At 42.8% G+C, this 144,179-nt stretch overlaps 1 protein-coding gene across 2 annotated transcripts; it reads right to left on the reverse strand.

Moving 5' to 3' along the window:
• Nucleotides 1-12,181: 12,181 nt before the first annotated feature.
• SLC9A8 (solute carrier family 9 member A8) lies at nt 12,182-84,204 on the reverse strand. Of its 2 annotated transcripts, XM_075176413.1 has the most exons (16): nt 84,099-84,204; nt 76,036-76,214; nt 71,796-71,876; nt 69,464-69,522; nt 67,978-68,061; nt 65,998-66,099; nt 56,819-56,853; nt 42,269-42,412; nt 40,841-40,979; nt 39,706-39,811; nt 39,308-39,424; nt 32,796-32,878; nt 21,840-21,951; nt 16,863-17,083; nt 15,889-16,035; nt 12,182-15,094 (listed from the first exon to the last, which is right to left on the reverse strand). In XM_075176413.1, the coding sequence occupies exons 1-16, from the start codon at nt 84,110-84,112 to the stop codon at nt 14,984-14,986; spliced, it is 1,734 nt and encodes a 577-aa protein (XP_075032514.1). In that variant the 5' UTR covers nt 84,113-84,204; the 3' UTR covers nt 12,182-14,983. The 2 variants fall into 2 exon arrangements, with proteins under 2 accessions (XP_075032514.1, XP_075032515.1); XM_075176414.1 differs by lacking the exon at nt 71,796-71,876.
• Nucleotides 84,205-144,179: the final 59,975 nt, after the last annotated feature.

The following is a 144,179-nucleotide window of genomic DNA, read 5'->3' on the forward strand; positions in this document are numbered from 1 at the left end:
AAAGGAAATCTGTTCTTTACAGCACTAAATAACGCCTGTTCCAAATAAAATAAAAAATTATGCAACATTGTAGATGGCTTATTCAATTAGTGTACTATATTAATTATTATTTAACATTATGTTATTATATTTAATATTACTATTATTTTACAGCAAGCTTAAAAATGACCATGGGTTGTTTTTTCTTGCACCCATATAATAAGGACGATAGATCTATGGACTTTTAAAGTCTTGATTCAAACCAGTAGGAAATAATGTTTTCATATTGTGGATTGAAGTGTTTCGGAACCTGTTCAATTCCCATAAAACTTTTAAATGAATTTGTAAAACACTTATGCATTTTTTTAAAATTACATGATAACAATTGATTTTTTGAGCCCTTTTTAATGTTCTGTATACACTCAGACCACCTTGTTTTTAATGGGTGTCAGGTACAACCCAATGTACTGTTTGCCACATTCACATTGAACTAAATAGCTAACATTTTACTGTGTTATGAACAGTTATGAATTGTTTTGTTTGTTTTTTAAATTGTTTTAATTGTTGACATTTTGAAGCAAAGCAATACAGAGTAAAATATTGATGGACATAGTATTTAAATAACTATTGAATAAGCAACATCCACAATCAATATCTATTATGAACTACAATAGATAATTTTGAATACACCATATAACAATAAAGTGCTTAACATGTATATCCATACTTAATGTATATAGCACACACTGAGAACTATTCGAACAATTTTGATAGAAGATAAAGGTAAATGTGCTCCATTCCCGCACGGCAGTAATAGACCACATGAATTGTTTAATAGGATAAGTTTGATTGTTTAAAATAGGGGTGATTTACTAACTTTAATTTCTTTGCGTTTATAGATCCGGAAAGCTGTACATGAGCCACTTCTATAAAGGCCTTTTAACTGTACATGACTCTGTGTCACCTCTTACATGAAAGGCACGTCACACCAAATTATTTCTACCCTTTTTATACACAAAAATTGGTTTCTCCAGAACAATCTCAGATCTTTCCTTAAAATGTTCCAATGTTTTCTAAAAGCAGCCTCTAAGGTTTTATGCTGTCTATTATATTGTATAATAACAGCAGTATTTGATATTAGTTTCTTTGTCTCTATATATTTATTTTTAAATTATATTAATATACAAGTTGAAATCAGTGTGTTTAATGTAATTGTTGGTTAAGATCTTTTTTCTTCCACATACATGGTTAGGTTTAAGAAAATGATTATACATTGACTGATTTAATGCAATGTTTAAGGAATTGCCATTTAAATGTTGTCAACATGTGTTTAAGTCAGTTTTGCTGCCACATCATATAAACAAAATGGTGTCAATATAGTGGAGCCATGACACCAAGTTCACCCCAAGAGCATCGTCACTCCAAATGGCTAATTCCTCTTAGTGACCCATAAACAAATTAGCATAACATATCAGTAAGTGTTGATTACTAATATCTGGTACGAAGCTTGTGGAAATATCCCAGAAAAGAGCACTTTTGTCAATTGTTTTATATGCCTAAGTGATTTTTTTAAATAGCTGCTTTTTATGCATAATAAAAGGTAATGCACCAGGTCCTTCGGCTTTGTTTCTTTCCCTCTTCCTGAGCCTAAATACAAACATTCAAGTCTGAATTAAGGTCATAAAGGTAAAGAGAGAGGTGCTTATCTGGAGCAACAGAGACCAAAGAAAAGGATACCTGACATCCCTAGCATAAATATATGTATCTGTGACTAATACTGATGATAATTGTTTTATTTCTTAAAATATGTATATTTACATTTTACAATAGAAATCTTATGACTTCTTTTAAACATATCTTAGCCTTATGGGTGTAATTTGTTCACACATTTCTAAGCTCAGCGGAGTTCAGAAGTGTTACATTAAATGAAACTCTCTGCAAAGGGTCATGTTATGCTGAACACAGTAATAGCCGGAGAACTACATATTGAAGGCACATGCAGATATATTGGGGGTTGGGCTGGGGTTACTTGGCAATAAACACTTGCCCTGCCATTTTGTGATTTAGGAGTTCAGAGTTGAGAGCAGGGCCGGACTGGGACCAAAAATCAGCCCTGGCATTTAAAGCACACAGGCCCACCTCTGTTGAAAAAAATGTGTGCGACAGTGCAGTGGCGGTGCCGCCAAGGGCGTAGCTACATTATGTTGGGGGCGTGGTCAAAATGGTGCGTTGATACATACATTATAATAAAACATTACATTTATCAGACCCTCCCCATCCACATTACGCCACCCCCCCAGATACATTATGACACCCCCAGTCCACTGTACTTATCTATGCTTCTGATGCTGCTGACATTCCTGTAGAGTGAGCAGGGAAGCTCTTAGTTTCACGAGATTAATAAATCTCATGAGACTTAGAGCTCCTCGGCTTGCTCTGCAGGCTGTGCCCTGGGCGGAACTGGATTAAGGCTCGGGGGCCCGGCACTTAAGTCATAGGAGCTCCTATAATGTAATTTGGCTATTAGACAAATTTTTGACAAATACACAGGCAATACTGTGTGCACTACTGTTCGGTGCACGCAGTTCTGCCTTAACTAGCAGTACAGTGTGAAGTAGGACATATCTCCCAACTGTTCTTGTAGTCAGACCAAATCCTGACTAAGCGGGACAGTCACCCACCAAATTCAGAACAGTTGGCAGACTGTCCTGGTCTCTCCTACCTGTCTTGTCATGGTCACCACTTGTGGCTGCTGGTGTCTTTAGATCGGTTGCTGCTTGTCTGGATCCTGGAATGTTGGATGCCCTATTAGGAGAAAAAGTACATGAGTAAATGAAATTTAGCCCTGGTGTTAAATCAATATAGCATCCACGTTTTAAAATTAGGCCTCACTGCAGCCACTCATTAAAATACTAGTATTCACATTTGATAAATAAATCTATTTCCCTCCAACTAGCCCTGACATTAAATAGCATTCCCATTTAATAAATAAAAATATTTTCCTCTCTCCAAACAACCCCAGCAAGAAATTAAATAGCATTTAAGTTTAATAAATATATCCATTTCCTACAACCACCCCAGGCATTAAATAACTCATAATCACATTTAATAAATAGACCTCATTTTCCACACAAAGCCCCACATTCAATTAATAGCTCCCAAACCACCCCAGCATTAAATTAAAAATCCAATCACCCCATCTTAAATTGATAGGCCCCACTATTAAATTGCCCCTCCATCCCCCCACAAATTGAATAGCACCCAATAATTAGCCCCTACCTGCAATTCACCATTAGATTAACCAGCCTACCTCCCACATTATATTAAGACCCCCCCATCCACACATTATAGTCATACACCGATCCCCCCCCCACACACACACACATTATAGTCGTACGCCGCCCCCCACACACACACACACATTATGGTCATACACTGACCCCCCCACACACACATTATGGTCATACACTGACCCCCCCCCACACACACATTATGGTCATACACCGGCCCCCACACACATACAATAGTCATACCCTGTCACACACAAAACATACTATATTTTCACTGTCACACACGTACACACTATAATCATACCCTGTCACACACACACACTTTACATACCCTGGCACCCACATACTTTACATACCCTGGCACCCACATACTTTACATAATCTGGCACCCACATACTTTACATACCCTGTCACACACACATACTTTACATACCCTGGCACCCACATACTTTACATAATCTGGCACCCACATACTTTACATACCCTGGCACCCACATACTTTACATACCCTGGCACCCACATACTTTACATAATCTGGCACCCACATACTTTACATACCCTGGCACCCACATACTTTACATAATCTGGCACCCACATACTTTACATACCCTGTCACACACACATACTTTACATACCCTGGCACCCACATACTTTACATACCCTGGCACCCACATACTTTACATAATCTGGCACCCACATACTTTACATACCCTGGCACCCACATACTTTACATACCCTGGCACCCACATACTTTACATAATCTGGCACATAAACTACCCCCCCTCCCTCCTTACCTTGTGCGCTCCGCGGCGCGCTGTGCAGTCTCTCCTATCACATGGGACGGCACCTATCACGTGGTGCGCATCCCATGTGACATAGCCAGATCCATTCATAGAAGAGGAGGGGAGAAGAGGACGCGCGGCCACCAGGAAGTAAGTATACAGCCGGCCCCATTTCTCAGCGCACAGACTGTCATGCAGGAATTCCGGCATGACAGTCTGTGCGCTGAGCGATGGGGCCGGCCAGCTAGTAACCGGCCCATCTGGCCATCGGCCCTTCTGGCATTTGCCAGAAGTGCCAGATGGCCAGTCCGGCCCTGGTTGAGAGCCTCTAAAAACTGAAAGACATTTGTATGATTTATCAGGCATCTCTTGGTGTACAGTTGCAGCAATTAATCTCTCTAATGACGGAGGATTACATCATTTTAGTTTACTAGGAGAGATAAAGCTGAATGCAAAAATATAAAAATTTTGTTTAACCAATTAGTGAGAACAGGAATTGCACAGTTTATATGGTCAGCATAGTTCTATTTCAAAAAGAACATAGGCTTTACTTACAATATGTCTGCCTCGTCATACATCATGCATATAAAAAAAGAAGACAAAAACAGGTGTGGCCCAGTCCAGTGGCGCACGCAGGGGGGGTTTCTGGGTCTCCAGAAACCCCTCCCCTCCGCTAACTAAGTGCCCCACATAGTGGCACTGTACTATACAGCAGCCACAACGCTGTCAAAGAAGCGTCCGCGGCGGTGCTGTATTTTTTTTGGGTGGGGGGGAAACCCCCCCTAACAATCCTGCATGCGCCCCTGCAGTTGTAGATGGTAGTAGAGCCATATCTAACATACACAAGAATATGTAGAGGTGGAAGATCATGGCTTCATAATAATGATAAAAGCAACAATTATCAAGGAGTGGCAGTGCTAGCCACCACTAAGTAATTAACAATAAACGAGACACAGCTGACTGATATCTGAAAACATTGTTTGAATATGAGACAATCTGTTATTCAGCAGCATATACAGCACTTCTAAAAGGAGAAAGAACAAATTGAAAATATACAAATATATCTATAATATGTAAAGATGAAAAATATCTAACACATTCTTCCTTATATTGTGTTCTGTTGGTGAGTTCAAAGACATATGTGATGCAGGTAATAGGCCTTTAAATGCTTTTTACTAATGACTGTATATCTCCCCTGATTAGATTAATGGCTGAGCCACAGCAACCAGGCCCAAGCCAAAGCTCTGACTCCATGTCAGCCTCGGATCGGAGGCAGACATATTTCAATCTAAGAGAGGTGGAAATGCTGGTACAGTTGGTGGCTGAGAGGCTACACTCTACTAAGTGGCAGCTCTCCGCCCCAGCTAAAATGAGGACTGGGAAGATATGACTTTGTAGGTCAATGCTGAGGTAAAAAAAAAAAAGGTAATTTATTTATTTTTTCTTTCAAAATTATTATATTGCACTCTGCATGCCTAGTACGGATCTTTGTACATTTGTGAAACCTTAAAATTATTGTCCAAGGTATGGCAGACCAACATCTTTAATAACTTTAAAAACTTTTACATTATCATTCCTAATTTGCCACCTGTTTTTTAAGTCTTCAAACGAAGTATTAGCGCTGGGTAGCTTTCTGCTATTATTATGTGACCTTAGGGCAAATCCATTTCCATCTCTAGCTATGTCTGCACAAGTCTTTGGAAAATATTTTAGATAGTATACATTGCAACATTCTTATATTTGAACACTTCACACAGGTGGTAGCGTCGCCTTAAAGACAAACTGTGTAACCACTGCAGGCATGCCAGGACAGGAGGTGGTCCCCCAGTTGTGTTGTCCCCTGGAAGACACAGACTTGTCCTACATTGATGATTAGTTGGTGCAGGGGGTGGGCATGTTTGACACAGGAGATAGCCCCCCTCCAAACCACACCAATATCCCCCAGAGACATTTCCAATCACAATACATGCATAAAAATAAAAATATTAATGACTAATGTTTTGTTTACAGAAATATAAACGCCTCCAACAACAATAGCTGTTTTCCCAACAAAAATAGGACATTTTAATTTTACCATTTGCCAAGTTGAATGCAAATAAGTGCTTACTTGCATTATTGGCATCACATTCTTTAGTTTCTGCAAATCTCACAATTTGACACTGGAGTCACCAGCCACAGTTGCCAAATAGTAACCATTTTCTACTGCTAGGTTGCAGTATCAGTGATTTAGTAGTATTATTACCAACCTAGCCAACCTATTGTACAATCTGGCCATGTCTTCATGATTACTGAGTATTTTCAGAGAAGATCAATTTCAAAAGGATTCCTAAGTAAAATTCCACTCAATCTGTGTCCACTCAAGACACAGATATGCTGGTCATTAAATTTATATGTTACAATATTTTTGAACTTTTTTTTTTTATAAAAGATGTCCACACAAATACAGTTCACAGTGATTTTCTTTTTAAAACATATAATGAAACAAATGTTATGAAATCTACTAATATGATGCAAAAATGAAGATGTTATTAAGTCAAAACATAGACGATTATGTTTTTTGTTTTTTTTCCACGATGTGGAGGAGACAGAGGTGGATGAGAAAGCGGGCGCTTCTTACTCTGGTCACGTGAGATCAGGACTTCCACATCTCACGTGACCACCAGAGTAAGAAGCGCCCGCGGCCACACTGACAGGCAGCTAGCAGCGATCGCTGCCAGACTGCCTGTCATACACAGCGCTGAAGAGAGGACTCCACAGCAGGTAAGTCCGTTCTAATGTCTCGGGGGGAGGGGCGGCAGATGGGCAGGTGAGGTGGCTAAACGGGGCAGGTGAGGTGGCCGAAGGGGGCAGGTGAGCAGGCTGAAGGGGGCAGGCGCTACGGCTGAAATAGCCTAGGGCAGCCGGAACCCTTAATCGGGCCCTGTTTGTAGGATATGGTTTTCTATATTTGTCACAATCATCCAAGCGTGTAAAAGCTTCATCAATGTAATTGTCCTTATCCAGCATCATAACCTTTATCAGCCACCCTAATTACAATATTGTTGTCAGAAGCTCTTTCAGGGCTAGTTTCTTTTTGTGGATTAGGTTTGATTAGGTCCTACAACTGAGCTTGTATGTATAATTTTAAAAATTCTATATTACCTATTCCAAACACATATCAATAAAGCTTCCTTTCAACTCAAGGTGATAGAAGTCTGATTTGGTCTTTAAACCTGAAGTTGATTTTGGACCATTATTTATTTTCAATTTTGTTTAAAGGTGCTTCTGATTTTGTTTATTTAGCTTAATAAAGAGTCTCTTTAGTGTTATAATAAATCTATTTAGATACATGAACAAATGAAATGTGTCCAGACCACACCTGGGCGATAGTTCTTTCTTGTGATTACTTTATTTTGTTTTTACAAATTAAAATTTCCACTACCTGGATTCACTACATTAGGTTTCCTTTTTAAAAGCTCTAATCATGTGACTCCTGTTTCCTGTTTCAGGGCACCCTTTGCAGTTGCGCATGTGCGGAGTGGGGGGAGGTTTCAGTTGCCCAGAATCCCCATGTATTCGGATCGCCACTGCCTATCAGCGAGGATACAGAAGCAGAGAACACATCACACTCCACTTGATCACCCCTCAAAGACAAACGATTCTGCCCGCAAACACCCAGCCTGCATGTGGAACGCATCGTCAAGCATGCGTTCCACATGCTGAGCCGAAACAGGAAATTCAGCGTTTGGAACTCACATTGCATTCCAAAAAACAAGGAAGATCAAATAAAGTCTACAAGAAGCCCTCGCACCCAACAACGAAGTGAAACAGATAAGAAAACTGCTCTTATCAAAACACAACCAACCTATTCCATTCACCCACACTAATTAGCCAGCAGCACATAGAATTAAACGTCCACAACACAATATTCTCATAACTACACACACTGTTGCTAAATTAACACCACCCACAAGATACGCATTGCCCACACGCATACAGAGTACACACAAACATTACCACACACCAAATTAACAAAAGTCTCAAAATAGAGCCAGTTTTCAAACGGTGCCAATAATAATGCAACAAAACAAGAGCCTGAGACATAGTGCACAAGAGCCTATAAACAGCATCAGAACTATAAACAATAAAAATAAGGGCCATAAACATCAGACAAGAGCCTTAGACACCACGGTAGTACAAACTGTTGTGTACTGACATGTATCCAATTGTCTGTAGAGCAATTGCACTAGGTGTTATGCTGCCACTTAGTAAGTTGTAGGTGGAACGTGGATGCAGTGCAGGTTTTCCATATCTCCTTGCTGGAGCACAGTGTATTCATTACTGACACATTATAATTATACTACCTGTGGATCTGCTACAATGTGTCAGTCAGTATTGAATACACCTGTGCTCCAGCAAGGAGATATGGAAAACATGCACTGTTAGGGGTACCTGCGGACTGAGTGTGGAAAACATTGCTGTAACTTAATAAAATTGACATTACAGCAAGAGCAATTTAGAAATTTAGAAGGAGGTGTTTTTGTGGTTGGGTGGGTGGGTTTGTGGTTCAGATATTGTGACATGTAAAAGACCAGTAGATTTATTTGTAGCAGTGCACAATTTTGTGAAGTGAAACTTATCTGCTGGCACTTAGTGAAAAGCCATCACAAAAGTTAAAGAATTTCCATTTAAAATACGCATGCTTGGCACACACTAATTTTTCTTCTCAATACTTATTTTTACAGATGTGTGTATGTACAGTGGAACTTAAGGTCTAGATTTGGGCTTTCAATTCCACAAATAAATAACAGAACAGGTATTACGGTGGTATGAGTACCGCTGTGATACTTGCTAATTAGGCATCCCTGTGCAAACATTCGGAAACCCCTCTCCAGAAATCCTGCGTTTGCCCCTGCCTTGTAAAAAGGAGGAAGGTGTTAATTTCTTTAAATTAAATTAAATTTAGCAGACTAAATTTCTTTAACTAGCTTTTGGTGATAAAATGTATCCTTTATGTATATTTACATAGACCTATTAGCTTAAACATTATTTCTACCTGCAGAAGGAACTACAATATATTTATGACCCTTAAACCCAAGTTCCTCTGGTTTGAGGTTCAGATTTTCTCATTTTAATCCTGTTAATTTTTCAATGGTCATGGGTTCTCTCTGGCATGTCAACCACATACCTTATTATTATTACGATCATGTCTTTTAGCTGTTTGTATATATATATATATATATATATATATAATCCCAATTAGAACTTCTATTTTGTTCAACCTCTTGTCAGGATTTACTTCAAACATTTTGTTGTAGTGTAGTGTGCATTATTGTATACTGTGTATACTGGTACAGATATCCTTATGAACGGTAAGATATATTTTAATACTGTATCCATTTTATACCTCATCCTTGCCAGAGGTTATCAATATTTGTTCATACACTTAACAATATCTGCTTCAATTCTTTCTTCTTCCATATTCCTTTCGTTACCCAAAGATTACACGGAGGACTAAAACAGTGATATTTGTCCAATCTGTGGCAATTTTAAGTCTAGACTGCCATCGTGTGTCTGCATACAGTACAGCATGCATAAAGATGTAGGCATAGTAGTGTTTCATACTCTGCATTTATGTTCTGTTATATACATAGGGTAATGCACCGCTTCTGTAAATTATAAGGATACTACAATTCAAAGATGATTTCCATAAACAAACTGAAGGCTGAATGGTACAGAACATGAAAATCTGAGGTGTTGTCTGTTATAATTTATAGTAGTGGGTGAGCTGCTCCTTATAATACAGTTTATACAGATATTATTTACAGGAGTTTATACATATACCGCAACATTTGTGTTTTCTTTTAACAATTTTTATTTATAAAATAAAAAGTTCTTATTACATTATATTTTGCTTTTTGGATACAATGTGCATTTTCCATATACGTCAATCTAGACTAGTACTGAAATATAATAAAGACACTTGTTTAATTTAAAAAACAAAACAAAACCACAAAACCCTTAAAAGCAGTTTTTAAAATATGTTTTTAAAATATGCATTTGACTATGGTCGTATTATACACCACTTTGTTATCATTTTTCATACCCTTCAAATTTAAGTGTTCCCAGTTTGAAATGGTGAGGCAGTGCAGAATATTTTAGGAAATTAGATGATTTTGTTGAAAGCAGTGTGCTGATGTTAGGACAAGACTGCATTTGACAGGGTCAGTCATTGTAATGATTATGGGATAATCTAGAGTTTGGAAAATAATACATAAATGCAGTCATGATTGTGTAAGTAAACCAGGGGTTAATAGATGCCAAATCTGAAAGTGTCTGTGTCCGGTCACATAGCTTGGTCATTTATATTTAGAGGCTTGCGAGTAGATTTACTAAATCTTTTAAAAAGGAAAATGAGGTGCTGCCCATAGACACCAATCAGATTTTAGCCATCACTTTCTAGAATGTACTAGATAAATGATAACTAGGGGCCTGATTCATTAAGGATCTTAACTTAAGAAACTTCTTATTTCAGTCTCCTGGACAATATCATGTTACAATGCAAGGGGTGCAAATTAGTATTCCGTTTTGCACATAAGTTAAATACTGTCTGTTTTTTCATGTAGTACACAAATACTTGATATCTTATTTGTACATTGAAATTTAAAGTTGATATTTGTGTGCTACATGAAAAAACAGTCAGTATTTAATTAAAATCCTAATTTGCACCCCTTGCATTGTAACATGGTTACAATGGGTAGATAACTAGCTGACAGCTGGCAAAGCATGCTGGGGATTGTAGTTTCACAACACCTGGAGTGTCACAGGTTAGCCATCACTGAGATAAGTCATGGAGAAACCGAAGACTTCCTTAGAGTGTCAGCTCTGGAACTAAATCTTAATCGTGGTCTTGGTAGTTAACAAGTAGGTGTTATCATGACAGTCATGATGAGGTGGATGGAAATGGAGGCGGGTGGGAGATCCCAAAGGGTCATTTACAAATATGGAGGTGTAATGCTTCTTTATATGTACAACAGTGTCTATTCGTCCACCAAGAGCATGTAAAAGCCCATTTCAAACATCTTGGTAAAGGTAAGGTGTGCTCAATTTTGCTGGATGAGTGTGCTCTGGAAAATGTGTATGGTGGAAACATTGTCATATCAAGTCCAACCTACTTCCATGACCACCACTTATTCAAATTTTTCAGTTTCTTCTTAAACAGCTTCATGTACAGCTGAATTAATCGTGAGAGGAGACCAGAAATGCTTTTATCACATGCGGCACTTATGAGTGTTTGAAGTTTTTTTTATTAGATTGATAGAAGTGTGCCTAGAAATAAACTTCTCCACTGATATGCAACTGGATGGCGTAAAGTGTGTTCCCTTTTAATTATGGGCAAGCCCTGATTCCCTGGGACCTCCGAGACGTCCTTTTGCAGACAGAAAAACGCTGTGTGCTCAACCACAAAGCAGTAATGCCCTAGGTAATGCCCAATCTCTACTAGTCATGCAAAAATAATTTTTAATTTCTGCATATTGGTGCAAAAGTTGATGCACCTGTGAGCCAAATCCATAATTAGCAAGGAATGCCCTCAACCCGCCCACTCTTCAGCTGGTGCAATTTACGAGTGTAGACATAACTGCATGTGATGTGGTGAAAACTTTTGCAGTTACTTTTCCCAAGATGCCACCAAATTAGCATAAATGTACTTCCCACTGAATTAGACATACGTGTACAAAAATAGGCACATAACATGACAAAAGTTCATATGCAGTGTTGTGTATTATAAAATGACCCTTATAGACTAAGAGCTGGAGATTGCAAGGAGCAGGGTCTTCTAACAGCACCGAGTAACTGCAGAGTAGTGATTTTAGGTTCCTGATGAACAAAGACACAGACAGAGATAGAGATTGGAAGGAGTGTGGTTTCAAACACAAAAGGGAAGTGAAGTTCCTGTAAGAATGATGCAAGAAGATTGTGTTGTCAAATTCTCGCTAATGTAATCATCTTCTTTTACATTCATTTCCCTCACGCTTCGTGTTTACTTTTTTTGCATAATTCTTAGCCCTTGTTACTATAAAACCCATTGCTAAAATAAGACTCTTTTAAACAATTAAATATAGAGCTTATTGAGAAAACAAAACACAGAGATTATGAATCATATTCACATTTATTAATACAGGATAAATAACAATATTAAATGATTGCTGCGAGAACGGCGGACCACCTATATCTCGATACAACAAATTTCACATTTCAGTTTGCTGACATAATTTGTCATTAAAGAAAAGATTAAATTGCGGAGTGACCAGCAAACTTCCCAATTATTGTTAGCAATAAAAATGAAAAATAAAAATGGGCAAAACAATAAATGTTCAACCATCAAAATAAAATCAAAACATGGCATCTACATTAACAAGACAATTTAATTGCAGCATAACAGCAAAATAATATGTTTTTTCTTCAATGAAAGTTAAGACAAATTGTTTCAGTTTTTGATACATCTTAAGGTATAAAGTGCACGCTGTGAGGTGATTGGACAGAAATTACAACTGTCAGCAGTTTGGTGATATATACACGGACAGATCGATGACTCTGAATCCAGCCTGTGATAACTCTAATCTGCCTTAGCACAGAAACTGGGAACTCTATAGGAACCCAGCACTGAGGAGAGGAGAAGCAGCATTAAAACATAAATTATAATTTTTAATTTCTTCTAATATCATATATAGTATTTTTTATATAGTATATTAAATGTCTTTACCTTGACAACAACTCAATAAGTGGTATATTTACTAAACTGCGGGTCTGAAAAAGTGGAGATGTTGCCTATAGCAACAAATCAGGTTCATTTATTTAGTACATTCTACAAAATGAATTTGATTGGTTGATATAGGCAACATCTCCACTTTTCAAAACTGCATTTTAGTAATATAGCCCCAAAGGTCATTAATGAACGTGAAAAATTGTGGAGGTGCTATCAAAAGCTATGTTTAATCTTTAGACAGCGTATAATATGGAGGGGTTAAAACGTTGCTCCTTTTGATGGAAGTAGCTGGCAGCATACAGGCGGATTGTAGAGCGCCGGTTATCTACCATTTTGTGCCTGATTCTGTATCCAGATGCAAAAGCAAGATTCAGTTTGTGAGATGATATTCTACTGCAGCCTTTTGTGATGCACAAGCAGATTTTTACCATCTTAGGTGGCAGTGATCAATCATTAGCTGATATTTTCAGTAGGACACATGACTTCCTATTTTATTTATGTTTCTACTGTTAGGCTTCTCCATGCAAACTTCAATATGTGGAATGTTTAAAATAAAATGTACTGCGTTTTCGCAATTTCTACTTTTGTAAATGCACCTAACTGCATGGACGAGTAACTGACTATCACAAAATGTCAAATCTTTCATATTATTAAGTAGAAGGCACTTGATCCTACTGTGTGTGTATGAAGGAAAGCATTGCTCTTCCAATTCTTCATGCTGACATCATCAAGTGGGAGTTGCTATTGCATCAGATATTCGTTACAAGAGTGAGAAAGCACTAGATTGACATTGCACACTTCCAAGTCATTGCCCAAGCAGCTGGGATTTTTATTGTGTGAAGTGACAAAAGAAAAGATTTGACATGAATAATTTAATGTGTGGACCAGACCCTCAGCAGTAGTTTACAGTAACATAATTCAGGTGACGTATGTGATCTGAACAGACATTGCTTTGACATGTGTTTAAACAGTGAATCCAGGACATGGGAGATCAGGTAGTAGGAGATACATAGGTCCAAGAAGTTACCTATTATTCAGCATAAATTATTGAACATCAGAATTTTATATGCGAGTTTACTATTCAGCTCAGAGTCTGGGTCACTCTGAAGTTGGTAAACCTGTGAAACTGGATATCCTGGCCCTTATTGTGCTTTATACTTAATGCCCATCAAGCAATAGGATCGTGACATTTGTCTTCATTATACTGACTGCTTCGTTGGTACCTATGAAATAAATAGCAGTAGCAGCATTTCCAGACAGAGGTGACGTGAAGAGTGAACAAGTAACCATGGCTTCAGTGTAATTGTAACACACTCTTACTGACTCTAACACCTGCTGTAATACCTGCCCTCTCTTCTCTAAATGTCTATCAAAGAGAGCACAGCACTGACGGGGAACAGCTAAACACTGAAAAGGAGGATCCCAACATGAGGAGAGACCCAGCAACAGAGTGAGGATCCAAACAATGAGGAGGAGCCCATCATTATGGGGAGGAGTTCAATAGAGAGTAGGCCCAACATTAGGAAGAGAGCCTATCACAGAGCAGGAGCCCATAAGCAAGAGAGGGGGAGCCCAACACTGAGGAAGACATGGCAAACACAAGGGGCGGGGCCCAAAATGCTGGAGGAGCACATTACTATGTGGAAGCGACCAATACTGAGGAGATGGCGCCCAGAAACAGGGAAAGGAGCAAATCACAGAGGAGAAGCCCAATGTTGAAGAGGAGCCGCCAAGCAATGGAGTGGAGCCCAATACTAAGGAGGAGGAACACAGCACCGAGGAGGGGCGTAGCAGCATTAAAATATAAAATATAATTTTCATTTATTTAAATATATTTAAAAAAGTCAATTATATTTTATTTCATTACATATCCCCCGGTAAAATTGTAATAATATTTGTGGGAATCGAATGTGCACATGAAAGAATGTGTTCTAGGTAATTCACATCCAGTCAGGTTTGTTAAAGAGGTAGAAAGGCAGGTTTTTAATTAATCACAGAAAATAAATGATGGTTTTTAGAGTCCAGGATTAGCTGCTTTACAGTCCTTACCTCCTGGCTCCAATATGTGGCAAATGTTGTGAGGAAAAAACCTTTAATGTGAATATAAGCAGCTTCCGAGGCTGAAGGTTCTGTCTTCACAAGGATCATGCTGGTAAATGAAGGCTCCCAAACTAGAATAACCTTTACTATAAGAGTTCTTGCTCGTCTTCATCCTCAGACCCGGATGGTCCCTGGCGGACCTCTTCATACCACTTGTTAGTCAGGCTTTTCATCTGTATTCGCCCATGGTGAAGATCCTGAATAAGATAAATAATAATAAAACAGAAAACATTTTCAGGTATTGCACATGCTGCAGCCCCAGAATTCATAACTGGAACTTTAGGCATAATGACAGAAGCAACGGGGACAAGACAATTTCACTCTCTCTCAAAACACATCCAGATGTGTGATGCCTCATCTAGAAGCCTTTGTAAGTTAGTTCACGCCTCAGTATCAATTCTATTCTTGATATCTTTCATCCCGCCCTCAATGCTGCGCTAAGTATTTAGTGTCTGTTGCAGTATCTTAGTATTTGTTCAGGTCAGGTTTAATAATTAAAGGACTAATTTCCTTCCTGCATTATAATACACACGCAAGTCCCTGACACTGCATACAAGAGGGGGGCGACAGACTCAGATAAATTCTAATAATGTAAAAAGAAGGATGATTACTGACACTATGTAAATAAAAGGGAGGAGACATATTCAGCAGTATTATATTGTGTAAAAAGAGCAAAAATACAAAATTATAACAGCACTGTCCAACTGTAGGTAGGACACGTTGTCACCCGATGAGAAGCTGAGCACAGAGTATGGGGGGCATAGGGCTCTTATGATGGGCTGACACAGGACTATAGTGGGTAGGAGTTATACTAGGCATGGGGACATTATACTGTGAACAGAGCTGTATGTGAGGGGTACACTCAGTATATGTTCAGCATGATACTAGATTTCACCATTCTCACCATACTACACAATGCTGTTTACCCTTCTTTCCTGGTGAATCCTGGTACAGACACACACACACACACACACACACACACACACATTACCTCCTGTGTCAGCCTCCGCGTGAAGAACGGGTTCAAATATTTGGCGTCCAACCACATGAAGCCTTTTAGGTTGTGCTGCTTGATGTAATGAGATTCATACTCTTCCTCTGTCAGCTCCGACAAGTGTTCAGATTCCACTGTATTTCCCTGAAAACAGAACATTGTGAAATGGTAGCATGATTCACAGACAGAGAGTAAGTGCAGTGCACTCATCCAATTGAACACAGTGATAAAACTCTCAACACTAGGAGTGGCATTTCTGCCAGCTCTTATATAAAATATTTCCTATTTACCTGACAAGTCATCTTATGCACAGTTTAGAATACTTGGTTAACAAACCTATTAAACCTACCTAACTAACCTTTTAATAGACAACATTTATTTTATAGAAGTTTCTCATTAAGGGTTATACATACTAGGATAAAAAATCAGCATTAAGGCTGCAGTGTGAAACAGGAGACAGGTGAAGGGAAAACGCAGCATGGGGGGCACAGTGTCAAGCATCTGGAAGAAAACATTAAACTTTAGTTTTGTTTTTTCTTAATAAAAAACCTTACACAATTGTATATGAGACTTATTCTTTCTCTTGTGGCCCACAAAATCTTTGATTATTTGGCCCAATTGGGGTTTTGAGTTTGACAAGCCTGGTCTAGAGAAAATATTCCATCAAACCTTCATTTTTAGCAAAGCTGGAGTGGAAAGACAAGGTTATCACTGAAAAATATATTTTGCTATTCAGCATATTACCATAAGATTAGGCAAGGTTAGTAATGTGCAGAAGAATATACACATCTCAAAGGAGACAGAATGCAGCTGAACAACAGTCCTACTGTGCCATAAGAGATGAGGTGGAGATTAATCTTATATGAGGGAAACCTTGGCCCAGGTTACAGCAGCATAATTCCTTTCTGCACCTCGCTGTTAACCCTCCCACACCACGACTGCAGGACATATCTATGAAAAAAGCAACCAACCATTTTCTCTGTCTTGCTGAGGTTCACATCTTTCTTGCTCTTTCTGCGCGCTTTGGAGTCCTCAATGTCAATCAGTCTAATAAGTGGCATGGTGCCCCCTCCCATGAGGAGGATTGTGAAGAGCACTATGATAATAGTGGTGGTGCCTATAAGCTGACGCTTCTCAATAGGTTCCAGTTCCAAGTGAAGGCTCAATGCATAAGGAATAGCTCCTCGTAAGCCTGTGAGAAGACATGGTGACAGTTTAAAGACTCTGTGGACTTTATTTTTTTGATTCTCACATATGACACATTTTATGGCCATATCCAAAATATACATGTTCAATCAATGTGCAGATTACATACAAGAGATGATATATATTTAAATATCTATATCTATTGATCAGCCACAATCTTAAAACCATCTGCTTAATATTGTGTAGGTCTACCTCATGCCGGCAAAACAGCTCTGAACCGTCAAGGAATGGACTTCAAAAACATAGTAGTAGGTTAATTGGCTACTATTAAAATTGACCTGTGAGAGTCTGTGTGTGTGTGTGTGTGTGTGTGTATAAAAATGAGGTCCCCACAAAGCTTCCCAAGGCTAATCAATGCAGGGCACCTTGCTGATATGCTCAGCATAAAAATCTGGTCCCCGCGAGACACTTATGTCGGTTCAAAAGTGTGCATGTGTCCGGAGTGTGTGTGTGTGCGCGCCACCACTAAAGGTCATACTTAAGCAGGCACATGCAGTGTTCCCACACTTTTTACACTCGACGGGGAAAAAAGACACAGTCCAATCCGTCTACTGCTGAAATTAAAATGGGGACAGTGGAGCATGACAGAGCACACCGGAGACTCAGAATATAGCTCGGAGAGAAGTGGAGGTGAGTATGCCCCTAACACTTCAGAGGAGAGCGGTTCAGACACCAGCAGTGATGCCCCTTTGTTCCACCAGTGGAGCAAAGTGCAGGTACCCAAACATGTGTTCTACGCATGACCATTCTTGACCTGCTGGCAGCGGTGTTTTAAGCACAGAGGGTCTGAAAGATGGAGCAGAGTCTGTCCAAGCGCTATCCAGAAACAGTGATGGCTCCAGGGCAACTAACAAAAAGCAGTACTGTGAGAAGGTTCTTTAAAAAATAACCCGGAATAAGGAACATGTTCACCGCAATGAGACCGAAGTAGCCTGGGACATGAAATTATCCAATCACTTAAAAGAAAGGTTCATGCAATTGACACATCTTCGCAATAACGGTAACTTTGTGCATAACGCTGAGGCGATGAGGATAGGACATGGCGTTTTGGTCCCGTGCAAACTTCCAGACAAAAAGATGGATGCCGAAGACTTCATGCACTGTGCAGCCTTTCAGGGCTTGATTGCAAGAAAATACAGTGGAGACACATGAAGAGTAAGGGCTAAACCAAGAGTCCACTCACTGTGCGCCTTTGCTCAGCCTGTTCCACCTGACATCAGTGGTGGCTTTTGTAAGCTCTTGTGCAACATGGCCCCAGATGAAATCTTAATCGTAGTCAAAAATGACTAATGCATCATGCAGATGGGACAGCATTTCTTCAACTGGGTCGGTTCAGATGTTGTCAGGCACGAGAACATCCGTCAGAAGATTAGAGAAATGAGCAGGCTACAGCTACAATCCAGAAGAGCTACCAATTTGGAGAGGATGGAAGACTTTACCATCCCATCAAAGTTTCTGCACGTAGTAGATGCTGTGAGGCTGGTAGCTGGCTATAACTAGGAAACCGGTACAATCAAGACGTCCTTGCTGGCATTGAAAGTTGGGCACGGCTTGCAAAAGATAGCGAGTATTGTGGAGTGCTGAGTAATAATGGAGGGCTGCACTGCTGCGGTTCAAAATGCATGCAACATCAGGAAGATGTATGAGGCAAGATGGAACAAGTTGATTTCATTGGCTGCCTTAAATACTCTTAAGGCGTCCAAGTGGAACATGCCTCAGCTCCTACTTTTCACAGAAGATGTGAAAAAGATGAGCTTGTAACTTGATGAGAAGCAATAAGCCTACTGCAGCGGTCTATCCACCAAAACTATGCTTAACAACTGGGCACTGCTTGCAATAGACACCCTGGCACAAGTGATCTTGTTCAATCAAAGAAGGCAAGGTGAAGTTTTCAAGATCTTGCCGACTACCTCATCAAGAGATATTTTGGAATCTCCACGAAGATGTGGCCCTAGCACTTTCCAAGGTTGAAAGGAAGCTTTGTCGGCACTTCACTTAGATTGAAATTTGGATAAAACTAGGGAGAAAATTCCTCATCCTGGTGACACTAGCCATGCACGACGCAAAAGGCTTCTCGCAGGGAAGTGTGAAAAACGAGGAGTGGATAACCAAAATGTCTACATGTTTGCCAGACCAGCTGCCTTGTCACACTTCAAAGGCTTCAATTGCATTTTCCTGATTGCCAAAGATTATGGGGCCAAACATCCCCACATGCTGTATTCCACGAGGCTTCGAAAGCACATTGTCACTCTATCAAAAGGTCCTCAACCTAAATGACCCAGAACTGGATCAGTTGGCGGACTTCCTTGGGCATGAGATCAGGGTGCACCATCAGTATTACCACCTCCCACAACGTACCCTCCAACTCGCCAAGACCAGCAAATTGTTAATGGCTCTCAAAAGTGTCAGACTGGATGAATTCAAAGGGAAGAATTTGGATGAGATGCATATTGACCCGTACGGTAAGTTGGAAATCTTGTGTCTGATGTATGCTTTTGATTTTTACCTTGGTCGTTTACATATGTTTCTTTTCAGAACTGGTCCAGCTACAGAGCGACAGGTCTGATAATGAACAACCCCCTGTGACAGAGGGACAAGTGGTTAAGCATTCGGTTGACACTTCCATGTCAGAAAATAGGCGGTGCAGGGACCCGGCAACACAGGACCAGCACCCAGCCAAGGCTTCCACAGGTCGGTGTAGCACACAGCTTTGTTAGGGAACACTTTGCCTTCTCTGCATTTCACAGAGTCGTGATGGACTGCTCTACTTCCTTTCAGGTTGAAAAGAAGTGCAACGAAAAACCTGGGACAGAGAGGAGATCCAAGCTGTGGAAAAGCACATGATGAAGTTTATGAAAACATGCTGGGTGCTTGGAAAGAGTGACTGTGCCGCATGGCTCATGACTGAACCACTTCCGATCTTTTAGTGCTGATGGTCGGAGGTGAAATTCTACATAAAGAACAGCTTAAAAGAGAGCTAAAACTTGTTGAAACAATATGCAGTGGTTGACCAGAAATGTAGACTCTAGGGCTATGTGACGGTCTATGCGGCGTGTGGATCACCCATATGATTGTTCTGTTGTCAGGGCATTAGGAAATGTTCCAGACATGGGTCCTCGCAATGTTATAAAAACAAGTGTGTGTGTGTAAGAAAATTAAGACTATAAGCTCCAATGGGGCAGGGACTGATGCAAATGAAAAATATGCTTTGTAAAGCCCTACGGTATTAGTGGCACTATATAGCTAGATGATGATAACAACTCCACAAGACCTCTTAAGATGCAGATCCTTTAAGTCCTATAAGTCACAAGGTGGAACTCCATGGCTTAGACTGGTTTTTCCAGAACATCTCACAGATGCTCGATCGGATTGAATTCTGAGGAATTTGGAGGCAAAGTCAACATCTTGAACTCTTTGTCATTTTCCTTAAACCATTACTGAACAATTTTTGCAGTGTGGCAGGGCACATTATCCTGCTGAAAGAAGCCACTGCCATCAGGAAATACAGTTGCCATGAAGGGGTGTACTTGGTCTGCAACTATGGTCGGGTAGGTGGTACATGTCAAAGTAACATCCTCATGAATGCCAGGACCCAAGGATTCCCAGGAAGAACATTGCTCAGTGCATCACACTGCCTCCACCACTTGTCTTCTTCCCATAGTGCATCCTGGTGTCATCTCTTCTCCAGGTAAAAGATGCACATGCACCCGGCCTCCACATGTTGTAAAAGGAAACGCGATTCATCAGGCCAGGCCATCTTAGCCATTGCTTCATGTTCCAGTTCTGGCAATCACATGTCCATTGTAGGAACTTTCAACTGTGAACAGCTTGGGCACTATGACCGGTCAGCGGCTACGCAGCCCCTAACCCAGCAAAGCACTGTGTGTTGCGACACCTTTCTGTCATAGCCAGCATTAACTTTTTCAGCAATTTGTGCAACAGTAGCTCTTCTGTGGGATTGGACCAGATATGCTAGCTTTCACTCCTCACGCGCTTTAACGATCCTTGTGTGCCCATGACCTTGTTTCCAGTTCACCGGTTGTCTTTCCTTGAATCACTTTTGGTAGGTACTAACCACTGTATACCAGGAACATCTCACAAGACCTGCCAATTTGGAGATGCTCTGACCCAGTCATCTAGGCATCACAATTTGGCCCTTTTCAAAGTCGCTCAGATCCTTAGGTGTGCCCATTTTATCTGCTTCCAACACATCAACTTCAAGAATGGACCGTTAGTTTGCTGTCTAACAAACCCGTTCTTCCGCTCTGTGTCTATTGCATCTGCCTGCCTGGAGTTTCTGAAGTATTGGTACTTTTTGTTTATTGTTCTGTACTGTTATACCCTGTATAGTCTACTGTTTGTACTATGTGCGGCGCTGCGGAAACCTTGTGGAACCTAACAAATTAAAGATAATAATAATAAATATAATAATCCCACCCCTGGCAAGGTGTCATTGTACTAGAGATAATCAACGTTATTCACTTCACTTGATAGCAGTTTTTATATTGTGGCTGATCGCTAATATATACACACACACACACATATATATATATATATATATATATATATATACACATACACACACACATACATACATGCGCACATACATACACACTCATATACACACACATATAGGTGACACTATATATTACACAGATGTGGTTTCCATTGTATGATGTCTACATTTGTACACCAGTAGCGGAGGGATAGAGCCAGGAATAGAGTAGACAATAAACACTTACCACTAAACCACATAATAAACATCATTTTTGGGTTGATTTTGTGATCCCGGAAGAAGTTGAGCAGGTAGGAGAGTGGAAATATATTAACTGCTCTCCCCAACAACACCAACACCTGTAAAACAAAGAAGAGTCAGTCTGGGAGCACAACATCCGGAGCCTATTTCTTGACAATTGTCATCTCATTTTCTTTCTTATGACATGTGCAATTGTATATGTTAAACATAGTTACTTATAATTGTTGTATATTATGGTTTATCAATCTGTTACAATAAGAGTTTTCACAATAGTAAAGTGCAATTCAATATGTAATTTTGGTAACAGAAAGAAATATTGTGCGTGTGTGCATGTATGTTAGGAAATTTAGAATATAAGCTCCCACAGTTAAGGGACTGATATGAGTGAGTTCTCTGTACAGCACTGCGGAATTAGTGGCACTATATAAATAGCTGCTGCTGATGAAATATAATATATTTCTAATATTAGTTATGTCATATTTATTTTCTGTATCTAAATTGTGGCTCAAGTTATTCAACCTAAACCTGTTAATCTCATTAATAGAGTTTCACAATTACAAGGATTCAAATGCCCCTGTGCTGCGATATATATATTCTATGGACTTCCCAGTCCTCATATTGGATAATCATGGAGCCATGGTCACATTGAGTGAAGATTATTCATGAACTGTATATATGATTTAATATGATTTCTACTTGCTTAACTGTGCTTAGTAACGAAGGTACTAATAATAAGTGTCAGGAGCTTAACAAATTGTGAAATATTTGAGATACACTTGTAGAGGAAGATTTTGTTTATATCAACCCCAGTGAAGGACAGCACAGGGAAACAGAAGTGTGTGTGTGTGTGTGTATGTATATATATATATATATATATATATATATATATATATATATATATTATTATTATTCATTTTTATTTATAGGGCGCCACAAAGTATCCGTAGCGCCGTACAAGGACAAACAATGGCACAGTACAAGGTGAAACAGCACAGTACAAGTAACAGTAAGCACTATAACTCTGGGGGCTCAGGCACAGCATGAAAGAGAGGGAGGGAGGGGAAAAGTGAGTATAGGCAGGTAACTATGGCCCAAGAGGGTGGGCACAGATGACAGGTTGAGAGTCACTGAGGGGAGCGGAGAGAAGTGAGAGGAGACAGAGGGCAGAGGGACTGAGAGGAGGTGAGCTGAGTAGCTGGAGAGCGCAGTTAAAAGTGATGGAAACAGAAGGTAGGAGAGCCCTGCTCAAAGGAGCGAACAATCTAAAGGGAGGGGAAGACAGACAGACACATGGATGAGACGGAGAGACGGGAGAAACGGAGACAGAGTCGAGGAAGGGGGAGAAGGGAAGAAGGGATGAGAAAGAGAGGTAGCCGACCGGTGGGAGTTTAGGCATGAGACTGGAAGGCTTTAAGGAAAAGGTGGGTTTTTAATGTTCGTTTGAAAGAGGACAGATTAGGGGAAGTTCTGATGGAGCGGGGGAGCTTGTTCCAATTTAGGGGAGCGGCGCGGGAGAAGTCTTGGATACGTGCGTGAGAGGAGATAATCAGAGGGGAAGAGAGGCGACGATCGTTGGACGATCGCAGTGATCGCAGTGTATATATATATATATATATATATATACACATACACACACACATTTGGAAAGCACAGAAGTGTGGGACAAATGACCACAGAGCATTTAGACATAGTACACACCCAACTCACGCCCCAGATACCCACCAGGTACACTGACTAGGAGTCACCCTTGAACATTGATAAATAGGACAAGTAATACGGGATTGGAAGCAGGTGTACAACCCCTGCCCCCAAAATGAACTAGGTAAGGAGGACCTGCCAGTACAGCAAAAAGCTCCTAAACACATCTATGTTCCACATTTTTATTTATTTTTTTATTGTTTTCTCTTACATTTCATTTACTTAAACATATATTTTTATCTGATTTGAAACTATCTATTTCAAACAATGAAAGAAACCAACAGTATTTTTTATTTGAGGTCTTCCCATAAATTATTTTTTTTTTTTTAAACTCTAAAATTTATTTAAAGAGGAAACAACAGGAAAAGATACAATCAACAGAATTGACATAAAAATATTAACATTCAAGATGTCTCCTCTATGTTTTATATTTTTATAGCGGTAGGGAGGGGGGAGGAAAAAGAAGGGGTGGGGGGTAGGAAGGCACAAATTTTGATAACAGTATAGCTAATAAATAAATGAACAATCAAACTTGGAACATTGCTAGAAGAAGCTTAGCCACACACTTGTATATACTACCGAAAAGAAAAGTAGCATACAAACCCTTCTCACCAGTGGCGCACCATATCCAGCCCGGGGGGTCCGGAGGCGGCCCAAGAACTATATTCCATCTGCAGGAGAAGGAGCCGTATTGGATAGGCAGCTACGGCTTTCTAGTAAATACCACGGGGCCCACACCCTATCGAATCTATGTGGTTTATCATGAAGGTAGCACGTTATACTCTCCATGCTTGCGACGTGTCTTATGTAGGACCGTATTTTCTGCATAGAGGAAACCCTAGGGTCTTTCCAGTGCTTTGCTATTAGGGATTTGGCAGCTGCCAAGATATGGGATATAAGCTTATTTGAAGGCCCACTCTCATCAGGTATGGGGCGAGAGAGAAGGAATGACCATGGGTCCTTACTTATCTGTTGTTCTGACACAGAGTTTATGATTGTAAGGACCATGTCCCAGAAAGGAACTATGCGGGGGCAAGTCCACCATATATGTAGCATCGTACCTCTCTGGCCACATTGCCGCCAGCAGCTCGGAGTGGTCGTAGGAAACATTCGAGACAGCTTATCAGGAGTATAGTACCACCTATAGTACACTTTATAGGCTGTTTCCTTAATTAGTGTAGAGATCGAGCTCTTGGCAACCCCCTCCCTGATCTCCTCCCAGCATAAGTCGTCTGGAGGAGGGCCCAGGTCGCTTTCCCATTCCCGCTCATGTCGACCTGGAGTGTCAAAAGTGTAGTCTATGAGCCAGTTATATATCTGGGAAATAATCCCTTTAGTGAGAGGTGAATGTAAACACATATATTCAAAGGAGGTCGGAGCCCGGAGAGCCTCCTGGGGGGGCATAGACATGGCGAAGTGTCGAACCTGGAAGAACTCAAAAAAAGCGGACGAAACGGTTCAAAGCTATGGTGAAGTTCCGACATAGAAGCCCAAGTTTGATTGACTACCAGGTCCGAGACCACCCGTATTCCCGCCCTTATCCAATGTTTAAATTGCTGCGTGGAATTGCCAGGAGGAAAGTGTGGGTTGCCCCAGAGAGGAGTCAAAGGTGAGATAGGGGAAGATAATTTATATTTGACCCGACATGAGTCCCAAAGGGATAAGCAGAATTTGAGGGATTGAAGAGAGGAGGCTGCTGGTGGTCTATCCACATTAGCCAGGCCCCAGAGTGATGCCATAGAGGGGACCCCAACATAGTGGGTCTCCAGGTCCACCCACGCTATAGACTGGTAAGGGGCATAAGTTACCGCCACCTGGGACAGATGGGATGCCAAATAATAAAATGTAATATCTGGGAAGCCCCTACCTCCCCGAGCCCTGGGCTTTTTAAGCACTGCTGTTGAGATTCTAGGGGGCTTGGCACGCCATATAAACTTTAGGAAGGAGGAATGCAAATCTCTAAACACAGAGTCGGGAACCCTCACCGGAAGAGTCTGAAAAAGATATAGAAGTTTCAGGACCAGGTTCCTCTTAATAGCGATAATCCTACCCAGCCACGATATGATGTAGCTCTTCCAAGTCTCCAAGTCCTGTTTGATTTTTGACAGAAGGGGGGGAAAGTTTTCCCGATACAATCTATCATAAGTTGAGGTGATATAAACTCCAAGATATTTGATCTTATTCGCCTGCCAGCGTAGTGCAAAGTAAGTCTGTAAACTAGTCCTGAGGGAAGAGGAAGCATGCAGGAGCAAGGACTCTGACTTACCAAAATTAATTTTGTAGCCAGACAGAAGGCCGTATTCATCCATAAGTTTATATAGGGCGGGTAGAGACTCCTGAGGATTCATCAAAGAGAGAAGTATGTCGTCCGCAAAGAGAGAGATCTTAAATTCCCGCGGCCCCACTGTCACACCTGAGATCGAAGTCGACTGTCTAATCATCGCCGCCAAGGGTTCTATCACTAGTGCGAAAATTAAGGGCGAAAGGGGGCAGCCCTGTCTCTTCCCGTTGGAGAGGGAGAGGGGATCCGATAAAGATCCGTTAACCAAAACCCTAGCTGAAGGAGGGTTATAGAGGGCGGATATCCCGGTCAGAAATTCAGCCGAGAAGCCGTAGGCCTTCAAAGCAAGGGTCATAAAATCCCAAGAAATTCGATCGAACGCCTTCTCGGCATCCAGTGAGAGCATCAAGGCCGGGAGATGTCTTTGGTTAATGATTTGAACCAGGTCTATCGCACGGCGGGTATTATCCCTGGCCTGGCGACCCGGGATGAACCCCACCTGATAATAGTGTATTAGGCCTGGGAGGACTCCGTTCAAGCGGGTGGCCAGGATCTTAGCATAAATCTTAATGTCGACATTAAGGAGGGAGATGGGACGGTAGATTGCGCAGTCGCTGGGGTCCTTCCCCTCCTTATGAATGACTACAATACGTGCCTCTAACATCGATTTAGGAAAGGGATCTCCATGTAAGACAGCATTGAACAGGGTGCGAAGGTGGGGGACCAGGGTCTGGGAGAATCTTTTGTAATAAGCTGCGGAAAAGCCATCAGGCCCCGGAGCCTTAGAGGTTTTTTGAGCCTTGATGACTTCCAGTATCTCCTCTGACGTGATCTCTTCATTTAGTTGCCGAGATAGATTACTAGAAAGGGTAGGGAGATTCGCTTGCCTCAGAAAGGCTGCTATAGTGTCTGCAGGGGGAGCACTCCCGGGATTTAGAGCATCCAAGTTATATAATGAGGAATAAAATTTTTGAAACTCTTGCCCTATTTGGTCAGGGCGGTATATGGGTGAGCCTGAAGGAGACTTTAGGGCCATGACATTGTTTTGAGATCTCTGAGCCCTCAGACGGGTGGCTAATATTCTATCGGCTTTATCTCCTTCCCATAAATTTTCACTAACTAGTTTAAGTCTGGGGACTGTGAGCCATAATCTTTCAGTCCTGTAATTCATGCTTGATTTTGTTGAGTGTTTTGGATTGTTGTTATGCTGAAATATCCAAACCATTTTTTAGCTTCAGTTTCTGTATTGACTCAGAAATGGTAGCTGTTGGTATTTGTTGATATTTGTTGATAATCCATTCTTATTCCCACCCAGACAATATTTCTGTTGTCTATGACTGCCAGAAGACCCCAAAATCTTACACAGAGGTGGTTTTGAAAGGTTGGCAAAGTTTTATTTTCTTCAAATGTATCATTTGTTTTCAACAAATGAATCTGTTGTGGCCAAAACTGAATTTATTTTTCATCAGCCCATAGCACTTTTTCCCCCAAAAGTTTCTGGTTTATCTAAGTATTGCTTTACATTCGTAAAGATGGTGACTTCTGTGATGAGGATTTAATAACGGTTTCCTCGTCTATGCAAATATTTTTTGTATAAGCAACGCTGTATTGAATGCATTAGTTAGTTGTGAACCAATTAATCTCTTCTGCAGGTCCTTTGCAGACATATGTGGGTTCTTTTTTGCAGATATAACCAGTTTCTAAGTAGTTCTATTGGAAATTTTTCAGGGGCTTCAAGACTTTGCTTTGACTTCAATAGTTAGTTCCTCTTTACATCCATTTCTAAATTATGTTTCTTACAGTGGAAATTCAAAGCTGGAAATGTTTAGATATATTTTTACTGCATTCCCTGCTTTGTAACAATCAATTATCTTAATTTTAAAGTCCTCCGTCAACTGCTTTGAGAAGCCACATGGCTGTTGAGTAAGTTTGCACGTTGGCAAAACCATGTTGCACTGGAGGGGGAGGTAAATTTAAAATGTGGGGACAGATATATAGTTGGGAAAGGGTATGTCCTAGATATCAAGTATGTGTGTGCTACATGAAGAAACAGTCAGTATTAACTTGTGTACAAAATAATAAACTAATATGCACCCCCTTGCATTGTAACATATGCAGGAGAAAACTTACTTATTTCTTGCCTTGCTTTCCCTAATGAATAAGGCATAGAGACAAAGAGAGGAAGAACACGAGAGGCACTCCTATTCCTATAGTAATGATTATGGGTGATTAAGTTGCAACAATAGCAAATATTAAAACTTAAATTTTATTGGTATCTATTAAAAAGCAGCGAAATATAAAAATGAAAAAATGTATATGTTGTGTATTAAAACAACTAGTACCCAAACTCACGGCAAAGAAGAGTATCATATAATAGTGATACACACAGAAGGGAGTATATTCCTATACTTAAGATAGGTTCTTGCTATAATTTCCAAAAACAAGATCTTGGTCTGTAACAAAGGGATTATCTGTCCATAGAGGATACTTATCTTATTGTTAAATGTTTATTATAAATGCCTCACTAAAGAGCATCTTATTATATCCCCTAATATTCAGCACATATTTAGATGTTCTCATATATGGAATAAAGTGCCTGTTTTTATTTCACAGGTGGATATCATAAAAGGCAGATCTATTACAATAATATGCCTGTTTCTATTCCACAACGATATATCATAAGGAATAAGTCAATTAGTAACCAGTGTTGTAAATAAACACCTCACTGTTACTGGTATTATTCAAGGATCCTATTCAGTTACCCCTGAAAATTCCTTCTTGTAGTATTAATGAGAAAAGGTATTGATGTGCTGCCCCTAATTCCTGCTAGGTATTGTGCACAGAGAGTACTTATACGGGGAGAGTCAGATACAGATCCCCTAGCATATATGATGAGCTATCAGGTACCACTCGTGCACAAATCTGACCTAACTATAATGACCGATCAGACCAGAACTATTCTCCTAATGGAAAGAACCTAACGTAAGTGTGAACAGATACCTTCAGCGCGTATCTGATATCACACGGCTCCCATCTCCGGCAGACCGTCCGAGTTCAGTGCCGCTTGCCGGGTACTAGTGATGTCACAGCTGACGTCACTACCCTGCTCCCTAACAAACGTTTCGCAAACGCTTTCTCAAAGAAAGAATAATGAATAAGGCACAGAATGTGTAAAAAACCTCAAAGACTCACAATTGCTAGTAAATGCAAACCTCTGCCACCAATAAGACTCAGCTCAAGAGCTGACACTCTAAAGTAAGGGGTTTATCTGGAATGGGTGCTCTTCATCTATTGGGGTAGGCTCAGGCTCCATAGCAGCAGAATATTCCACGGACAATATTCCTGAAGGGTGCAGAGAAGAGTAAGCAGTCTGTGGTTTCCCCATGCTGTTTTAGGCCTCAGATGGGCCTATGATCTCTGAACTGAAATCAATGTCACACATATGACTTCTAAAACGGAGTGATGTCATACATTTCAGAAAAAAGCAGAGTCCAGGCTCCACATTTACCACACCATTGTACCAACTAGTGTTCCTAAGGGAGGCACCCCTGCCCCTGCTTGCACTCCATGAAGTGCGTTGCAGGGACCCTCCAGAATCACTGTGAAATAGGTAATAGAGAAAGAACAACAAAATACTACACTATACTGGCAACCTGAGATAAAAATAAACCAGGTGAAGGAGGGGGGAGGGTCACACTATTTACCTTCCAAGGATGTTTCTTTTTTCAGTCTGTACTCAGTTGACTAGGGAGTTAACCCATTTGTTAAGGCTGCCATGGCATTGATAAAGAAAAATCATAAAACCCACAGACACAAAGGTTCAGTCCGGTAAGTGTGAGCTACACGTCAGAAGACTTTGGATTTATTGGAGCAAAGTGGCATTTCTAATATCCCCTGTTAGTTTTGAATCAGAAAAAGCATCCAGCTAAATGTGGACGCGTGTAACACAACCATTAAGCACACACAGCAAAACGAGCGTCAGCGTTTAGCTGGATGCTTTTGCTGATTCAAAACTAACAAGGGATATTAGAAATGCCACTTTGCTCCAATAAATCCAAAGTCAGTTTGGAGTATATGATAGGTAGATAGCAAGTCACCATCTAATAATTTAAAAGCCTGGGTTTAGCTATGCGAACTAGCAGGCTAGCTAGGCAATCTGGCCTGTGCTATCTCCAAATACTAGCCTACTGTCATCATCCAATTCCAGACGTGGTTTATGGATTGATTACCGAGGATAAATTTTCTGGAGGAATCCGATTGATAAATATGAGCATATTGTATATCTGACCTTTCTGATAAATATATTCCCCTTACACTATTGAGTATATGGTAAACGGCGCATTAAGCTGACTTTAAAGCACACATTATTTGTTTTTGTGATTATATATTTCTATATATCGCTGGTTTAATACAATAGACAATAAAAGTTAAGTTTTAATTTAGGTTCCATGATATCCTCAATTAGCCAAATTTGAGAGCTCAAGTGCACCTAACAACGCTTTTCCTCTTTGTTCTCAACATATATTATTACAGAAATAGGTTGCACCCCTTGTACACACTACAGACAGGATTAGATCTGCTTAATAGTATTTATGGGCTGCTGATCTCATTCACTGGTGCGATAGGACAATTGTCCTATTTCTCCCTTTCCCACTAGATATGGATCACCTATTTATCACAGCCAGCATTACATTTTTCAGCAATTTGTGCTACAGTAGCTCTTCTATGGGATTGGAAAAGACAGGCAAAACTTCCTCCCCACGTGCAAGAAAATGCCTTGGGTGTCCACGATCCTGTCATATGTTATACTTTCTTGGACCACTTTTGGTAGGTACTAACCACTGCACAAGACCTGCCATCTTGGAGATGCTCTCACCCAGTCGCCTATCCATCACAATTTAGCCCCTGTCAAAGTCGTTCAGATCCTTACACTTGCCCATTTTTCCTGCTTCCAAAAGATCAACTTCAAGAGCTGACTTTTTACTTGAATTTCACAGAAAGATCCCCCAGCACACTGCTATAGTCAGCAAAACACCTGCCATTTCTACTGTAGATAAAAATGCAAAAGTCTTAGTTGCACACATATATGTATGGCCCAAATATATGGGACTCTCATTGTTTAGAGTTAGGACCACCTTATTAGCAAAAGCGCCGTGGAGTGACAGGATGGCTTTAACATACATTTGCAAATGTGTGCAACTAAGACTTTGCATTTTTATCTACAGTAGAAATGGCAGGTCTTTTGCTGGCTATAGCAGTGTGCTGGGGGATCTTTCTGTGTGTTTGTTCCTTTTAGGATAACCCCACCCTTTCAAGCACCTGCTATGAGCCTATAAATTGATTGAGCAACTTCCACTTCTGTATTTGTTTACTTGAATCTACCTTACAAATTACCTAATCTTTACATTTTCTTACAAAAAATTTTAAAAGGTTAATTTTACCAGACATTACTTAAGGGATCTAATTAAAACACACCTGGTACCTTGAAAAAGACCCGCTCAGGGTTCAAACACATTGGTTTTAATGAAGTGTTTTTCCTTAATTCTAAAGAAATCCGTTAATGCATGTTTGAACGACAAACATGAAATACAGCAAGTCAGGAATCCCGTGTTAGTCGTTGTGAATTGCGAATGTTTGACTGTTCAAGGGTTGGGTACGGTATTCCGGAGCTTGGAATACAAACACCCACTATAGTGACAAAAAAATCACGATGACTGTAATATCGACATCATTTAAATGTATACTTACCTTAACACAGACAGCAAACATTTCCTAAAAACACTGCAATGAGACTGGTGAATTTGACCTCACGCAAGTGAGCGACATTCCAATGTGTAAATTTAAAGCGGCAATAGTACCAGCTGCAGCCTAACATTAAAATGCAGCTTTAAATGTTGATGTTGCTCACTTGCATGACATCAAATTCAAGCGCCGGCCTCCAGTATCTTCGGAATTCGCACCAGTCGCATACCAGTGTTTTCGGAAATCTATGCTGTCTGTGTTAAGGTAAATCCATTTACTTGATGTCATGTCGCAATTACAGTCATCGTGTTTTTTTGTCGCTGTAGTGGGTGACGGTATTCCAAGTGCCAGAATTTCAAGTGCCGCTGTTCAAAGCTGATATCTTTCCATTATGTGGTAATTGTACTTATAACATTACTTTAGGATTTACTGTATTTAAAAGAAAGTGAGATGTGCAGCAAATCCACAATGATTGCCCAGATTTCTATACTCTGGACTAGCCGTAATAAGAATTGCATCATAATCCAAGGATCTGTAGGTTCTTAAGTTTTTTATCCAATCTTTTTGCTTTAGTTTAAATAAAGGATCATATACATGAACAGCGGTCCTCTTTATTTTTCTCTTTGCCCCTTTATATCTGAATATGAGTTATTGTTTTCAAGAACGGTTATAGATCAATTATACAACTTGTGTCTTTATTATTGGAGTTTGGCGACTACCAGCAGAAGAAGCGAGGAATGAAAAAGTAGATATGGAGAAGCAACATAAAAATTTCTGTGCTCCAAATAGTTACCATTTATTTATTGAATTTGCTGCCTAAAATATCCCACCCCTTGAAAGGTGCCATTGTAATGAGATAATCAATGTTATAAAGCCACTCAGGACAGGGTGGCAGTGCCTCTACAGTCCATACCCTAGATATCTGACATCTATTGCTTATATTTCCATTCTGTTGTGAGGACAGCTGGTCGCTGTGCACAGAGATGCTGCTCCAGGAGCACACAATCAAATCCCACACAGAGAGGTCATATTTTACAGATTACCAATATCTCTTAACTATTCCAAAGTCATGAAAAGCACTCAAGATGCTGACTGATAATTTCTCAGAAAGGTCTCCCTTGTCTTTCGTAGCCTATAATAATACTTATTCGCCTCTTGAAATGTTTTGTGCCATCAGAACTGACACTTACAACACATAACAAGTATATGGTGTATACTTACAATGCACCAGATCACAAAGGAGATCTCAAACTTGTGAGGAAAACTGAATATCGAGAGGCCGAGGAAAGCAAAAACACATGTTTCTGAAAGAGAAAACAGAAATCTAAGCAAGTTCACAAATGTGTAACCCATCACTGTATGGTCACATTCCACCTACAATACCCCACTAGATGGTCACTTTCCACTTACACCCCCGTTTCATAACATTCCACCACATCATAACTGTATGATCACATTACATCTTCACCACCATTCTACAGACGCATAACAAAGTTAAGTGGCTTCCGGTGGCAATGTTATATATTTATGTTCTCTATGTAAAGCATTTTTTTTAACGTAAAACATTAAGAGTTAACTACCTGAAAATTTCTGGCAGCTGTGATAGAGTTGGTGCTCTGATCAATAGGAAGCTACAAGCTTTCCAACTGCAGCTTCCTATTGGTTGATGTGGTCACCTCCCAAACATTCAATTGTACATTTACCATCTATACACACTAACACTGTACAGTGATATTCCATCCAAATCACTTCCATAGATTATTGTACGTGAAAAACTAAAAGCCTATTTAAGACACATTTGGGTGTGGCTCACAAGCCAGCCCTTGCTAGATGTAAACCCCTATACCTGGGAGGTGAGTGCATCTAATTTTAACTGCATTTTAATGGTGTTTAAAGCATATAGGTCAGTGTAGAACCTGCATATAATGAGGTGCCCTTGACATTGGGATGCAGGCTTAAATCTTTTGATCAAAATATGAACTAAAACCTCATGTTTTCATTTTGCTAGACACACACAGATATGGAGTTTAAAGGATAAGCGCTGACAACTGTCTTTTTTGTTTTGTATACATATATGGGAATTTATATTGCCACGCAGCTGGTACCACATACAATATGGGATATACCAAGCGCGGGCTTATTGCCAAGCAGCTGGTACCATATATAATGTGGGATATACCGAGCGTGGGCTTATTTTTCTCTAAAAGACTCGGAGGCCTCAATCACAATGGTCAGCTCCCACTTGTTGATCTTGCTGTGATTCTGCAGGGCCACACTGACAAAGTCACCATGGCAGTCCATCACAAAGTGGTCATTGCTAATGTATTTCTCGACTCAAGAGATACCAAGGGGGTCAGGAACATGGCAATCATGGATGACATTTCAACAAGATGTACTCCTGGGAAACAATCATGCATGTGGACAAAGTTTATTGCCCCCATTACCAGGGGTCAAGCAGTCAGGACACAGTCTTGAGGAGTAAATGTCTGAGTATCACCCAGCCAAGAGGAAATGACCCAAGCTGAGAGCCAATCCGGATTACCCTGCAAGATCTGTACATCGGAGTCAATGCTCCCTAGCAACATAGAGAATTTTGTTTACTGCCAGCCTGATACTGTGCAATTGCATGGCAATATTCTTGTCCTTAGTTGGAAGCCAGTACCGGAAGAGTGTATTGACCATGATGACCATCCAATAATTGAGTCAGGACAGCTCAGTTATCTGATCCATCTCTGCAAGGCATGAGGCACCAAGCTGACTGTGACCTTTTAGGTATGGATGTGTCCTGGCATAAGAGGCAAAAGTATTGTATTGTCAATTGGTCACAAAATCCTTCTGGAAAAACACCACAGGATGGACTAAAACACTGAAACATCTGACAAAGAAGTATTTCTAGCTCAGAGTGAAGGATGACATCTGGATCTTCAGACATCTTGTAATACTTCCCAGTACATGGTTGCACTAGAGGTAATGTTGATATTCACCTCAGGTCCTCACCACTAATTGAGGTACATTTTCAGTGAGTGGTTGAGTACAAACGGAAGAGGTACATCCTCGCCATAGTGGATTAGGCCATGAGGTATCCTGAGGCTATGGCTCTGTCCATGAAGAAAGGGCAACAGATGCTATTACGAGTTTTTAATGAGGCTCTACCTGATCAAGAGACATAAAGCAAGATAAATGCTTCAATTTCTCTGTTCAAAGTGCAGTTAGGCAATATGACTCTAAAGCAGATGCTATGGGCATTTGGAACTTCGGAGGGGGGAGACTGGGTGCACTACTTGCCACACATCCTGTTTGCTTATGGGGGGTGCCACAGGAATTACTATATGGCTGTAGATTCTCCGGACCCTCAACCTGCTCTGGGAGCCCATGGGGTGTCTAAAGGCTTTCTAAAACCAGGTGCGCAGTGGTTAGCAATGCTGTCTTACAGCGCTGGGGTCATGAGTTTGAATCTACCATGGCCCTATTTGAGTGGAATTTGAATGTTCTACCCATATTTATATTGTTTCTCTATAGGTACTCTGGTTTCCTCTACTCAATCCAAAAACATACTGAAAAGTTAATTGGCTTCCCAAAAAAGTGTGGTGTGTGTGTGTAAATGATTCCACAGAATAGCAGCTTAATGTGCTCAAAATGGCTTTTGAGCCATTGAGCCTTATTGCAACAATGCAATAATGTAAAGTGACTTGAGTCCCAATGAGACAAAGATGCTATAAAAATAAATAAATATTATCAAAGAGAAGCTGAACCCCCACTACTGAGTGTAAACACCCATAAGGGTAACTTTACAATGTTCCCAATGCTCCAGATCCCCCAAATTGAATTTTTGAGAAAAAGGGAATTTATACTTGCGTTAAATTCTTTCTGTTACTCCATTGGGAGACATCCAATGACCAGCCTTTGAAAGCTTAAGGTCTGACACTTAGATGTTCTTGCAGGTACCTACGCTGAAAACTGAAAGGAGTGAATCCTGGATGTCACAGTGCTGGCAGCTCCTAGGAAAGAACCACTTGGCTGAAGTAGCCATCAGAGACACACAAAGTCCAGCCAAGCTGTTTTGCCCTGAGAGGTTTGGTCATGAGGTACAAGCGAAAGTCAAAGGATTAGAAGGTAGAAGGTAGATGAGTGAAGTCAAAATCAAAATATTGAAGAAGGCTGGGGAGACAAAAGGACTCAAGAGTCCACTTACACTCAACATCAGCTTCCCAATATTTAAACGAGAGATCCTAGCCCCAATCAGTCCAGCATTAAAAGGTGCATCCCCCAAACACTCAACAGCTCTTTGAATTTGCTCCACCAGAGGCAGCAATTCAGACCCTGGTCTGCCAGCTATCAAGTCCTCTGACGGCTGATCCAACTACCTTTCAATATCCTTATTACCCAGGCTAAGTCTAAGATGGGTCGCAAAGAGGCCCACGCGGCCACAAAAATTAACATAACAATCCTTTCAACCTTATGGTCAACGCCATTCTTAATTTTCGTTGCATTAGGATTGGGAGGAGTAGTTGTCTTGGAAAACCTCGTTACCGAGTGTCACGCTGTAGGCCTAAGAAGGCTGAAGATAACTAGACACTAACCGGTATTAGCGCAGCTGGTCAAACAGGCGCGGAGTCTAACGTACCCCTGGTGTTCACCAGGGACCCCCGCAAGGAGGTTTGGACTTTGCAGCAGAGAGCACGCAGGTCGCGGTCCTATTAGCCAGTTACCAGTGTAGCGTAGAGAGGTCAGACGGTTCCGGGTCACAGCAATCAGGTATATAGGTACAAAAGGGAAATCCAGTAGAGTAGTCGCCAAGCCAAAGTCACGGTACAGAATGGGTCACACAGAGAAAGAGGATGGTCGCCAAGCCGGGTCACAACGATAAACAGGAAGCAGGATACTCAGGGAAAAACAAGGGAGTGTGGAAGCCAGGAACACTGGTGGTGAACCTGTTACTCTGGCACCCTAATGGCGCCAGAGGCAGGTTTAAATAGAATCCAGACTGAGGTGATTGGTGGAGAGCGGAGGCGGCAGCGGAAACAAAGGCAGCCTCCCGTTGCCTAGCAACGGGACTGAGACCAGGGCGCATGCGCCCGCTATCCGGAAGTCCGCGGCAGCCGACGGGGAGATCAGACGTCCGTTCTCCGTCTGACAGGGAATCAGCGGGGACGGCGTCTGACACCGAGGAATCCACTTTGGGAGGCATTTCCCATTTAACTGCATACTTCATATACATAGGTGTGCCACGCCGCGCCAAGCAAATCATTCAGCTGGGAAGAAGAAGTAAAATAAACTGTTCTATTTGCCCTCCTTTTAAATAGGAATGTTTCCAAGGCATTGGGAACAACCATATCTAGGATGTCCAATACTTGGAGCACAGCCCGAATAAGGTCATCTACCCTTGTCTGCTATAATGATCTGCTTCATAGTAAGAAAAAATCGTATTAATCTGAACTTGCAATTAACTTGCGCTCCTCTTCGGAGGAACCGTCAGAATCTGTCTCATTCCCACAATAAGGAAAAATCAGACTTCTACCTTTGTGAGAAGCTGAAGAATTTGCAGATTTCAAAATTCTTTCTAAGGAGGAGGAAACTGACTAATCCCTGCACAGAAGTTGCAAGACTACTGGCCCATACAGGCTCTTTCTGAGATGCCGTCATGGATTTACCAGCACCATGGCTTGACACAGCCAGAGGGGACACATGTCCTAAAGAACCTTCCCCAGAATTTGAAAAGGATGCACGAGAACAGGTCAACTGAGCAATCTCAGCAATGGAGCTAGCTAAAGACTCAGGCCAGGCCAGTTCTGCTACATCGGTAACAGAGCCCCAGGCGTACACGATCATCAAACTGGCAGGCTGTGCCTAAGACATTCACTCCTGACTATTCCAGTGGTAACTTAACTTGGCGTCTACAACATGTAAACAATTTTGCGGTAGCCACATTCACAGCCTTAGCTCTGGAAGAACTCCCCTTGTCTGATATGGTAGAAATGCAAAGTTATAGAATACAATAAGCAGAACACAATCAACGGAAAAAAGGTGAAAGTCCTAACAGACCCAAGACCAGAAAATCTGAGTTAAAAGTCACTTAAAACCCTCTCGCAAACTATAACTCACTGCACCAGTGGTATAGAAGGGGAGAGCCAAAGTGAAAATGTCTGATACTTCTGGCCTGCTTCAATTGCAGTGAAATAGCATGCCAAGGAGGAGGGGCTAAAAGTCCACCTTATGAGGACAAACCAGGGCACAGCAACAACATTGCTGCTGTCCTAAAGGACAGCCCCCTCAGACAATATTAGTGCTTACTATCACAATAATTACTACCTGACCCAGCCCCAGGCTAAAATAAAAGACTGTTATTCCTAGCAATAAAAAGACAACCCCTAACCTTAGAGCCTTACCACGGCTTTAGTTAATATCTCCCTCCCAACATTATGCTTGGAGAGAGTTTACCCACCTTAGGCCACTGTAGTGTGCAGTGGTGCAGCGATTGCCTCCTGGACGGATGCTACTGTACCTAGAAAGTACACTACCTCATGTAAGTCTCTGTCAGATCTGCAGGGGCATCACAATGACTGTCTCTCCAGAGCCTGGTTTCCAAGCTCAAGGAGCCAAATTCGGCTTAGAGGTTGTGAATGTCAGTCAGAGTGGGAGATTTAATGCTGAATTTCCCCTGGCTGTGGAAAGAGGGGTGAACATGCACCATTGAAGCAAATGCAAAAGTAAGATGCATAACTTAGGTTGACCCTTGTGTCAGATATTATTGATTAAAGAGCCCAAGACTGGTTTACTCCCCTTCCTGAATATCTACTGGACCGTATCTAATACAGCAGCATGTACCCCACTATATATAGATAGTCTATCGTGTTTGCGCCTCAGGACACAGCATGTCTGCGCCTCAGGCAAACAGCATTTCTGCACCTCAGGCAAAACAGCAGGTACTCCTGAAAGGGAGATTAATGAACTTCCGCATAGAATTTATTCAATAAATACTACAAATTATCTTGTGAGAAAACCTTTCCCGTTTCTTAATTATATATTCATATTTTGTGAATAATAACATCCCTTACATTGTCATGTACAAATGGTGCAGGGGGTGCTACCCCAAGAGAAGATTTTGAGTCAAAACTTAAAAAGAAAAACGGTTCTCTTATAATGAGGAACAAATGCCCCTACAAACAGCGCAAGACCCTCTCAGGCAAACAGCGCTAAACACTCTCAGGCAAACAGCATGCACACCTTTGAGGAAATCATCCCAAGTAAGGAAACGAGTCAGGCAAAATTATTAATTGTGTATTGCCAGAACTAGGGTGGATTTCTCTTCTACTTTCCCACTACACAATAAAGGTGTGAGGAGATGGTGAGATAAAGCACATGGAAATGTGCTCAAATAAACGGCTTTATTTTGTGGAGAGCTCATAAAAACTAGTCACTGTTACACCTCCTGTCAATTCACTGGACATTGTCATCGTTCCTAATCAGAAAGGAATAGTGACTGAGCATCATTTTTTACTGATATTCTATATATGTGCACCAATATCTAAAGTTGTCTAAAAACAGTGCTCATAAGACTGAGCCTGTTAACTGTATGTGTCTCATGTAGACAACATGTACCCATCTCATGTAGACATTAGTATCTGTGCAGATAGATGTGAAAAAGCTGAATGAGGGTGTGCTCTAACACAAATTTGTACATTTGAGACTACAATTTGGTAAATGATCATGAAGAGGATGGCTGATCTACTCACCACACAGGAAGGCCACAGTCCTTAGAGTTTGCTGCATGAGGATCTGAGTTACTGGGGACAGGTTGTGGTGAGTATAATGGGACATTACGATTCCGGAGAACAGGATTGCCATGATACCTGTGGATCAAACAATGACATGACTCATTCCAGTGTAGCTCAATACTGAATATATGTCCTGTACCTGCTGTCTATGTAACAAGGGTACGTTATATAAGGACAGAATGAGAACTAATGATATCATTGGGCGTAGTTTAAGCTGTTTTTGGCTGACCATCTCTGCCAAGTCTCTTGCTCTCTTATCTCGGAGATTCTTACATTTCTGCTCACAATACCAACTCTTCTTAGGATGCCAGAGACAAAGAAAAACATTCCAGAATACAGCATCACCTGCCACTAACCTGAAAGTGAAATACCCTCAGATAACCCATATGGTAGGTACGCAAAAATAATCATCATCCCAAATTCCAAAGATGGCGTCTTCCGGAGGTCGAGATGCTTCAATACCTGAATATCTAGTGAAGGAAAACATCCAAAATATATACAATACACAGGATAATGTAAAGCCTACTATAGATAATACAGATGTTAATAGTGGTCACAGGCATTTGTTGTTGGAGACTAGTCCTCAACATTTAGCATTGGTTAATATGGAAACCAAAGATGACAATTTATCTTGCAGAACATTTTTAAATGGAATACACTATTCTTAATTAATATACCTCATCAGACATCAAACCATAGTCCGTCCATTTTTTTTTTGTGGTAATGGTGTAGTCTACAGCTCAGCTTTGACTCCTTCCAACAACAAATTTTAGCAGGCAGAGAAGAGCTCAGGGACATTGTAGAAACACCTGCAAGTTTTTCAATTCAGAAAAAATCAACTTTATAGAAGCCTCCACCTGAACTGCATTTAAGATGGGAAAGACACACTGTGGGGTAGATGTATCAAACTGCGATTCTGCCAAATCAATGATTTTCGGTGCTATTTAATTAAAGGCAAAACTTGTCTTTAACTTTATTGGCATTTTACATCTGTCTGGCAATAATGCCGCAAATTGGTGATTTGCCAGTTGAACATATCAATAATAAGTCTGTCGATCCACGCATTTTAACAATAAAATAACGTCACTTTAAAAAATAAAAAGAAGGGACAATGTACAAGTAAAAGACAAAAAGTATATTTGCCACAAAAACATGTCTTGTAAGGTTTTTGTTTGCAGAAAAGATGGTGAACACTGTAGAGACTGTATAACAAGCGAGACACAAGAAACAAAGTCTGGAAATTACATTTTAGGAGTTGTTTAAATCTGTTACACGAGGAGGGGTATTACATATCCGGATGTTCTGAAAGACCCTGCAGTTCTCAGAAAGTAACCAAAGAAGAACACAATTATTTACTGAGCGATGGGCCTTGTCAATCCGCACAGCAACAATAAAAACATTCCACTGATGGAGGGGGTCAGGGGGCTGCTGAATGGGCACATTGTACTGGAATGAGAATATTACTGCGTATGCAATTCACAGAAAGGATATTAATGCAGAAATGAGACCGGTCAGTGTTCCAAGAGCTGCTGAACCAAAGAACATCTTCAGGAAGTATGCCAAGGCCTGGAGGAAAGTCTGCCAGCCGTTCACATCCGACATACCTCCTCGTGTCAGTCCTTCTGCTGTGCTGCAGAGTTAAGAATGACAAAAAGTTATGTTGTGTTTTGTGTTAAGAAAATCCCTCATCACAGGATAACTGTACCGGGATAAAAATAATTTCTATTTCTCTCAGCTCCCTCTTAGAGATATCGGTTTACCTGGAATTCTTTTGTATAACTTTGATTAGATAAAAATAAAGCAGGTATTAGTTATCTCACCAATTTAAAATAACCACCTAAAAACTTATTAGATATATACTGCAACAATATATTATAATATGTGAAATAAAATGAAATGTGTGGACACTGCACTCATACAGTATCTGAAATGAGTCCTCTGAACACCGGGAGATAACACAGGAACAGGAGAGAATTATTGAGTTAGTTTCCTGTTTTTGTACAACTCCCAGCACAATATGGTCTCATTTACAGTTAGGTGTATATCTAGCATCAGTTCACATGGGCTCATAATAGCACCACAGAGCAGTGACAATAGGCCCTTATGACACTGGTGTGGGAAGTGACAAAGCGACAAATACTTGTTTAATAATCTCTGTATTTGATAAGTGGTGGTTTATACCTTAATGACCGTACCTATTTTCAGATCTAAGCTTGTTTTTGGTGGTATTAGAATAAGTATATTTTTATTTTATAAAAGATTGTTAAAAATAAGTAAACACAATAGAAACAGACTTTCTTGTTGCTATAATTTTATACTCCACACTTTTGAGCACATGTTTCAAACTGAATGTCAACATGGAGTGTCATCGCTTGAGGCCTTTAAGGGACCTCACGCTGACTTGAATTTCTCCCTAAGAGTGACTAACGCTCAGCATCATGTCAGGCTGCCACGTTTGATACAGAAGGGCATGCAGAGTCACAGAGCAGCATGCAGTCCCAAAATGAAGTATCGCATACAGAACCACAGAGCAGGAAACACGCAGAGCACATGACATGCCAGCATATGATATCACAGAGAAGTGTAGTGTACTGTGGCAGAACAAATGCAATGTCAGCATATAGCATGACAGAGCAGTGTATAGTGATAGGACTACTTGGTGTCCCAATCGCCACCTTCCACCCACCCACTATAGCAGAATTCTAAAAGGTAACATACTGAGGTTCCAGGGACAGGAACAATGGTGTCTGAGGTCAGCTTTGCACACTGCTGAGTGCAGAAACACTGGATGTCACATACTATTACAGTTGCATGGTTATAACCAGGACAATCCCTAAGAGGGGCTTTGATAAAATTCTGTTTTAGATGCTGAATTATTATCTTATAAAATAGAGAGTTTGTGTGATAAAATGTACCTACTTTGTGAGGACAATGGAGACTGCATCATTCAAGATACTCTCTCCAAACACCAACATATTGAGTACAGGATCCACATTCAGTGCGTTAAAAATGGCGATGGTGGCAACGGGATCCACTGCAGAAATCAATGACCCAAAGGCAAAGCTGTGGAGAAAAGTAAAATTATCCTCTTTAGTACAGTGGTACCTCTATTAAGCAATTTCAGCCGTGCACAGAGGCTCCTCCATCGATGAGAGACGTGGGCACACCGTAATGATTCCCAGACATTTTCAGTTTTAATCATCTGTGTGTCTCTAGTTTTAGACTGATTCATATGTTAGATATGTACTTAAACATGAGTAGCTATAAACATATACTTTGAAATGCAAATTTGTGTAAAAAAAAAAAAAAAAGAAAAAAAAAGATTAAGATAAAAAGATTTTTACAAACACCAATATGACTTCCAAGAAATAGTGAGATAGCACCAACAAGTTTTAACAGTCAAGCGCAAAATTTGTTCATTTTACATAATAGTATATATATATATATATATATATATATATATATATATATATATATATATAGTGACCAAATAACTCCTAGCTACATTTGTTTACGTGCATCAGATAGGTACAACCAGATATTAAAAGACCAAAATAATTACTGACATAACAGATTTGTTTATTAAGTAAGCAGGGACTACTATAACTGCATTAACCCCTCCCTGACATGGACAAAACAATTCATGAACCTCAGTTTCTTTCTTCAGTCAGAATTTTGGCACCTACAGCCAGGGACCTTCAGAATCAGGAAAACCTTCTGATTCTTCTCGCAGCATAACATCCGGACATGAAAATGCATTCATTAAGCTGATTGGACAGCAGTTATATTTTTATGTGAATCCTGTGGCAGAATTCTGTTTTCACAGAAGCTGGAATTATGGGTCCTTCAACCAACCTTTTATGCATTGTAAAATCCTTAAATAAGCAGTTTGTGAATTAACAGTGAAATATAGTATCAAATGCCTCAGTAAACTATTTCCACTGATCTATTATCAGCACAGGACTGGAACATTGCACTGACAAAAGCCCTGGTGACCCTATGTATGATCTCCCCTTCCTCTCTGCATGGTAACTCCAAGTGACAACCAACTATTTAGTGCTTTTGCGAGAGACCACTAGAGCTGGTTTTGGCTACTACAGCTCTCAGGCATAGTGTTAGAACACATCACAATGTGACAGTAGACGGTATGAAACAGAAATCCACTATAGGGCGGTTATGGCCACAGTAACAGTATAGTACATCATAATGATGTGCCTGGAAACTGTAATTACCGGAAACCTCACGTTAAGGGCCCCTGCACTGGAGAGAAGGGGGCAAGAGACCACTGCCAAAAAAGTCACAGGCTAGTAATGTGTGTGCGTGTGTTGAGACAGATACAGCAATATTATCATAGTATAAAGAGATTACCCCAAACTCTGTATGTAAATGAGACGAAGGAGAAAAAAGAAAATATTGCTGCCATTGGCAGCTCAGTGAAAACAGTTCAATATTCCTAGGCATTTAGAATACAAACTGGTTGGCCATTGGTATAGATCACTGATTCAATCATTTGTAAACTAAGGGTGACTAATCCAGCAAGCCTTCTATAACTAAAAAGTTAACAGTGTCCCCCAAATAAGAAGAATATTTTTTTTTTTTTGAAGGGGTGTGAGGAAAAGGAGCATGGAGTAATTGTTAATAAGGAAGCTGTATACCTGATTTATCCACAATACCAATTCATGTAAGTGTATACTATAGGCTTGTTAAATAAAAACAGGAGTGTGAAGGCCTGTGCAGGGATTGCGGAACGGAAAGCTGAAGAAAAATGGCTCAAATTGCACAATGGCCTTCTCCTCAACTCCTTGACTGAGCTGCTATCCTCACATAGGTGAGGTCACACCTCTTTTCAACCTTGTTGGGGAGCATCCTACCTTACCAGGCTTGAAATTGTGGCCAGCTAGCGCCACCTAGCCTGTTATTACTAGAGATGGTCACTGACCCCCGTGTTTTGGTTTTGGATTCGGTTTTGGATCTGGATTACCGTCGTGTTTTGGTTTTGGTTTTGCAAAACCGCCATTGCGTGTTTTGGTTTTGGTTTTGGTTTGCTATTTTTTTGGAAAATCCATGTTTTTGGGCCTAAATTAACCCAATTTAGTGCTCCAACTGTTTTAGAGACAAGTAATCTAATTGTTGAGGTAATAAATCATCCAAAAAAACAGTTTAATTCTTCGTTGGTAGGCCTATTCTACACACAAAACAGATTGTCTTCCTCTCCATCTATGCATATTGGCAATGCAGCAATCGTCTTTGAATGTATATTACACCCTATACTTATAGTTAAATATGTAAAGAAATGGAAAAAGCCAGTTTGGTTTCTGTCTCTCAAGGCCCCCCTCCACTTGTATAAAATACCAAAAAATTCAGCCATTATAGACTGTACAATATTAATTGACATGGAGAAAGCCAGTTTGGTTTCTGTCTCTCTAGGCCCCCCTCCACTTGTATAAAATACTAAAAAATTCAGCCATTATAGACTGTACAATATTAATTGACATGGAGAAAGACAGTTTGGGGTCACTCTGTCTCTCTAGGCCCCCCTCCACTTGTATAAAATACCAAAAAATTGAGCCATTATAGACTGTACAATATTAATTGACATGGAAAAAGCCAGTTTGGTTTCTGTCTCTCTAGGCCCCCCTCCACTTGTATAAAATACCCAAAAATTCAGCCATTATAGACTGTACAATATTATGAAAAATGGACAAAGCCAGTTTAGGGTCACTCTGTCTATGACACCCTACCCTTAAGGATAAATTGCCCTAACAGCAGCCTTTCAAGATGGTATGTGATATGGAAATGCCACAAGTCCCTTTCCTCTTTGGGGGTAGATTGCACCCTACACTTACATAGAAAGTTTTAAAAAGATGTTATCGGCATCGTCTTCAGCTTAATCCTCACCCTCATCAGTGTGTACGTCATCATCACAGACTATCAATTCATCGCCGCTTGAATCCGCCATTAGAGAACAGTCAGTGCTTGGATGTCTTGGATGGTGAAGGCCTTCCTCGTGGAAGATGTAGTTCATTTTTATAAACATCATTTTCTCCACATTTTTGGGAAGTAACCTTCTACGGCGATCACTGACTAAGTTCCCTGCTGTGCTGAACACTCGTTCAGAGTACACACTGGAGGGTGGGCAGCTTAGGTATTGCAAAGCAAGTTTGTACATGGGTTTCCAAATGGCCTGCTTTTCTTCCCAGTAAGGAAAGGGACTGTCTGACATTTCCATATCAACTACCTCTTGAAAGTAATCCTCCACCATCCTTTGCATGTTTATACTCATATTGGATGGAGTTATGGGCAAAGTGACACATTTTTTTGAAAAATCCTTCAAACCAGCCCAGATGTTAAATTGTTCTGGTCTGCCCCCTGTGTCTTCCCTGCTTCTTTTTTGGAAATTTAATTTTTTACGAGCAACAGCTTGAGAAAGTGAAGGAGGACACGTCGTCAAGCCGAGGCCCAGTTCAGCGGCCAACTTGCTGAGCAATAGCTCCTTGCAAAAGTTCACATCTCGCTCATTTACAAGTAAAGACTCAATGTAGGTTTTAAACCTTGGATCAAGCACAGTGGCCAAAACGTACTGATCCGAGTTCAAGATCTTAATAACTCGAGGATCATTGTGAAGCGAATTAAGTACTTGATCGACAAGGCCAACATACTTTGCTGAATTGCTTGCTTTCAGCTCCTCCTTCATTTTCTCAAGCTGCTTTTCCAATAGTCTAATTAAAGGAATGACTTGGCTCAAACTAGCAGAGTCTGCACTGACCTCACATTTCACAACTTCAAAATGGTTTCAGCACCTTGCACAGCACTGAAAGGATTCCCCACTGTGCAAGAGTGAAATACATCCCCCCTCCTTTCCCAATGTCATGACTTGTGCAATATGCTTGGATGGCTTTGCGCTGTTCCTCCATCCTCTGAAGCATGTACAGGGTGGAATTCCACTGAGTTACCACCTCTTGCTTAAGTTGGTGGCAGGGCAAGTTAAACTGCTCTTGGAGCTGCTGTAATCTCCTACATGCTGTGGCTGAATGCCTGAAATGGCCTGAAATTTTACGGGCCACCGAAAGCATCTCCTGCACCTCACGGTTATTTCGTAGGAAGCTCTGCACCACCAAGTTGATGGTGTGAGCAAAACAGGGAATATGTTGGAAATCACCCAGCTGTAATGCTCGCACTATATTGTTGGCGTTATCTGAAATGACATACCCTGGGGAGAGTCCGAGTGGTATAAGCCATGCATCAATCACATCTCTCAGTTTGCGTAACAAATTGTCAGCCGTATGCCTGTTAGTGAAGCCGGTGATACAAAGAGTGGCCTGCCTGTGACAAATGTTACGTAGTGGTGTACATGCTGCTGCTGTTCCTGCTGGTGAAGGTGAATGACCAACCCAGTGGGCTGTCACAGTCATATAGTCTTTGGTTTGGCCACTTCCACTTGTCCACATATCTGTGGTTAAGTGAACAGTGGGCAGAATGGCATTTTTCAGCGCAATCTCTACATTCGTACACACTTTTTGGTATAGTTGTGGAATAGCTTTACGGGAGAAATGGTGTCGCAATGGAATTCTGTAACGCGGATACAAAACCTCAATTAACTGTGAAAAACCAGCTGCGTTTATTGTGGAGATTGGACGCAGATCTAACACTAACATTGCAGCCATGGCGTCTGTGATTCGCTTGGCAACTGGGTGACTGCTGTCATATTTGCTTCCCCTCGCAAATGATTGTTTCACAGTTAATTGCTGAAATGTAGGACTGCTCATTTTATTAACCTGCCTCTGGGATGACGATTCACCCCCAGCAGCAGCAACAGCAGGACTAACGCTTTCTTCAGAGGAATCAATAATAGTGCAGGAGTCATCCAGCCTTAAGTGGGATGCCGGGCTAACTCCGAGCGCTACTGAGGATATTGATGAGGATGGTGTGGTGGGTGTATTTTGTAGCCGTCGGTATGTCGGTGAGCGGAGGGTCTTAGCTGATGAGGGAGTGCTTGTATTCTTTTGGGAAGAACTTTCAGCTTTTCCCAACACTTTGCCATGAACTCTCGTTAAATGGCGTAACATAGACGAGGTTCCAAGATGGTTAAGGTCCCTCCCTCGACTGACTGTGGCTTCACATACACTACAAATGGCTATACAATTGTTGTCTGGATTTGGGTAGAAATAATTCCACACATAAGAAGTGGATTTTTTTGTTTTATGCCCAGGCATGACAATGGCCTTTTTTCTTGTCACGTGCCAGAACTGCTGCCACTGGTGCAGGACTTACACAAACAACCTCATCCTCATCAACATCCTCATTAGCGCCCTCGTCGCCTACACAAATCTCCCCCTCATCCTCTTCTATTTCCAAAGTGGCATCCTCAATTTGGGTATCACCGGCTACACTCGGGCTATTAAGGCACACATCAGCAGAATGCTCACGATTAGACATCCCACTGTTGGATGGACTCTCCACAGGGATTGTTGTCATTTGTGAATCAGAGCAAATATTCTCCTGTAATGCCTCACTGTTATCTTGCAGCTCGGCTTTGACGCGTAACAGTAGTTGTGCACCAATTGTAGGCTGGGTAACTTTTTGGGATCTGCCACTAATAGCCAAAGGTGAAGGCCTCATTCTCTCTTTGCCACTGCGTGTGTAGAATGGCATGCTTGCAATTTTTTTTTTATCGTCACTTATCTTTTGCTCAGTTACACTTCTTTTTCGCTTCAATACAGTAATTTTTTTTTTGGTTTTTGTTTTTTGCACTAATTTGAAAACACTCTGTTGTTTGACATCGCCTTGGCCAGATGACGTACTGGGAACACTAACATCAGGACTGGTGACAGAACCTGGTTGCTCATTCAGATCATATGTGGACTGCTTTGAATCCATTCTGAGCGCAAACCACTGGGGAGTGCTAAAAATTATTTAGTAGATACTGCTGACAGTTATGACTTTTGACAGCCAGAAATATTAATGCACAATTAGGGAGGACACCCCAAAAGCACTGAGGAGTGCTAAAAATTATTTAGTAGATACTGCTGATAGATATGACTTTTGACAGCCAGAAATATTAATGCACAATTAGGGAGGACACCCCAAAAGCACTGAGGAGTGCTAAAAATTATTTAGTAGATACTGCTGACAGATATGACTTTTGACAGCCAGAAATATTAATGCACAATTAGGGAGGACACCCCAAAAGCACTGAGGAGTGCTAAAAATTATTTAGTAGATACTGCTGACAGATATGACTTTTGACAGCCAGAAATATTAATGCACAATTAGGGAGGACACCCCAAAAGCACTGAGGAGTGCTAAAAATTATTTAGTAGATACTGCTGACAGATATGACTTTTGACAGCCAGAAATATTAATGCACAATTAGGGAGGACACCCCAAAAGCACTGAGGAGTGCTAAAAATTATTTAGTAGATACTGCTGACAGATATGACTTTTGACAGCCAGAAATATTAATGCACAATTAGGGAGGACACCCCAAAAGCACTGAGGAGTGCTAAAAATTATTTAGTAGATACTGCTGATAGATATGACTTTTGACAGCCAGAAATATTAATGCACAATTAGGGAGGACACCCCAAAAGCACTGAGGAGTGCTAAAAATTATTTGGTAGATACTGCTGACAGATATGACTTTTGACAGCCAGAAATATTAATGCACAATTAGGGAGGACACCCCAAAAGCACTGAGGAGTGCTAAAAATTATTTAGTAGATACTGCTGACAGATATGACTTTTGACAGCCAGAAATATTAATGCACAATTAGGGAGGACACCCCAATAGCACTGAGGAGTGCTAAAAATTATTTAGTAGATACTGCTGACAGATATGACTTTTGACAGCCAGAAATATTAATGCACAATTAGGGAGGACACCCCAAAAGCACTGAGGAGTGCTAAAAATTATTTAGTAGATACTGCTGACAGATATGACTTTTGACAGCCAGAAATATTTATGCACAATTATGGGGGACACCCCAAAAGCGCTGGGGAGTGCCAAATATGAAGAAAAAATAATAAACCTCTATCCTCCTCTCTGCACTAGCGATTTTGGTTAGAGCAATTGCAAGAACAATATTGTATTCTCTGTCCCTGCTCTAATTAGCCTATGACTACACCCTGCTCTCTCCCTCTGTCAAATGGCGATGGATTGCTGTGGAGGCGTGTATTTATAAAGTTGAAGTATCGCGAGAACCGAGCCCTGAGATCCGACGACGTCACAATGACGTTCGGCCTCGATTTGGATTCGGAATGGGCGGGAGAGTACCGAGCTGCTCAGCTCGGTACTCGGATACCCAAAGTTCGGGTGGGTTCGGTTCTCGGAGAACCGGACCCGCCCATCTCTAGTTATTACCACACTATATTATGTCCAATTCAATAAATTAAATTGCATGCCACAACTTTTTACAAGGGTCCTTGACCCCCAAAACAGCTAGCCCGTACTCTAAGGGTTAAATAACACAATTTCCTCCATAGATACAGTAATAAGCACACTACAAACCGTCTCAAGGCAGTGACGCACAGCTTCTGGACACAATGTATGAAACACAGGCACAGCTGCATTATAATAGGATGTTCAGTGCTGCTGAGCCGGCAGCCACAGAACAGCAGAGGCATACAGCACTGAATAAGATATGGTCACTCAGACATCACATTGAATAGTCAGATTTGCTTCTTTCAGCTTGTTACACTTGTTTATCTTACACTGAAATTCATGTGGATATGATTTTATAGGCGTAATTATAACAGGATTAATGTATATTCATTATAATATCCGCACAAAAGATTTACTGAAAATCACTTATAAAATATCATGTGTAATATCCGTACAATGGGATTACTGCAGATCACTTATAACACATAAGCATAACCTGTGGCACTCAAGAATGAGAACAGATAAGGTAAATACGGGCATCAGGACATAAATACCACAGCATCGTTACATGTCCTGTACTATACGGGGTCACGTGGATGTAATGACTCTCCCAGTCCTCATTTCCACGGCTTCAGAGGCAACCAGCTATTCGTCAGTGAGGTCACTCAGGCTGGCAGCAAATCGGAATAAACTGCTCTCTGACATACTGCCAGAGGACTGAGGAGCTTAATATCGTGAGTGACTCCTGATCAAAGGAGTCTTATGAGACTAAGCGAAGTGGTGACAAATATGTTAAAGAGGAGAGGGAGATTGTACATAAATGTGTTAAATGGAAGGAGCAGCACAAACTACTATCCAGTGTGAAGAATTTAACAATGGGCAATTGTTGGAAAAACATGGGCAATTGGAAAAACATGCATAAAAATTTTTTTTTTTTCTTTTCATGTCACTGGTTTTGAAGCAATCATGGGTAACTGAAACCAGTGAAAACATTTTTAGTTGTTTACAAAGAGCTTTACTAAATCAATGTTTCATAGATTCCCTCTATACTATACATGACACTGGAGAAATTAGTAATTGTAAATACAAATGTAATCAAAATATTAAAACCTACACATATGATACAAGTAATTAAGACAGTCCCAATGTTTCCTCATTGTGAGGCTGGAACAAATACAAATAAATAAATACAAAATAGAGTTTTTGTAGTTACCACAAAATCTCTTTCTCTGAACACGAGTTGTGGGACACTGCTCACCTTTGGGTATAGAGGGTGCTGTGAGAGTAATGGCACTAAAAAACTTGTCTAGCCTTCTCCCCTCCCCTCTATGCCCCCTCCACAGGAAGAGCTCAGTTTATTTACTAACCAAGCCACAAGAGAGGTTGAAAACACAAGCAGCAGAACTGTCAGAACACAGGGTGAGAGCGCAGTGTCCCCAACTTGTGTTCAGAGAAAGAGATTTTACCGTAAGTACAAAAATCATATTTTCTCTTTTACACTAGTTGGGGGACACTGCTCACCTTGGGGACGTTACAAAGCTGCTCCTATGGGTGGGAATGCTCAGAATGAGCGGCACGTAAAACTTTACGGCCAAAAGGCCAAAACTTGTGTCTTTTGAAGCAAAGACAGAGAAACGATAAATACCTGGTGAATGTATGAACAGAAGACCAAGTAGCTGCCCTACAGAACTGCTCAGCCGAGGCCCCATGACGCACCGCCCAAGAGGTACTAACCGACCTTGTGGAATGAGCTGTCAGACATTCAGGAACCGGAGAGCCCTCCAAAATGTACGCCTATATGCCGGATAATAGCATTGATCCCTGTAGCCACTGTCTGCTTTGTGGCTGGCTGGCCAGCCACGCTTGCAATCGTCATACAGGACTAGAAGACTATCAGTCTTCCGAACCGAAGCTGTACGGTCCATATAAATCCTCAAAGCTCTCACCACATACAAAGAGACCGAGTCCTGACCAGGTGCCAGCGAATCCTGAGGAAGAACCATCACAACACTATCCTGATTTATGTGAAACCTCGAGACCACCTTTGGTTGAAAAAAAAGGCTTAGTTCCAAGCACTGCACGATCGTCATGGAAAATCAGAAGTGGAGCCCGACATACCCACTCTGAAACCCGTCTGGCCGAAGCAATGGCCAGCAAAAAGGTCACTTTCCACAAGAGAAGTTTTAAAGAAACAGACTCCAAAGGTTCAAAGTGTGACTTTTGAAGTGCCGAAAGGACCAAGTTTAGGTCCCACTGAGCCACTGGTGGAACAAAGACAGTTGTACATGAAGTACACCCTGTAGAAATGTCTGCATCTCCGGTAACAAAGCGATACATTTCCGAAAATACACCAACGCTGCTACCTGGACCTTAAGGGACGAAAACCACAATCCCTTGTCCAGACCATCTTGCAGAAAAGCAAACACCCTGGCTAAATGAAAAGAATTAGTAGGCACTCTGATCTTCTCATACCAACATATATATTCTTTCTTTCCAAATGTGGTGATAAATGGTGGATGATGACGGTTTTCTCACCTGGGTCATGGTTTTAATCACTCTCTCCGAAAAACCCTTTCTTTCTGAGAATCAAGTTATCAAAGCCAATCGATCTAGGACCTGATGAAAGAATGGACCTTGACTGAGAGGATCCTTCCTGAGAGGCAGAAGCGAAGGACAATCAACCGACATGTCTAGAAGATCTGAGCCTATAGTGTACACTTACATGAGTACGCGCTTTTCGGGCCAATCTGGTGCCAGTAGAATCACTGGAACTCTTTTGCCTCTCCCTTTCTGCAAGATCGTGGCAGCATCAGAAGTGGAGGGTAAAGGTACACGAGCTTGAAATTCCAGTGTACCGTCATAGAGTTCACTAAGAACGCCTGAGGGTCTCATGACCTGGCACAATACCTTTCTACCTTGCGGTTGTGCCACAAGGCCATCATGTCTATTTCTGGCCGACCCCAACCGGAGGACTACTTGAGAAAACACTATTCGCCTGGGTGAAGGGCATGCAGACATAAGTAGTCGGCCTCCCAGGTGTCCAACCCCGCAATGAACAGGACTGAAATGACAGGAACCTGTTGTTCCGCCTATTTCATGATCTATGACAATTCATTCACGGCAAGAGAACTCCTTGTTCCCCCTTGATGATTTATGTAAGCTACCGCCGTAGCACTGTCCTACTGAATTTGGATCAGCCGACGTGCCAGGAAGGACTGTGCCTGAACTAGTGCATTGAATACTGCCCGTAGTTCCAGAACATTTATGGGCAACCGTGCTGTCCAAGTCCCTTGCAATCTGAGGTGAAGAGTGACTGCACCCCACCCCAACAAGCTGTCACCCGTCATTACCATGGTCTAGTCCCACATCGAGGACACCCCTGTGTTAGAATTCCCTCCTCAGCCACCAGAGAAAAGACATGCCTGTTGTCTGTGACAACCGAAAGACCTGCTCTTCTAAACAGCGATCTGACCTTGACCACTTTGCCAGAATCTCTTGCTAAAACTTGCGAGAATGCAAACGAGAAAACTGCAAAGCCTCGAACGAGGAAACCATGTGACCCAGAAGCTTCATACACTGAAGTACTGAGACGCGATTTAGAGATAAAAGATCTTCCACACTTTGTCTGAAGGGAGAAAAAACCCTCTTACAATTTGTGTCGAATAACATTCCCAGGAACACCATACGTTGGGTTGGTATCCAACTGGATTTTTTTTTAGTTGATCGTCCATCCGTGTTCTTGCAGAATGTCCCTAGTCAGCTGCAGATGTGACCGATACAGAGGTACCAATTTTGCCTTGATCAGCAAGTCGTCTAGGTAAGGTAAAATAGTCACCCCCTGTAAACGCAGCTGAACTGCCATTATAGCCATCACCTTTGTGAACACTCGCGGTGCGGTGGCCAAACCAAATGGGAGAGCCCTGAACTGAAAATTCTCCAGACCCACTGCAAACCGCAAGAGACTTTAATGACCTGTCCATATCGGAATGTGTAGGTAAGCATCCTTGATATCCAAGAGTGCTAAGTACTCACCTTTCTCCATGGAAGTCATACCAGATCTGATGGACTCCATTCGAAAGCTGAGTACCCGTAAGCATGTGTTGAGGTCCTTCAGGTTTAGAATTGGTCTGAAGGACCGATCCGGTTTTGCACTAGAAAAAGGTAAGAGTAAAAGCCTTGACCTCTCTGCCCCAAATGAACTGGAACAATCACCCCGGCATCCAGAAGTGACTGTACTGCCCCCTGCAAAGGCTATCTTTTCTCTGGCTCCCTGGGAAAGGGTGTAGTCATGAAATGCTGTGGAGGTGCCCCCATTAGATCCAAGATGTATCCCCTGGACACTATACCTTTCACCCAGGCATCTGTGGTGGACCTGAGCCACCGCTCCTGAGAGAGATGTAGGCGCGCACCCACCACCGGAGCCCCCGGTGGAGGATGGAGGAAGTCATGCTGCTTGTTTGTCTGCTGGCTTAGGGGCAGGGCGAAGTGCTGTCCAGGCCTGTCTGCCTCTTTGCCCCCCTCCCATTTTAACCGGGCTTGGCTTCTGGAAGAACCACCTCTAAAGTGACTGACAAACCGAAAGGAGCGAAAACGCCTCCCTTTGGTTTTGGCGCAGCTACCGGAAGAAGAACACTCTTCCCCCCGTGGCTTGAGCGATGAATCTGCCCAAAGGAGAACCAAACAAAGCCACTCAGTCATAAGGGACAGATTCCAAAGCTCTCTGGGAATCACCCAGATCGCCTCCCCAGATCTGAACTACAATGTGCGCCTAGCTGCCACTGCTAAGGAAGAGGTTTTTGACAACCCCTGACCCGCATCCAGAACTGCATCCCCTAAAAACTCAGCAACATATTTAATGTGCTCTGCCAGAGGGGCCAACTCAGTTCTAGCTACTCCAGACTGAATTGAAGGGTAGTGGCCCATTTTTCAACAGCTTTAACGACCCAAGCCGCCGCCATCACCGAGCACAGGAACAACACCCCAGATGATAAATAAATCGATTCATTACTGTCTTTAAGTGACGCTGCATTCGGCAACGGAAAAACAGTAGACTTCGCCAGGTGTACAATAGGAGCGTCGATACTGGGATGAGTCTCCCACAATCCTCCCTCCGAATCTGGAAAGGGGTAGAAAAGTTTGCATCATCTGGGAATCTGAAATTTATTATCAGGCTTAAGGCTGGCCTCGTCCCAAATTTCCAACAGTTGTGCAGAAGGAGGGAAGAAAAACGTTCTTTTCTTTGCCCTTTTAAACGTGGCGGTCTGTTATACAGATTGTTCCCCATCCGATATGTTAAGAACCTGTCGCAATGCCAGGAAAAGGTCCTCAATGCTGTCTATTGGACATATCCTCCTCACCTGTGGGCAAGTCCTCATAGTCAGAATCCTCTAGAACATCACCATCTCCCAATTCGGATGGATCCGTGTCCGAATCTACCAACCAAGCGTTTACAACGTCCACCTGCCATACTCGATTGGAACAATTTTTCAAGGGAATTAGACACGCTGGTCAACCACTGCACAGACCGTTCCAAACTACTCATCCGAACAGGCTCCTGGGAGACCCCCTGGACCACCCTGCTGCAACTAAGACGCCTGTCCCGAAGGATTGGTGTCTGAGGACTGCATACCCAGAGAAAAGGAAAAGGTATCAGCACTTACCATCCCCAGGCATGGGTTGTCTCTCCTTAATACAGCAATACATCGTGCCAGCTCCTTGGCCCAGGCTGGTTCCATGATGTTCGCCGCACCTGCAGATGAGCGCCCGACCAGGTCCTCAGTCTCACGTACCGTGCACAGGTTCTCCTGGTCTGACCGTCCACCAGTGGACTCACACTTAGTACAGGTGTAGTACATTAGAGAGACAGTCTTGGATTTGGCCCCAGTACCTCTTTCTGACATATTGCAAAACAGAAAGGTAAATGAGAGACACTGTAGAACTATCTTATAAAAAAGAAGAACTGTACAGTATATGGCAAACTGTAACACTATAGAAATACACAATAATACCGTGCTTCAGCTAAGATTAGAACCACAAGTGTTCTGTAATGTACCCCCACAGGATGTACAGTAGATAAAAAACACACAAACACTGAAAAAGAAACAGCAAAACCACTCTATATCTACTGGTTCTCAATCCCCAGGAATGTGTCTGCCTTTAGTGTCCTGCAGGCAGGATGGGAAATGGCTGATAAGATTGCCAGAGCCCTGGAAAAAAACAGGTGAGTTAATTATTACCTAACAACGCCCACTTAACTCTTTACTGGCCTGCAAAAAAACCAGCAAAAAACATACATTTGTAATTGCAGAAAAAAACCCACACATCAGACCCTGGTGGGGACTGCGCTTCAGCGACAGCTCCCCACCAGCATAATATGCCTCACTACCTATTTGCACCGCAACTTCTCCTCCAAAAGCCGACTGACATGCCGGGCAACTGGACGGCAAGCAGCTCCACTTCCACAGCAGTCACGGGCAACCGGTGCATGCTGCTGCAGCTCCCAGGGCGGCCCGCATCACCTCCCTGGAAGCGGCTGGGTCCTGGACACTACCAGAGTGCCAGGTGACCCTTTTCTTGGGAGTCCACATAAATCAGGGGAGGTGGCACTAAAGCGCCTCAGGCGCTCTCCCTGAAGTAGACGCGGTGGTCACCTGGTGATCACAGCGGAGAAATCCTAGCTATCTATATAAAACACCAAAAAAAACTCTAAGACTAGACTAAAAGTGCCCTACTCCGTAGGCACCAAGAAAAAAAAAAAAAAGCTCTTCCTGTGGAGGGGACATAGATGGGAGGGGAGCAGGCTAGACAAGTTTTTTACTGCCATTACTCCCACAGAGCCCCCTATACCCCAAGGTGAGCAGTGTCCCCCAACTGGATTGAAAGAGAAATATTGTTACTTGTTTAAATCAATAGTTCATTAAGTATGTTATAGATTGCATCAAACTAACTCCATATATAGTATTCTAAAACCATATATTAGAGCAACGCCATCTATTATTACTCTCCACTTGTATTACAGGCACAAGCTCTGACTATTGGGTAGGGAAAGGCTAGATGGAAATACACATTAAGTTAAGAATAAAACGTACCTTTCAGTCATGGTGAGCTTGTAAATAACATCTGCCTGTATAGAACAAACAAACAAACAAGGCCATAATTAGAGGTGGCTGTTGAATTACAACTCCCACAGTCCTAGATGGCCTTTGAATTCAAGGAACAGTGCTAATTAGCCATGGATATATCTCATTACTAGACAATAAGTGCTGTCAGCAATAATCGAAAAATATGTTGAAGTATGTCGAAAATAATTTCCATCCTTTCATCTATTTAGAATGCAAACAAGTTAATAGACAATAACATAGATCAGTGTTGGCTAACCTGTGACACTCCAGGTGTTGTGAAACTACAAGTCCCAGCATGTTTTGCCAATATATAGCAGCTTATTGCTGGAACGTATGCTGGGACTTGTAGTTTCACAATAACTGGAGTGTCACCGGTTAGCCAACACTGACATAGATCAAAGTCTCGTATAGCAGCTTTTTTTTACCACAAAATGTAGGTGTCTATTGCGGTGGCGTGAGTGTGATACTACATCCCACTTTACTTTTTATAACAATTATAAGACACGGAAAGATGGAGTAAAACTAAACCATATTGTACCCTCATGTATCATATGTTTGGCTTTAGTTGTCTTTGAAACCAATTACTACAGAGTTTTCATGAAAGAAGCACAATAATGAAACAATCTGTTGTTGTGCATATATTGGAGATGGTTATCAATCCTATGCCAGTCCTGTATTTAGGCGCTTGGCATAGTGGATACTGCTAGTTAAACTACATTGTGGGATTAGTCTAATATCGGACTATCCTCTACAACTGCTGCTAAGGGTACTGTCACCCAATGCAGAAAACATCAGTACCTTATATTTCCCTCCGCTCTATATCACACGATGGATCACTCCATTACTATCTCCCAAGTTCCCAACAAGATCACAATGCAGGACATTGAAAAATTAACAGAGGAGGCAGAGCAAAAGTGGTATGCTATCTAGACTATAAAAAACAAAACACTAAGGGGTAAATTTATCAAGCTGCAGGTTTGAAAAAGTTGAGATGTTGCCTATAGCAATCAGTTTCTAGCTGTCATTATGTAGAATGTACTAAATGAATGATAACTGCAATCTGATTGGTTGCTATAAGCAACAACTCCACTTTTTCAAACTCGCAGTTTAGTAAATATAACCTTTAGGATGGTTAGACACTAATACAATTGTTGTGCAGATCACATGATAAATGACCATTTGGTCAGGTATTGCAAGAGTGTGTATGCTCCTGAGATTATATTATATCATACCAAAGCACATCGCATCCGTTGATTAGGTTTTTTAAACTTCCGAAAAATCACTTTCAATGATGTAACAGTGTCGAGCAAATGTGAAAGTGTATGCAGATATCTGTATAGTGTACAGAATCACGATTTCAGCAGATGGTTATGACAGATGAAGATTACAAATCTGGAAGATAAACTGTGTAGGTGTGTACACATGAATCGGCATGCTCATCAGGACTTTCAGTCAAAGGTGAAATCATTACAGAAATTGCATTTCAAGTAAGATTGCATAGGTGTGTACACAGCTTAACCTAGTAACAATATGTTGTACCAATCCAATGGCTCAATTATCTTGTGTGACCAAGAGGCTTATTTACCACACCTCTCCTACAGAGGGATGGGTAAAAACCCAAGGAGCCTGCAGACATGGTTAAATTCCTTCTGGGTTTCTCTTACAGCCCACAAACGCACCGGTGCAGCACATGGGTGAAATTGAGTTGTTGCTTTCTGTGATTGGTTTATAGTGCTTAGGTGAAGAATAATACACTGTTTTTGTAGTCGGGGTGACCGATGCCAGTTAGTTGGCCGGTGACTAGGCAGCTGAACTGTGTCTAGCTAGAGCGACGGTCGCCGTGTTTCATCCTGACAAACTCTGTTATGCTATTTGTGACGTGAACAATAAAAAGCACCATTTTTCCAAGCAAGAAGTGTTTGCCATCTATCGGGTGTCAGTATCACATTTGTCTCAGGCTATCTTGACTGTAGACAACAGTGTCAGCTAGTTAGTGATAATCTATTGTGTCTCTACAAGAGTCATGTACAAAAATCAGTCTCACATAGTGATATCTTGCTGTTTTCACACATTATCATTGCTCACACTACACAACCTATAGAGACAACTAACAGCTAACTGGTGATAATACAGACACCTATTGTTTGCAACTTAGCAAAATGAGGTAATACACTGAGGCTGAGAGGGAATGAAATATTATAATGTAGGGCACTTGCAATAAACCAGTAATAAAATGTTTTTTTTTAAAGAAATTAGATAAAGTATACACAAATATACTCAGTTATGAAGATGCTATTGTACTACAGTAATGAAGACCATTTGCAGATATACAGTACACAATACACAGGTAACGATGTTTATGTTACATAACAAGAATATAATGTCTATTATAACAGTCTAAACTGAAGAATGTCTGTCTTATTCTTACTAGTACAGTAATTCTGTATCCTTGAACCCTATATGACAGCACCAATGAGTGGTATAACCCCTATCTATTAGAGAAAGGAAGTAAAATGGTTAAAACTACACAGCCATAGTGTATTACAAATGACCACTCACTCAAACACACAGGAGCCATTTGTTAATTCAAAATATTTATGATCAGGAGGTAAAGAAGGCTGCATTCATAGTGGATTCATGAAAACAGAATTATTAGTAGGAGTAATATAGACTTCTCCCCACATTCTCCATGACAGCCCCACCAAGAGAGATAAAAGAAATAGGAAGGGACAACCACTGGAATAAGTTAAATCCAAACACCAGGGGGTATATTTACTAAACTGCGGGATGAAAAAGTGGAGATGTTGCCTATAGCAAATAATCAGATTCTAGCTGTCACTTTGTAGAATGCACTAAATAAATGAAAGCTAGCATCTGATTGGTTGACAACATCTCCGCTTTTTCAAACCCGCAGTTTAGTAAATAAACCCCCAAATCTTAATTGGCCATAACATCCACTCCAATGGTAATATCTGGTGTACGTGTGGAAACCAGTATACACAGCTAGAGGCTGAAGCTCTTGCGCAAAGAGGTTGACACAGCTTTAATAGAATGAGATGTCTAAGATGGATCATCTGGCATCCCCATAACCAGCTAAAACTATTTGTCACTGTGCTGGTTGCTCACAGGAGAGAACCACTTAGCTAGGGGAGCAATCAGAGCTCCACCATGTCTGGCCTGAGTAGATGGACTGGAAAAGGTTCAATCATGTTGAGGCTGTAGTCGACAAATAGGCAAACAAAAAAGACACCACCAAAGAAATGCAAATCCAAATGTTACCAAAATACCGTCATGGCCAAAAGAATTGAGAATGACATAAATATTATTTTTCACAAAGTCTGCTGTCTCAGCTTTTATTATGGCAATTTGCATATACTCCAGAATGCCATGTAGAGTGATCAGATGAACTGCAATTAATTTCAAAGTCCCTCTTTGCCATGACAATGAACTTTATCCCAAAAATAACATTTCTACTGCATTTCAGTCCTGCCACAAAAGGACCAGCTGACATCAGGTCAGTGATTCTCTCATTAACACAGATGAGAGTGTTGACAAGGACAAGCCTGGAGATCACTCTGTCATGCTGATTTAGTTAGAATAACACACTGGAAGCTTTAAAAGGAGGGTGATGCTTGAATCATTGTTCTTCCTCTGTTAACCATTGTTATCTGCAAGGAAACACGTGCAGTTATCATTGCTTTGCACAAAAAAGAGTTTCACAGGCAAGGATATTGCCGCTAGTAAGATTGCACCTAAATCAACCATTTATCGAATCACCAAGAACTTCAAGGAGAGAGGTTCAATAGTTTTGAAGAAGGCTTTAGGGCATCCAAGAACATCCAGCAATCGCCAGGAGTGTCTCCTAATGTTGATTTAGCTGCAGGATTGCGGCCCACCAGTGCAGAGCTTGATCAGGAATGGCAGCAGACAAGTGTGCGTGCATCTGCACGCACGGTGAGGCAAAGAATTTTGGAGGATGGCCTGATGTCAAGAAGGGCAGCAAAGAAGCCACTTCTCTCCACAAAAAACAACAGGGACAGACTGATATTCTGCAAAAGGTACAGAGATTGGACTGCTGAGGACTGGGGTAAAGTCTTTTTCTCTGATAAATCCCCTTTCGGATTGTTTGAGGCATCTTAAAGAACACTTGTCCGGAGAAGGAAAGGTGAGTGCTACCATCAGTCCTGTGTCATGCCAACAGTAAAGCATCCTGAGACCATTCATGTGTGGGGTTGCTTCTCAGCCAAGGGAGTGGCCTCACTCACAATTTTGCCTGAGAACACAGCCATGATTAAACAATAGTACCAAAACATCCTCCAAGAGCCAACTTCTCCCAACCATCCAAGAACATTCTGGAGACGAACAATGTGTTATCCAGTATCATGGAGCACCTTGTCAAAAGGCAAAAGTGATAACTAAGTGGCTCAGAGATCAAAACATCAACATTTTGGGTCCATGGCCAGAAAACTTCACTAACCTTAATCTCATTGAGAACTTGTGGTAAATCCTAGATGCAGGTGGACAAACAAAAACCACAAATTCTAACAAACTCCAAGCATTGATTAGGCAAGAATGGAAAGCCATCAGTCGGTATGTGGCCCATAAGCTGATTGACAGCATGCCAGGGCAAATTGCAGAGGTCTTCAAAAATAAGGGTCAGCACTGCAAATATTGACTCTTTGCATAAACTTAATGGAATTGTCAATAAAAGCCTTTGACACTTGCTTGTAATTTTACTTCAGAATATCAAAGCAACATCTGACAAAAAAAGTCTAAAAACACTGAAGCAGCAAACTTTGTGAAACACAATACTTGTGTCATTCTCAAAACTTTTGGCTAAGACTGTAAGTACTTGATAAAGGCTGCATACAGGTGAAGTTTTTCAGTCCTGGTTGTCGTAACCTTTAGCAAAAAATCTTGTGTGAAGGGAGAGGTTCAAGGGCTGGTCCAAATAATTAGGTTGTCCATTCTTTTACCTCAACACAGACCTGAGGGTAAATGTATTAAGGTCCGATTTCTGCAAATAACTGGTATTTGGCAACTTTGCAGGCAAAATTTAAAGCAGCAATGTGTTTAAAGGCAAGATTTAACAAGGTGCACCTTTCAAGCAGCCTTAAGACACGTATTGTTTAAATTAAGTCTGAACTTCAGAAACTACTCCTTACTCATACTCAACAAGCAATGAGCAGACTACGTCAAAAATATTATGTTTCAAGCAATAGGGCAGGTAGAATGCTTACTAGGAAACTAAGGAGACAAAGGGCACAAAACAGTATTAAACATTTGGTGGACAATTCTGGAGCCAAAATACCCAACCCCAAAGCCATTGCTAATGCCTTTGTGGCATACTACTCCAAATTGTGTAACCTGTGTGACTGCACCAGCACCCCACAGCTGACCCAGCCTCTAATTGAAAGTTTTCTGAGCGAGATGAACCTCCCGCCTTTAGACCCTGACTTAAAGGAGGTGCTTAATGTCCACATGGACTCAGTTGAAGATTCTGTCAGCAATTAAATCACTTCTCAAAGATAAAAGCCCCCCGGACCCGATGGGTTCAGTAATCATTTTTACTTCACATTTCAGGCTGAACTTACCGAGTAAGGACCCAACCCTGTGTCAAAATTATAGGCCAATTTCCCTACTTAATTCAAATTTAAAAATCTATGCTAAATTAATCGCAAACCTTCTTCGTCCCCTAATCCCAATCCTAATACACCCAGATGAAGTTGGCTTTGTTCTGGGTCATCAGGCATCCGATAATACACGCAGAACAATTAACATCCTTGAACAAGTTAACAAGACCTTACACAAGTTGTTATTTATTTCACTAGATGCAGAAAAAGCCTCAATTATGGCACTGTATAACAGGCCATCAGCATTTGTCAATAGCAATGTTTTCACCTCAGACAAATTTCTAATTACTAACGGTACTAGACAGGGGTGCCCCCTCTAGCCCCTCATATTTTTGTTAGCCATAGAACCGCTAGCTGAAAAAAATCAGACAACATCCTCACCTCCCTGGTATTACCCAGGCCACAACCTCACATAAACTATGCCTATTCACTGATGATAATTTCATCATCATCATCACCATTTATTTATATGGCGCCACTGATTCCGCAGCACTGTACAGAGAACTCACTCACATCAGTCCCTGCCCCATTGGAGCTTACAGTCTAAATTCCCTAACATACACACACAGATAGAGAGAGAGAGACTAGGGTAAATTTTTTATAGCAGCCAATTAAAAGTATGTTTTTGGAGTGTGGGAGGAAACCGGAGCACCCGAAGGAAACCCACGCAAACACGGGGAGAACATACAAACTCCACACACATAAGGCCATGGTCGGAAACCGAACTCTTGACCCCAGCGCTGTGAGGCAGAAGTGCTAACCACTGAGCCACCGTGCCCAGAGGCCTCGTTACCGATTCTACATGACTTGCTACTCAATTATGGCAGCGCCTGATACTATAAATTAAACACATACAAAACAGATGCCTTACCTATTAATATTCCTAGCTCTCTCCTGATTCGTTTGAAGGCATCCTTCAGGTATTTTTGGAGGTCCTCATCGATATCATACCTAGGTTACCCCCCACATAGATATCCTGATCGAGGAAAATTATGTTTCACTAATATTGCATTGGCCGTTGTAGCGAAGTCTTGGCTGTGTCACAAGGTCTCCTGGCTTGGCAGAATTGCTGCATTTAAAATATGTATGTTACCCCAAATGATGTACCTGTTTCATACACTTCCTTTCATCCTACCCAAATTCTATATAGATAAGTTGCGCCACCTCCTTGCCTCTTACACGTGGAAGGGTAAACCCTTAAGGTTATCCCACAAAGTTATGACCCATTCCAAGAGGATGGGTGATTTAGCCCTCCCTGACATAATCAAATATCAGGAAGCAGCCATACTGGCACAGCTCCGCGACTGGTCTCTCTCAGCCCTCCATAAACCATGGGTTAACCTGGAGAGCAACTCAATACAGGCCTTCCCACTGGCACACCTCCTATGGATTCCTAAATCTTGGCGCTCACCATCATCTAAAATCCATAGGCTCACTCTGGTACACATTTCTCAACTCGGAAAGTGAAGCGACGAAGCTCTCCTCTCAACATACTTGGGAGAGAGACCTAGGCCTGATACTAGTCCAGACTCAATGGGACCTAGTCTTTCGAAACGCCTGCTGAATGTCAAAGTGTCTGAATCACTCAGAGATGTATTACAAACTACTTCACAGACTCTATTTAACCCCAGATAGACTTCACAAGATGTGGCCGACACAATCCAAGGCCTGTTGGCGGAATTGTGGAGCGACAGGTGACATTCTACACACTTTTTCAAGCTGCTCCACTGCTCATACCTTGTGGTCGGCAGTGTATACTATGTTATGCCAGGTCATTAAGACTCCAGTTCCCTATACTCCCGAGGTAGCACTTTTACAACTCTATGCACCCCAGATATCCTCTGGAGATTGATATGTAGTTAGCCACATATTTATAGCAACTAGGGCGGTGACTGCCCAAGCATGGAAAACCTCTTCTCTCCCAGCCAAACCCCCCCCCCCCCCCCTCCTCAGTAGCAAAGGTAATAACTAAATTTCAGTTGAGTTGTGATATAGAAACGCTAGGTGTTCCATACTCTCCTGCTTCTTCACCCCATATGATGTGGTTTGTGTGGAAAAAATATATATCTCAAAATCCTATCCCTCAAGACACCCCAAACACACTATTGTCCTCTTCTCAATAACTCCCTAACTCAAAGCCATGTGCTACAAACTGGTACATTGTTACTGAGATTTCAAATTGTATGTTGTAAATTTTAGTGTATTGTATGTGGACAGCCACCTTTTCCCCTCACACTTTCCTCTCTCCAACCCCTCTACCCCACATTTGAATGTTTTCTTTTAAACCATGTAAATTCAAATCTTCAATAAAAAATATTATTGGGGGGGAGGGGGGACAGATATTCAAAAAGATGCCCTACTCCAAACAAATGGCACTTGAATTAAACTGAAGATAGCTCCAGATGAAAAGGGCCATATAGGGGAGGTGCTATAAACTAACTAGCTTAACTAATTAAGTGCTCCAGGTCCACTTGCTGTACCCTATGGCCACATAGGGTCCCCCAATGGCAAGAAAAAGAAAAAATAATTTATTTTTCATTAGAATAAGAATCTTTCTCTTCTTCACTGTCCTCCTCTTACCTCTCTTTACCTTCATCTGAGTCAGAGGCTTCAGCCCCAATTCTACCATGCTCCTTAGAAGTAGAGAAAAGAAGAAGGACTTTCATCTATCGTGTATTTCTGACTTTAAACAGTATACAGACAGCTCTTCCCCACAGTGTTTATATTTCTAGAAGGGAGATTTTACATCTGGACATAATTTTCTGAGCTATATCCCATGAAATAATGGGAGAAGTGTCTAACCATGAGTTAGGATAACCCTGTATCACAGCAAATATTTTGTTTATAAACTGGAGCAACCTAAACCATCAGAGAATTGAGGGCAAGCATAGGATACAGCAGAGGATTTCATGATTGTAGATACAAGACTAGAGTAATGTCCTGGAATTTAATAAATAGCAGCCCTGATCTTACCTGGTCAAATAAGACCACAAATCAGAGCATATCCTGTGAAAGACCTGCCAGATGCCAATACTAACATTAGCAAGTCGATCCTGGGGCTGATTGCGTTCTTGTGGTCCCTAGAACTTCCAGACATAACTTACGATATCTCTGGAATAGCTGCAGGCTGCTCAACGTCTAGCAAGGGGAACATATGGTGCCTGCAACCAAAACTCAAATATAACAACCTTTGACATGTCCTCACTTGTCCTGCAACTGGAGGAATCAGCTGGGCCCAGGTAAAGGGGATCAAATGGGATACTACCAAGGACCCTTTCTATCCTTATCATTTGCCTAGTAAGGACAGTACTATATACAGGTTAATGGTGTTGTGGGAGGTGCCTTTAACATTTCCTACATCTTGCCCCTAATAGGTAAAAAAGCCTGTCTGGTGCTGTGACGAAGAAGCACTGGAAAGAAACTACAATTCACATCTTGCGGGCTAATTTCCCCCAATTCTGGGGCAGTCCTCTTCCTCATCTTACATAACAGGGAATACATGGCAGCATTTACCTGTCCCAGGAAGAAAATTCCACCACCCACGATGAAGGCTGATATAGCTGTGCCAAACACAGCAAAAAGAGTAATTGAGCCGATGTTCTGGAAGAAGTTTCCCTAGGATAACAATAAAAAAATAGTGAGAATGCTTTAAGGAGACAAGTCACACACCCTTCCTACTTGACCTTCTTTTTTTTTTTGCCTTTTTCTCTTTTAAAAAAAAAAACCAAAAAACAGTTATTTTTTTTTCTTTTTATTTTCCTATATTCATTTTCAGTCTCTTACATGGCTATCTGATTTTTTTTGTTTGATTGCTCTTGCACTCCTCTTTGTGCCACATACTGTTATACTTCTATTTGCCTAAGAGTATTTATATATATATATTGGCTCTTTTTCCATTCTATGCTGTATTACCCCCAACATTACTGAGAGTAAATCTATTGTACCCAGAGCTATTGGAGGAGCAAGTTAGCACCCACAACTAGTTGCATGAGACCACTCCAGAGTGGCTGGGATAGAGCCTTGCCTACTGGTGTTGGAATGTTAATTTACAACTAGTCACCGCTATATCGTGACTAGGCCTTCAAGTATACTTTGTAAGCTCTTGGACAAGTTACAAGTTTGTTAGAAGATACTATTATACAATATATATTCCTTATGGGAAACATAATCACATCCATATAGATAAAACAAAACCACATTTATATAGATATGTAAATTGCCATGTTTAGCTTCATAACAGGATCACCTTGCTTGATAAAATATGCTAAATGTGGACAATTTTAGCAACCAGGCGACTGAAATATTATGTTTTCATTTTCCACCAATGACACTTAAGTATGTTTGATATCCACTTAAACAGATAGGGCCTGATTCATTAGGGAAAGGAAAGCAAAATAAATGAGTAACTTTTCACCTTGGCGAAACCATGTTGCATTGGAAGGGGAGGTACATTTAGAATGTGGGGACAGATTTATAGTTGGGGTAGGGCGTGTCCTAGATCAACGTTAAATGTCAGTGTAAAAATAAAGCTATCAAGTATTTGTGTGCTACATGAAAAAACAGCCAGTATCTTCCTTATGTGCAAAATAATAAACTAATTTGTACTCCTCGCATCGAAACATGGTTTTGCCAAGGTGCAAAGTTACTAAATTTTTTGCTTTACTTTCCTTAATGAATCAGGCCCATAGTCCCTACCAGATTGCTCCATAGAAATAGTCCAAACCTTTTAGCCTACTGCCAGGTTGCAGATTATTCCAGAAAATACATAAGTCTATTTCTGTAGTTTGGTTTTAAAAACTGTTTTGCATTAATATTTCTGTATATCAATTTATTATAACTATTTTATTTAATAAGCAACTCATATTACCTTTCATATTAAATCCCATTTAATAACAATTTGTCTTTGCGTCCTTACATATTTCATGCGTCAGACAGTCTTTGCTTTTGTAAAATTGTGTTGTGATTGCATTTTCATAAGTCATGGAGTAAAACATGACTTCCCATCAGCTCTTGAAATTTTAGTGGTGGTAGGGTTTTGTTTTTAACAGTAAGTGAGGTAAAACTCTTACACCAAGCTACAGGACAATTCATGTTCCCACAGCTCCAGTCATGCGACATGTGTCCCTAGTAGCCAGTGGTCAGTGCAAACCCTATATACTAGCCTAATTACTAGCCCACCTTTGTCACAGTACTCCAGCTATCAGTAGCAAGGTGTTATGGATGGCATTAATATTACAAAAATAAGCAAATGTCATGTTCTCTCTTTGACTGTTGTTTTCCCCTCCATATATAAAGCAAATGGCCCATGCTTTCCCCCATTTTTTTGTAGATCAATTTCAGGAAATGATACATACTCACAGCTGCAGTATCACTGTACCATTGTATGAAGACCTCATATTACAGCTTCAAATTGAATGGTGTACTGACAAATTAATTAAGATTTGTAGCAACAGAGGCTCCTGAATCCTGTATTTAATGTACCCTTATATTTACCTTATGTAGGGAATATCCAGACTCAAAGATGATTGGTGGCAGCAACAGCAGAAAAAACATATTAGGCCGAAACATTTCCTCTTCCTGTATACAATCGACACATAAACTGGATTAACCGTGAGCATATTAGACTGTTAGCAAGTATAGAAGACCAAACAAATATCTATGAAACTTGGTGCAAGGGAAAAGGGGATGTTGTCCTCAGCAACCAGATGCACTACAACAATAACAGGATCGAAATGGTCACACCACCTTAATCCTATGCACCAGTTTTTATAAATTTTAAGTGCTCATACCACATAGATCTCCTGAAAACCCAATGGTGTTCCAACCAGTCCGCAGGCCTCAGAGAGATCACTAGTCCAATATATTACAATATATCATTTGCATCTGTGGTCAATCCAATACTAATTGTGCTCCTGTCTGAGGTCAGCTACAACTGCTGATTTACAGTAAAAAAGTAGGGTATTGGAGAGTAAGTCACATTAATGATTATACATGATAGAAGGCCTGACACTGCACATACCGTGCTGGGAAAAGTTATTCTCCTCCACACACTACATTTCTGATTTCTCTATATACTGAATCGTGCCCAGCATTATATTGTCCTTTCACACAAGTGTGCCTATAAAACAATGGGCGCTAATGGAAGGGAAGCCCCTTATCCACTCAGCAAGCACCTGCTACCGATTTTCATTTAGATCTTTTATTAGTTGCTGTAGAAACGCTTTTAGGTGTGCTAAGAATTTCATTTCCTAGTGAGGTTATTCTGCACAATGTCTGGTTCTACGTATACAGCTAAAAGTAGTTACTGTACAGGCTCTACTGCATTCTTATCCATAGTTACATAGTTAGTAAGACTGGCCTACCAAGGAGTATTACTAATCAGAAACCAGACTTTAGTCATTGCTTAATACATCAGGTCACAAACCTTTCCTACACAAGACATTGTGCTGGGTGCCCCACAAATCCCTAAACTCCTGTCTACCAGGTCACTAAGACCTGATCGCTCTAGAGCCACACTTAATACATGTACTAAATATATTATTTATCATCCTCCTAAACTCCCAATGATCACCACACAACAGTCCCATCTTCTACCTTCCAGGACCACAAAGACAATTATGTCCAAATGCCTCAATTATAGGCCCACCAATGGTGAAGGTTTAGAGGCCGAGCTGGCCATAGCATGCACATTGTACTTGTCCAGCCTATGTGTATGTGTACCACCATCTCTCTTGGACTACACAAATTACTGGTTAGTTCAATCTGCCCCACCACCTCTCCTTCTAATGCTTGCATTCTACATTGCAGATCTCAAGAGAGATACACAGTGCACAGATTACTCTTGGTGGAAAATGTTACTTGTTCTTGTGAAACATTGCTCTGTTGAGTCTACATACATCTGATTGATGGACAGACAAGTATCTGTGTATTGTATGATTTTACTATTTTGAGGCTCAGCAACAAAGGTATAAACTCTTACCTTCCAGTTTGCCAGTTTCTGAGACTCTATGACCTTTATCACCGCTCCCATTAAGATGCCTAAAAACACACAATGACCTAGTGTAAGTGATGTGATGTGCGCACAGAGCTGCCCACCACAAGTACACACAAATAAACAATACAGCACACACACTGTAAATAAAAACTTTTTTTTAAAACAGTAAAAAATTCTTCACCTTACAAAATGTTCATTTAAAAGTTAATAATAAGCGCTGATTTTAAGTTGAACACAGTGTCAGGGAGGTGTGTGGCAGGAGTGCCAGAAGGCTGCGTTACATTACACGAGAGATGCACTATAAAAAATCACTAATGAAGCACCAGAAATGACACTTACTCACACAAGTTACACAGATATCATGACAACATTTGGCAGAGAAGATGCAGATATAAATTCCAGGTTATGCTAGTGGTAAAAGGGTTTCAATCCACAATTCCCACAGCCAGAAATACTTATATTGATAAATTACTTCTAGCACTTAATACCAATGTGTGCAGTTTTATAAGGGCAAGGCCCTCAGCACACAGGTTTTCCACCAGGCCCAACAATAAGTATATATACACCCCACTAGATCCAAAAAAGACCAATTGACAAAAACGTTATATATGTACTTGGCCGCTCACATACACATCAAAATAAGTAGACAATAAAGATCCTCAGAGACAGTACTTCTTTAACTGGATATGCTTCTCCATAATAAAACATTTGTTGATAAAAGACCAACTTTTCTAAACAGAAACTCAAAAAAAACAGGAAAACCATATAGTGTAATAAGTTGATCACTTCGGTATCATGCACCCAAAAATCATCAATGGTACAGACTGAAGAAATTATATAATAGCAGGTGTTCAATCATTCTAAAGGTGTAGACTGCTATAATAGAAAATGTGACAGGGAAGGCTTAAACTATACAGAGTTACAGGGATATTATGCAGCACTATGACCCTATGCCATGCCATAAGAAGACTGAATCTGGGGACATGGCAAGCCCATAAATATCTAATAAGCAGTCAGTTCAACGTTGTAAAAATGGCCATGGAAATCCACACAGGTTTATTTCAGAATACACACAAAAACCTAGGTAGGTATTTTATTTTGAGAAGGTTCACCCAGCCCATGACTCTTAAATAGAATAATGAAATAAGTTACTGTAACTCACATAATCCAACCAAAATTCCTATTATTTTAACTTACAAGAAAAATGACAATTAGGAATTAAATGGTTGCTATGAGTCCCATCTATTTTTTTTTTGTGATAGTATTAAAAAATCACTGCCAATTTCTCAGCAACAGTCAGTAACACTGTAATACAGGGCTCAATAAATATTTTTGTTTCTAGTTACCAGCATAAAAATGTAGGAGCCAAGCTAAATTTAAAATAGTTTTATATAGTCTGTCCATATAGGAGACAACTCACCATTATATACAATATGTAGGAGAGTTTATCTATAGAGGGAACTGCTCCCCACACATAAATTGGAAGAAATAACATTGTATATATTTATTTCTATTACTGGCGCAGTGCACTTTGCACATATTATCGTAATACAGAAAACAGATTAAGGTATTGACATTTCTGAGGCAGGATGGATATTGGCATGTTAATGGAGTATCTGGTCTATGCCCAAGTAGGGGAATCATATAATGTATTATGTTCACCACCGCATTCCTTTACTGAAGGAGTTGCCATAAAACCACAGTGGGGGTACCCTTTATCAGTAAAGACTAGTAGTGGAAATTATCCTAATGGTAAACCAAGCCTATGCAGGCATATGCAGTTTTTTGAGAATCACAAAATACTATAAACTGTATGTAAATGCCAATCTTGGACAAACCATTGTTTACCTGTGCCCAGAGCTATAGCCTGATGTCAACTATTTATATGGCCTACCTCTTTGTCTGTTGATAACCAGTCTTATTTTATTACCATTGTAAAGCGATGCAGAGTATGCAAGGAGAAATCAATGGCACAAGCAGAAAGTCCTACTCTGGTGGCCCAGGCGAACCTAGTCCTCACTGCTTGATGCTCAGTGCACCCTTTCCCAGATTGACCACCCTGATCACATAACCCATTAGAAAAGGCCCGGTACTATTAAAGGCTTATTTGAATTTATTGCAGGGGTGGAAACTGATTACCACAACAGATAAAAAAAACACATTAAAAAGGGGTCGTCTCAGATGTGCTTTCAGGCCAATTTGAAGTTTAAGCAATTTGAAGTGCTCGCCATAAGTTTGTTTGGCAGAGTCAGAAAAGCCCTGCAGTATATTTACCCATGCTTCCCCAGTTTCCATGACATAATAGAGTATTACATACCTAATGACACTACAGCCACGCTCTCTGGCAGGAAATGGAGTCTGTACTTGATGAGTAGATGCACCAATACAATGCAAATAGCTAAAAGAAAAAAAAGAGAACATATTTACCATCCACAACACAAGCGCTGCTTTTTATAGCAAAAAAGGAGTCAAGAAGAGGATAATAACAGATGTTTTAACAAGACAAAGTTACTCTCAGAGCTGTGTGTTATACAACTAAAAGATACAATACCATGCTACTGGACCAGCTCTGAACAGATGAAATGTGTCCTCTTTGTAAGCTGTAAGTATGACATGGTACCAGGGGACAGGGAAAGGTGTCATGGGACAATAACTCAGGGGAGAGCCATAGTGCCAGGATAGGGAGAAAGGTGTCAGCAGGAAAGGAGAGAAGGTCCCAGGTGACAGGGTGCCAGATGAGAAGGAAGAATGTCAGGGGACAGGGTGTTAAGGCAGAGGAACAGTATCAGGGAAGAGGGCACCCGTTGTCAGGAGACAGGATGTCATAGAAGAGTGGAAGGCTTCAGGGGACAGGATACAAGAGGTGGGGTACGGTGGCTAAGTGGTTAGCACTTCTGCCTCACAGCGCTGGGGTCATGAGTTTAATTCCCGACCGTGGCCTTATCTGTGTGGAGTTTGTATGTTCTCCCCATGCTTGCGTGGGTTTCCTCCGGGTGCTCCGGTTTCCCCCCACACTCCAAAAACATACTAGTAGGTTAATTGGCTTCTATAAAAATTGACCCTAGTCTCTCTCTCTCTGTCTGTCTGTCTGTCTGTCTGTGTGTGTGTGTATGTTAGGGAATTTAGACTAAGCTCCAATGGGGCAGGGACTGATGTGAATGAGTTTTCCGTACAGCGCTGCAGAATCAGTGGCGCTATATAAATAAATGGTGATGATGATGATGATGGGGTTATAAAGAAAATATTAACGGACTTTCCCAATCTCTAATTTTACCAAACTTAAACACTTCACCATTTTTTTTTGCTTTTGCTTATCCACCCAAGCAAGAAACTTTGGGTTTAGATAAAGGATTTCCACTGTTTTATATTTAAGGTGTCAGTCATGATTAATTACAATCTGAACAAGTGTCAAGACTCACCCCATGAGAAAGGCACAGAGTCTGTGGTGGTCACCTCCAGGATGTCCGTAACATAGACGGACGGAGGACATTCTGCAGTCAGAAATAATAATATTTCTTATCAGAGACACATTTTTAATAACTAAGTGCACAGTGAATGTGCTATGCTGGGTGAACGCATTGGCCATGATGTAACTTGGGATGTAGCATGGAGAGAGTGGTCTGTGGGTTAGGCAGATTTCATCACAGGAACAGGGGCATGTTTGGCCCATTGATGAGGCCTGTGGTACATACTCTGTGTTACACAATGTGAAGAAGGTAAATGAGAGCATATATAACAAAGGCCTCTTGTTATACATGGTCACAAGTTGGAATGTCTCATGTTCCAGTCTAGTCACAATGCGGAGAATGAGATTTGTAGATCGTGCATCCTTTCCCTGAACGTAGCATTTATTAGACGACATGAGAAGTGGTTACCTGAGGATGGCCACAAAGTTCCTGTTATGCTCAGTGCTTTGTGCAGACTGATAATCACAGTTATTTCATGTGACAAGATGACGGTTCATTAGTTACACAGAAACACATGATATCAAAGCCACCATTGTTCATCTGACTTATGACTGCAATCAATGTGATCATGTGATAATGTTATCATGTGATCAGGGCAGTCATGGGAGGGGTCAGAGGACTGTTATGCTCATATATGTATTCCAGCACATAATGCAGAATCCTGCACACGTTCTAACTATAATCCCCCTCATAACAAAACTCAATAACATGTACCAAAAAACAAATAATAACTGAGCAAAGACCTAATCATTCCGCAGCCACAATACACTGGCTGTATCTGTCTCCTCCCTCTCCTTTACATACAATGTCTGGGAGTATCATCATCATCACCATTTATTTATATAGCGCCACTTATTCCGCAGCGCTGTACAGAGAACTCACTCACATCAGTCCCTTGCCCCATTGGAGCTTACAGTCTAAATTCCCTAACACACACACACACACTAGGGTCAATTTGTTAGCAGCCAATTAACCTACCAGTATGTTTTTGGAGTGTGGGAGGAAACCGGAGCACCAGGAGGAAACCCACGCAAACACCAGGAGAACATACAAACTCCTCACAGATAAGGCCATGGTTGGGAATTGAACTCATGACCCCAGTGCTGTAAGGCAGAAGTGTTAACCACTTAGCCACCGTGCTGCCCAATCTCTTTACACAGCCAGAAAATCACCTTCCTTGAATTTAAGTACAGTGTCATGGACCATCAATAATATTATATAAAATACCAGCTGAGTCTCTGTTCTCTCCGTACACTGTAATTAATTGTAAATGTTGTACATACAGTGGCAGCAGGTAATCTTTTTCTACTACATGTTCAATCTGTCTTCCCCTCTTACATTTACATACAGTGTCAAGGACCACTTATCACCAGCTCAATCTTCTCAAATACCAGAGTGCCAAGTGGATCTCTACCTCCTCCATATTTACATACATTGCCAAGAGCCATCAATCTTCTTACACTACTAGCTGAATCTGTCTTGTCCTTCTAATTTAAGTACATTGTCAGGGACTATCAATCTTATTACACAGAAAAACAGCTGATTCTGTCTCCTGTTCTTCATTTTAAATGTTGTACTTCAACACAATGATAAAATAGCTGGATACATTAGTAACTAATGTCTGATTATTTATACAATTACAGAAACATGAATGTTTATATGTCATTGGGGCGAAATAACATCACAACATAAAGCAGCGCATGATGATGCTGAGGTTATGACATCACATGAAGCTCCCCATTTCTGAGATTCTTTGGGAGCATGACGATGACATCACACATAGGAAAATTATGTGATGTAATTTGGGAGAGTGAACATGTAACATAGCAGCAGATTTACTGATGTCATCAGGATTACAGTCATTAAGTTACAAGTGGCAATTTGTGATGTCAGCTGGTGCACGGTTATGAAAGCAGACGATTTGTGTGTTGTCATAGTGGCACGGGTTGCTGTAACATTTAGCAGGCGATTTATGCGATCGCAGTGGGGTGCAGTTATTAAATATTACACATATAATTTATATCAGCTGTCTAGCATGGTGCAACTTTTTTATATATAGCTGACAATATACATTATCTTACTCCGCAGAGGTATGAAATGAAATCTTATATGTATTTTTGGAGCTATTACTGCATTACTCCAGAGTACATGTATGTGATCCCGCATAGTGTATGTTATTTCTGATTACATATATGTAATGCATAATAAAATAAAACAAAGACATATGGTGCTATCCATTCTGATAAACAATAAAATGTTCAAAGCAGTCAGTAAGGAGTTAAATAAAGGGTTAACAGTGACTTTATAAAGAGAGAAAGCACATGATCATGCATAATAGTAATTACATGGCTTTCTCCTTCTGGAGACTGGAGACTAATCATGTGATACATTGATTACATCTTAGTGACAGTCACACTACAACCACAGTACATACAACACCCTGGGGAGCAGCTACATTTTAATTTATGTCACAAACACAAAATAGCACTTAATAAATTTAACTGGAGATGCTGATTAATGTAAATATTGTTCTGTATCCCCAACATACCGCTCATTTCATGTAACCAATTTAATAGAGAGTAAAATGCCCTTATTCCCAATAAGATATAATTTCCTACTTTTTAAAGGGGAGCTATTTTTCGGGTAATTTCCTCTTTCTGACCGCCCCTCCCCACACACACAATGTAACTTGGCCCCTCCTTCACATTACTCAAAGCAGGAAGCCATAACATGCCACAGTTGACAGTACAGGAAAACATAGTCCATCCAGGCTTCCTTCATAAAGCTGAACAGTGTGGCTTGTGTTCACATGCACTATGGGTTACAGCAAAATACAGCTGGTATAACTTGAAAAAACAGGATCTCGCCACTTCAACTTACATATCCTGCTGTACAAAATGGAAACATTTAGAGCATTATTCCTCACACCTTGTGCTCTCATCATGTGCAACATTTCGTCACTCCCCAATGGACATATGTGTACCAAATAAAAACAGCATCTTGAAGCTTCCAGTTCATAAATGTCACCAGGCAAATCACTGTATACTTGGGCTCAATACACTGAAGAACGAATCAGACCAACGCACTTACCCAGGACCAGAAGACTAAAGAAGATGGACATGCCACTAGACTGTTCCTCCTGTTGCGCCTGCACTCCCGTCTGGACTGGTATAAGGGGCTTTTCTGGGGTAGGAAGGACCAGCTTTGTGGTAATTGCCAGAGTGGTAAGCAGCGTGCTATTGTAGTATCCATGGCTGTCATTGTGCATCCTATAAAACAAATGTGAACATGTACATGAAAGCATTATCTACTCATTGTCCCAACAAAAACTAAAATCTACAACCATAAGCTATACCCCTCACAGTCTGTATAACTAAGACAGACGGGGCAGCTCTCCAGGTCACAAACACACCTGCATTCACCTAGCTCTCTCTAACATTACAATACTTGTTTATTTAATTAATCTTCATCAACACCAGAGAACATCAAAACTATATGCAGTCATCATTCATGTGCAGAGAACCCGTCTACTACATGTAGCCATCCTTCCTGCGCAGAGAACTCCATCATTCATACAATCAGAAAACCCCAAAACCATAAACATACATTCTTTATACACAGAATCCCACTACTACAGTATATACATATCATTCTCACACAAACACAACTTGTCTACTATGCATCACTCACACACATACACAAAAATGTACACTATGCATACATCTTTCACACACATACACAGAAAACGCACTAATACATACATCACTCACACACATATGGAAAAACCTCACTAGTATATATACATTATCTATATGTGGCATCTCCCACCCACTGTGATGGCCACTCCCTTTGAGTATTAATCTCACATTGCTTACATCTTGCGCCCGTTAGATGCAATTGCTACTCTGTCCAAGCCGAGTTAATGCTGGTGAAAAAAGCTTTAATATGAGACCAAACTCTTTACCTTTTACAAGACCTGAACCATAAATACCTTTACTATAGTATTATCTATGCATAAATAAACAATCTAATTTAACTAGTAAATAAATGTGGATTGGAACCTTAATAAATGTGTATCATTTACAAGTGTAAGTGTGAATGTAAATGTGTGTGTTATGAACCCGTGAGATCGCCCCCCCCCCCCCCCCCCGCTCTATTCTCAATGCGGCTGCAAGACTCATCTTCCTCTCTCGCCACTCCTCCTCCGTATCCCCTCTCTGCCTTGCTGTACACTAGCTCCCCATCCCCTACAGAATCCTTTTCAAACTCCTGACCACCAAGTACAAGGCACTCTCCCAGTCTACTGCCTCCTATATCTCTAACCTCCTCTCCATTCACACTCATGCCCGCTCCCTGCGCTCGGTCAATGACCGTCGCCTCTCCTCCACTCTGGTCACCTCTTCCCACTCCAGAATCCAAGACTTCTCCCGTGCAGCCCCCCTTCACTGGAATGACCTTCCTCGCTCCATCCGTCTCTCTCCCACTCTAAGCTCCTTCAAACGGGCACTAAATACCCACCTGTTCCTCAAAGCCTACCAACCTTCCACCTAACCCGTTCTCCCCTCCCTCCTCCCGGCCCTTTTCTCTCCCTTATACGTCAACTGGCTCCCTTTGTACCTCAGTTCTGTTCACCCTCCCTTAGGATGTAAGCTCATTTGAGCAGGGCCCTCTTCCCTCCTGTTCCCTCCTGTGTCCATACCTGTTCATATACTATGATGGCCACTCCCTTGACCTTGTGTTCTCCCGTTATTGCTCCATCTCCATTTTCTCCAGCTTAGCCTTTCAACTCTCCCACCACAACCTCCTTTGCTTCAGCCTCACCTTACCTAATGCCACCACACTGCACCCAAATTCACATACACACAGTGACGCTAAAACAATCTTCACCCAATCCAATTCTCATTTTCGATAAAACAATTACTTTCTCCTATAGCTTCACTGTCCTGCCCTGATCAGGCTGCCACTTTCTATAACAATTGTCTTCAGCACTAGACAATGTAGCTCCACCCACCAGCTATAGTCTCCTATGGCCCAAACCCCAACCTTGGCACACCAGATAGACCTGCAATCTGCAAAAATGCTTCCATACTGCTGAGTGCCACTGAGAAACAAATCTTGTTCCTATCCCAATTTCCTCCTATTAAAGACATTTTATCGCTTACCAATAAAACACTGTCCAATGCGATTGTTGTGGTTCTAAAGCACAAAGATATTTAATTGCAAAATATAACAGGATTTACAGCAAGCCATTATTATGCATTAAAAGATGTTACAATAAAGCAGGAAAGTATAAAAACACAGAATACATTACATTTTCCTTATAGTGCTTCACCCAGGCCCAGGGGATAAAATCATGGTCACATGTAGTCAGGATCAGAGAGACAGAACAATGGGCCAGCATGCAGCTTCAGTATAGAAAAAAACACTGATGATGTCACTATGTATACAGATAACACTTAGTGAGGTCTTCATTGGTCGAGGGTTAATGATATTCTAGTTGCTTACTGGTCATAGGTCAGTTCATTTGATCCTTGCAATGGGTGAGGGGCAACTTCCCCCACCTGCTGTCTAGTATCTTCCCTCTGAAGTACTTTTGAGTATTAATTTCATATTGCTTACATTTTGCGACCGTTAGATGCAATCGCTACTCTGTCCAAACCGAGTTAATGCTGGTGAAAAAAGCTTTAATATGAGACCAAACTCTTTACCTTTTACAAGACTTGAACCATAAAAACCTTTACTATAGTATTATTTATGCATAAATAAACAATCTAATTTAACTAATAAATATATGTGGATTGGAACCTTAATAAATGTGTATTATTTACAAGTGTAAGTGCGAATGTAAATGTGTGTGTTATGAACCCGTGAAACTGCCCCCCTCCGCTCTATTCTCAATGCGGCTGCAAGACTCATCTTCCTCTCTTGCCACACCTCCTCCATATCCCCTCTGCCTTGCCATACACTGGCTCCCAATCCCCTCAGAATCCTTTTCAAACTCCTGACCACCAAGTACAAGGCACTCTCCCAGTCTACTGCCCAACCTCCTCTCCATTCACACTCCTGCCTGCTCCCTGCGCTCGGTCAATGACCGTCCCCTCTCCTCCACTCTGGTCACCTCTTCCCACTCTAGAATCCAAGACTTCTCCCGTGCAGCCCCCCTTCACTGGAATGACCTATCTTGCTCCATCCGTCTCTCTCCCACTCTAAGCTCCTTCAAACGGGCACTAAAAACCCACCTGTTCCTCAAAGCCTACCAACCTTCCACCTAACCCGTTCTCCCCTCCCTCCTCCCGACCCTTTTCTCTCCCTTATACGTCAACTGGCTCCCTTTGTACCTCAGTTCTGTTCACCCTCCCTTAGGATGTAAGCTCATTTGAGCAGGGCCCTCTTCCCTCCTGTGTCCTGTTCTTTTGCTCCGTCTTTTCTCCATTAGCCTGCCTGGAGCTTCTGAAGTTTTGGTATTTTTGTTTACTGTTCAGTAATGTTTTACCCTGTATAGTCTACTGTTTGTGCAATGTACGGCGCTGCGGAACTCTTGTGGCGCCTAACAAATAAAGGATAATAATAATAATTGCATCATAACATGTGGCGTATTATCGCACGGTAAAACAATATTAATTAATTTGGTTTACTTCATCCAATTACTTGACTTCCACACTCCACTATAACATCATCCTTTCATCTTACAGCACTGACCTTTGAATTGCCAAGCAAAGAGTCTTGAAATCTCTAATATCCACCCAGTCTTCTGCCCACCTGCACCTCCTCCCCTTTCCCTCTTCACAGTCCATGATTTTGCTAAATACAAAATCGATACGATTCAAATCGGGCCAAATTCCACAATCTCCATCAACCTTCTCCAACACTCCCCAAACTACCCTTTCAGTTCATTTTCTCCATTATCTAGTTATCTCAACATCTCCCCCTACAACATGTCCCGTGAACCCTATTTCCTCCCAACTTCTATGCTCCCTCTCACCCACCTCTTCAACCTGTCTCTCTCCATTGGCATAATTCTATTCTCCTTTAAATATGCACCCATCACACCAATTCTAAAGATTCCAGACCCAGACTCTTTCCAAGTATTGCACTATTTCTCTCCTCCCCTTTGCCTCCAAACTCCTTCAGCAACGTGTGTATAAAGACTTGTGTACAACCTCCTATCTCAGTTTCTCTCCTCTTACTGCATTCTTGACACAATCGGGCTTCCTCCCATAACATTCCACTGAGACTGAGCTTACAAAAGTGATCAATTACTTACAACAGTCTAATTCTCCATACTCATCCTCCTTTGCTTCTCTACTGCCTTTGACCCTGTTGATCACTCTCTTCTCCTACACACCCTTCACTCCATTGGCCTTCATGACAGTTCTTTCCTGGTTCTCTTCCTACCTATCAAACTGCTCCTATAGTGTATCTACCTTTGGCACATCCTGCCCTCTACTACCACAATCTGTTAGGGTCTCACAAGGTTCTGTTCTTGGCCATCTACTTTTCTCACTCTACACCTTTTCTCTTGGTAAACTAATTTGCTCATTCAGCGTCCAGTAACACCTATAAGGTGACTACACCCAAATCTACCACTCCTCTCCTGACCTGTCACCTTCTGTATTATCTTGTGTAACCAACTGTCTCTCTGCTATCTCCACCTTGATGTCCCAAAGCTACCTAAAGCACATGTCCATCTTCCCTCCTCCCAGTCACCACCTTCCCTCAATCTCCCTCTCTATTAATAACTCCACAATTTCCTCAGTCTCCCAAGTCCGCTGCCTTGGTGTCACATTTAACTTCAGCCTTTTTTTTATTCCTCACATCCAGACTCTCTCCAAGTCCTGTCACCTCCACCTTAGAAATATTGCCAGATAATGCCCTTTTCTTACTCAAGATGGTAACAAAGCTCTTATTACCTACTGCCTTGACTACAGCATCTGTCTGCTATCTGGCAATTCCCTCACTCATCTATCCCCACTTCAATCAATCTTAAATAGCGCAGCAAGTCTGATCTTCTCTCAACACTCCACATCTGCCATACAATTTTGCAAATCCCTACACTAGCTCCATGTGTCCTCCAGATCCCAATTTAAATTACTCACCTTTACCTACAAAGCCCTCAATACCACCAATTCATACATCTCAAGTATCATGTCAAAATGGTCTCCTTCACTTAGATCTAGTTCTGACCCACGCCTCACCTCTAGTAACCAACCTTCACTCCCACCTAGAAGACGTCTCTCATGCTGCTACCTGCTATCATTCCCAATCAGATTTTTCCACCGTCTTCAAATCTTTAGACACTCTCCGAAATCCCATCTCGTTATTGGTAGAGCTTATCCTACTCCCGCTAATGCTACTCACGCTAATGCAGTCTCACAACTGTCCCAATCTTGACTCTGAGCCACATTGGCTCCTCTTGATTTAGATATGTCATTTTCCAGTTAGAATGTAAGCTATCTCATAGCCCTCCATGTTTGCATTTATTTTGTCTACCTTGTATGTCACCGTTTTATGCATGTATTCATACTGACCTACAAAGCCCTCAACACCACCACCCCTTCATACACCTCAAATCTCATATAAAAATACTCTCCCTCCCGCCCACTTAGATCTGTCTCTGACCTGCGCCTTGTCTCGTCACGGGTAACCGCCTCTCACTCCTGCCTTCAAAACTTCTCCCGCGCTGCTTCCCACAGCCTTCAAATCTTTAGATGTTCTCTGAAAAACCATGTCTTTTTTAGAGCTTATCTTATCGTTAATTATACTAGTCTCACTAATGCACTTTCACAACTGTCCCAATCTCCAAATAATTAATGTTAATATATGATGTAATTTATTCAAAATTTCAATATAATCTTGTGGACATTCACCTATTGTGATACAAAACATTTTCCCTGATATATGATATGATTCGCTGTCATACAGGAAGGACCACAGGATTTGCAGTCCATAGTGGAACGCACGTCGCTCCAGTCATTGCCTCACTCTGCCATCCGTGAAACCGGTTATCTCAAATGTAGTTCGAGACAAACTTCACCTGCTGTCCTCACACGTTAACACAGGACTAGTCTGGCTGGTTACTCCCTTCCTCTGGACTGATACGAACAGCGTACAAAGGTCAGTGAGTTCCGGACTAGGAGCCCTGTCTGCTTATCACACATTTCTCCGAAGTTTGTCGCCTATATACTTACCAGCATATATGTATTTTTTCAACTTTCTCTATTTTCATGCATGTTTGGACAGATTAAATTTAGGTGGCATCGCGTGATGACCAGTAATCCATGGTTTTTCATTTACGTTTTAATCAATGGTTTTTAATAATGTTTTTTTTATTTATTTAGGTCTGATTTGTTCAATGGAATGTCTGTATTGTCTTAACCCTTAATTTGTGGTAAACATGTTTTTGATTTATTAGCATTTTAAGTAAGTTAGAAAATTATCCAATAAAGAAAATTAGCCAGGAATCAGTTCCACTATTTACTATCCATAGGAACAATATAGGGTATACATAACGCAATATCATATAGGTACATTCCACTTAATTTTACCAGCCTGTACTAATATACCATACAAGTTACACAAGATCGCTATATCATACAGACAGCTATATCACACAGATCAATTTGATTATCACCCATCTCATATGCAATCCAACCACTCACTATAAAATGTGTCTAAATCAGGACACCATATAACCCCCCCTCTCCTCCCCCTTAGTTTAATCCATTTTCAGCATACCGATCTGATCTTTAAGTCAATGAGCGCATAGATCATTCATACACGCAGAGGGAACCCCACTACTATACATACAGCATTCATACACACACAGAAAAAGCTCAGTCTTATACATCATTGACACATAGGGCCTGAGTCATTAAGGAAAGTAAGGCAAAAAAAGGAGTAAATGTTCTCCAGGACAAACCATGTTACAATACAAGGGGTTCAAATTAATTTATTATTTTGCATGCAAGTTAAATACTGACTGTTTTTTCATGCACCACACAAACACTTGATAGCTTTATTTGTACACTGAAATTTAAAGTTGATCTAGGTCATACCCTACCCCAACTATAAATCTGTCCTCACATTTTAAATATACCTCCCCCTCCAATGCAACATGGTTTTGCCCAGATGCAAAGTTACTCCTTTTGTATGCTTTGCTCTCCTTAATGACTCAGGTCCATAGAGAATTTCACTACTATGTATACATTACTCAAAGACACAACGAACATCTCTATTAGGGGGAGATTTAATTCTGCAGGGTATGTCCATGGAAACACATCACACTGATGTTACGTCGGGAATCATCGCTCATTTTTTTTTGCACTACACAGATGTGCACAGAAAAATGAGCGAAGATTCCTTCCGCAAAGGCTGCCAATGAGTGCAGCAGGACATTGCGGCTCATCGCCAGCAATTGAATCTCCTCCTTATACATACATCATTCAAACACAGAGAAAACCTCACTACAATAAATACAGGCAGATTGGAAACTCCATTACTACACAGTCATAAACATGATTTCCAAAACTTCAGGAACAGAGCCAAACACTGATCTATCATGAGAAAAAACAGTTGAGATCACGAACGTTATAGTCATCAATTAGCCCAATACACTCAACAGTGATTATACTATAAATCAATATTTCACATTCATGGTGTTTTGATTATTTATGACTATTAATATGTAAAAGGGTAATCTAATTAGATTTTCAGTGTGATGTCATTTTATAGATTAAACGTTATGAATCACCAGTATATCACAACCCAATAAATAGACGGCTCCCAGCTTTTCTTGTTTATTTGTAGCACCCAGAATAAACTATCGCAGTAAACCCTAACCTAGAATTTATTTCACACATTATTACTCAAAATACGTTTTATACTCTGCGTCACATCCATGATAAGACAGGAACACACACGATAGCACATCACTGATAAGGAGAAGTGGGGCACACGTCTTCCTTTATAAGCTGTTTGCTAACAGGTGACAGGTGTATGCAATGATTCATATCAAGGATAACCCATTTGAAACACACCAGTTCTGGATACATGTCACCTGTACTTGCCCCAAACATTATTTTCCGCCCTTCGCCCGTCATTAAACCAAACCGCCCGTTCACCCAATAAAGAAAATAAAATAAAAACCTACTTACTCAACATCCGCCATCTTGGTACACCCTTATGAAGTACAAGGAACCATAGAGAAAGATGAATCCGCATATCAAAGAGTTTACTTCCGAGACGTAACACAGATAAAACAAGAATTAGCAGTACCATAGAGTACCAACAGTACCAACAGAAGCGGAAGTGCGTTGACGTTGCTGTTGCTGTAGTAACAGGGAAGTGCTGAGTTACGAGAACACATAGAAAAGAGTGACGTCAGAACATGGTGACCCTGCATGAGCTGAATGTCATCCATATTCTTCAGTTATACCAATCTTACATTCCCAAACTGTGTGTCGCTAGTAATGTAAAGGTTGGATTTGTGCATATAGCTTGAACTGGGACCACAACAAATTATGTATGTCCGTGCGCACTTTCAATAGTACATGGTGTAAAGAATGTAATCTATCTGTATTGCACTGAGCTCCTTTTAAAAAAAACATAGCTTATGTGTTTCTTGCTCTTGCACTGATCAACCTTGTATATATGAATGAATACGTGTGTGACGATTATGTAGTATATCTAATGACTTATTTTCAGTTGAATTCATGTATGACAATATATATTGTATGTAACCGTATAATGTAATCTCAATGTGTGCTTTGCTAGATGACATGAGTTTAAACTTATGCAATTGTCTTTTGAAAATAACCAGACCAGGGAGAGATAGGATCTTGGAGGAGCTTGAAACCCCAAAGTTGTAAACTATCTAGCCAAGCAGAGCAAGCAAAGGTGATAAATCAGGTCCTGTGAACATTCTGATCCCGGGACATCCCTAGCTCACTTCGAAAGCCCTGTGACAAACTCCAAAGATGGGGGGGGGGAAGCTATGTGGGGAAAAAGGTTTAAAATCATCTGCTTTAGACAATAACGTGTTCATTTTCATGAGGGGTCTAACAAGATTGAAATGTCCTATTTTACCTAATTGAGTTCCCTTGCACACCCAACTCTTAACTAGTAAGTAGAACTCTGATTTTAGTTTTTATTTTATTTTATGAAACTTATTTGTGCAAATATATTGTATGTCGTGTTATTAATTTTTGTAACTAAGCCTTGGAACCATTTTTCAGATTAAATAAATTCTAGTGTGTTCTCCGTGTTTCTTTGTGAACTTATGAAGCCCAGGGAGGTTCATGCTACATATGTATGTGATTTAAGTGTGATACAATAAAAAGTGATTCTGGTGAACGTAAGGACGCCATAATAAATCATTTGTGGTGAAAGAAAAGGTGTATTCATTGCGAAGTGACTGAGGTGACGCCAGTCACTGTCAGCTTCTCAGATTGCTGTATCTGGGACAGGCTGAGCGTTCGTGACGTGTATTACTAATCTACTGGCAGAAGCTCAGTTTGAGTGGTGGCAGATCTTCAGTGGGAGCGTGGCACACATTCTCTGTGCGAACAACATGTGATCGAGAAACAATTGCGAAATAATTCATGTCTGTTCACCCAAAATGGGTTGGGGAATAGCAGGTTGAGAACTCCAGGAAGAGATGTCAGAAGAGGGAATCACAAAGCACACACTATCACACACAGTTCTCATTACTGTAACAAATTATGCATCCTGTCCTTTACTATCCTAGGCATATTCTCCCAGCCAATATGTCTATGCACCCCCAATCAACTACACAGTGTAAAGGATGGGAATGATGTTGCATCATTTGTATTATATAGCGTACTCCATAAAAACTCTTGCATTGGGCTACAGGTATGTCTAGTCTGTTGCACTGATCAACTATGTATGTCTTATTGATCATCAATCTATGCACCACTTGGCAGACCAGCAAGTGGCAGATCTGCACTCATTCCCTGACCCACATTTGAGTAAGACTCACACAGACACAACTGATAAACATACATGTCTATGTTCACCCAAGGGAATCTGGAAAATAGGCTCAGTACTCAGGGAGAGAGGGCAGGGGACAAGAAAAGACACAATGACACACATACACAGATCTCATTATCTTACTGTCACCATACATACCAAATTTTCACTCTTCCCCTCTGGGAGATCCTGGAAGGGGGGTAAAGTGTGTGGATAGTAGGTGGGGTGCGCCAAATTGCGGCATTTTGGCCCCACACTATGGTGTAATGGTACAAAAGAGTAATTTTATAGCTGGGGGCAGGACCAAAATGACACTGTTCACCATAAATTGCTTCATGGAGGCTCCCATTCAGCCCCCTTCAATAGGAAGAGGGTAACGACCATGGCCTTATCTGTGTGGAATTTGTATGTTCTCCCCGTGTTTGCGTGGGATTACTCCTGGTGCTCCGGTTTCGCCCACACTCCAAAAACATACTGGTCGGTTAATTTGCTCCTATCAAATTGGCCATAGCCTGTCTGTGTGTTAGGGAATTTGGACTGTGAGCTCCAATGGGGCAGGGACTGATCTGAATGAGTTCTCCAAACAGCGCTGCGGAATTAGTGGCGCTATATAAATATATGATGATGATGAAGATGTGGGAGAATGGCCTGCTCTCCCTGAAGTCCAGAAGACCTACTCAGAATTTGGGAGCGTAACTCAGTGTACAGGGCATTTAAAGACACGCGGTAAGTTTTGTTAGAAAGCTATTAGGGCTGAGGAGTGCCTTTGAGGGTTCACAAGTTTGAGAAAGTTAAAAAAAAATTTACAATTTGGTAAAACATGCCCCATTTTAAAGATAGGGGATTTAAAAAAAATGTCATAACGTTGTGCATGTCAGATAGAGTCTTGTGCTGGGTGTAGTATATGTGGCTTCACTTGGGAGCAAAAATATGGCTGTGCTTTCCCCGCATACCGATTTTCTTTTGTAAACTGCAGACGAATTTATGGATGTAGATGGGCTGGCTAATGTTTTGGGTATGAGGGGGAGGGGGGGGGCACATTGTATCATTTTTAGCCCTGGCACCGCTCTTATTTTAAAGTTTACTCTCTTCGTGCGGTGCTAGAGGCGGCTGTTAGGGAATCCATGTTAAACTTCCCGCCCCCTCAGTGACGTCAGATAATTTATTCACTGCACTGAAGGGGGAGGCGGGAAGTTTAAAACTGCTCTGTGCTTCACCAGCCGAAAAAGAAGTAATAACTGTGCTAAATTAGCAGCATTAGTTATAAGTAAGTTATAATCGCTCCCCCTCTCCTCCATCCCTCTTCTCATGCGCTCCCCCTCTCCTCCGTCCCTCTTCTCATGCACTCCCCCTCTCCTCTTGTCAATCGCACCCCCTCTTCTCCGTCCCTCTTCTCGTGCGCTCCCCCTCTCCTCTTGTCAATCGCTCCCCCTCTCCTCCGTCCCTCTTCTCATGCGCTCCCCCTCTCCTCCGTCCCTCTTCTCATGCGTTCCCCCTCTCCTCTTGTCAATCGCACCCCCTCTTCTCCATCCCTCTTCTCGTGCGCTCCCCCTCTCCTCTTGTCAATCGCTCTCCCTCTCCTCCGTCCCTCTTCTTATGCGCTCCCCCTCTCCTCTTGTCATCCACTCCTCCTCTATTCCTCCTCTGCACCCCCCCTGTTGTATTCTGCTACTATATATATATATATATATATATATATATATATATATTGCTATGAACGCGATACAGAGACCTGGTCAGCCAGCAACCACCAAACACCAGTGATGTCACGTTACCCAGCAACCGCAGCTACTGCCCCATATTCCCCTACTAGCATCAGGGAGACAGGTGACTGCGCTCCACCCGTGTGTTATATCCTGCCCCTTTCCATATTGTTTCCTGCTTCCCGTGTGTAATATGCCCACCCCCTATATATATCTTGCTCCCCTGTATTATATACTACTCCCGTGTATCTGCCCCCGTGTGTTATATCCTGACCCGCTGTGTTGTATCCTTCACCCCTGTTGTATCCTGCCGCCCCCCTGTGTTGAATCTTGCCCCCCTGTGTTGAATCTTGCCCCTCCAGTGTTGTGTCCTGGCCTCCCCCCTGTGTTGTATCTTGCAACCCCCCCCCTTGTGTTCTATCTTGGGCCCCCTCCCTGTGTTGTATCGTAGGACCCCTCCCTGTGTTGTATCTTGGGACCCCTCCCTGTGTTGTATCTTGGAGCGGCCTGACTCTGCGGAGAAGGAGTACTGTCTATGGGCCCTCGCTATCAGAGACTGAGGAGACAGCGACTGCAACGGCCAACAATGGCCTGGTAAGTGACACCTATTCGCATCAAGACACACATGGGTGCACTCTCCAAACGCCTGACAACTGCAGTCTGACTGTACCTGGTTCATGTACACTAGAAGCAACATGCCTGTGCACTCAGCTCATGTACACTAGAAGCAACATGCCCGTGCACTCAGCTCATGTACACTAGAAGCAACATGCCTGTGCACTCAGCTCATGTACACTAGAAGCAACATGCCTGTGCACTCAGCTCATGTACACTAGAAGCAACATGCCTGTGCACTCAGCTCATGTTCTCTAGAAACAACATGCCCATGCACTCAGCCCATGTACACTAGGGTCAACATCTTAGTGCACCTGGTTTGTTTACATGAGGGGCAACATCTTAGAGCACCCGGTTGGTTTACACTAGGGGCAGCACCCCAGTGCATCCAGTTCTCTTACTAGGGCCACTGCACCCAGTTCTTTTTACAGTACAAGCAACTTGCCAGGGCTCAAATTTCATTTACACTATAAACAGCATTCAAATGCATCCATTTCTTGCCATTACCCCCAGTTTATTTATACAATAAGTGATATACGAGATTACCTACATGCAAGTGTACTCTGGTTTATGCACACAGTGAGCACCATGCCATTGCTGCCAGTGGTTTACACAAAAAACATAATACACTGCTTTGTCCAATTCACTTACAAAAACATGTCACTGCAATGTACTTACTTTAGCATTGACCAGTGTAGTTCATTTCTTTAGCATACAAATTGGCACCGCTCACTGTTCATCTACGTTGAAATGCGGTGTGCCATTCATTTAGATTAGCAATATGCCAGGGTATCAGTTCACTGACACAAGCAATGTGCACAATTCATCACATACACTAGCAGTATGACACTACAACCAATTTACTTTAACTATCGATGTGCCATCATACCCAGTTCTCTTATAGTAGCAGAGTGCCACTCTGCCAAATTCACTTACACTGACTTTGTGTCTCTGGGACCAATCTATTACTCACAGTACCAGTGTTTCCAACCCATTACTCTTCAACGATACCTTGCTACAGAATCTGTATAAATTTGTAACTACACATCCACCATTGTCTTTCCACAATTTCTTATGTCATTTCCCCCAACCATTCACTGATAAATTGCCACAGATAGATCTACTTCTGCATGTCTCGCACATAATTACTATATTGCCGTTTACTAATTGCACAATACTAAACAACCACTGCATGCCAGAACATACATACATGCTGCACCCAGCCACTGCCTGCCAGAACATACATACATGCTGCACACCACCACTGCCTCCCACAACATACATACATACATACATACATGCTGCACACCACCACTGCCTCCCACAACATACATACATACATACATACATGCTGCACACCACCACTGCCTCCCACAACATACATGCTGCAACCCACCACTGCCTCCAACAACATACATACATGTTGCACCCTACCACTGCCTCCCACAACATACATACTGCACACCACCACTTCCTGACAACATAAATATTGCACACCACCCCTGCCTGAAGGAGCATATATACATGCTGCACCCTACCTTTGCCTGCCAACTCATACATACATGCTGCACCCCACTACTGCCTGCTAACTCATACAAACGTGCTGCACCCCACCACTGCCTGCTAACTCATGCATACATACTGCACCCCACCACTGCCTGCCAGATCATACATACATGCTGCACCCCACCACTGCCTGCCAACTCATACATACATGGTGCACCCCACCACTGCCTGCCAACTCATACATACATGGTGCACCTCACCACTGCCTGCCAACTCATACATACATGGTGCACCCCACCACTGCCTGCTCATACATACATGCACCCCACCACTGCCTGCTCATACATACATGCTGCACCCCACAACTGCCTGCCAGCTCATACATACATACATACATACATACATACATGCACCCCATCACTGCCTGCCAGAACATACATACTGCACCCCACCACTGCCTGCCAGAACATACATACTGCATCCCACCACTGCCTGCCAGAACATACATGCTGCACCCCATCACTGCCTGTCAGAACAAACATACATGCACGTTGAATCCCATCACTGCCTGCTAGAAAATACATACATACATACTGCACCACTCATTGTAACACAGGCCTAGCCAACCCATGGTTCTACAGGTGCTTGGTCAGCAGATATCCAGCCAATAGGTGGCAGGGCAGGTTGAGTCTTGTAGATTCACAACACCTGGGGAGCCAAGGGTTAGCCTGGTGTAGCACATAAGATGGTTCTGGGCATACAGGCTAGAATGTGAGAGAAAAGCTTGTGGGCATATGGGATGGCACATGGCAGAAAATTTGTTGGGTATATTTAGTAACATGTAAAGAAAAACTGGTAAGAATGGGGTGCCATGTGAGAGAGACTGGTACATAGAAAGTGACGTGTTAAAAAAAGATGGTGCAGTTGGTGGTGACATGGGGTATGTGGGAGAGAAAGACATGCACTGGAAATAGAGGGTGCTAGGTTTAGAGAAAATTAGAGGAAAAATTACTTTACTAGTGGAAAGGTGGGATAGGCATCAAACAGATGTGGTAGAGGTTAGTATAATAGAGCAATTTAAACACTCTTGTTTATTAGGGATTAAAAATATAGTGGAAACTAGATGGGCCAAGTGATTCTTATTTGCTGTTTAATTTTGTGTTCATGTTTCTGAATTTGATATCATAAATATTTTTACTTTACAAAAAGCTATGAAATTCCATAGACAAAAAACCTTACGGTTTAACATGTCCGATTAAGGTTCCTTACACACCATCTAAAATGTAAGAAAACTATTGAATCTCTTCCACTCAAACTTCAAAAAGCAATGAAATTACGACGATTAAGGCAGAAACCTTAATGGACATGTCACTTGGGCAATACAGACATGGTATGCCATCACATCCTGTGGTTAGCTGCAGATTCAGCACTATCATGGAGTGAGATTGCTGTCACTCACAAAATGGTGGAGCTGCTAATTCACAGATTTGTGTGTTCTCTGGAATACACCATACTTGCCAACATTTGTTTTTCTTCTTCCGGGAGATGCCGGCTGGGACATGGGCTTGCAGGGGGCGGGGCGCCGAAATCGCATCATTTATTGCGGCGTTTAAACCGAATTCTGCCCACTTCACTAGGAAGTGGGCAGATCAGGGAGATTGCCACACTCTCCCTGGAGTCCGGGAGATTCTCGCAAAATGCGGGAGAGTTGGCAAGTATGGAATACACACATGCAGCACTATTACATTTTCGGTCCCACTGAAACTATTACATTTTCTTAGTTTAGATATATATATATATATATATATATATATATATATATATATATATATATATATATATATATATACCGATCATCCACAACATTCCCACAGAAGAGCTACAATTGCTAAAAAAGTTAATGTTGACTATGATAGAAAGGAGTCAGATCACAGTGCATCACAGCTTGTAGACCGATCATAGTGGCCATGCTGACCCCTGTCCACTGCCGAATGTGCCTACAATGGGCACATGATCGCCAGAACTGGACCATGGAGCAATGGAAGAACGTGATTTGGTCTGACGAATCACATTTTCTTTTACATCATGTGGATAGCCAGGTGTGTTTACCTGAGTAAAAGATATCACCAGGATGAACTATGGCAAGAAGGCAATCCAACGGAGACAGTGTGATGCTCTGGGCAATGTTCTGCTGCGAAACCTCTGGCATTCATGTGGATGTTAGTTTGACACAATCCCCCTACCTAAACATTGTTGCAGACCAAATACACTCCTTTATGGCCTCTCTCTGCAGGATGATGCACCCTGCCACACTGCAAAAATTGTTCAAGAATGGCTTGAGGAACAAAAGAAGATTTCAAGGTGTTGACTTGCCCTACAAATTTCCCAGATCTCAATCCGATCGAGTGTCAGAGGGATGTGCTGGAAAAACAAGTCCGAGCAATTTAGGTCCTACCACGCAATTTACAGGACAATGGATCTGCTGCTAACGTTTTGGTGCCAGATACCACAGAACACAATCAGAGGTCTTGTGAAGTCCATGCCTTGACAGGTCAGAACTGTTTTGGCAAGAGAGTTTCTGCACCACGGAAGGTTTCTGTCCATCCTGAGCTTACCTTAAGACACCTGCGTTACAGTTTGATAGGTGTAGCGCCCCAGTCAAACTCCCCACCTGCTACTGTCCTTGTTGCAGATCTTGAGAACTGACACAGAGCTGATATAGGGTACTTGATGCTACCAATGCTAAAGGAGAGCTCTCAAGTTTGTCCCCTGTTTCTGGCACTTGATTGGGGAGAAACGTTCCTAGTGGGTAGTGGGATATAAAATGACTATATCCATAATGGTGGACAGGGCCGTAACTTGGGCTGTGCGATAAGGGCAACAGCCCAGAGCTCAAAGCTGAAGAGGGTGCAGTGAGATTACTATTTTATAATAAGTTTTTCTTCTTGCTTAAGGGACTAAAAGTTTAGCTACGGCTCTGATGGTGGGTGTCGCAGGGAAAGGGAACTCCGGCATTCTTGAGTAGAGTATGCCTTTCTAGAGTTCTTCTTTATTAGTCATTTGCTTTCTTTTCACGGCTGAGAAGCAGAATTCATGATACCAAGCAGGAAGGAGCTAAAAATGGCAGGGAAGTTTTTATTGGAGTTTGGAATTATAGAATAATTCTACTTATCCAGTTTGAAGCTACAGGCCTCAGCTGTTCATCAGCGTGAATATAAATTATGGTCCAAACCTTTCTATTGGGGTATTAGGTCAATGTGCGGTATAGGACTGTATTAACTTTTTAAAATATTGGGGCCTAAGGAAACTTTGTTGGGTTCAGACATCCAAGAATAAACTAGTCTATTATTACTTTAGGTTGGGTTAACAAACCTAATTATATTCTTCAATATTCCACGTCTCTATCCACAAAACGAAACATTGGAAATTATGGTTTAGGAAACATTTTTGTAGTATGTGGCTATATTATATCCGTGACAAAAAATACACCCCCCAGATGGTATATAGGTCAGCTCCCTGGCGTATTTTTCCTGCTTTTAGCTAATGGTAGTTGCAGGTAGTAGTGTATATATTTAAAACAGTTCCAGGGGAAATGCAAAGTTTTCTTTAATAACTTTCCATTTTTGTATCCATAGGGTCTTTCAAAGGGCTATTATATTTCAAAGGGATAGTGGTCCTAGCATCTGATTAGTGCTTCAGGCTTAGAGGCTCTGTCTTTAATAAACCTGCCATTTTAAAAAATGACGGCAAAGCGGTGAGAATCTTAATCTATAAGACGATACAAGTTAGAATTTTTTCATGTTCCCAGAGGAACATGAGTTCTCTGTACAGTGCTGCGGAATTAGTGGCGCTATATACAGGGTGATTCAAAAGTCGCAGTACACCCTTTTATTTCAAAAACTCTACAGGAATTGGGCCGATTTCAAGATGGCGCCCATGTTTGGTACATACCGTAAAAGATAGACCACGTCACCCATACCTTACTGGAGTATTCAGGTTTCCCAATTTCCTGTAGAGTTTTTGAAATAAAAGGGTGTACTGCGACTTTTAAATCACCCTGTATATATAAATAAATGATGATGATGATGATTGCCAATCAAGAACTGTCATAGAAGGCAGGAAGTTTTAAAAACCCTCACCCGCATTGAACGTTACAATCCCTTATGAAGCCCTGTTTATTGATGGGTGAAACGCATAGGATTGAGCCATATCTACCGATTGTAGTTACTGACTCATTTAATTCATTTATTGTATCCTCACTGATATGACTACTGTTTCCTCTGCTATACTTTATTCATAGCTGGCAGTTTTTATGCCAGCCACACGGATCACATGACGTGACTGTCACATGAGTTTTCAGTAGTCCCGGCTTCCTACATGCTGCCGCTGAATACGCTGCTGGACACTTGCACTGGATACTGTCTCCATCGAACAAGGAGGTTAATGTTCACATCCAGAGATCCGGGAGGTGAACAAGGTTTTACCAAGGAATCTTGCTGGGGACAAAACAAGGACTGTCCTTTTTTAATAAAGTGGTAATTATCAGTTCCTATATTACTTTTTCCTTGAGACCAGCAGACTTACCCACAGAGCAAGCACTCATGATTCATTATACACTTTTATCCCCCTCGCTGTATTATCAGTTTTCCAGTTCTCCAGTATTACACTTGGACACTTGTGAGGTAAAATATGAGACTTGTTTTATTATTTGTCATGAACACGCTCCCAGCTGCCGTGACTTTGGGGTGTTTGCTGTATGAGGTCACACACAATTCCAGCCCGCAGTCTCTCTCTACCTATCACACAGGTTATAGACCTATTGAATCGCCCCCAAACAGCGCTCACACCCCACACACTTCAGGTTTGCCACCACCTATTAAATACGGGCAATAGAACCCCAATATATTGTTCCACACTGTTTTACGAATCTAAAGCAGAGGACCTTTGTGCTAACCCTGATTGATGCTGGCATACCAAGAGGCGCGGAGTCTAACAGATTCCCTGGTATTCACCTAGAACCGCCCCAAGGCAGGATGGTCTTTGCTGCCGGGAACTCACAGATCGCGGTCCTCTAGCGTGCCCCAGGGAGTACAGCGGAGAAAACTGGTAGCAAGAAATGCAGGAGGTAATCAAGAGCAAGGTCAAACAGGCAGAGGTCTGGTACACAGGAGGTTAATCAGGAACGAGGTCAAGCAAGCAGAGGTCTGGTACACAGGAGGTTAATCAGGAACGTGGCAAACAAGCAGAGGTCTGGTACACTGGAGATTAATCAGGAATGTGGTCAAGCAAGCAGAGGTCTGGTACATTGGAGGTTAATCAGGAACATGGTCAAGCAAACAGAGGTCTGGTACACTGGAGGTTAATCAGGAACGTGGTCAAGCAAGCAGAGGTCTGGTACACAGGAGGTTTATCATGAACAAGGAGGGTAGACAAAACCCAGGAGTCAGGAGCTGGCAAAAACTTTGCTCTGACACTGAGCGAGTGTCAGAGCGCAGTTACATTTTTAAAGCAGGTTTGAAACTACCGCCCCAGACGCAGTTACGTGAGCTGCCATCCGGAAGTGCCGAGCAGCGGTGCAACAAGACATCGCTGGAACGAGGGCTGGTGAGTCAAAGATCAGGTTTGAAAAACCTGCCTCAGGCTTTTATCACATGAGCCGCCACCCGGAAGTGGCGGGCAGCAACGCTGCAAGACAGCGCTGGAGTGAGGACGGGTAAGTCGTGACACACTGGCACACAAGGCTTCTAGGTACCCACAGGCTAACAAGGCCCACACAAGTAAACAAAGGGTTAACTTCACACTTTCAGCTTGTTACACAAATGTAAATGCAAGCACACACTAAGATTGTTAATCAAATGTGTCTACAAATCACACACTGGAATTTTAAGGGTTAACTTGGTCGAGCTATTTCTTCTTAACAGGCTAATGGATTCGTTAGAGTATCAAGGACGCAACATATTAAATTATAGATTAAATATACAAAAGTACAGGGCATTCAGATATAAAAAAAATAATTAATAAATTGACATAACAGACACCAGAAAAACAGTTTAAAATAAAAAGGATTAGATTCAGAGTATAACTTACACCGAAGTGGTATATTCTGAGCCAAGGGAAATTGGCTTGAAGATGGACAGCTTATCATTGAATGATTGATTTCCCAAAAGACTGACAATTTGCTGTACCTGGTCTCAGCTTTTTAAAGACACTTCCACATCTCTTCCTACCCCCAGTGGTTGTGATCTGACAGAGGCAAACGCACAATTTGGAGAGAGGGGTTTCCATGCCACACCGCCAGTGGGCATGGCCAGCATGCTTTGGGGCGTAGCTATAATTTTAGACATTGCTTGGCTGCTCTCCAACTATTCCTATCCCCATCATATACACGGGCAATGCTGCGTGCACTACTGTTAGGGGCACACAGCTCTCCCTTTTCGAGCAGAGCCCTGTAAATCGAGACATACCTCCCAACTGTCCCTACAATCAGGACAGAGTCCTGATTGAGTTTGTCAGAACAGTTGACAGACTGTCCTGCTCTCTCCTACCTGTTCTTGCTGCTTTCAATACTTGTTGGGGAGAGATGAATGTGAACAGTGCAGACAGAAACGATCTGCACACAATCTGAAGTGGCTGGTCCCGGGGCAGGATCCAGCCACCTCAAGCATACATTACCCCAGGCTGTAATGGGGGTTTCCAGGCACTTGGAAACCCCCCCCCCTCGGTTTGCCTACGCCCGTGACACTTTTTTCAATCACCATTTGCATGTTGCCTGATTTACTAACCATTTCTACTATGTGTCCTAACTTTTCTGTGTAGAGTAACACAGATCCAATTTTATTATTAATAAATCCCCTCTGAATTTGTCCATTTTTTTTTTTTATATCAATCACGCCCAGATACAGTGTGATCGTAGAACTTATACTCATTTCCTTACCTTCTCTGTGGGGCAGAATTCTTTATTTAACATATGAGCTGCCCTTTATCATGCTATGGAGGAATATGTGGTTGATCACTACTTTTATTTATTTTAAGTGGCATATTTTAAAACTGAATTCTATTTGTCTCTATAAAGTATAGCCAAGTTAGCAGATGGGCTCTATGATCCAGACACAATGCTGAGCGGTTCCTAAAAGTATATTCAGGTGTCAAACGCCATCCCAGGCCAGGTTATATTTCACAGCAGGGGCTCTTTGGAGCTTCCACAGGTGACACTCATATCTTCTCACACTGGAACATAGAACAGACTTTCTGTCTTTCCATTTTACACTTTAATAGCTCAATTTATCAATGGATTCATTTGATATAACATATATACACTGCAGTTATGATTTATCCCTTATTCTCCACAATTAAGTGATGGGTTAACCCTTATAAATAGCTGTAAGTTCTCTATGTTCACAACATTATTGTATATTTTTTCTGTTACTTAGCTGCCTCTTACAGTATTTTGCTTTTTTCTTTGTTTAGTAACAATTTTGCATGCAGTTATAAGTTTTTTAGTTTTTGTTAATCAGCTTATGTTTTTTTTAGTCTACATTTGCACATACATATCTTTCTTTACCAAGCGCCTGGGAGGTTTTCTTTGATTTGTGTTTTCTAAAGATTCCCAGTTTGGGAAAAGAATTCTTCAGGCAGTTACTTAATAAGATTTTCATTTATGCATTACAAGTGTTTTTGAGCCCACCCTTCATGTCACACATTGCTAGGGTACATCCTGTTGTGTAAGAGGAAATAAGCAAATTATATTTATATACTGCATAAGCAGCTTAGTATGCCCTCCCATGTTGTCCGTTATTCAGAGTAGCTAGGGAGACTTTGAAGCTGGGCTATATAGCATCCGGGTGGAGAAGTTCCTTTTTCCTGTCTCTACTCAAGCTAAGAAGGGAGTTAATCCATTGTGTGGGCAGCCAAGGAATATTTAGAGGAAAATAAATTATCTATAAAAATAATTCTGCTTAGAAGCCCCTACTGATTTTATAGCACATCTACGTGGCCATTGTTTCCTTTATAAAATATCTGCCACGTCTCTGTGGTTGTCCTTCATCACCCCTTTAGTATGGGATTAACCCCACACCTGTACATTTTCTTCATTCCATGACAGTCCAGGGCTGATCGGATGGCCAAAATCCAGTATAGAAGCAAAAGCACCATAACATTTTTGTAACGCTAAAATTTATCCAGCATTTATCAAATTTATCAAGTTTACATGGTCTTTAAAATACTTGTAAAATACCCATATTGGTGTAATATGATAGGGATGATGGACAGCTACATCTTATCATATTAAACTGCCAGTGTGCTCTTCATTTTCTAAAAGTGTCATCATCATCATCGCTATCAATTTTATCTTTTATACCCAACCTTTGTTACTGCTACCCATTTGCGCAACTGTTAATGCCCACGGCCACCAAGATGAGCTTTTACAACAGTTAGAGTAGAGATCTTCACCTTTAGCAATCACCTTTCCCGTGGAGCTTTATGTGCTTACAGGTACTCAGATGCTCCCAGGTCTTAAGCTCAGAGTTGTAAAAGCTCATCAAAGGTGGCCGTAGCGCAGATAGAACTGGGGGCACTAGCCCAGACTGCAGCGGGTGGTCATCCTAGCAAGAGTCAGGGTCACAGGCGAAACAGCAAAGTACAGAATACAAGCCAAAAGATCAGGGCAAAGGACAAACAGGCAAGGTCTGAAGTACAAGCAAGGGTCACAACAGTTGATCAGGCAGACAGGAATTAAACAGCAGGTCAGCACAGCACAGGACTGGAAATGCTATAACCGGCAGGATGGTCCAGTCCTCCCTGCCTTAAATACCCAGAGCAGCCAATAAGAACCAAGCATCCCAACCTAAACTAATCAGCCACAGGAGGCTGATAATAAATTCCTCCCTAATAAGCACGCGCCTGGCTAATCTCCCCGCTGGGATGCAGCGTTTGACAGATCGGCATCTGGCCGTTGCCTTGGCAACAGTCGGCCGGAAACCGGAAGTGATGTCCCGGTTGACAAGGAGACGTCCGGGACGCCAGGCACAGAGGAGAGCCACTGTGGCTCATAACAGCAACTAAACGAGTTATTCTCAAATGAACCATATACTTAGTGTACGTTACAATGTAACTTTACTAGATTTCTTCTCCAAGAAATGGCTTAGTCCATACACAGTTACCATATAATATTAAATTGAATAATGTCACTTGAGATCCTACCCCTTGTTATGCCACAATGGAAAATGTTATACAAATAATCAGTTATACAAATAATCAGTGTATTATCACTTGTCCTGTGTGGTAAGTGAATGAAGTGCTTTATTAGCAACAAAGATAATACTGGTTTAAGATGCAAATGATGGAGCTGAAGACTCGGAAGGAATAGAGGCAGCGGCTGAAGACTCGGGCTGAACTGCATGGGGTGGCAGCTCAGACTGAACCGCATGGATCGGAAATATCTGGAGACGACTACAGGGACAAGACTCTCTCTGGAGATGACTGGAGGGACAGGACCCTCTCAGGAGATGACTGGAAGGGGAGCGCCCCCTCTGGAATGGACTGGGGGGACATGGCCCTCACAGAAGCAGACAATGCTACTGGAATGTAGACAGAAACTTGCGACTCAGGGCTGGAGACAAAGGCTGAAGATGGTTGTGGTATTCGGAGTGGACAGTCCTGTAAAAAATGTACATCACTGGCACAGTTAAGACATAGTTTGCAGGTCCTCCTGTGCCATCGCTGCTCCTCTGTCACGGGCACTAGGAGTCTTTACTCAGGGATCACCAGGTGATGGACTTACCAGAGCAGTATAGGTGGTAATATGGTACTCTGGTAGCGGGGTGATCACGGAATAGGAGACAGCAGATGGTAGAGAATGCTCGTGGAAAGTCTATGACTAGCAGCACTGGTAATATGTAGGTAATAGTACACGAGGAACTGAATGGACAAGGAAACGTGAGGGTAGTCAGTGGTCTGCGGATAGCAAGTTGTACCACTGCTATAGTGAGGAGGAATGTCCAGAAGTAACGAGGAGGTGATGAGAGTCAGCAGTCTGCATTAGCAAGTTGTACCGCTGTCTAGGTGAGGGAACGGAATCCAGGTGGAGGTATCCGGGAAGTCAGTGGTCTGCGTTAGCAAGTTGTACCACTGCTATGTGGAAGGATACTGGAAACAGGTGACACAGGAAACAGGAATCAGTGGTCTGCCTCTAGCAAGTTGTACCACTGAAATATATATGTGAGGAGGAGCACGGGGAGATAAATGTAATGCAGAGTATACACGGGCACACTGAACTTGATCCAACGATGATATGCACAAAGTAGTAATAACTGAGCAGCACTGCACAAATATACAAAGTCACAGGAACTATCCAGACTATAAGGTAACACAGTCAAATGATGGCAATAGTCTCAGTGGATAGGCAACTCCAGAGAAGAACAACTCAGTCCAGCAAGGTATGCAATACACGAGCACAGTCAATGATAAGTATGCATACCGTGGTTCAGAAGAGCAGGCTGTCAGAAAGGAGTGCAGGGATACCTGAGCGGCAGGAGGCCGGCAGGATACGAAGTCCGAGGAAAATGGAAGCGGTAACCAAGTAGGTGCAGCGCACAGGTAGGTAGACCAGCAACGATGGAAACAATACTCAGGAAGCAGTAGTATATAGAACTGGACACCTGGAGATCACTGAAGAGTAGAAGTTGTATGGCAGAAAAGACAGCAGCGGAGCGTTGATCCAATGCAGACAGGCGAGTTGACACAGGCAGGACACTGTAGAAGCACGGAGAGCGGATGAGCTGGCTGCAGACACGAGGAGTACTGGAGGGTAGCGATAAGCAGGACACTGCAGATACACGGAGGTAGCAGATAGGAATCAGCAGGTGCAGTCACGATGAAACACGGGAGAGTTGAGGTGAGCTGGAACTGTTGAGCACGGAGGCAGCGGATAGGAATCAGCTGGTGCAGTCTCGATGAAACACGGGAGAGTTGAAGTAAGCTGGTAACTGTAGTGCACGGAGACAGCGGATAGGAATCAGCTAATGCAGTCACGATGAAACACAGGAGAGTTGAAGTGAGCTGATAACTGTAGTGCACGGAGGCAGCGGATAGGAATCAGCTAGTGCAGTCACGATGAAACACAGGAGAGTTGAAGTGAACTGGTAACTGTAGCGCACGGAGGCAGCGGATAGGAATCAGCTGGTGCAGTCACGATGAAACACAGGAGAGTTGAAGTGAACTGGTAACTGTAGTGCACGGAGGCAGCGGATAGGATTCAGCTGGTGCAGTCACGATGAAACACAGGAGAGTTGAAGTGGTCTGGAAACCACAGAAGAGTTGAAGTGGTCTGGAAACCACAGGAGAGTTGAAGTGGTCTGGAAACCACAGGAGAGTTGAAGTGGTCTGGAAACCACAGGAATCAGCTGGGCTGAATACACGAGGAAACACAGAAACACCTTCAGAGGCTCATGGGGAATGAGACTCCAAGATCAGGCAACGAGGTATAGACAGCAGGTGCTTTAAGTAGGGAGTGTTGCCTGATCAGCCAATTAACTAAAAGGAACATGTACTGAAGGTTTGAAAGGGCTGCACATGCGCAGACCCTCAGGATGGTGGATGGCCACGGTTCCTAAACATACGGGAAGAAGCACTCACAGTCTGGTGAGTGACATCCTCGGTCAGGTGGGGGCGTGGGGCACCTGAGAACAGGGTTCTCGATTAAATGCAATTTTGTGGTAGGATTATTAGAAGGTGCTGCTTGCGAAGAGTCAGAGGCATACAAAGTTGGTAGGGATATGTTAGCAGCACCTTTAGACTCCTTATAGCAAGATACGGACACAGAAGGGTGTACAGCAGTAACTAGTTTGTCCCTGGGAAAAGAATTTTCAAGACCAAAGCAGGTACTCGAGCAGGATGTATTAGGGATGGAAACTGAAAGTTGCTTAAGCACTTTGTTCAGCAAAGAAGATGTTGCGAGATTTGAGTGCGTAGTTGGAGAATGTCCACTTGAAGCATCTGGAACAGGGGATTTTTCGGAGGAAATAGTACCCATGGTCTTTGGAATGTTGGATACAGATTAAGCCAATACCCTGGGAATCCTCTACACAAGGGAAGAAAGCGTGCAGCAGCAGACTCAGTTTTGTGGCCAGATCATACTGTCAGGGTTCCCAAGGTAAGACCATGGAGAAAGGGGTAAGTGAATGAATTGGTTTATTATCAACACAGATAATACCGGTTTAAGATGCAAATGATGGTCACGAAGATATGCAAAGAGTAATTACCGTCAGCAATGTTCAATAGTACAGACTCCGTACATAATGATCAAAGTCACAACAAGTACCACTAGGGAGTGGAACAGAACACAAGTTCAGTGAAGTATACTTGAGATGAACAGTTAGAGAAATCCAAGTATGCAGCAATGATGATCCTCCGCTTATCACAGGGATGTGGAATGGAACAGCAGTAGTCAGCGGTGCAGACAGGGTAGATAGCGGGCGTTGCTCATAGCGATTACCACAGGTAAGTGGAACTGGTGCGTGGAGATCAGCAAAGTCCAGATATATACAGCAACGATGAGCCCCAGCTTACCACAGAGATGTGGAACGGAACAGCGGTAGTCAGCGGTGCAGGTAGAGTAGATAGCGGGCATTGCTCATAGCGATTACCACAGGTAAGTGGAACTGGTGCGTGGAGATCAGCAAAGTCCAGATATATACAGCAACGATTAACACACAGCAGCGATGAATAGCAGCTTACGACGGATTTAGGAACAGGTTTGCAGAGATGAAGGAAATCAAATATACAGCAGCAAGGAATAGCAGCTTACCACGGATTGTGGAACAGGTAACAATAGTCACTAATGCAGGCCGATTGGATGGTAGGTGTAGATCATAGCATTTACTACGAGTAGTGGAACAGGTATGCAGAAATGAAGGAAATCCAATATACAGCAGCAAAGACCACACAGCAGCTATAAATAGCAACTTACCACGGATTGTGGGACAGATATGCAGAGATGAAGAAAATCAAATATACAGCAGCAAGGAACACACAGCAGCGATGAATGGCAGCTTACCACAGATTGTGGAGCAGATCACAATAGTCAGTAATGCAGGCCGATTGGATGACAGGTGTAGATCATAGCATTTACCACGAGTAGTGGAACAGGTATGCAGAATTAAGGAAATCCAATATACAGCAGCAAAGAACACACAGCAGCAATGAATACCAGAAGTCAAAGGATTGCTTCCCATCAGATTGAGTGACCTGATGATCTGGCAAAGGTTGCTTGGGACATGCAGGCTTACATAGGCCAGAAGCAGGTGTAAAGCTTCTAGCAATAACAAGGCAGGTAAGAGCCGTCTAAGTACCACGGTGGCCCCTTTGATGGTCAGTGGTCCTACAGGAAGGATACAATATATGCCCACTGCGATCGTCCAATGATCGTCGCCTCTCTTCCCCTCTGATTACCTCCTCTCACGCACGTATCCAAGACTTCTCCCGCGCCGCTCCCCTCCATTGGAACAAGCTCCCCCACTCCATCAGAACTTCCCCTAATCTGTCCTCTTTCAAACGAACATTAAAAACCCACCTTTTCCTTAAAGCCTTCCAGTCTCATGCCTAAACTCCCACCGGTCGGCTACCTCTCTTTCTCATCCCTTCTTCCCTTCTCCCCCTTCCTCGACTCCGTCTCCGTTTCTCCCGTCTCTCCGTCTCATCCATGTGTCTGTCTGTCTTCCTCTCCCTTTAGATTGTTCGCTCCTTTGAGCAGGGCTCTCCTACCTCCTGTTTCCATCACTTTTAACTGCGCTCTCCAGCTACTCTGCTAACCTCCTCTCGGTCCCTCTGCCCTCTGTCTCCTCTCGCTTCTCTCCGCTCCCCTCAGTGACTCTCAACCTGTCATCTGTGCCCACCCTCTTGGGCCATAGTTACCTGCCTATACTCACTTTTTCCCTCCCTCCCTCTCTTTCATGCTGTGCCTGAGCCCCCAGAGTTATAGTGCTTACTGTTACTTGTACTGTGCTGTTTCACCTTGTACTGTGCCATTGTTTGTCCCTGTACAGCGCTACGGATACTTTGTGGCGCCCTATAAATAAAAATTAATAATAATAATATGCAAACGGTCCAACAAAGTAGCTGCAGACAGGAGCTGCAGGATGCAAGTTGTGACAGTACCCCCTCCTTAAAGGGCGGATGCCAGAGCCCAATTTACCAGGAATGATCAGAAAAGTCAGAGTCATAGTGCAGAATTGGGCATGTAGTAGGAAAATCCTCATCCATGGGCAGAGAAGGTACAGAGACCATGTCCAAGGAATGCAGGGATCCCAAAGTCACACTTCTCTTCTTTTTACCTTTCGTTTTATGGAGTGAAGAAAACGATAATCTCAAAGTTGGAGTAGCCGAAGATAAAGAACATGGCATAGTTGAAGCACTGGGAGTGAAATTGGCAAGTGCTGGTGCAAATTCTTCTATCACTGCATCAGTAAAAAGCTGCAAATCAGACAGGATGGGATCTTGGGTTTCAATTATGGGCTCTGCCCATTCCAGAGCTTCCCCTGTAAAGTTGGCTAACATGTAAAGCACTTGCTTTCGTTGGGTATCTAGGAGGTCGGATACAGAGGAAAAATAGGATATAGAAAATGTAATAAGAGCATGAAATTTCTGAATATCCCTATTAAAGGTAGTTGGTCGGAAGACTGAAACAGAGGATGACTTCGGTTTAGCATGAGACTTGGTCATTTCAGGTTAAACATACGTCCCTGGGGGCTCAGGCAGCACACCCTTGGCAGAAGACAACCGGGAGTGGGCGGATGACTTGGCAGGAGGCCCGGATTGGGCACCAGGTTTGGCAGGAGGCCCGGACTGGGCACCAGGCTTGGAAGGAGGCCCGGACTGGGCACCAGGCTTGGAAGGAACAGCACTGTGAATACCCTCAGTGCAGACAGCACTGTGAGATGCCTCGGAGCAGACAGCACTGTGAGATGCCTCGGAGCAGACAGCACTGTGAGATGCCTCAAGGCAGACAGCACTGTGAGATGCTTTGGAGCAGACAGCACTGTGAGATGCCTCGGAGCAGACAGCACTGTGAGATGCCTCGGAGCAGACAGCACTGTGAGATGCCTCAGAGCAGACAGCACCAAGTGGTAAATCGGGCTGACCCGCATAGAGTGGCAACTCGGACTGAACCGCATGGCATACAAAGTTGGTAGGGATATGTTAGCAGCACCATTAGACTCCTTATAGCAAGATACGGACACAGAAGAGTGTACAGCAGTAACTAGTTTGTCCCTGGGAAAAGAATTTTCAAGACAAAAGCAGGTACTCGAGCAGGATGTATTAGGGATGGAAGCTGGAAGTTGCTTAAGCACTTTGTTCAGCAAAGAAGATAGTTGTGAGATTTGATTGCGTAGTTGGAGAATGTCCACTTGAAGCATCTGGAACAGGGGATTTTCGGAGGAAATAGTAGCCATGGTCTTTGGAATGTTGGATACGGAGTAAGCCAATACCCTGGGAATCCTCTACACAAGGGAAGAAAGCGTGCAGCAGCAGGCTTGGTTTTGTGGCCAGATCATACGGTCAGGGTTCCCAAGGTAAGACCATGGAGAAAGGGTAAGTGAATGAAGTGGTTCATTAACAACACAGATAATACCGGTTTAAGATGCAAATGATGGTCACGAAGATATGCAAAGCGTAATCACCGTCGACAATGTTCAATAGTACTGACTCCGTACGTAATGATCAAAGTCACAACAAGTACCACTAGGGAGTGAAACATAACACAAGTTCAGTGAAGTATACTTGAGATGAACAGGTAGAGAAATCCAGTTATGCAGCAACGATGATCCTTAGCTTATCACAGAGATGTGGAACGGAACAGCAGTAGTCAGCGGTGCAGGCAGAGTAGATAGCGGGCGTTGCTCATAGCGATCACCACAGGTAAGTGGAACTGGTGCGTGGAGATCAGCAAATTCCAAATATATGCAGCAACGATTAACACACAGCAGCGATGAATAGCAGCTTACAACGGATTGTGGAACAGGTATGTAGAGATGAAGGAAATCAAATATACAGCAGCGAGGAACACACAGCAGCGATGAATAGCAGCTTACCACGGATTGTGGAACAGGTAACAATAGTCAGTAATGCAGGCCGATTGGATGATAGATGTAGATCATAGCATTTACCACGAGTAGTGAAACAGGTATGCGGAGATTAAGGAAATCCAATATACAGCAGCAAAAAACACACAGCAGCAATGAATACCAGAAGTCAAAGGATTGCTTCCCATCAGATTGAGTGACCTGATGATCTGGCAAAGGTTGCTTGGGACAGGCAGGCTTATATAGGCCAAAAGCAGGTGTAAAGCTTCCAGCAATAACGAGGCAGGTAAGAGCCATCTAAGTACCACAGTGGCCCTTTTGGTGGGCAGTGGTACTACAGGCATGATACAATATATGCAAAAGGTCCAACAAAGTACCTGCAGACAGGAGCTGCAGGATGCAAGTCGTGACACAGACAATAACCAGGAGTCCTTTAATACTGAAGTATCTGACTAGTATAATATACTATTCACACCCATTCTATATCAGTTTACCCACTGTTGAGCAATATAAAAGACCTATGGGCAGACTGAATAGTATGAGTTATCAAGGGAGGACTGTGTGGCCTGGAAGATTCAGTGCTACTGTCTGTAGATTCATGCAGAGGTTTGCAAACATAACCAGCAAAGATTAACTAGATATATAGCATGAAGCATAAGTCTGAGAATTACTGCAGAAGAATCAGAGCTTAAGAATGACAACTCAATGAGACTTGTCCATCAATGGTGTCCATGTAAATTCATTTGTCTTGCCGCATCTCTGCACTGTTTACTGGTCAATAGAAAGGTCACCAGAATGGGATCTGTTTTGTATAGTAGAAACCATAAAGGGTACAAATTTTATTATTGATTATCGGAAAGGACTCTTTCCGTTAAACCCACATTACATAACCATGATCTGTATAAGAGTGCGGAACCTCATCACCAATTACCCCCGCACACACACACACTTGTACCTATTTGGCTACCTTGCATATACATATTGACATCCACTGTTCTGTTTTAGGAACTGTCCCAGTGTAAATGATAGAACATGCTACAACATGTTCCACAATTGTAATTTTTTTCATGGTGGTTGAATTGCACCTATAAATGGACTTTCCCATATAAATTGTTTCTGCTTGACGTAAAAGACAAAATACGTCTGAATAAAAGTATAGGCCAATACCTAATTTATACTACCACCCAGGATTTATAAAGTCACATAGTTTTGTGGAAAGAAAGTTCTGCTGACACCTGCCAAGCCGTGTATGCTCCCACAATATGCAATCTCCACCTTTTTTAAACTAATTTAAATTACTCATCCCAAACGAAACATGAAATGTCATATTTGCACTTGGGGTTAATGCTAACCATACGTTTACCCAAAACGTATAGTACAAAAAAGTTGCAAGGTGTGACACAATTGCACCACAGACCTTTATTTTTATGGCTTTGTCAATGACCCTTACTGATTAAAGTAAAATAAAACTGATAAGTCTGAAACATATTGGAACAAAGTAGTATGTGCATTCTACTTTAATATGGGGTTTTGGACATGCCATCCTGCTACTTTTATTAAGCACATTGGATTACTTTAACTTTCTGGCTTCTTCGTTTAATTTTTGCAGAAGCCTTTTTATAATTGTGGTAGAGCTATTTTCTTTGCTTTTTGATAATAACCCTGCTCTGTGAATACAATTCTATCCAGTGAGCAAAGCAGAGCTTACCTGTGTCCTATGCAAGAGCATATGTTAAGCAAAGTGGGGTGTGATGGTCAGGGCCGGATTAACCATAGGGCTAACTGGGCTACAGCCCAGGGGGCTTATGGCATCCAGGGGGCCCTTGAAAGTGCTCAGCAGCATTATTGATCGGTCGGGGGCGGGGGCGCCCCCGGCGCGATCAGTGCTGCTGAGCACCTTCACTGCGGTCCTTCCCCGGCGAGCTGTAGTCTCCTTACTGAGGAGATCTCGTGAGTCTCACTCTCACGAGATCTCCTCAGTAAAGAACGTACAGCGCGCTGGAGAAGGAGGTAAGTGCTGGAGGGGCGGGCAGCTCGGATCACGGGGGGAACGGTGGCGGGCAGCTCGGATCACGGGACGGGGGGCCCTCACGGGGGAATGGAGGGCCCCTTAGACCAGGGGCCTCCATTCCCTTAACCCGGCCCTGGTGGTGGTCCATGATACAAGAAATATTGTCCAAAATTAACTATTAACACAGAGCCACTGTAATTGTTAGGAAAGGTAGACTAAATGAGACAAAAAGCCCTCCACTGTAATCACCTTTTTAAAGACAAGGCATTCATATAACTGGTATTTTAATTCCCACATAAGGAATTGTGGATGCAAATCAGTCCTTATCTATCCCTTTTGGACAACTATGCAAATCCTAGAAATTGAAGCTGAGAAGACGATGGATATCTAATAAATACAGGATTTGAAAACATACAAAAAAATAAGTTACTGAGTATTTAGAAAAGCAAGATCCAGTGCGGGCAAGGAAGCTGAAACATTTTCCAACAGGAGTGGAAATCATTCTAAAATGAAAAATAAGAAAAACTCTTTGCTGGTTAAGGGAAATGTTTTGAAGCTGTTTCTCTGTCAGTGCAGCTGTGTCAAAGCACTGACTGCAAAGAAGAAAAGCAGGAAATTCTTTTATTGTGCACTACTGGCAACTAAATAATAATACTATTAAGGGTACATTTACTAAGCAGAGGTTCCAACGAACCGGCGCTTTGCTTTGTCATTTTTTAATATGCCAGCTTTATTAAAGACAAAGCCCACTGTTTGGAATTATATACCACAAACAACTTGTAACCATTTAGTGTTATATATGCAATTCTAAATTCCAATATTACTGATTTATTTCTGCTTTTTCATGGTTCTTGAACCATTCCTCATATAGGTTTGCAAAGACAGCCCTTAATAGAATAAATATATAGGCTATTGGTTATAGGACAATTTTTGGGAGCATTACTCTCTCCTATTTATAATTAATAATAACATGTGCAAGCAAGATAGATTTGAATTTGTTCAGCTCATATTTTTATAATTATACACCACAGACCATTTACAGCCCTTCAATGTGTTGTACTAGTTTTAAAAAGTACAATATACAATATAGGTCTGCTTATTAAGCATTGCTCATAAATCTTTCCTCATGGTGCTTAGAAAAAAATCCCTTAACACAGTAAGGGTATAGATTATCACCACTCCTCATTCTCAATATTCTCTGGTCTTATTAAGGCATTCATGTACAATTCATTGACATTGGAGCCCCAAATTTACAGCCTCCAGCAACTCAAGAAAGTACAAAGGGGAGGTAGAAAAAGAAACAAAAACTAATCGCAGAAGGGACCTTAAGCATACGACAAGACACAGAAAAGAGGAAGGATGTGGAATATTCACTAAATGTTAAATCTTAATATGTCGTAACAAACAAAATATAGCTAGAGGTGCTAAGCTTCCATTTTCACCCAATACGCTCCTAAACAGATTTGAATGGAAAAAAATATATATATTTATTTGCACGAAAACTACTGCTACACAAATTTTACAAGCATAAAAATATGGAATCTCTTACAAATGTTTCCCCCCGCCATTGTTGGTGGGGCAAAATAGTGCACTGACCTAAAGAACTATATATGACAGAGGCACATAAACAATTTAACAACAAATAATGCTATGAGACGTTAGTTTTTATACCTTCAGTCAATTTCCTTAAAATTTACCATGGGCTTTTAAGTATTGTTCATGATCAAGGTATAATTATTGATTCATACTTTAATTATCTGTGGGATGAAAATCCCATAACACCCGCCTTTTATCTCCTACCATATACATAAGAATGTGAAATGTCCCCAGGCAGACCCATCATATCGGGAATAGGGTGTCTTACTGGAAAAGGGAATACCTTTATTGACCAACACCTACATAAATTTCTTCCATCGTATACTAGAAATTTACTGGATGTTCTCATGAAACTTCAAGATCTAGTGGTAGGCAGAGGACCTGTGACGAGTAATTATACGTCAGCATTGATCATCAAATGAGTCTATCGGCAGTAGATTTTTTTTTTAAATGGAGAGAAATAGTGACTTCAACACTTTCCTCCTTAAGTTCTTCCTTCAAATATGGGGTACAGCAATGGGCACAATATGTATCCCAACTTATGCTAATCTCTTCTTGAGTTGGTGGGAGCACAAATTTGTTTGTAATAATGAAAATGAAGAATACACGGCTCATGTGACATTGTAGATTTGGTATATTGACGATATCCTAATAATCTGGGATTGTAATAAAGAGCAATTTGAGTGATTTATACTCAAATTAAACAACAACCATATTAACCCCCAAATTAACTATGTATATCAGTTAAAATAGCATCAATTTTCTCGATCTGGACATTAAGATATCATGGAAATTAATTATAGATATGTACCATAAACAGAGTCATTAACAACATTCTTCACTCTAGCAATTTACACTACCCTTCAACGATCAGAGGTGATCCTAACAGAGAGTATCTATGGACCTGTCAGGATCTGCCTGCAGCCCTCAGCATCGCATGCTTCTTATTGGCAGCTCCTGCCTCTAGAATCTTGAACTTGTTTTGTTATGTTTATCTGGCAGTACCTCTGTTCACCAGAGGTGCTGCTATTATGCCTTTTCCTTTGTTATTACTAGGGGTTAACCTGTCTCACTTATTATCTCCTGCACCTGGGTGTTCCCTACTTATACCTGCCTCCCTCTATTTCCTGTGCTGGTCATTGTTGTTTTGTTGCCCTTCCTATGGTTTTGTTCTCCTACTGCTCCTGTGCCCCCAGAACCTCTCATTTTGCTGCTAACACCACTTCTCTAGATCTCTCTCCACTTACCTTGCTACCTGTGTCTGCGGTATTCCGTACAACCAGAATTCAGTCTTTCAGAAATCCCTGTGCAGTTTCAACTATATTTGGTTCATACTATTTATTTGTATTTTCTAGCAATAATAGGGAAATCATATAAATCATCAAAACTATGCAACAGAGACCGTTTACAACACAGAAATCTGATTAGGAATTCACCATGATTCGCTTCAATGGTATATTCTGTAATGAATGGAGACAAGTGAGAAATGTGCTACAAAAACATTGGCACATTTTCCAATGAGATATGGATATAAAAATGCTATTGGGGAAAAAATTAATATAAGTTAGTGGAGGTCCAAAATTTATGGGACCATTTGGTACTCAATCGCTTTGAGGTCGAAAAAAACCCAAAATAGTATTAGGTTCAAATTGTAAATGTATGATTTCAATGAAAACATATCAATATAGATGTGAAAAAATCAACAAGATTCAGGAATATATTAATTGTAATGCTATCGGTGTTATTTATTGTTTGTATTGTACATGCGGTAAATTCAACTAATAGACCCCTAAGACAAAATATTTTAGAACATGTGGGAAATATCAGGAATGTTTAGAGCTGAACTGACCAAATTTTGATCTCTGACAAGTGTCGCAAGGCACTTTTTGAAACTTTATAACAGCATATATATATGTTGAGGTATCATTGATCTACATCTGTTATAGAAAAGAGCCTAAAGTGATTTTTTTATGATGAATAGTGCTATTCCCAATGGGCTCAACAAGAAAAATTACTATTTAATTTTTCTTTGAATTTCAATAACATTAATTAAATAAGATTGGCATACAGAGTTACATTGGTTAATCTAAGTTCCTAATAGGATTTATAACTAATCATATTTGCAATATATATATATATACAATATATATAGACACACAACCAATAAACTGAGATAAATCTGAGATGCACAACCAAAACAGTGCTGCACCTTCCGGGTAGTCACAATGTTTGTTTTTACACATAAGCGGCCAGATTCATTAAGGGCCATAAATGCCAATAGGTGAAGTATTTTGCATAAATTTGCTCTGCACATGCCCACAACCAGACCACACGCCAGTGAACACAAGAACATCCCATTCATCGACGAGCATAAAGGACCCTTGCAACAGCCTACCATTTCAGGGGCAGAATGGAAAGGGCGTATGAACTTAGTCAATGTGCATTAAGACATTCAGCAGAGCTCAATTCAAGCATTGGGCATCTGAAAGTGCTGAGTTATAGTGATGACTGTTGTGTATGCTTGCTAGAACATATGTATAATGAAAGTCAGATAGTGGGAATGGTCTTGATCTCTGCTTGAGTGACAGCTTATCCCCAGAGAGGTGCGGAGTCTAACAGAAGAGAGGTATTTACCAGGGATTCCCGCAAGGGAATATAGTCTTAGCTGCTCTCAACCACAGGTCGTGGTCCACTAGGGGGTGCAGAGCAGATAATTAGGAGAACCACCAAGTAGCTATAAGGCAGAATGGAATGTAGCCCCAGGTATATGGAAATTCAGGAACTGGATGGATGCTGTGTGTTGATCAGCAGTATAGCTGAATAGGCTGAGCAGGTAGTACTGCAAAGCGATGAGCTGCAGGACTCAGAAGGACTGAGATATACACAAGTATAGTAATTCAGGAACAGGACAGATGATGAGCAGTATAGTCACAGGTCTAGCAGCGGCTTAGGCTGAACAGGTGTAGTTGTGGAGTGCTGAACTGCAGAGAGCAGAAGTGCTGAGATCACACAGGTGTTATAACTCTGGAACAGGACCGATGATGAGCAATGCACTGCAGTGAGGCCACAGGTCTTGACTGTGGAATAAGCTGAACAGGTAATGCTGTCAAGCAATGAACTGCAGAGAGCAGAAGCACTGAGATCCACACAGGTGTTATAACTCAGGAGCAGGACCGATGACGAGTGATGCTGCAGCAGTTAAATGAACGGCCTAACCCACGAAGTCAGGAACTAAGGTAAGTATAACCACGAACAGAAATCAGAAGTGATGCTACCTATCAGGTAGGGAGACCTGATGGTCTGACACTCATGGAAAGGAGAAGGACCCTTATAAAGGGAACTGGCTGGTGATCATCACTGTGGAGCAGAGGTGTGAAAGGATCCCGGGGTTGCGCATGTGCAGGGGGGGGGGATGAAAAAACTTTTTTTTAAGGTTCTTGTCATTAATATTTTTTTTTTTATTTTTTTTAAAACAAGTGTTTATTAATGGTCAAAAAAGAATTAACAGTTCAAAAGGATACACGCTATATCAAACAAAATATATTCAGTACATTGGATAGTGAAGTAGAAGTCTCTGTGCTTCAGAGATAAAATAGCACAGATTCAATTAAATAAAGACTGGCATTTTTATATTTAAAAGAGAAGAAAGAAAAGAAAAGGAAAAGGAAGGGAAAGAGGAAGATAAAAGAGAAGATGAGAGGTGGATCGGGAGAAGGGGAGGTGCGTGGGAAATCCCTCTTGAGTCAGAGGCAATGAGATGGGAGGGGAAAGGGTTACATAAGGGTAGGGGGTATAATTAGGTAAAGGGGGAGCGGTATTGGAAGTGAGACATCCAGGGGTCCCAGACCTTGTTAAAAGATTTGGCCATGTTTTGTATAATGCTAGTCATGTATTCCATTTTATACGTATGCCAAATCCTATTAGTTACAGCAGAGAATGAAGGGGAGGCAGCCTGCTTCCAATCTATGGCGATTTGACATGTGGCCGCTGAAATAATGTGACAAGCAAGTTTATTTTGGTGTCTAGTGGCCGTGGAGAACCCGAGGGGTAGAATGAAAAATTTAGGGTCGGAGGGTAAGGGGGTTTGAATTAACATTTCTATCAAAGCTTTAATTTTGCGCCAGAAGGGAATCAGTTTCGGGCAGTCCCACCATATATGTAAGAAAGAGCCTGCGCCAGAGCATAGACGCCAACATCTGTCAGAGGAATCAGGCAGTATCTTTTGTAGTTGAGTAGGTACGTAGTACCACCGGTAGAGAAGTTTGTAAACATTTTCCTTTATTCGGACGCAGATTGAGCTGGAGGCAGCATTGTCCCGAATTTCCGACCACTCCTCATCAGTCATTAATAATTTTATAACTAACAGGTGACATTAATTGAATACTTTTTTTTTCCTGTGCGCTCTGCTGGGACTATATATTACACATATGTATTTGACGTATCCTGCAGTGTCTTGTCTATTAGAGCAGAGCAAACCTAAACCCGTTTCTTTAGATCTGCTCCTTGTTGAATACAAACTTGCGTATGCCCAAATTTTTTGCAATTTACTTGCTTTTTGCATGCCTCAGTGAATCAGGCGTGTTGTGAATATCACTTTTTACATTTTATTTTTCTAAGCAAGACATACATTTACAAGCACTATAGGGTACACTATGAAAAGATGATGTGACAAGATGGACTCCCATCTAAGACTACAACATCTGCCTTTCGTCATTAAAACAAGAACTATTGTGAATTTATCATTTTAGCATGGTATGGACACTTTGTGTTGCTGACATACCTGCTCCCATCATCACCAGTACATTTGAGGACTGTATTACTGAGGGAGGTGGATTTTTCACCCATGTGGATTTGTGTCACCCTGTTGGTGTAATTGGAGGATAAGGACTTATTATGTTCTCAGACCACCCATAGGAATACTGGAAAAGCACCTTTGAGGATATTTGGACATACAGTGGAGGGGCGCTGTTTCAAGGAAAATCCATATTCTTAAATAGAGATAGATGAGTTCCATTTGCTTTCCAGGAGTTGGAACAGTATGTTCTCCCTGTTTTCTTAGATACCTGTTGTTACGACAACCCATGCAGCATAAACTTATAGAACAGTTAGAAAAGGACTTCACCTTTAGCAGCCGCCTTTCCCGTAGAGACTGGTTATGCTCACAGGTACTCAGATGCCCCCAGGTCTTAAACTCAAAGTAGTATAAGTTTATACTCACTTGGCTGCGCACAGGTACGGAGGATGACACACGGAACAGAGTCAGGCCAGCGATCTGCAGACTGGACGGAGCACCAGAGGAGAAGTCAGGTATCAGCAAGGTCCGGGTCACAGGCAACGGTTCAGAATCCGAGGACAGGCAATGGATCAGGATCACAGGCAATGGTTCATAGTCCGGGTACAGGCAATATGTCAAGGTCACAGGCAATGGTTCAGAATCAGGAGACAGGCAATAGGTCAAGGTCACAAGCAAAGGCTCAGAATCCAGGGACAGGCAATGGGTCATACACAGGTAGTCAAATCCAAGGTTCTCACCAACAAAAGCACAGAAGCAGGCTAAGCACAGAAACACTGAACAATAACCGGCAGGGAGGCTAAGCCCTAATCAGCCCTAGAGGCTGTCATACTAATCTTCACATGATGCTTAGCGTGCGCGCCCGGCTGCACCTAATGCCTAGCAACGGCCGGGATGAGACTCTGAAGTGACGTCCCAGTCGTCATAGCGACAGCCGGGACGCAGGTGAGAGAGTCGCGGCGGCTGGGCACCGCCGCGGCTCGTAACAGTACCCCCCTTGAGGAGGGGTCAAGGAACCCCGACATCCAGGTTTTTCAGGGAATTGTTTGAAGAATCTCTTGAGCAGACTGTCAGCGTGCAGGAGTCTCTGAGTAACCCAAGAGCGTTCAGGGCCAGATTAAGCGCCACATGGGCCTGAGGCTGAAAATTATAAAGGGCCTATTGTGAGTAGTGCCATCCCACCTGAGGTGCGGCCAGTGATGTGCAGGTGTGGCCAGCTGTGTGTGGGCATAGCCAGCATAGCTTGCACTTCCTTCCAACCACCCACATCTCCATTCCATCTTCCCTTATATAAAGAGTGCACCACTAACTGGTTTAAATAGCATGTATGTAAAGTAAAGAGTGGAAATAAATCTCAGCTGTCCCTCATTCCAGGACAAGCTCCTGGTATGGAATCAGGACAGTTGAGAGGTAAAGGTATGTTATTTAATTGGCCATTAAAGAGAAAAATACAAACAATGGTTGATTTTTATTTATAAAGTGCTTTAAAAAGAAATATACATGCAAAATGCCAAAATGCTAATTTTCAGGTTTTTAACATTGAACAAAAATAAAACTTGAATCTCCTGTATGTATAAATACAAATAAAGACACTGTTTATTGTAGATCTAGATCTCCTGAGGACCCATGTCTGGAACATGACGTATAGGGACTCCCCTTTCCTAATGCCCTGTAGACAAAACAATCATAGAGGGATGTGTAGGAGCGGTTTGTCACCAGAGTTACCACATGAGATTTACACTTTGACTTTGCATAAAGTACTGACACGGACTGCAAGATGGGGAAAGTGTCATGTATTTTGACTGTCTGAGGCCATGCACATTCCCACATACATAAATTAATAAATAATAACAATAGTAGGGGAAGTTTTGTGTATTCTGGCCATCTGAGGACATCCGCATGCCCTCTTACATTGACACCAAGCCATGGAGGCTAAAGCCCTGTTCAACCACTTTGCATAATTTCAAAAAGTTGTATCCCTCTTTAAAGCTGTTATGCATTTCTTTTTGTAGAATTTCACCCCTGACCATTTCTGATCTTTCAGTATGGATGGTTCAGCCATGAGGCACACAATACAGTCTCGCTTTCCTGGCACCCGGCATGTCTGTATAAACCTCATCAGGTGTTTCTCCACAGCCTGGGCCTCCTCTCCGTCCCAGTATTTCCTCCGAATTTCTTTGCAACCTGAAAGTAGAGTGGTCCATTATGGCTCCGCAAAATACAGGGAAGGCAAAGTCCTTCTGCCTAGCAAAACTGTGTGACACACCTACCTGTGGAAGTCATGGCTGGGCACTGGTCCTGTGTTGCCAGGTCCATACACCGCTTCTCTTCTGACATAGAAGTGTTGACTAAACACTTGTCCACTTGTCCTTCTGTAGCGGGGGATTGCTCATCATCCGACATGTCGCTCTGCAGCTGGACCGGTTCTGAAAAGAAACAGATATGTAAATGACCGACGGTCAAAGTCAAAAGCATACATCAAATACCAGATTTTCCACTTGCCGTCCGGATCAATGTGCATCTCGTCCAAATTCTTGATTTTGAATTCGGCCAGTCTGCCACTCTCGAGAGCCATTAACAGTTTGCTTATCTTGACGAGTTGGAGGGTACCTTCTGGGAGGGGGTAATACTGCCGGTGGACCCAGATGTTGTGCCCAAGGATGTCTGCCAACTGATCCAGTTCTGTGTAGTTTAGGTTGAGGACCTTCGAGAGAGTGACAATGTGCTTTCGAAGCATTATGGAAGACAGCGTGTGGGGATGCTTGGCCCCATACTCTCGGGCAAACAGTGGTATGCAATTGGAGCCTCTGAAGTGTGACAAGGCAGCTGGTCTGGCAAACATGTAGACATTTTGGCTATCCACTCCACATTTGACATGCTTTTCTGCCATAATTTTCATTTCAGCTTGCATGGCTGGTGTGAAGATACCGGGTTTATCTGGCCCAGTGCTACCCAGTACCTTCTAGGATTCGTATGGTCACTCAGGCAAAATGCAGTTATAAAAATACAACAGTATATTTATTGTTATACAAACAACACTAGAATATTAAATACACACAGTAAATAAATGCCAGGCAGATTTACCACATCATCTATCCCTTACCCCAATAACTTAAGGAGATATAGTCACCTGCTGTCCAGACTTCATGACCCATGGATCCCTCTCAGCTGCATATATAGACTTGAGTTAGAAAACGACAATTCAAAACTCCATCTTGCACCTTCCTGAATGAAATCCAAGCATGACCACCCCTCCCCCCTGGAGTTGTTCCTTATATATCACAGGTCTAATTTCCACAGTCTTTCCCCTCCCTGGACAAACCCCTGCATCTATTCTACTTCCCCATTGGCCAGTGCAGGACTAGGGGGTTTGGACAGGGCAGTGGAGATGAGATGTCCTTTCACAGAAGCCCCCTGCTGGGATGCAGACAGAACGTCTGGACTAGTCCTAAGGAGAACAATTGATGCTTAATTGGCTTCCCCTACTTCCAAGGATAAGGTAGCAGTGAGCCCCTCCTAAAATTAACCCCTTACACTACTTTGTGATGTCACAGGGTCCCCAGCTGTTCCATGCTTCCTGTAGAGGAAGGAGGGGGGAGAATGAATGCAGCTCAAGCCCTCTCACCTGTATCCTAGACACCACCTGATCTTTACCCATAACCCTCCTGGCTTCAGTTTAAGGACAATGAATAACATTACTTCAAATCATCAATATATAATACAAAATATACATATTTAAATTGAATTACAATGTCCCCTTAACCACATGTAATTGGACAATGCAGTTGTAGTCTGGTGAGCTGGGGAACAAACAGCATAGGCTATAAAAAGTACTATAATCCACATTATGTGAGAAATGAGACATGCTCACAGGGTTATCAAACTCATTTCGTCACATATACCTCCCCTACTTTTTTAGCCTTTGTTCCCCAGTGGCTCCCTTGCTCCAAGTAAACCTTTCTCCCCCAAGTCCAAAATCTCTGGCCTGCTGTGGTTTCTCCTGGGTCTGATGGCAAGGTAGACAGCAGTACACAGTTCCTCAATCTCCCACCAGGGTCCCATGGCTGCAGGGATATCATCCCACCCAGCTGGAGTGGGGGTTTATGCTGCCCTGTGTCATAAAATGAGACAACAATAAAACTGGGGCACTCCGGTGCATACATCCATTGTATTACAATTGTAGTCCAACATCCCTTGGGTGCCTTATCCACCCTTAATTGCCCAACTGCAAATAGTCCCTTGGCCTGTCCTCTGTTTCTGGAGACCATGCTCCCCTCCCCCACATATTCAAGTGAAAACTGCCAAGTGGCAGGCAAACTTTCTGGCTCCTTGTCCGTTTGTTTCTGGCAAAGATCCAATCCCCCCTCCCCCAAACACTCAAGGGACAACTGCCCAGTGGCAGGCAAGCGTGGGGGCTCCATTAATTCTTTGCTTATGGGGAATCCTCTGTCCCCCTCCCAAACCACATGTGGGTGCCCCTGTAAGTATGTTTGTGTGCATCTCCCCTCCCCTGCTACCACATCCAACTGTTGCACTACTTCCCTCGCCTCTGGCGCATCGGGGTAGTGTGAATCCTCATTGGACACAGACTTGTCCTCCTGGCAGCAAAGCAAAGTGGATGGTCCAGTGCAGGCCTCTGGTATTGGGTCCTGGATTCCCAGATTTGGAGCTGGAGTGCGATGCATCAAAGCTGGTGGGGCTGGTGAATCTTGCTGTACTGGTGCCCTCTCAGACACCCACTCAGTCAACATCTCCTCATCTGCCAATTCTGCATAGGGGAAGGCATAAGTGTAATTTTCCCAGGGCCCCATGGTAGTGGCCTCTGACATGACAATTCCTTTATCCTCTCCCATTAATTCTGTCCTACAGTCTGTAAACATGATTTCTGCTGAGATCATATGTTGCGCAAGTTTATGATTCTCTTCTGTGACAATTGGGTAAAGCTGTACGTCACTTGCCCCGGAGAGCACACATGCGGTATCCTGCGTTACTTCATTAAACAAATTCTTTTCAGGCACAACAGGGATGGATAACTGGTCTTTTCTGTAATTCTGTTCTAACTCAGACACAGTCTCAGGTTCCAATAACACTGGCAAATTATCAGAAGATGCTACTACATGGTACTTACTTGGTAGCTCTTTTCCATCCAAGTCACCAAATGGGAGAATTTCTCCTAATCCTTTCTGAGTAGTCAGAGGTACAACATCCTCACCAAGCAGTTCTTCTCCAGTCTCCCCCAAGATAGTAGCTTGGGCAACTGTATTTAATCCACTGGGATGGACCTCCCCCTGATTAACAGACTGAGCAGCCATCTTTTTAGAGTGTGATAAAAGATATTCCAATTGGCATTTTTCAGTATTCACTCGATAACACTGATCCTGCCACATTTCAGTGTCCGTAAATCCTTGCCGCCATAACTCATCCTCTGCTTCTTCAAAACTCTGTTGCAGACATTGCATTTGTTCCCAGAGAGGTATGTGGGGACCTAAAGTGAGCATCCATTTTCTATAAACACTAAAGGCATTGATGGGATTCTCCTGATCTTTTAACAAACGTTTCAGGATATCCATGTGTGTGCTGTACAGGTAAGGTACACCCCGGATCTGGCATTCCACTATCAGCTCCTCCATACTCATTGTCTCTAGTGGATCTGTAGAATCTGCTAATGGGACAGATTCTATTAATACATTTGCAGGGGATTCATCAGGCATGTCCCTGTGCTGTAATAGTCCATTTACGTCTTGTTTGTACTGCTGATTATTGTTGTATCTGGATTCTCCCTTGGCCAGATTCTGCATAGTACAAATAACTTCATGTGTAAAATCATCCCATGCTGGTTCATCCTGAAAATTACAGGCACTTGCCTCCTCTTTCAACATTAGGAACACATCCAACAGGTTCTCCAATTTCTCCTGTAGACTGGCTCCTTCCCACATAATAATCTTTGGGCACTCCTCATCCCAATAATCCAAAATGTGCTGCATTGTGGTGGGGTGGTGCAACACATCCATATCCCCATCCTGCAGACACTCCCACAGTCCTTCATCCCAGTACACCTTTCTCCTGGTTGTACTGGACTGCTTCATCCCTTCCTTTGGGAACTTTTTCAACACTGGGCTGTGATCTGCTCTCTTGTTCCTAGAGCTCACACCCATTTTACTTCCAGGGATCACCTCACTGTGATTTCCTCTCTTTGAGACACGGTTCCATCTTCCGCTCTCCTCTGGCGGGGTGCGCTTCCCCTTATCAAATCGGCACTTAGACGGCATCTTCCCTCGCCTAAAGCCCACAACGCTTTTCGTGACACTTTCTACCTTAAAGCCTTTAGGAGTAAGTTCAGGATAATGTGGTAACTGGTTTCTAGTGCTAACTGCTTTGCAGAGCCCTGGAATGTATCACAATACAGTTCCCCTGCAGCTCTACCCAGATAGGACCTGGGACTGAGTGACCCCACTGCTTGCCACCAAAAATGTGAAGATACCGGGTTTATCTGGCCCAGTGCTACCCAGTACCTTCTAGGATTCGTATGGTCACTCAGGCAAAATGCAGTTATAAAAATACAACAGTATATTTATTGTTATACAAACAACACTAGAATATTAAATACACACAGTAAATAAATGCCAGGCAGATTTACCACATCATCTATCCCTTACCCCAATAACTTAAGGAGATATAGTCACCTGCTGTCCAGACTTCATGACCCATGGATCCCTCTCAGCTGCATATATAGACTTGAGTTAGAAAACGACAATTCAAAACTCCATCTTGCACCTTCCTGAATGAAATCCAAGCATGACCACCCCTCCCCCCTGGAGTTGTTCCTTATATATCACAGGTCTAATTTCCACAGTCTTTCCCCTCCCTGGACAAACCCCTGCATCTATTCTACTTCCCCATTGGCCAGTGCAGGACTAGGGGGTTTGGACAGGGCAGTGGAGATGAGATGTCCTTTCACAGAAGCCCCCTGCTGGGATGCAGACAGAACGTCTGGACTAGTCCTAAGGAGAACAATTGATGCTTAATTGGCTTCCCCTACTTCCAAGGATAAGGTAGCAGTGAGCCCCTCCTAAAATTAACCCCTTACACTACTTTGTGATGTCACAGGGTCCCCAGCTGTTCCATGCTTCCTGTAGAGGAAGGAGGGGGGAGAATGAATGCAGCTCAAGCCCTCTCACCTGTATCCTAGACACCACCTGATCTTTACCCATAACCCTCCTGGCTTCAGTTTAAGGACAATGAATAACATTACTTCAAATCATCAATATATAATACAAAATATACATATTTAAATTGAATTACAATGTCCCCTTAACCACATGTAATTGGACAATGCAGTTGTAGTCTGGTGAGCTGGGGAACAAACAGCATAGGCTATAAAAAGTACTATAATCCACATTATGTGAGAAATGAGACATGCTCACAGGGTTATCAAACTCATTTCGTCACAGCTGGTGTCAGCAGGATGGGGACTTTTCTCCCTCATTTTTCTTGGATTTCAATGCGAGTGAAGTGCCAGCAGAGCTTCCTCTCAACCTTGGAAAGTGCTAGGGACACATTTTGATTTGATTTCGTGGAGATCCGAAGAATCTCATGAGGAGAAGGTAGACAGCAACGTTTTTTAAACTTCCCCTTCCCTTCTTCGATTGAACAAAATCACCTGTGCCAGGGTGACTTTTGCAAGTAGTGCCCAGTGGTTAACCGTAGGCTCGGTGGATAGCCCACTTCGGTAGGCTTGCTGCTTCTCATCGAGGTACAAGTGCATCTTTTTCACATCTTCCGTGAAAGGTAAGAGCTGAGGCATGTAAGAGCTGAGGCATGTTCTACTTGAGGCATGTTCCTTAAGAGTTTTCAAGGCAGCAGATGAGATTAACTCATTCCATCTCGTCTCATATAGCTTTCTGAAATTTTGTGTGTTTTCACACAGGGGTGCCGCGATCCGAAAAAAAAGAAGAAGAAAGAAAGAAAAAAAAAAAAGTTACCCCTCCAGCGCCGGATCCTCCTCGCTGTTCTCACTGACTGCGTGACGTCATCACGTCCGACAGTGTCAGTGAGGAGCGGCAGAGAGGACATCAGGATAGAAGACGGTGGAACATGAAGAAAGAAGATAAGTACAGGAACGGAGAGTGAAGGGGGACAGAGAGATGTGCTGAAGGGGGGAGGGGGGGAAAAGAGAGACACTGAAGGAGGAGGACAGAGAGACGCAGAGAGAGATACTGAAGGAGGGGGACAGAGAGACACTGAAGGAGGAGAACAGAGAGAGACGCTGAAGGAGGGGGACAGAGAGACACTGAAGGAGGGGGACAGAGAGACGCTGAAGGAGGGGGACAGAGAGATGCTGAAGGAGGGGGACAGAGAGACACTGAAGGAGGGGGACAGAGAGACACTGAAGGAGGGGGACAGAGAGAGACACTGAAGGAGGGGATAGAGAAATGCTGAAAGAGGGGGAAAGAGAGACACTGAAGGAGAAGGGCAGAGAGAGACTGAAGGAGGGAGATAGAGAGACGCAGAGAGAGACACTGAAGGAGGGGGACAGAGAGATACAGAAGGAGGGGGACAGAGAGACATTGAAGGAGGAGGACAGAGAGAGACACTGAATGAGGGGATAGAGAGAGGCTGAAGGAGGGGGACAGAGAGACGCTGAAGGAGGGAGACAGAGAGATGCTGAAGGAGGGGGACAGAGAGATGCTGAAGGAGGGGGACAGAGACACTGAAGGAGGGGGACAGAGAGACACTGAAGGAGGAGGGCAGAGAGAGACACTGAAGGAGGGGGATAGAGAGATGCAGAGAGAGAGACACTGAAGGAGGGGGACAGAGAGACACTGAAGGAGGGGGACAGAGAGACACTGAAGGAGGAGGGCAGAGAGAGACGCTGAAGGAGGGGGACAGAGAGAGGCTGAAGGAGGGGGACAGAGAGACGCTGAAGGAGGGGGACAGAGAGAGATGCTGAAGGGGGGGACAGAGAGAGATGCTGAAGGGGGGACAGAGAGAGATGCTGAAAGGGGGGACAGAGTGTGATCTGATGAAGAGGGACACAGAGTGTGAGATGGCGAAAAGGGGGACACCGCGTGTGAGATGGCGAAGAGGGGGACACAGGGTGTGAGATGACGAAGAGGGGGACACAGGGTGTGAGATGGCGAAGATGGGGACACAGTGTGAGATGGCAAAGGGGATACAGAGTGATATGGTGAAGGGGCGCAGTGATATGTTAAAGGGGCACAATGTGATGGTGAAGGGGTCTAAATACATCTTACGTCATTTTGACCCAACTACTTAAAAAATGGGACTACCCGGTAATTATTTTTGCTTAGGGGTGCCTTGGAAAAATTATGGTGACCCTAAGGGTGCCTCGAGCTGAGAAAGTTTGGGAACCACTGCACTACAGTCTCTAGAGTTTAAAGAGAACGGTGCTGAAAACCAGAACCAAAAACATTCAGTGAGTGGCAGTTCTGTGGGTCTTGTTAATGAGAGACGTCAAAAGAGAATGGCTAGCCTGATTAAAGGTGACAGGAAGCCGCTGCCGCAATCATGTGTGTATACAAATACTCACATGATTGTGGCACCAGCGTCCCTATTCCCCTCTCTGTTTAGCTGGTGTCACTCACCGGACTGTGAGTGCTTCTTCCCGGACATTTAGGAACCGTGGCTGTCCTCCATCCTGAGGGACTGCGCATGTGCAGCCCTTTCTATACCTCCAGTGTATGTTCCTTTAACTTAATTGGCAGATCAGGCAACCTCCCTATATTAAGCACCTGTGGTCATCACCACATTGCCTGATCTTGGAGTCTCATTCCCCATGAGTCTCTGAAGGTGTTCCTGTGTTTCCTCGTTTATTCAGCCCAGCTGATTCCTGTGGTTTCCAAACCACTTCTACCTCTGTGGTTTCCAAACCACTTCTACTACTGTGGTTCCCATACCACTTCTACCATCTACTGTATCATCGTGACTGTGAGCTGATTCCTATCCGCTGCCTCCGTGCACTACAGTCTTCTAACCACTTCAACTCTACCTTGTATCATTGGGACTGTTAGCTGATGCCTATCCGCTGCCTCCGTGCACTACAGTCTTTCATTCACATCCACTCACCTGTTCATGATTGTGACTGCCAGCTGATTCCTATCCGCTGCCTCCGTGCACTACAGGCTTCAACCTGCAACTCGTCTGTGTTTCATCATCGTGACTGTTTGGCTGATTCCTATCCGCTGCCTCCGTGCACTACAGTCTTCAACCTGCAACTCGTCTGTGTTTCATCATCGTGACTGCTAGCTGATTCCTATCCGCTGCCTCCGTGCACTACAGTCTTCAACCTGCAACCCGTCTGTGTTTCATCGTGACTGTTTAGCTGATTCCTATCCGCTGCCTCTGTGCGCTTCAGTCTTCAGTCCTTGTCAACTCTCCCGTGTTTCCTTGAGTCTGCTGCCACTATTGCTACCCGCTACTCTCCGTGATCAACTGTTCCAGTTCAACTCTGCTCTGGTGTCCCATCGTTACTGCACCTGCTGGTTGCTATTGGCTACCTCCGTGTTCCCGCAGAGACCCGCTGCTGTTACTTCTCAGCGCTACGCATCCATCTACTGCTGATCCGCTCTCCACGCCTTCCTGGGTTCCCTGCTGGTCTACCTACCTGTGCGCTGCACCTGCTAGACCACCGCTTCACCCATCCAGGGACTTTGCATCCTGCCGGCCTCCTGCCGTTCAGGTATCTCTGCACTTCTGTCTGACTGCCTTCTCCTGAACCACGGTATGCATACTTCCCATTGACTGTGCTGTGTATTGCATACCTTGCTGGACTGTGTTGGTTCTCCTCTGGAGTGTACTATCCGCTGAGTCTATTGCCATCATTGACTGTGTTATCTCATGCTGGATTACTTCAAGAGACTTTCTATTTTGGCAGTGTTGTTCAGTCATTTATACATTTATATTGTGCATATTACTGTGGATCAAAGTCAAGGTGCCCGTGTATATATTGTGTTGCAGTCTCTCCCCGTGCACCTCCTCACATATATATTCAGTGGTACAACTTGCTAGTGGCAGACCACTGACCCCTGTTTCCAGTTTCACCTGCTCCAGTATCCTCTCACATAGCAGTGGTACAACTTGCTAACGCAGACCACTGACTCCCCGGATACCTCCATTTGGATTCCATTCCTTCACTCAGACAGCGGTACAACTTGCTATCCGCAGACCGCTGACTCTCATCACCTCCTCGTTTCTGTTGGACATTCCTCCTCACTATAGCAGTGGTACAACTTGCTACCGCAGACCACTGACTACCTTCACGTGTCCTTTGTCCATACAGTTCCTCGTGTATTACTACCTCCATATTGCCAGTGCTGCTAGTCATAGACTTTCCTGAGCATCTCATCATCTGCTATTTCCTGTTCCGTGATCACCCTGCTACCAGAGTACCATATTACCACCTATACTGCTCTGGTAAGCCTATCCTGGTGATCCCTGGGTAAAGACTCCTAGTGCCCGTGACAGTAAGATCAGGCCATGACAGACCCAGATACGGAACCTACCGCTAAAGAGATGCTGCAGCATCTGGTCAGCCGTGTGGAGCAACAGGATGCTCGCCAACAGCTGTTACTTCAATGTTACCAATCATTAACCTCCCAAGGAACATCTGGACAGACTGTTACAGCTAATATTGAAGCTCCTGTGCTTTCCTCCGTTTCCCCAGTGCCATCCCAGGTGTCTACAGCTCCTACGCTTCACCTGCCTACTCCGTCAAAATATGACGGGGACCCCAAAACTTGTAGAGGTTTCCTTAACCAATGTTCAGTCCATTTTGAACTCCAACCTCAAAATTTTTCTACCCATCGTTCCAGAGTGGCCTATCTTATCTCATTGTTTTCGGGACAAGCCCTGGCTTGGGCCTCCCCCCTGTGGGAGAGAAACGATCCAATTCTACAAGATAGTGCCAAATTCATTTCCACGTTCCGAAGTGTGTTCGATGAACCAGGTCGTGTGACCTCCGCTGCTTCCAGCATTCTTCGTTTGCGACAAGGCTCCCATACAGTAGGACAGTATGTCATTCAATTTAGGATCTTAGCCTCTGAACTTCAGTGGAACACTGAAGCATTAGTTGCCGCCTTCTGGCAGGGGCTCTCCGATAAAATTAAAGATGCACTGACTACCCAAGAGCTTCCTTCGTCACTAGAAGATTTGATCTCTCTTTGCCATCGTGTAGATATGAGATTTCGTGAAAGAGAGTCTGAGAAAACAACAGCTGTCAAAGCACCTCTTCGTTTAAACCCTCAATTTCGTCCAGCTCCATCCTCTGTGATTCCCATGGAGATAGGACGTTCCAAATTATCTTCAGAGGAAAGGAAACGAAGAGTAAAGAATAGACTCTGTATCTATTGTGCTGATTCCACGCATATGCTCAGCTCTTGCCCTAAGAGATCGGGAAATGCCAGGCCCTAACTAGTTCTGGAGAGGTGAAGTTAGGGTCCCTGGAGTCCTCTCCATTGTCTATGAAATCTAAAGTCTGCGCTTTTGATGTTACGATTTCCTTTGCTACCAAATCCTTTGAGTCACAGGCATTGATTGATTCCGGAGCAGCAGGAAATTTCATTTCTAAATCACTAGTGAATCAATGGTCCCTACCAGTGATCACTTTAAAAACACCCATTACTGTGACGGCTATAGATGGATCACGCCTCATCAATGGTCTCATCACCCAGAGTACGTCTCCAGTAACCCTTCAGATTGGTGTACTACACCATGAAGAAATTTCGTTTTTAATTCTTCCAGTTACGACAAGTCCGATTGTCTTAGGCCTTCCATGGCTTCAGTGTCACTCTCCCCAGATTGACTGGCGCACCCCTCAAGTTACGTCTTGGGGGTCTGAATGTCACCATCGTTGTCTCTCTCAAGTTATTCCTCTTAAAGTACAGCGATCTTCCATCTCATCTTCCTCCCCGGGACTCCCTCCTCAGTATGCTTCATTTGCCGATGTGTTTGATAAAGCTCAGTCTGAACGTCTTCCTCCTCATCGTTCTTGGGATTGTCCGATCGACCTTCTACCTGGCAAGACTCCTCCCAGGGGTCGGGTCTATCCTCTCTCGTTACCTGAAACTCAAGCCACATCTGAGTACATACAGGAGAATCTCCAGCGTGGGTTCATTCGACCTTCCACCTCTCCCGCTGGAGCTGGGTTCTTCTTCGTCAAAAAGAAGGATGGATCATTACGCCCTTGTATAGATTTTCGTGGACTCAACGCCATTACTATCAAGAATCGGTATCCCATTCCGCTGATCACTGAGCTATTTGATCGCATCAAGGGAGCTCGGATATTTACTAAGTTGGATCTTCGTGGTGCTTACAATTTAATTAGAATCCGTTCCGGTGACGAATGGAAGACCGCGTTTAACACCAGAGATGGGCATTACGAATATTTAGTAATGCCCTTCGGGCTGTGTAATGCCCCCGCTGTTTTCCAGGGTTTCATCAATGAGATCTTTCGGGACTTATTATATGTATGTGTCGTTGTCTACCTAGACGACATATTGATCTTCTCACAGGACCTGCCTTCTCATCACCAACATGTGGCAGAGGTCCTCTCCAGACTACGGAAAAACTCGTTGTTCTGTAAATTGGAAAAATGTTCATTCGAGTTACCCCAGATTCCATTCTTGGGGTATATAGTTTCCGGAGTTGGCCTGAAGATGGATCCAGACAAAGTAAATGCTGTACTACATTGGCCTCAGCCAACTACTCTTCGTGCCATCCAGCGTTTTTTAGGTTTTGCCAATTACTATAGACGCTTCATTCAAGACTTTTCATCCATTGCATCTCCCATTGTGGCCCTAACTCGGAAAGGGGCTAATACTAAGCAATGGTCATCTGAGGCTCTCCAAGCCTTTCAAATCCTCAAAGAGGCCTTCTCATCTGCTCCCATTCTGCGACAGCCTGATGTGACACTCCCCTTCTTCCTAGAAGTAGATGCCTCTAATGTGGGCTTAGGAGCTATTCTCTCCCAACGCTCGGAGCAACAAAAATTACATCCTTGTGCCTTCTACTCTCGGGGTCTTCTGCCCGCAGAGAAAAATTATACTATCGGGGACAAGGAGTTGCTGGCCATCAAAGCTGCATTAGAGGAATGGAGATACTTGTTGGAAGGAGCTCGCCATCCGGTGACGATCTTCACGGATCATAAGAACTTGTCATATTTGCAATCTGCTCAATGCTTGAACCCTCGTCAAGCAAGATGGTCTCTTTTCTTTTCCCGTTTTGAATTAATTATAACCTTCAAACCAGCCGCTAAGAACAAGAAAGCTGACGCTCTATCTCGAGCTTTTGTGACGTCCTCTGATGTAGAAGAGGTTCCCAACCATGCTATTCTAGACCCCAAATGTATTTCTCTGGCTGCTTCATCCACCAAAATGCTACCATTTGGGAAGACCCTTGTGCCTCCTACTCTGAGGAGGAAAATCCTTTCGTGGTTCCATGCCTCTCGTTTTTCTGGACACGCCGGTGAACACAAGACCTTTGAGATTCTCTCTCGTAGTTACTGGTGGCCTTCAATGAGGAGAGACGTCAAAGAGTTTATTGCTTCCTGTGATTTATGTTCTCAGTTCAAATCCTCCCGCAGAACTCCAGCAGGGTTGCTGCGACCACTACCCATTCCGTCCAAGCCTTGGACCCATATTAGTATGGATTTCGTTACTGATTTGCCACCAAGTAAGAATCACAATACTATTTGGGTAGTGGTAGACAGATTTTCGAAGATGGCCCATTTCGTCCCTCTGTCCGGTTTACCTTCCTCGTCTACTCTGGCTGAACATTTCATTAAAGAAATCTTCCGCATCCATGGATGTCCGTCTGAGATTGTGTCGGATAGAGGAGTACAATTCGTTTCCAGATTCTGGCGGGCCCTTTGTAAAACCTTGGGCATACGATTAGCACTCTCATCGTCTTACCATCCGCAATCTAACGGACAAACGGAACGAGTCAATCAAGATCTTGAGACTTTTATTAGGATGTTCTCTTCAGCCAACCAAGACAACTGGGTAGAATTGCTCCCTTGGGCTGAATTCGCCCATAACAACATGTACCATGAGTCATCATCCAAAACTCCATTCTTTGTGGTCTACGGTCACCATCCGTCTTTTCCGGAATTTCCTGCCCTCCCGCCCACCCAAGTTCCTGCTGTGGAGACTGCTTGTCAAACCTTCAAAAATATCTGGTCTCAGGTCAAAACCTGTTTAAAGAAGACATCTAATAAATATAAGTCTTTCGCAGATAAGAAGAGGCGGGCTATTCCACCACTAAAAATTGGAGATCGTGTCTGGTTATCTACCAAAAATATTCGTTTGAAGGTTCCATCTATGAAATTCGCCCCTCGTTTTATTGGTCCATATAGGATCATTCAAGTTATCAATCCAGTATGTGTTAAACTTCTTCTTCCTAAGAATCTTCGGATTTCCAATGCCTTCCATGTGTCCTTGCTCAAACCTCTCATCATCAACCGTTTCTCGACTCCTCCCTCAGCACCGCAGCCAGTTCAAGTTCATCAGGAGGAGGATTTCGAGATTACTGAGGTATTGGATGCAAAAATTTCGCGAGGAGTCCTCCGTTTCCTCGTTCATTGGAAGGGCTTTGGTCCTGAAGAGCGTTCATGGATCAAAGCTGAAGATCTTAATGCTCCTGCCCTTCTGAAGAAGTTTTATTCCAAAAATCCGGACAAGCCCGGTTCCAGGCGTTCTGTGCCCACCTTTAAAAGGGGGGGTACTGTCACTCACCGGACTGTGAGTGCTTCTTCCCGGACATTTAGGAACCGTGGCTGTCCTCCATCCTGAGGGACTGCGCATGCGCAGCCCTTTCTATACCTCCAGTGTATGTTCCTTTAACTTAATTGGCAGATCAGGCAACCTCCCTATATTAAGCACCTGTGGTCATCACCACATTGCCTGATCTTGGAGTCTCATTCCCCATGAGTCTCTGAAGGTGTTCCTGTGTTTCCTCGTTTATTCAGCCCAGCTGATTCCTGTGGTTTCCAAACCACTTCTACCTCTGTGGTTTCCAAACCACTTCTACTACTGTGGTTCCCATACCACTTCTACCATCTACTGTATCATCGTGACTGTGAGCTGATTCCTATCCGCTGCCTCCGTGCACTACAGTCTTCTAACCACTTCAACTCTACCTTGTATCATTGGGACTGTTAGCTGATGCCTATCCGCTGCCTCCGTGCACTACAGTCTTTCATTCACATCCACTCACCTGTTCATGATTGTGACTGCCAGCTGATTCCTATCCGCTGCCTCCGTGCACTACAGGCTTCAACCTGCAACTCGTCTGTGTTTCATCATCGTGACTGTTTGGCTGATTCCTATCCGCTGCCTCCGTGCACTACAGTCTTCAACCTGCAACTCGTCTGTGTTTCATCATCGTGACTGCTAGCTGATTCCTATCCGCTGCCTCCGTGCACTACAGTCTTCAACCTGCAACCCGTCTGTGTTTCATCGTGACTGTTTAGCTGATTCCTATCCGCTGCCTCTGTGCGCTTCAGTCTTCAGTCCTTGTCAACTCTCCCGTGTTTCCTTGAGTCTGCTGCCACTATTGCTACCCGCTACTCTCCGTGATCAACTGTTCCAGTTCAACTCTGCTCTGGTGTCCCATCGTTACTGCACCTGCTGGTTGCTATTGGCTACCTCCGTGTTCCCACAGAGACCCGCTGCTGTTACTTCTCAGCGCTACGCATCCATCTACTGCTGATCCGCTCTCCACGCCTTCCTGGGTTCCCTGCTGGTCTACCTACCTGTGCGCTGCACCTGCTAGACCACCGCTTCACCCATCCAGGGACTTTGCATCCTGCCGGCCTCCTGCCGTTCAGGTATCTCTGCACTTCTGTCTGACTGCCTTCTCCTGAACCACGGTATGCATACTTCCCATTGACTGTGCTGTGTATTGCATACCTTGCTGGACTGTGTTGGTTCTCCTCTGGAGTGTACTATCCGCTGAGTCTATTGCCATCATTGACTGTGTTATCTCATGCTGGATTACTTCAAGAGACTTTCTATTTTGGCAGTGTTGTTCAGTCATTTATACATTTATATTGTGCATATTACTGTGGATCAAAGTCAAGGTGCCCGTGTATATATTGTGTTGCAGTCTCTCCCCGTGCACCTCCTCACATATATATTCAGTGGTACAACTTGCTAGTGGCAGACCACTGACCCCTGTTTCCAGTTTCACCTGCTCCAGTATCCTCTCACATAGCAGTGGTACAACTTGCTAACGCAGACCACTGACTCCCCGGATACCTCCATTTGGATTCCATTCCTTCACTCAGACAGCGGTACAACTTGCTATCCGCAGACCGCTGACTCTCATCACCTCCTCGTTTCTGTTGGACATTCCTCCTCACTATAGCAGTGGTACAACTTGCTACCGCAGACCACTGACTACCTTCACGTGTCCTTTGTCCATACAGTTCCTCGTGTATTACTACCTCCATATTGCCAGTGCTGCTAGTCATAGACTTTCCTGAGCATCTCATCATCTGCTATTTCCTGTTCCGTGATCACCCTGCTACCAGAGTACCATATTACCACCTATACTGCTCTGGTAAGCCTATCCTGGTGATCCCTGGGTAAAGACTCCTAGTGCCCGTGACAGCTGGGCACACACTACAGAATTTTCCACCATCTTTTTATGCTGATCGATTTTACATGCGATCGATGGTCCGATCGCTCGGTCCATGGACTGCATACACACTAGCCTTGTTTAAGACGATAAAGGGAAGAGCGGACGTCCCTTTAGCCATGTTGTTGTGAGCAATAATTTAAATTTCGTACACACTGAAGCATCATTTGCGGGGGCATGTAACGATATACCAAAGACATTAGCATAAAGGGGCAGAGCTTTCACTATAGTTAACACTCAAAACACTCAAAGCCGCATAAAAAGAGAAGGCAACACTGTCTCTTCATTCATTCATATAAAATAGAAGTTTATTACCATACATAAAATTTAGAAAAACATTTAAGTGGTAAAATCCCTTCGTATGTAATGGAATGCTCCATTCTCTGCGGGCATCATCTCTGATTGGTCCACAGCAGAAACGAACGCCCATGTCTGAGTGTATAAAATGACAGAGGAACCTGTCTGGCGCCGAGGAGCGTGAGACGATGGCAAGTGAGGAGAAAGTGTCAGTGGGTGTTGCGGTTGAAGAGAAGGTGTCAGTGGGGGTTGCGGGTGAGCATAAATTGTCAGTGGGAGTTGCGGGTGAGGTGAAGGTGTCAGTGGGGGTTGCAGCTATGGAGACGGAGTCAGAGATGGTGCTGGAAGGGCCAAAAAATGTTGAAAAACTTAAGGTGGGGGATGGAGATGCTCAAGAAGAGCAAAGAGAAAGTCCAATGAGCCCAAGAGAGGTGGAGATGATGGTCAAAGTACTGGACCAGGACGACTAGGACATTAAAAAAGGTCAGTAGCACATGTAGTGTACCTGTTTGAAGGACTTTATTTCATTCTAGTTTCACACGAAGCAATGTAAATGCGTAATTTGTAACATAGATTTTTGTTTGTCAGAACGAAGAATTAACGCTGAGAAGGCCTGTTGAGATACCACTGATACCACTAATGTAACACCTGTTATCAAACAAGAAAAAATTGAAAAAGAAAAAGATATGAAAGAAGTTAGACACAAAGGTATTTCAGTGAACATGTATAGACAACTAAATGCTTTGGGCACATACCTGTACCATTATAATAATCAAAATGGTGCCTGTTTTCCAGAATATATGGAGGTTATTATTATTGCGATTGCGCCACAGGGACCAAAGCATAAACTGATCTCGAACAGTGTGCAAGGTGAGAAAATGAGAGTATTTCTGGCATTGGATATATAAAGATATAGAAGTTTAATGGTAAACATTTTTTATTTTCTTGTTTCGTAGGTAAAGAAATCAAAGGGAATAGAAACCCAAGCGACATCAAGACCTGTTCTGCCACAAGCCAGTAGCACCTTTAAAGTGTAATAATTTTTTCACCTGTCATATTGTAAAAATGTTTGTACTTTTTCTTCCTGCAATAAAACTGTTGCATGAACACTGTGTGGTTTATTCATGGTATTTTACAAATATTAGTTAATAAAGGTTAATATGACTTTATAACTTTAATAGTTTATAAAGGTTAAAGTTTATAAAGGTTAAATGTGAATAGATTGCCAACATAGATGCAAAAGGTAATAACACACGTGCTTCATACACGTGTAATGGTCTGCAGCCAGACAGGTGCAATATACATCTATACAAAACACAAGCCTGTGATGTGCGGATACCACACAACGTGGGACTGGTACAGACATCACAAATTTACATACACACGCCCCCCAGGTCGAGGAACTATCGGAGGATTGTTGTGGATCGGTCGGAAGTTTATACACACTACACAACGGAAACGAGATTGGAACTAAAATATTTAACAGTACGACTAACCAAATGAGGCGACAATCGTCCATTTGGGCAGACTTTCGACCATCGTGTCACTACACACACTGACCCGACTTTTGAACGAGCGTTCGTATGTTGGCTGGTTGAGCCGATTATTGGACGAAAACCCTGTAGTGTGTACCTAGCTTTTGCAATGAATGTCGGGCGTGACGTGGCCCCCGTCCCACCTGACGTTCAGTGAAGAGCCGCACACAGAAGAGGCCAAAAGACAGAAAAGAGAAGAAAAGAAAATAAAGATGAAAGAAAGCAATACAGAGGTAAGTGAAAGAGGAGAAATGCAGAGAGGCACAGGGGGTTGAAGAAAGGGGGGGCAAAGGCAGCATGGCACAGGGAATGAAGAAAGGAGGGACAAAGGCAGCATGGCACAGGGGGATGAAGAAAGGGGGGGCAAAGGCAGCATGGAGGGTGCAGTATGATCATAAGGGGCATAGCGTGGTGATGATGAAGGGGCACAGGGAGCTTTTGACAATATAGTGTGTGTGAGGTAGATGGTGGCTAATTAATGCTTGCTATTTTGTTTGCGGGGTAATGGGAATGCTATTATTTTAATGTTGGGGCTAAAGGAAGGCCTAATTATTAATCATGGGTGCTATTGATTTAATGGCGGAGCTGGTTGTAATTTTCTAAATGTAGCCATTTTTTTCCAAATAGGGTCCTCCAACATTCCAGGACCCAGACAAGCTGCAACTAAAGAAACCTGCGGCCACATGGGGTGAAAGTGAGAAGAACAGGTAGGAGAGAGCAGGAGAGTGTGTGAAATGTTGTGATTCTAGTTGGACAATGTCAATTTTTGTTGAGTGTTCTGCCCAATGTAAGGTACAGGCCAAGACTGTGAACTCTCTGTGTACACACTGCATTCTTTCTGTACTACACTGTGGTGCTAGATGTCCTGAAATCAGTGGCGGCGCAAAATTTTTCAACATACACACCTGTAAGGGGGCCCCATGAAGTTGTTGTACCGGGGCCCTGAATTCCTCTTGGCAGCCCTGCACATATCCTCTGTTGTCACATATCCCCTATAGGTCCTGTTGTCACATATCCCCTGTTAGGCCTGTTGTCACATATCTCCATTGGGCCTGTTGTCATACATCCCCTGTTGCCACATATCCCCTGTAGGAAATATTTAAAGGAAAAAAAATGAGATGTGTATACCCCCCCACCCCCCCCCCCCCCCCACTACTCTCTCGTGTATCTGACTGCCTCTCTGCCATCTCCTCTTGGATGTCCTCACGGTTTCTCAAAATTAACATTGCTAAAACTGAACTCATTGTTTTCCCTCCGTCTAAATCCTCATCCCATCTGGATCTCTCCATTACTGTTAACAACTCCACCATCTCCTCTGTTCCCCAACTCCGCTGCCTGGGCGTCACCCTCGACTACTCCCTCTCTTTTGCCCCGCACATTCAATCCCTTGCCCAATCCTGTCGCTTCCAACTTCGTAATATCGCCCGCATCTGGCCCTTCCTTTCTCATGAAGCAACCAAAACCATTGTCCACGCACTTATCATCTCCCGGCTGGACTGCTGCAACCTTCTTCTCACTGGCCTCTTCCGCTCTCGCCTCGCCCCACTTCGTTCTATACTCAATGCAGCTGCAAGGCTCATCTTCCTTTCCCGCCGCTCCTCTTCTGCCTCACCTCTCTGTCTTGCCCTTCACTGGCTCCCCTTCCCCTACCGTATCCTGTTCAAACTTCTTACCCTCACCTACAAGGCCCTCTCCCACTCTACTGCCCCCTATATCTCCAATCTCCTCTCCATCCACACTCCCGCCCGGTCCCTGCGTTCGGCCAATGACCGTCGCCTCTCGTCCACTCTGATCACCTCTTCCCACTATAGAATTCAAGACTTCTCCCGAGCGGCCCCCCTGCATTGGAATGACCTCCCACGCTCCATCTGTTTGTCCACTAACCTGTGCTATTTCAAACGGGCACTCAAAACCCATCTCTTCCTTAAAGCCTACCAGCCTTCCACCTAACCCTCTCTCTATGCTCGATCTCATCTCCTGGCTTCTCCTCTGTAGAGTTGAGCGCTTGCTCCCCTCCTCTGACTCCCTTTGTGCCGGCTGTCTGTTTCCCCTCCCTTTAGGATGTAAGCTCTTATGAGCAGGGTCCTTCTCCCTCCTGTCTCTCTACCTTCCCTTCTGCTCCAACTCCATTATATTTGCTTTGCCTGGAGTCTCTGAAGTCTTGGTATTACTCGTTTATTGTTCTGTACTGTTATTCCCTGTACTGTCCATTGTTTGTACTGTGTTCGGCGCTGCGGAAACCTTGTGGCGCCTTATAAATAAATAATAATAGTAATAATAATATACGAGGCACTCAGGAAACCAAACAAAATAAAAACAATTTCAAACTTTATTGATATGCATTAAAACAATGTTAAATAATATATAAAGAACATTGCTAACGATTGGTCTGAGCAAGTTTTTTCATGGGAGTGGAGAGGAGGGTTTAACGCGGCCATCTTGACTATAAAAATTAAAGTCGCCATCAGCAAACTGTCATTTGCTGATAGCTGTTGGCTGGTTTGGTGACTGCTCTGGCTTTTGACTCTTCTAAATTGCTGCATCTGGCTTGTGATTTTTCTGGAGATATTGACATAAAAGTACACTAGACTATACTACTTTTAAACAGATATTTCTTTTTACTTTTAAATTTTATTAATATAATACACTACACTATAGAACATTTATTATACATACATACATACTACAGACATACCACACTTTTACTAACACATAACACCCAGGGCCGGTGCTAGGGTCCGTGGCGCCCTAGGCGTATTTTCAAAATTGGCGCCCCCGCCCCGCTCCCCCCCCCCCGCTCCCTCCCGCACATTTTCAAAATCGGCACCCCCACCCTGCACACTTACAAAATAGTGTGTAAGTGTGCAGGGTGGGGGCGCCGATTTTGAAAATGTGCGTCTTTTCTTACCTTAACTTGCCTCCTCTCTGCTCCTTCTGCTCCCCTCCACTCACTGACACTGTCGGGCCGTGATGATGATGTCACGCCCGACAGTCAGTCAGTGAGTGGAGGGGAGGAGACGGAGCAGAGAGGCGGCCGTGAAAGGTATGGTCAGCGGTCACCGCACAGTTTAAATAAATTTTTAATCGGTGGCGCCCTCCAGGCGCCCTCCAGAGCCCGGCGCCCTGGGCAGCTGCCTAACCTTGCCTAATGGGAGCGCCGGGCCTGATAACACCCCACATACATACATACATACGTAGATACATACATACATACAAATACCTATTTGTATACCTCATTGGTTTTTTTTTTTGCTGTAGTCACACAACCACATACATACCTCACCAATCTGTATTTTTTGTGTATTTCAGTTAAAAATGCAAAATAGTTTTTTTTGTAAAAAGTAAAATTTCAGATAGGCCCATTTCTTATAACCTAGTTCACAATAAATTTCACTTTTTTGTAGTATAGGAGAATGATGTCCTTGTTGGTCGGGTACTGCAGCACTATGAAACACTGAAGGGTGCAAACGCTCAAAAGACCTCCCACAAACAGATATCAAAGATTTGGACCCAGATAGCCTCTGAAGTGTCAGCTGTTGAAGTTCGCGCCAGAACTGTTGAAGTTTGCCAGAAGCGCTTTCGGGACTGTTAGCGCACCACGAAGGCAAAGATAGCAACACTTGCTGGAGATGCCAGGGGCACAGGTGGAGGTACTGCGCATCAAATTCAAATCGTGGGAGAAGAAAATGTGTCAGATTCTCAGGACTGATCTTGTGGAAGGAGTGGAAGGGACAGTGGACACCCTGGAACCATCCACTTTCCAGCCACAATGTATATTTGTTTAAAAATTGTGATCTGATTTACTTTTATGATTACTAATATTTTTTTTTCCATTTAAAACTGAAGAAGAAGATACAGCATGGCCCAGAATAGATTTGGGATCTTCTCGAAGACAGAAGGGCCAGAGGAGTGGAGAAGGTATGATCTAAAATGTTCAATAATTTATACACATTATACACATGCATGTATGGATTAGCCAACTTAGATAACATACTTTACAGTACAAATTTCAGTCAGCTAACGCTTACATTTTTACCAAATGCAATAGTATTCTATATTTTTCTTAGGTTTTTTTCCACGAAAACTAAAATAAATGGGAAAAAATGAAGAGACCTGGCAACAGTTAGCGTAACATATACTTTTCCATCATTTTTTTATGTAAAAATGAGTTTGACACACATACTCATATATCTATTGTGGCAAGAGCCCGCAACTGCAGAAGCACACGCGAACAACTTCTTCCTTTTTATGTAGTTTTATTGTCATGATGGTAAATGTTTTGACCCCGTACAGATTTCACAGCAATTCTTGGAGACCCTAAACGCTAGCTAGACATAGCTCAGCTCTCTTAAGACCAGTCAGCTTCCCCAGCGTTGGTCTCAGTGCACAAATGATACAAACAAGCTTTTATACCTGTTACTCCTCCCCCAGCCTTAGCTTGATGGACAGGTGACACACCCACCTTCTCTTTAAAAGGAAACGCCCATCCCTGGCTCTGTTTGGACTAACAGACACACCCTGTGTGTTTGCTGAGAGGAAGGATTTCAAATCATGTAAGTTTAACCAAACTTAAACTATTGGTTTTCATACATAAGTCTTCACATTAAATCTAGGTGCATTACTGCACAAATGTTTTACTCTACTTCCCTGCTTTCTCTGCATATTGCCAGCTAAATGCCTCCTTTTGTTACATATCCCTCCCCCTAGCGTCTCCAAGTAGGGGGACGCGGACTTCACGAGGAGCGCATATTTCCATGACAACGCATCTGCATTTTTGTGTTGAATCCCAGGTCTATGTTCTACTGAGAACTTGAAAGGTTGCAGTGCCAAGAACCAGCCGGTTACCTTGGCATTTACCTCCCGGTTGTTCTGCATCCATCTTAATGGTGCATGGTCTGTTATTAAGGTGAACTCTCTGCCTAGGAGATAATAGCGCAGAGCTTCTGTAGCCCATTTTATGGCGAAACATTCTTTCTCCACAGTGGCATATTTTTGTTCCCTTGGAAGCAACTTACGGCTTAGGTACAGGACAGGATTTTCTACTCCATTCTTCTCCTGTGACAAGACTGCACCTAAGTCAACACCAGAAGCATCAGTTTGGAGGAAGAACCTCCGGGTAAAATCTGGTGCTTGTAGAACTGGAGAGGAACAAAGAGCTAACCGAAGATCAGACCAGGCGGTTTCTGCAGAGTCAGACCAGGTTAATCTATCTGGGCAACTTTTTTTTAACATGTCCGTAAGTGGAGCAGCTCTAGTGGCGAAGTGGCTTACAAACCGCCTGTAGTAACCTACTAAGCCTAAAAAGGTTCTTAACTGCGACTTTTTTTCTGGTCTTGCCCAATTTTTGACTGCCTCCACTTTGTCTAGCTGGAGTTTTACATGCCCTCGACCAACAATGTACCCCAAATATTTGGCTGCTCTCATGGCTATGGCACATTTTTCTGGGTTAGCTGTTAACCCTGCTGACCTTAATGAAGCTAAGACCGCCTCAACTTTGGCTAAATGTGATCCCCAGTCTGGGGTATAAATCACTATATTGTCCAAGTAAGCGGCTGCATAAGCTGTGTGAGGTCGTAGCAATTTATTCATGGCCCTTTGGAAGGTGGCAGGTGCCCCATGCAACCCAAAGGGTAGGACTTTATATTGATAGAGACCATCAGGGGTGGAAAATGCAGTCTTAGGCTTGGCCGTGGAAGTCAGGGGAACTTGCCAATAACCCTTTGTTAGATCAAGGGTTGTTAAATAATTGCTACCAGCAAGATTTTCCACTAGTTCATCCACACGTGGCATCGGATAGGCATCAAACTGCGACATACTGTTTAGGCGCCTAAAGTCATTGCAGAACCTAATTGTCCCATTGGGTTTCAGAACAAGCACAATGGGACTATTCCACTCACTAGTGGACTCTTCAATCACATCTAACTGGAGCATCTTCTCGACCTCCTTTCTCATGTCCATCCGTCTGGCTTCTGAAATACGATACGGTTTCTGCTTTACAATGACTCCTGGAGCAGTGACAATGTCGTGTTCGATTAAGGTAGTTCGCCCAGGAATGGAAGAGAAGACATCCCTGTTCCGGCGAATCATTTCTTCAGTCTGTTGTCTCTGCTGAATGGACAAAGCTGGCTCTATGGGCACTTCAGACTTTTCAATGGCAGTACTCACTACCTAAGGAGAGGTTTCCTCATCATGCCAAGGTTTAAGGAGGTTAACATGATATATTTGCTCCTCCCTTCTCCTACCTAACTGGCGGACTCTGTAATTGACAGGACCGACAGCCTCTAGAACTTCATATGGACCCTGCCAATGGGCGAAAAGTTTGCTTTTCTGGGTGGGAACCAGCACTAGGACATTGTCCCCAGGCTTGAAAGATCGAACAACAGCACTTTTATCATAACTTTTTCTCTGTTGTTCCTGAGCCTCTTTTACATGTTGCTGCACAATGGGCCCTATCTTTCCTAGCCTCTCATACATTTGGGACACAAATTGTACCAGATTTGGCTCCCTGGGACCTTGCTGCTCCCACCCTTCTTTTAACATATCCAAGATACCCCAGGGCTGTCTCCCAAACAATAATTTAAATGGACTAAACCCTGTTGAAGCTTGAGGTACCTCACGGATTGCAAACATCAAATAGGGAATAAGAGAGTCCCAATCTTTTTTCTCTTGAGCCACTGCTTTCCTGAGCATGTGCTTTAATGTGCGGTTAAAGCGTTCCACCAAGCCATCTGTTTGTGGATGGTATACAGAGGTGTGAAGCGCCGTAACCCCTAGCAACTGGCACATGTCTGTCACTCACCGTACTGTGAGTGCCTCTTCCCGGACATTTAGGAACCGTGGCCGTCCTCCATCCTGAGGGTCTGCGCATGCGCAGCCCTTTCCTATACTTCAGTGTATGTCCCTTTAACTCAATTGGCAGATCAGGCAACACTCCCTATATTAAGCACCTGTGGTCAACACCACGTTGCCTGATCTTGGAGTCTCATTTCCTATGAGTCTCTGAAGGTGTTCCTGTATTCCTCGTGTTTTCAGCTCTGCTGATTCCTGTGGTTTCCAAACCACTTCTACCTCTGTGGTTTCCAAACCACTTCTACTACTGTGGTTCCATACCACTTCTACCATCAACTGTATCATCGTGACTGTTAGCTGATTCTTATCCGCTGCCTCCGTGCGCTACAGTCTTCCAAACCACTTCAACGCTATTACTTATCATTGTGACTGTTTGCTGATTCCTATCCGCTGCCTCCGTGCACTTCAGTCCTCTAATCCACATCATCGCTATTATATTTCACTGTGACTGTTTGCTGGTTCCTACCCGCTGCCTCTGTGCACTCCAACCGTTACTTTACATCCACTCACCTGTTCCTCATCAAGTCCGTGAGCTGATTCCTATCCGCTGCCTCCGTGCACTACAAGCCTTCAGCCTGCAACTCGCCTGTGTTCATTATCGTGACTGTTAGCTGTTGTCTATCCGCTGCTTCCGTGCACTACAGCCTCCAGCCTACAACTCGCCTGTGTTCATCATCGGGATTGTTAGCTGATGTCTACCCGCTGCTTCCGTGCACTACAGCCTCCAGCCTACAACTCGCCTGTGTTCATCATCGTGACAAGTTAGCTGATTCCTATCCGCTGCTCCTGTGCACTGCAGTCTCTTCTCAGCTCTCCTGTGTTTCCTCGAGACTGCTGCTCTCATTGCCATTTGCTACTCTCCGTGATCAACAGCTCCTGGTCTACTCTGCTCTCCCGTGTTCCATCGCTTCTGACAACTATTGGTTGCTACTGGTTACCTCCGTGTACCGCAGAGCCCTGCTGCTGCTGACCGCGCTATCATCCATCTACTGCTGATCCGCTCTCCACGCCTTCACGTGGCCCGCAGGTCTACCCTCCTGTCTGCATTGGATTTATATCTCATCTACTACTCCTCTGCTGGATCATCTCCACTCTCCTGGGTCCTGCGTGAGTCCAGTTCCACGTGTTATTGATTCCTGTGGATTCGTGTCCCTGTTGGTCTACTTATCTGTGCGCTGCACCTACTGACCGCTGCCTCAGGTATCCTGGGACTTCTCATCCAGCCGGCCTCCTGCCGCTCAGGTATCCCTGCACTCCTATCTGACTGCCGGCTTCTGAACCACGGTATGCATACTTCTCATTGACTGTGCTGGTGTATTGCATATCTTGCTGGACTGTGTTGGTTCTCCTCTGGAGTCTGCTATCCGCTGAGTCTATTGCCATCATTGACTGTGTTAACTTGTGCTGGACTACTTCAAGAGACTTTCTATATTTGCAGACCTGTTCAGTCATTTATATATATTGTGCATGTTACTGTGGATCGTATATAAGGTGCCTGTGTATATCCTGTGTTGCAGTCTCTCCCCGTGCACCTCCTCACATATTTATTCAGTGGTACAACTTGCTGGCAGCAGACCACTGATCCCTGTTTCCAGTATCACCTGTTCCAGTATCCTCTCACATAGCAGTGGTACAACTTGCTATCGCAGACCACTGACTCCCCGGATACCTCCACTTGGATTCCACTCCTTCACTCAGACAGCGGTACCACTTGCTATCCGCAGACCGCTGACTCTCATCACCTCCTCGTTTCTGTTGGACATTCCTCCTCACTATAGCAGTGGTACAACTTGCTACCGCAGACCACTGACTACCTTCACGTGTCCTTGTCCTACAGTTCCTCGTGTACTATTACCTCCATATTACCAGTGCTGCTAGTCATAGACTTTCCTGAGCATCTCATCATCTGCTGCTTCCTGGTCCGTGATCACCCAGCTACCAGAGTACCCTATTACCATCTATATTGCTCTGGTAAGCCTACCACCTGGTGATCCCTGGGTAAAGACTCCTAGTGCCCGTGACAGTAAGATCAGGCCATGACAGACCCAGATACGGAACCTACAGCCAAAGAGATGCTGCAGCATCTGGTCAGCCGTGTAGAGCAACAGGATGCCCGCCAACAGCTGTTACTTCAGTGTTATCAATCGTTAACCTCCCAAGGAACATCTGGACAGACAGTGACAGCTACTACTGAGGCTCCTGTGCTTTCCTCCGTTTCCCCAGTGCCATCCCAGGTGTCTACAGCTTCTACGCTTCACCTGCCTACTCCGTCAAAGTACGATGGGGACCCCAAAACTTGTAGGGGTTTCCTTAACCAATGTTCAGTCCATTTTGAGCTCCAACCTCAAAATTTTTCTACCCATCGTTCCAGAGTGGCCTATCTTATCTCTTTGTTTTCTGGACAAGCCCTGGCTTGGGCCTCCCCTCTGTGGGAAAGAAACGATCCAATATTGCAAGATAGTGCCAAATTCATTGCTACATTTCGAAGTGTGTTCGATGAACCAGGTCGTGTGACCTCCGCTGCTTCCAGCATCCTCCGTCTGCGACAAGGATCTCATACAGTAGGACAGTACGTCATTCAATTTAGGATCTTAGCCTCTGAACTTCAGTGGAACACTGAAGCCCTAGTTGCCGCCTTCTGGCAGGGGCTCTCCGATAAAATTAAAAACGCACTGACTTCACAAGAACTACCCTCCTCTTTAGAAGATTTGATCTCTCTTTGCCATCCGGTAGACCTGAGGTTTCGTGAAAGAGAACCTGAGAAAACAACTTCGGTTAAAACACCTCTTCTCTCAAATCCTCAAGTTCACCCAGCTTCATCTCCGGTGATACCCATGGAGATAGGTCGCTCCAAATTAACTTTAGAGGAGAGGGACCGAAGAATAAAGAATAGACTTTGTATCTATTGTGCCGATTCTACGCATATGCTCAATTCTTGTCCCAGGAAATGCCGGGCTCTAACCAATACTGGGGAGATAAGGTTAGGGTTCCTGGAGTCCTCTCCATCTTCTACGAAATTAAAAGCCTGCACTTTTGATGTTACGATTTCCTTTGCTACCAAAGCCTTTGAGTCACAGGCATTGATTGATTCCGGAGCAGCAGGAAATTTCATTTCCAAATCATTAGTGAATCAATGGTCCCTACCAGTGATTACTTTGAAAACACCGATTACTGTGACTGCTATGGATGGATCACGTCTCATCAATGGTCTCATCACCCAGAGTACGTCTCCAGTAACGCTTCAGATTGGTGGGCTTCACCATGAAGAGATTTCGTTTTTAATTCTTCCTGTTACTACAAGTCCGATTGTCTTAGGCCTTCCATGGCTTCAGTGTCACTCTCCCCAGATTGACTGGCGCACTTCTCAAGTTACATCTTGGGGAGCTGAATGTCATCATCGTTGCCTCTCTCAAGTGGTTTCATTCAAAAGACAGCATTCGTCTATTCCACCAGGTCCTCCTCCACAGGATCCTTCATCTACGGATCTGTGTGATAAGGTTCAGTCTGAACGCCTTCCTCCTCATCGGGCGTTCGTGACGTCATCGGACGTTGAAGATGGATCTCAGGAGTCATCTTCAAAAAGTCAAGTGCTGGTGGTTCACGGTCACCATC

Source organism: Mixophyes fleayi, chromosome 6 (genome assembly GCF_038048845.1).
Source record: "Mixophyes fleayi isolate aMixFle1 chromosome 6, aMixFle1.hap1, whole genome shotgun sequence".
NCBI classification, from domain to species: Eukaryota; Metazoa; Chordata; class Amphibia; order Anura; family Limnodynastidae; genus Mixophyes; species Mixophyes fleayi.

Coding starts and splice junctions, on each gene's coding strand:
- SLC9A8 (XM_075176413.1), bottom strand. Junction 40,980..42,268: donor GTCTCCATTGTCCTCACAAA/GTAGGTACATTT, acceptor TTAACTCTGCAG/CACAGCAGAAGGACTGACAC. Junction 21,952..32,795: donor CCTTTGTGATCTGGTGCATT/GTAAGTATACAC, acceptor TTTGTTTTACAG/GTGTTGGTGTTGTTGGGGAG.